The sequence below is a fragment of the Lygodium microphyllum genome, chromosome 17 (assembly GCF_053477565.2).
Source record: "Lygodium microphyllum isolate KBCC chromosome 17, Lygodium_microphyllum_v1.1.10, whole genome shotgun sequence".
Lineage (NCBI taxonomy): Eukaryota > Viridiplantae > Streptophyta > Polypodiopsida > Schizaeales > Lygodiaceae > Lygodium > Lygodium microphyllum.
The window spans coordinates 18,787,677-18,931,855 of record NC_141151.1 but is presented as its reverse complement, the minus strand read 5'-3'; the positions used below and the strand labels follow the sequence as shown (position 1 = coordinate 18,931,855).

The window sequence follows — 144,179 nt, the reverse complement described above, 5'->3', positions numbered from 1 at the left end:
GGGGTGAAACTAGGGATTGTATACTTCATTTCTATACCTCATATGTGTCATTTGGACCACTCTATCAAAAGTTATGACCGTTTTTGTAAATCAGCCCTATTTGGACAACAACCAATTTACTCACAGTTTGGTATACATAAAGGTCTCTCTTACATGGAAAGTGCTTTCCTATCATATCGGAGCTACATGGGCATGATTACTATCATCCTTGGCATGGATTTGGTCCATTTATCCTTGGTTTTGAGGACAAAACCATCTTAGGATGGAATGGTTTGTCATGAAGGAAAAATACTTTGATATTTTTGTACTTTGGAATCATGCTAATTCCATACCTAGTAATTTCCAGCCCTTGTAAATTTAGCCCTTGCCTATGTAAATGTGCCCTTAACTTTGGAAATGAGGGGTTAGGATAAAGAAGGCAAGAGGCTAGGAGAAGAGATCTTTTGGCTCATTCGCTAAGTTTTGTTGTTCATTTCCTTGATGTTAGCTTCCTTCTTGCTCGATGAAGCATCAGCTATGGCTGCATGTATTTTTGGAACTCTCATCATTAATACATGGCAAGATGTCTTGGTGCAATAGTTCTCTTGTTATTTTATGTATGTTCCAGTTTTAATTAGATTTCTTTTCTTGGTACAATGCTTCATTACATCTATAGTGATGTTTCCCTGCACTTCAACATTGGTAATTGCTCCAGCAATAATTTTGTCCAATCCCTTTACAAAGTATGAACATTGCATATGTATGGAAGGTCTATCATCTGCATTCAACCTATTTAGTAGGTTTTTGGATTTTTGTACATAGTCTTGCATTAGCATTGTCTTCTACTTGATTTGCTTCAGCTTCTTTAACACATCTATAGTTGTCTTATGTTTTCTAAATCTACTTAGAAAAACAATTTTAAGTCCATCATATGTGGTAAAATGTCTAGCATCATAAGTGTTGTACCAATCCATGGCCTTACCTTTGAATGTTGCCACAAATTTCTCAACTTTGATCTAGTCCTTGAACATGTTGTTAAAACCACTGGCCACCCACCTTTTCTAGAATTGTGTGACATAGTACTCTGGGTTCTATTTCTTCTTTCCAAAGAACTTAGAAGCTTTGACCTTGGGGTTGGCTGGTGGGTTGGGATTAATGGATTTTGACTTTTTCTTCTTCAATGGAGGTAGAGGATCAAAATTAAGAGATTCTTTGCAATAACTACTCTACTTCCTATTACCAAATGCTACAATCTTTCTGTCACACGGTCAGGAGGAGTTGATTGATATTCCAAGTTAAGAACTTCATTTTCTATTTTAGGAGAACTCAGAGGGGACTCTGTAGATGTAGTAGGGGAATGATACATAGTAGTGGTATCTACAGAGGTATCGACATCTTGGTACTCCTCTCTAGATGCTATAAATTCCTCTTCATCCAAGGTGCCAATTCCTCCTACTTCACCATCATCATTCTACAATAACCCTTGCCATTGTCCTAACAATAACTCTCTTAACTCTCTAAAATTGCTTTGAGGCAAGATGTCATTCAATGGATATGGATTAGTATTTGACATATATGCAGAAATGAGAAATTAGACCTTTAGACTACATCATCTTGCTTTAGGCAGTATGCCACTGCTTCAAGTTTTAACCAAAATTTCAATTTTCTGGCATCAAACAAATGTGTTTTTTGTTAGGCTTTAAAACCAAAGATGCAGGGCAACAAAAACATGATTGTATCATCTTGCTTTTGGAAATGTATTACTACTTCATACAGGAAATTGGAATTTCTGACATCAAATATTGTTGTTTTTGCTAGTATTTTAACATAGAAGTACAGGGAAGCAATGGTAGGGTATTTTAACATAGAGGTATAGGGAAGCAATGGAAGCAAATTCATTTTTCTTCCATGAAACAAAGTCATTTTTCACATAGCTTCAAACCAAAGGTTGAGGATGACAATGGCAAGTTCGCCAAAGTGTTGCAACCCCTAATCTATGCAGAATGCATAACACGACTATAGTGCCTCATATAGGAATATAACACATTGTTGTAGGTAGCATAGAAAACACATAATGCTATATCAAGAAACTCATAGAAAACTCAAAGATAATGACATAGGAACATGAGAATACATCATACAACACTAACAACAACAAATCATAGAATATGTTGAAAATAGATAAGAAATATAGAGAAAACCATAGTGCCAATTGTTAGATCTCATATATATCAGGAATATCCATCATACATCAGGTCATCAAGAGTGAGAAAAGATGCGAGAGACACCAGTAATACCTCTTTATGTCACGCTTGAAAAACTGCCTACCTAACTACACTTCATGAGGCATCTAAAGATTCCTTCACACATGAAAATACTAAGACTAAGGTTCTAGACCATGCTAAGGGCAAACATAATGCATCAAGCCATGGCTAACACTTTTGCCCAATATAGGTGGATTACATTGTGTATTTGACTACTCCTTGCCAAGTGGAAAGGCTCTAAGGTGTAGACAACTTTCATGCTTCTGTAGTGCTTGCATGTAAGGCCTTTGAAGGAGATGTTCTAAAAAAACACATGTTCCATCATGGGAGCATATTATCCTTGAACCTTTAGATGATGTAGATGATGATGATGATGATGATGAGATGGAAGATATAGCATATGAAGGACATCGTGATCATTTGACCAATGCTTTTCGTGTTGGTAATCATTTTGCAAATATAGCTCTGCATGACAATGAAGAGATTGTGTATTTCTAAATCTTAAAATGCATAAAGGAAAAGACAAGAACTGATAATTTGTGTAAGATGCATGGGAAATATTTATATTGCAAGCTCATTAGTTGTTAAGGTAAATTGGTACATTATTAGGAAAATCAAACTTTAGGATAACTCATGTTTCATTACCTCAAGGAAGGCAACTACTAGTAGGACATAGGTAGCTACCATCATGTACTAACATGCAATGGTAGCTACCAGTAGAATAGAGATATCCACTAGCAAGACAATGGTAACTATCAGTAGGGGAAGTCATAGCTATCGGTATGATAGTAGTTCTTACAATGTCACAATGGTAGCCACTAGTAAACTTGTGGAAGCTTTAAATACTCACATTGCATTATGGTTTAGAGTCATCAAATTCTAAAGATGTGACTACTTTACTTCATCATAACATGATGTGTTTGATTCGTCAAATGTTCGAGCTTTAACTTGAAGAACAAGGTAGCTACTAGTAGGCCAAAGGTAGCTACTAGCATGCAATAGTAGTTACCAGTAGAATAGAGGTAGCTACTAGGAGGATAGTGGTACCTAGCAAGCAAGACAATGATAGGAGCTTCCAATAGGATACTCTTAACTACTAATGTGATAGTTGTAGTCACTAGTAAACCTATCGAAGATTTAGTTGCTTACATTACATGATGTGTTAAGAGTCATCAAATGATTGAAGCTTCTTGAGTGTAATTTCAAAGAACTTGAACATAACATGTTTTAGGGACATCACCAATTTGAAGTTGGAAGATTTAAGCCCTTACATTACCTCATGGGTTACAATCATTAAACATTGAAGCCTAAGAACTTCATCATTCCATCATGATTTAGAGTACCCATCAGGGTCTAGGATTCCTATAGCCAAAGAGTTCTAATAGCCACATATCCTTGACAACACTAGTCTTAATATCTATATTTCACTCCAAGAGTGACATTGTTATAGAATCCATATGATCTTTTTTGCCATGCCAACTATTAAGTTAACTAGAGACAATACTTGTAATAACTCCTTATCCCCATAGGGTCTTGATCATCCATTTTCTTAACTATACATGTTGTGCATGGGGGATTCCATCTTTTAATATTTTATGTTCTTGACTATGATAGTGTTTAATGCCACATAATTTGGTTCATGCTTTAAAAAGTATAAGAAATCTTGTTAAAAATATGAGCCATAGTAGTCCTAGGTATTTTTTCATAGGAGTCCCAACCACAACTATCTTAGTCACAAGTATACTAGTTTCCACTTCATTTTCCCCATCCATTTCAAGCACTTCCTCAACATGTCTATCCTTTGTTTTAGGCATTCACTTTTCCCATCCATTTCAAGCACTTCCTCGACATGACTATCCTCTATTTCAAACAATTCATTTTCCTCGTTCATCTTAGGTACTTTCCTTAGTATGACTATCTAAAAAATCATGTAGCCCAAGCTTTAATCACCTTGAGAAAGCTATTTATGTTGAGGTGCCATAGCCTAGCTCTTTGCATGCCTTAAGAGCACAAGTTGGAGCCCCAAAACACAACTTTTTGTATACACAATATGTGACAAATAAACAAACAAATGCTCTCATGAATGAGCTATGGTTAGTCTCAAAAATGGCACCACACCAGTTGCACATTACAACTTCATAGAGTTTGTCTTTAGTTGTTCCTACGTAGTATGTCTCTTGATAACAACACTTGCACCATCATGTTTTCCCTTTCCATGAATTGAACCATAAAAAGGATGTGCCATTTCTATACATGTCATAGAACCATATTGAGCAATGAAGTAAAAAGGCCTCTTTTCTTTGAACTATGATGTTGCACCATCTAATCACACCCAATGTTCATCGAGAGTGACATTCCTAGCTCTTTCAACAATTCATAATGGAGCATAAAACACCATTAGACAAAAAGAGTATCATAAGCTTATATTATAGTAAATATATAGAAATAATAGTACTTTTGGGACACTACTTGCAATACACATGTGCATATTTGAAGTGGACAAAGATTGTAACCTGACTACAAAACCAATGCATGGATTGCACCTTGTTTTATTCTTTGAATGTGTAGTTTTTTGCAAAATCTACTATAGATACAACCATGTATTTAGGAAACCAAAGCAAACACACTTTAAATTGCTATATTTGTCATATGTAAACAAATGTATTATTTATAAGCTCTCTCAAATGATCCCTAAATAGTACCAAAGGTTCCTTGTGCTATATCTCCTTCATTGACATAATTTCTTTTCCATTCCTAATCTCCAAACAACCAACTTGAACATCCTCAAATATCTTCACAATTACCATTTGTGTATTATGTGATTCCTCCATTGCACATACATGTATGTAGCCTTTGTGAAGGTCCACATGACAAGCAGTCACCAATTAAGCATTGTTGCACAAAATAACTAGAATCGTTATCCTAGGGGCATTTAAAAAAATTCCCAAATCTGTGTAATGCTAGAGAAAGTTTTTTTTAAGAGTTTCATTTCTCCTCTTGACCACAAATATCACATTAACAACTGCACTCTTTCCCATGTATTGTTAACCCTCAAACGAACAAGGTGGAAAAGCTAGAAAATCTAAAGCAGAAAACAAGGCCAAGGCAAAAGTGAAATAGAAGATGAAGGTGCACCAAGAAGAATCTGGAAACACAAAAAGTGCATAAAAGTCCTAAATCAAGGAAAAAGGCACATGAGAAAAAGTGTGAGTCTATACTGTTGTAAAAAAGCACAAGGTGCACCATGGTTTATTTTAAGAGTGCTGGGATCTCACCCGTGCAATTTGTAAATGTAGACGGGCAATGGAAAGGAAGCTAGGAAGATAGGTAGACAATGGGAAAAAGGGCATAGGCCATGGCCGGCCATGTAAAAAAGGGGATAAGGGGATGACCGCCCAAAAGGGATTTAGGGTTTTGTATATAAAGTTGAAAAGTGAATGAGAAGCTCATTCTTGTGTGTGGCCAAAAGTGGCTCTCTTCTTCTTCTTCTTCTTCTTCTTTTTATTATTCTTCTTCTTCTTCTTCTTACTTGAGCTTGTGCTTGAGAGAGGGAGTGTGAGAGTGTAAGGGAGTGAGTGTGTGAGGGTGAGGGACCGGGGAGGAGAAGCTCTCCATCTTCTCCTCTCTTCTTCTCTTCTCATGTCTTGCTCACGGCAATGGAGCTTGGAGCGTGGAGCGTGGAGCGTGGAGCGTGGAGCGTGGAGCTTGAGGATGAAGCTTGCACTTGGATCGTGGAGCTATCGAAGTGCGCGGGAGAGGAGGTAACTCAATCGGCATGGAGGTAAGCTCACTACACCCATAGATATGGATGGCGCATCAGCTATGTGAGAGGTAGCCATTAGTGCTCAGCTTGGAACGCTTGAAGCAATAAGCGGTCCATGGGTCTTGGTGGTAGAGCGAGAGCTCCCACATTTTGGTTCCATTGTTGGGACCAACTGATTCAAGCCTTGAGCGCTTGCACACTTCGAATCGAGCATCGAAGTAGGGTTTTCCCTAAATTGGTGCTTGAGGTAGATAGGTAGGAAGCGAGGGAGTTTGAAGAGGTATTCGATCTCCTTAGCAAGTAGGTTTTTGGTTTTTGAACTTGGAAAAGCATGATGGAGTAGTGTAAGTATTTCCCTTATGATTTTTTCTTGCATTTAGGAAGGATAGGAGCAAAACATTGGAGCACGTAGTAGGGTTTCTGTTGCTATATAACAGACTGAAACAGGGAAAAGAAGGGCAAAAAATGAAATTTTGGGTTAAATGTTGGTGAGGGGAGCAAGACTAAGGTGATTGAAGGCCTGGGCAGGGTGATAAGGGGCCACGATTGGCAAGAAAGGTCACATTTTGCATTGCAGGGTTTCAGGAGAGCTGGAGAGAGGGAGAAAGCTTCATTGCATGGACTTGCTTTGATCTGGTCATCTAGGAGTTATTTTCCTAGCACAGGTAATTCCACACCTTCCCCTACATGAGTAGCTTGGATCTGGAGGTGATGAACAGGTAGGAAAGCCTTGATCGCTCGACGCGATGAATTCTTTAAAGTCTGACGAAAAGACGGGTTGTGCTTGGCCCGTCCCAGTGACGGCGATTCTGGGCCGAGTCCCAGAATCGGCCCTTGAACCACTACACTCAGACGCCTTTCACTCGGCCCGTCTGAGTGAAGCACTCGGACCACTTGATACTTGGCCCACCTGACTCGACCACTTGGCCCTCGGCCCACTCGGCCCGACTAGTTAACATTCGGCCCTCGGCCCACTTGACTCGACCACTTGGCCCTCAGCCCACCTGACTCGGCCACTCGGCCCTCGGTCCAAGGCTGTGGCCTCAACATATTGCAATGGTTGTACTCATGTTATTCTTTTTTTTTTTAAGAAATGTGGGAAAGAAAAGGAAATAAGAAAAAGAAAAAAAAAGAAAAGAAAAAAGCACTCACAATCACAGCATGACACCTAGGGGTCCTCAAATTAGGTATGCCCAGTGACATTGGTAGGACATACCCCTAGCCCTAGTCCCCTACACATCCCCCACAATTGGTAGGTCCCTAGTCCCCTAGCCCTCTACACATCCTCCACAATTGTTCAGGGCACATCAAGGGTAAAACATACCTAGGGAGCTTGTCTCGCCTATGGTTAGACCTTTCACCCTGACCCATTTGCACGATTCGTTTTTGCACTCTACCTTAGTATCATTGCAATCGATCGTGGTAAGCACCACACGAATGGCCATGAAAAGCACATTGTACTCATCGATCAAGCCCAGTAGCTACCATCTACCGAAAGTTCGGTGTCAATGTGTTCGATTATGCTACATCGTGCTGTCACAATGCAAAGGATGTCTCATACACCCTCATGTGTACTTCTTCTCAACATGGACAACTTTGCTTCATCCACATGTTGTCACAAGGAACCAGCCCGCAATCTTCTAACTACGTAATATCTAAGTATGCACAAGCACTCACATAATATCTACACCAAAATATATACACAGTTTGGGTCCTCAAGTGTAGGACAATACTCTCAACTTACTAGAGTTCGACACATCTCCCAAACTAATCAAACTATGTCTTGTGCATGGTAAGAAGACTAGCATTACCCCTAGGGAGAGACCACATATGAGAGGCTTTCAATCGCAAGTATTGAAGACTCCATCAAATGCATCGTTAGCTCTTCATCATCACTCAATTCTGACCTCTTGACCATTCCTATCATGCAAGCCCACCAAACAATCAACATGTGCAGAATCCCCACAAATCACCACCTGCACCAGGCCCCAGCACAATTCCCAGCAACGAATAGATCTACCCCCAACTCCAACCACCCTACCACTAGCCACCCACACCAACAACGTGGCCCCAACGACCTTCATCTACCCACCACCAAAAATCCTCCAAGGAAACCACAAACGTCCTTGCCACCCACGTCTTCGATGCATGCTAAAGCCTCCTACCTCGACGGTGAGTGCCATGGGACTGGCACTTGTCTAGGAGGGGGGTAATGTTAACCCTCAAAAGAACAAGGTGGAAAAGCTAAAAAATCTAAAGCAAAAGACAAGGACAAGGCAAAAGTGAAACAGAAGATGAAGGTGCACTAAGAAGAATTTGGAAACACAAAAAGTGCAGAAAAGTCCTAAATCAAGGAAAAAGGTGCATGAGAAAAAGCACGAGTCTATACTATTGTAAAAAAGTGCAAGGTGCACCATGGTTTATTTTAAGAGTGCCGGGCTCTCACCCATGCAATTTGTAAATGTAGACGGGCGGTGGAAAGGAAGCTAGGAAGATAGGAGGACAATGGAAAAAATGGCCTAGGCCATGGCCGGCCATGTAAAAAAGGGGATAAGGGGATGACCGCCCAAAAGGGATTTAGGGTTTTGTATATAAAGTTGAAAAGTGAATGAGAAGCTCATTCTTGTGTGTGGCCAAAAGTGGCTCTTCTTCTTCTTCTTCTTCTTCTTCTTCTTCTTCTTCTTCTTCTTGCTTGCTTGCTTGCTTGAGAGAGGGAGTATGAGAGTATGAGGAAGTGAGTGTGTGAGGGTGAGGGATCAGGGAGGAGAAGCTCTCCATCTTCTCCTCTCTTCTTCTCTTCTCTTCTCTTCTCTACTCTTCTCTTCTCTTCTCTTGCTCACGGCAATGGAGCTTGGAGTGTGGAGCTTGAGGATGGAGCTTGCTTGAAGCTTGCACTTGAATCGTGGATCTACCAGAGTGTGCAGGAGAGGAGGTAACTTGATCGGCATGGAGGTAAGCTCACTACACCCGTAGATATGGATGGCGCGTCGGCTATGTGAGAGGTAGCCATTAGTGCTCGGCTTGGAATGCTTGAAGCAATAAGCGGTCCATGGGTCTTGGTGGTTGAGTGAGAGCTCCCACATGTACATCATAGGAAACTTGTCATATACGATTTACAACATCCCTTTGAAATGCCCTTGCACATGCATGATGTAGCAACAAGTGTATCGATCTGGAAGCTTGCATACAAAAAAAGGCTTTAACTTCTCAAAGGCCCTTTATTGGATTTGCACCTCTTGATGATTCTTTTTGAAGGAAAAATAAAACTCCACTTGCATTAAATATAGATAATTAGTAAATGTATTAGAAAGTTGTTAACATATTATTGGTTAACATAAAAATAGTAGCTCTCTTGGTAGCAGACCAATAGTAGCCTAGGAGTAGCAAACTAGCATCAAGTTGATAGTAAAATGTTACCCCTCTTATGTAGTAGATTGGTAGTAGCATGAAACTAGCACACTATCAAGTAGCAGTCTAGTATCAAGTTGAAGACTAAATTGTAGCTCCCAATCTACCAATCTAGCAGCACACTAATAGAGCAAAATTGTAGTATGCACAAAGTAGCAAAGTGGTAGCATACTAAAAGTAGTAGTTGGTATCAAGTTAAGAACAAAATGGTAGTTTCCCAAGCTACCAATCTAGTAGCACATTAATAGCACATTGGTATCACACTAAAAGTAGCAAAGTGGTATGAAGTTAAAAATAAAATGGTAGCTCCCAAGCTACCAACCTAGTACTACAATAAAAGTAACACAATGATATTAAGTTGAAAAAAAAAATGGTAGCTCCCAACCTACTAATCTAGTAGCACATTGACAATACGATGTAAGCATATTGAGAGCATCTAGTTGCCAATTGGTAGCACAACTAAATGCAACATAGTAATGGGAGACTAAAACTTTATTAGTATCAGAGGTGATAGCTACTAATTTGCTAGAGTTGACAATGGAATGGGACTTGATAAGTAGCTAATAAAGAACTATTATCTTCAGCCCTATAATCTCCCAAGCTAGTAGTAGGTTGGTAGCTCTTAGTCTATAATCTCCTAAACCTTGAACATGGTTGGAATGTTGTAGCTAACAATCTATCAACGTGGTAACAAGATGATAGCTATCTCACAAACTTCTTGGTCATGGTAGTATGGTAGCTTCCAATGCATATGGGGAGTGGGTGATGTTAGAATGGTACCCCTTATGTGGACTAATAGGGTGATGGCTATAGTCTACTAGTGTGTTGGGAGCTAATAAAAGACTACTAGCTAGCTAATCATAGTATGGTAGCTAAGAGATAGATGTTATTGGATTAGTAGTCAAATCAATCTTGTAGAAATCTTGCAATAGACTAGTAACTAATACTAATAGTTTTATGGTAGTGGAAGGACAAATACAAGAAGAAAAATTGAACCCATGATAGAACCAATGAAAAAATGAAGAAGACAAACCTAAGGTTGCTCAATAAGATGCATTAGGTGTTGTATATCCACTTTTATCCTGATACACTTTCAATAAACATCCTTTTGTTGGGTGAGACATGTGTATTGTTTGTCCGAAAGGACACCATTATATCTTTGACCTCTTTTGTAGTTTCCCTTTTTTGTGCATGGCTATCACTCACACAAATGCAATGGAATCATTGTCTCACTACGTTGCAATTGAGATCTAGCTACATAGGGGTCTCTTCAATGGATATCAAGAAGCCATAATGCAAGTACTATATTTGGTTTCCTCATTTGGCTTGTAGAATTCATCAATATCATGATACTTTCCCATTTCAAAAACAACTATTTCAAGGTTTTTAGGTTCTTCATTGCCTTTAGAGTGTTGTGCAATCCACTTACCAAAAGATTTTGTTTACCATTAGAGAGATTGAATCTATGACATTGAATTCACAAGCCTCTCAATTCTCTATGATCAAGAATCCTTTTAAGGATATCCACCTTTTCCATCTTGCTAGGACCTCTATGCAATGCATGAACCACTTCACATATTAGAACAGATTTTATGTCATTTATTCTCTCTGCCTAACTTGTGTAATTTTAGCATTTATGGCCTTAACTTTTGCACAATGTTTATTATACTTATTGTGTTCCTCCATAGTTGTGGTGTGAACACTCTCTTATCCATGGGTACTTTCTACCTTCTAGTTAGAGAAGGGTTTTTTGATAGTGTACTCCTATGGGTGTGGTACTTTAGTATCTTAGGGATTGTACTTTCATTATCATTCTCACATAGCAAATGTGATCTCCAACAATGCTTTGGTTGTTCACTTATTCACTATGAGTGTGTGCACATTAATGAATGCTAACCTAATAGTGGTATCAAATCCATATTTCCTTTAAGCCACCACTCAGCTTGTGAGCCATTGTTTCATTAGTCGCTATTGTCTTAAATCAACTTATTTTGCTGCTCACAAACACTCCTTACCTTCCACAAATCTATTGTAGCTAGTCCCAATCATCATCCTACCCATCAGTTGCATGCACCTTCCTTGAATTCATTAGGTTGCCCCTACAAGAACCTGCTCATCACTTGCCCTCCATTCATTTGCTTAGCCTACATCGACTTGACCAACCTACCCGACTTGTTGTGTTGGCCTGCATGTGCAAGTCATGGAAAAATTGTATGTTCCTTGTCCATGAAATTTCTCAATTTTTGCCCTACCATATAGCCAATCCTATACCCATATCTTGTTCTGCCATGTACCCTATCTTGTCTCAAAAATAAGATTGCCTACAAGTTGATAATTTGTGTGTTTAACAAAGACAACCTTAGTCATGTTCATTGAGCCTCGACAATCTCTAAAATATTAAATTATTATTATTCTCTCAACCTTAACTGGCTAGAATTCTACAAATAGACTCATATTCACATATAGCCCCTTCACAAGCACAAAATTTGGGAATTTTCTAAGGTAATCAATTGTCACTCAATTTCTTTTAGAAAATTAGGGCTTGTATATAAAACTTCTAAATTTCATCGAAATTTTGGGGATCTTTCATTTGCAGCTAAAGATTGCTTAATTTCATGTCATCGAGCTTTGCACATTTGAGCCTAAATTTCACCAAATTTTGCTAGAATTTTTTATGGTTTTTGTGAAATTTATCCAAATTCATCAAATCAAGGAAAATTTCATCATCTTCATTGACATTCAGGGATAGATGCCATTTTAGTTGCAATTTTTTCTTTGATGTCATCAATTATATATAGAATTGTAATTTTTTGAGTTTTTCCTTGTTTTTTCATACTATTACACCTTTAGGTACATAGCCATTGTTGTAAAAATTCAATTATATAGAAATAATAATGGCAAGCAAAAAATGACTTGCTAAATATGCATTTAATCTATATTAGGATAACACAACTACTACATTTCAAACATCCTACATAACAATGCACCTATACAAGCTCCAACTATTATTTAGCAAATCAATATTCAATACATATTCTCTCTGGTCTTAACTACCTCCTCTTGAGAAGTTGAAAGAGAACAACCTTCACTTTGTAAAAACTCCTTGATCATGAACCGTTGGTAAGATTTGTTGTTGTAAAATTGGAAAATGACTACAGTCTTATAGCAACTTAAGACCACTTGTACACTTAGGACTAGTCCTTAAGCTAGTTCATTATCCTATTTTTGCCTAGGGAAGAGTCTTTAATTTAGATCCCACTTTCTATTTACATCAACAAGAGATTCCTTTTTTTCCTTGTCTTTTTGTATGCATTATATCATATCAATCTTATGCAGTTAATGATATTATGAAGATATTAGAAGAGTTGAGTTCAATTATGCAACTATTTAAATGGCACGATTTACAGTGGATGTGGTGATACAATGTTGCCCCTAATATGGGTCTTGAATGTGCTTTCACCTCTTTGGTGCCATTATCTTGTCTACTATGTTACCAAAGCTGGTGAGTACTCTTCTTATTGCTCTAGATATGCTTTGATCTAGTGATGTAAAGTCTGATTATTTGAGTATATAAGGATGATGGTAATGGGGAGGATAGTCGTACACATGATGGTAGAAGGAAATGATGCTAGGGATGGTGAGTATAGAGAAGTCTCTTTTCTCTCTTCTAGCTAACTTCTATTACTTCAATTTCTCTCTCCCTTTTTTCCTCTATATCCCACCATCCTCCCTCTTCCTTTATCTCTTTCAACTACTTTCTTTGTTCTAATGACAAATTCAACCACCCCTTTTCTCCACTTATCCACTACCCTTTTATTTTCTTTGTTCATAAAAAATAATATCATATTACTAATTATCTACATAACTTAGCTTCTTAACTACAACAACTAATTCTAACTAACATATATCTTCTCTAACTTAACCTATACCAATTGACCTATGCAAGTAGCTATATAGTTCATACATCCCGATGAGATCCAAGCTAAAATTGATTCATATTTCTAATGCACAATTTAGGGTAAAAATTGAATAATTTTGGGCCCTGCTTTATCCTCAGAGAATACGAGATATCCTCATCTTGACAAGTAGTGGGTTACTAGAATTAAAGCATGATTTATTCATTTTATTGAGTGGCTAGATACAAGATGTACTAGGAATTGTCGTAGGGTTCTAAAGTTGTTGCAATGAATCTATCATACCTTTAAGGATTGGAATAGTATTTGGTTTATCAAGAATGGCTACGTTTTGAGTCACACCATATACAATTTCTATGGTTTCTCTTGCTTGCTCATTGCCATTCTTCAAAAAATTTAGGATATTCTGTCTACAAGTGTCCCAAATCATCATACTAGAAGCATCGATGATGGGGACATCTCCTCTATATGTGCTCAAACTTACTACATTCAAAGCATTATCTATGATTACCTTGAGGAGTGTAATCATCAAGATAATATAGCTCAGCAGCTTTTGTAGCATAGATATTATCTTTTATCAAGATATTATAGCATGGCACCTTTTGTAGCATGTATGCTGTCTTTGAGGTTGATTCCATTAGATACTATCAAGGCTTTAGCTTGGAGGGCATCTTCCAATGCTAATAGATATTATATTTCATTAAGACAATGTAGCATGACACCTTCTATAGCATGGCACCTTTTGTAGCATGTATGCTGTCTTTGAGGTTGATTCCATTAGATACTATCAAGGCTTTAGCTTGGAGGGCATCTTCCAATGCTAATAGATATTATCTTTCATTAAGATAGTGTAGCATGACACCTTCTATAGCATAGATGCTATCTTTGAAGTTAAGTTGAATTCTATTAAATCCTATCAACGCTTTAACTTGGAAGATGAAATCTTCCCATGTTAATAGGCTTCAAATATTAAGTCTCCCTACCTTAGATTGAAGAATTTTTCATCTTTATTAACTCAAAGGAGGGTGGAAAATATCTTTCTCGCACCATTTCCTTAATCTCACTACGATTCAAAGCATTATCAATTGTTATACCGAGGACACTAATCATGAAGATAGTGTAACTTGACACCTTCTATAGTATAGATTTTCTCTTTAAAGTTAAGTTGAATTCCATCAAGTACATCAATATAGTGTAGCTTGATACCTTCTATAGTATAGATGCTCTCTTTAAAGTTAAGTTGAATTCCATCAAATACTATCAAGGCAAGAGCATTTTCCAAATCAATTGGCCTTATGGACTTGAGATAGCCATTCAGAGGCTCTATCCTTGGAAAAACCTAGTAACTTGCTTGCTAATGAACATTTTGGGTGCACAATCTATGAGGGTTACAAATTGGGAATTATATGCATCTAGTGTTGTTAAATCTCCCTACCTAAGATTGAAGAATTACTCATCTTGATTGACTAAACAAGGGTGAAATATACGTTTCTCGCACTACTTAATATGTTCCCACATATGAGAACCTTTGATTATCTCTATATTTCGGTAACATTGCTTCCTCCAAACATAGGCTTCACCAATTAAATATAGATGGGCAATCATTAATTGATTTGTAGTGATCATATATACTACTATATTAAAGTAATCTCTCATGGTCTCGATCCAGACTCCCAAAATAGTCTTAATCTTAGATTCTTTACCATTGAATTCAAGGAGATTAACTTGCTTTAAGAGGAATTTATTCTCTTTGATATCATTTTTGTAGGTGGTACCTAACAATTAAGGTCACAACTTCAGCTTTGTATTACCTATCTTCTTAATATAAAAAAAGTTTAACATTAGTTAACCCATATTAGTTTTTTCTCTAATACCACATTAGATAATGTTTAGCAATCACTCGAAAATCTTTTTGAGTAACACCATCCTGATTCCATAGAATTTGTGGACTTCGCTAGTCAAGTGCTTTTTGAGTCTACCTCAGCAAAATATTAAGGTCACAAAACACTAAGATCAACACGAGGACCTCAGACTTCTATAATCACCCTAACATTAATCTAATGTCTAGCTAAGAAGGGTCATTCAAAGAGAGTATGAAATGAGTGACAACTAAGCATTAGCCCCTCTGTCATAGCATGGTCACACATCTTGGTCCCTAAACTTTTGATAGCTTGGGTTTTATCCTAACACTTGAAATAGATTTGAGAGCTAACTAACTTTGTAAAAAGTCACTTGACTTATTTTATCTACCCATTCGTATGATAGCTTCATCCAACTTGTTATATCCACCCATGAAACATACCCGCAATCCTAGTTTCACCATCCGTGCTAACTTTGAGCTCACCTATAGAAGGAGAAACAAAATAAATGCGACCATCAACATCTCTCCTTTTTTTATTTGTCCAAATTTTCCTTGTTGCATTCCAAACCTAGTGCTAAGAAAACTCTTGGTACAACAATGCATTTGCCTCCAGATGACTTTGATTGTAGACAAAACCACTCTATCAAAGTTTTTTGCTACACATTGGCATCAAAAACCAATTGTCTTATATCATCATTATCATGGAAGGTAACTACATTTTCCCTTGGTAGGTGCACATGCAAGCATATGACATCTGGCTTCTCATTGTGCAAATTTTACTAAAAAATCCTTAAACATGCCTCACAACTAGAAACATACTGAGTGTTGAGGTACATCTATATCTCATCGATGGTTTCAACTATTATAGAACCATTTGCTATATCGAAATTGTTTCTCCGTGTGGATTGAAGCCTTATTATTATTGGCTAGACTCTTTTTTAAAACTCAACTACAATCGCATAAACCACAATTTTTCCGAACAAAATTTAATTCATGAGTGTTTCTATCACGTAGGCAAGCACCACACTTGGTTCAATGAGAGTAAGAAATGAGGGGGAGCTAAGCATTGCTCCCTTTGCCCATAAGGCATAGTCTAATATCAGCCCTCTAAAATGGTGCTTACAGGCTCTAAGACTAACTCATAAGAAGGTTCTAAACTTGGGAAAAGCTACTTGGCTAATCAAGTCCACACAATTGTAGAGAACAATTCCTCGAGCTCACTTCCCATGGTATTAAGGCGTATTTTAATACATAGAGTGATAGGGTATATATATAAATAGCTTCATTAATTAATATTTTCACACAATTCATTGGCACACCTTAAGATACATACACAAAGTAGTCCATTTTGAAAACAAGGTTGATTTGATTTTTATTCTCATATGCACGATTGCTTCAAAAGTGAAGAACCAACCCAAAATCGAGTTACCACCCTTGCCCTATTTATCCTCCTAGGGCTCCCAACATTAAACCACATTTGGGTCATATAGATTTCCAATCCTATCTTAGGTCCAGGACTGAGATTACAACTCATACCTGAGCCTTGAACCTTCGTATATGTAAGACTAAAACATACCTAGGGGTAGTTAGCCAAATTAGGTACTGTACATACACTTTGGGTGAAGAGTACCTGAGGTGGCCCTAGGTCTAGCATTGCGACTCATTCTTGTTTCGATGGTCAAGCCAAAGACATAATTAGTATAATTTTTTTGTATGCCTTAGAGCAACCATAATCAATTGGTAATTTTTCTACAACACTTTCAAAGAATTTTTTTAATAAGGAATTTATAGGTCACTTACAGGGTATTTACAGGTGGTTACAGGTACACCCTTCATTGCTGAAGCACAGGTGCAGGTACTACAGGGTACCCACAGGACCTATATACCCTTTTGCAGGGTTTGGTAGCCATTTGGGGTTACTATCTTGCATTACAGGGTCAAAACAGGGCATTTACAGGTCTAGACAGATTGCAGGACTGAACAGTTCAGACTCTGAAATCCAGCTATAGAATTGTCTGTCCTAAACCTGTTATAGCGTGCTATAGCTCATCTCGAAGAGGGCATTGTTAGCTTCGATTCGCACAAAAAAGTTCTGAAATCGGAGCTTCCTAGCCAAAGTTATAGCCGTTTTACTGACAGGGGGTACTGCAAGACTGCACACGCCTTATTTCTTATTTTTTCATTCATAGAAATAAACTAAGTATTTTTATGTGTATAAACTCACTCAAATGAAATAATAAGAACTAAATTAAATTTCTCTAATAAAAAATATCAATCTATAATCATTTGAGTCTTTATCCTCGTGTATGTTGAAAAATTAAATAATATAAATAAAAATGATTTATTATTAGAAGAATAAGTTTCTTATTAAGTTTAATTTTCAATCTACAAGAAGGAATTACATTTATGATTTAATAATTCAATAAGCTTATTATCTTAAATACTAAGTAAGGTTTTTTAACAAACGTATATCAACTCTAAGCATCTATAAAAAATATAACTAATCCTATTAATTAAGACTTCACAAAACTAATATTTCTTATTAAATTTAATTAATTTTTAATTTTTATAGTATATTTTAATTTTACTTTATAGTATATTTTTCTTAAAAATTACATAATTTTAATTATATCTTCTCATTTCTAAAAGATAAAAATGTTAAGAAAATAATATAATATTTTTTCATTTTTTTAAAAAAGTTATGATTAAAATAAGTAAAAATCTAATTTTGAATAAAATAAAAAACTTTTAATATTAACATATTTTTCAAAAATGTGGCTATTATTTTAGCTATTGATGAATAATAAAATATAAAATAGTATACCTTAGCTGTACTAATGGTCATAATTTCAACAACATCAAGGATCCTACTACATCAAGGCACTTGTGAGGGGCCATCATGGATGGGAAGGATGAGAAAAGAAAGGTTTTCGAGATAGGGGAATGGTGTGTGAACTACCATTAGCTCTTTCATGTAGAGTTTCCTCACCTATAACTCACGATTATCACTCCTCTCACTATCAAGAGTTGACTCGTCATCCTTGTATCTTCCCCAAAATGAGAAGGGGGACCTTTAAATAGTTTAGAGAGAGAGAGAGAGAGAGAGAGAGAGAGAGAGAGAGAGAGGTCATCTTTTAGTGAGGTTTCAGCAAGGGAGAACTAATTTCATTACTAAAGGGTTTCTTTTCATTTTTTACAAAAATTAAATTTTTTAAATTATTCTATTATTAAAAATTTTACTTCTCTTTTTATTGTATATGAGAATAAGGGGTCAAGGAAAGGGGGGATGACAGAGAAAGAGGGTTTTCCACGCGAGTTGGTGACCCACAAAAGCGACACCCCCTTATCCCTTATTAATCCCCTTGGTCTTCTCTCCAAAGGCTTAAACATTGACTTCCTTTTTTAGAATTTTTAATTAATCAATTATTTTTTTTCTTTTATCAAATGTAAGGGGGAGAGGATGGGGTGCACTTGATTTTTTATTTTGAGAGAGGAGAGGGGGGTGTCAATGTGTTATGCACAGGAACGGTGGTGGCCATAAAGGTGGTGCCCCCTTACCCATTATTAAAACCCTTGGCCTTCTCTCTTAAGGGTTAAGTCTTAGCTCCCTTTTGTTTTGAATTTTTTATTAATTTATATAAGTATAAATATATTAAAAATTTAATTAGAATATCATTTTTAATATTAATTTTTTTAAAAAATTATGAAATTTATTGTATAATATTTATTTTTTAAGAAAATTATAAAAATAAAATAATTGAGAAATTGTCAAAAGTTAGATTAATTCTTTAAAATTCATTAAAAGTTAAAAATAAATTTGTAAAAATTAATCATAATTGAATAATTGACTAATGAAATAATTCATAAAATTAGTTTTAGATTTGTAAAATTTCTACAATAAATCCCTAAAATATAAAATAATTTATTTTAATCTAAGAAAATATAATTAATTTATAAAATTTTATTTTTGTTCAAAAGGCATTAAATAACCCAATTTGAAAGTATAAATGGAGGGCAACTAAAGCTAAATTTAATTGTGAAATTTTGAGTATGTTATATTCTCTTCCCCTTAGAGAAATCGAGATGACCTCATATCAAGAGAACTCTGGGTGTCCCTTTGGGAGGATAGATTTCTCAATCCAAGTTGCATCTTCCTCTAAAAGGCCTTTCCATCAAATTAGAGATTCCTGTAAGGTATATCCTTTTTTAGGCTTCCGCCTTTATAGTTGGATCACATAAGTTTAGAAAAAATAAACACTCTTGCCTAAATAATGCTTGGAATGGAATGTTGGGGTAAAAGGCCTGTGGGCCTGCCCGTGTACTGTAAGAAGCTGGGAATACTTAGAATGCTAATAATATGCCATGTCACATTGATACTGGTATATAAGGAGAGAAGTTGTAATTTTTCACATCTTTTTGACATATCAATACAATTACAATCTTTCTCTCCCTTCTTGCTCCAAGCTTCCATGGCTTCTTCATCTTTCTTGTCTTTCTCTCTCCAATTCTAATCTTTCTCTCTCCTCGTCACTCTATTTCTCTCTCTTCCTGCAGTCTTTCTCTCTCCTCTGCAGTCTTTCTCTCTCCTCTACTTCTCTCCCTAGTTCTCTCTCTGACAAGTGGTATCAGAGCTTCAGTCTTTGATCCATTATTTTCTTCCATTTTCACTCTCATTTTCCTATTTCAAAACCAATTTCAGACAAAAATGGTACAAGACAGTGACTAGTGGAGTGCTGCTGTAAGAAGCTGGGAATACTTAGAATGTTAATAATATGCCATGTCACACTGACACTGGTATATAAGGAGAGAAGTTGTAATTTTTCAGATCTTTTTGACATATCAATACAATTACAATCTTTCTCTCCCTTCTTGCTCCAAGCTTCCATGGCTTCTTCATCTTTCCTGTCTTTCTCTCTCCAATTCTAGTCTTTCTCTCTCCTCGTTACTCTATTTCTCTCTCTTCCTGCAGTCTTTCTCTCTCCTCTGCAGTCTTTCTCTCTCCTCTTTCTCTCTCCCTAGTTCTCTCTCTGACAAGTGGTATCAGAGCTTCAGTCTTTGATCCATTATTTTCTTCCATTTTCACTCTCATTTTCCTATTTCAAAACCAATTTCAGACAAAAAAATGGTACAAGACAGTGACTAGTGGAGTGCTGCAGGACAACTACAGTTAGCAATGACTACATCTGGAGTTATCCAAGGTCAGATATGGCGGGTAAAGGCTTAAATGGCTGGACGTCATCAAATTTTATGCAAAAATGGAGGTAACTAGGGTAAAGAATGGTTAACCGGGCTTAGTTTGAGAACAAACTGTGGTTACTTTGAAAAGAGGGGTTTCTCTTTCCCCTTTCCTGGAAATTCCTGCAGGTTCCATGGAGGTTCAGCCCCAAGATCTGCTCATATCTCTCTTACCTCTGATCTTCCTGACCAACAATCATCTGGAATAGAAGCCTTTCAGCATGAGCTTCAAGTTGAGCACCTACTTGCTCAAGATTGAGCAAGCATTCAGGCCAGGAACAGCCCCGAAAATTGCGGCGCAATTTTCGGGCTGATTCCAGCCCTGCCCTGCTCCAAGCTTGCTTCCCCTCAGCCTTGGCACTCTTCTTCATCCATTCCAGGCATTAATCTTCAGCTACATTGAGATTCTTAGCAACATTTGAAGATTCCTCAGCTCTCTTGAACCCTAGGTGAACAGTCCATGGGCAGCCATGAAAGCTTCAGCCCAAGCTTCCATTTCTTGACAATTTCTTGAAGATTCTTCATCCTTTTGGCCCGTGGTATCATCTCAGCAAGGATTCTTCAACAAATTGCAAGGATTAAGCACGGGATGGCTTAAGATTGAAGATCAAGAGCTTCAATGGAGCAAAAATTTGGGGGAAACGGGTTTAATGCTTCAATTTCAAGCATTTGAAGCCTCAAGATTGGTCTCTACCATCAGATAAGCAAGCTTCTTGGATTATTTTGCTAACATTGGACAACCGGGAGCCCTATCAAGCATTTGGCAAGTTATTTTCAGCCATGTCAAGGTATTTCTCTTCAATTTTTAATCTCTCTCATTAATCCAACTGCTGAGCTTAAGCCATTTGACTGAGAGATTAAAGAATTGAACATTTTCATCAAATTCTCAGCCAACCTTTGCTTGAATTCATCTATTCATGAATGCAATGCTTGTCTAATGCATATTAGCTTCAATCAGTGAATGAAGGGCCTCAATCTGAGATTTCAGCATAACATTTGAATCCTATGGACTGAATACATTCATTGATTCTTTTGCTTACTCTAATCCAATTGATTGGTTGATTCTCTTTTGCCTAAATTGGAAAATTGTAAAGGGTAAGTACTAGCAATCAGTGAGTCACTGAATTGCATAGGTAAAACCCTTCTTCCATCTCAAGTTCTTTTATCTCAATCAATTGCATCTCATGAAAGGCTGAATGAATATTTTCCAAATGCATATCATGCTGATTGCTTAGTACACTAGCCTCTGCCATGTTGATATTCCCACCGAGGAAAAAGGTGGATGCCGGGGGAGATAGTGGGACAAAAGAGAGGTGACCCTCCCTCACTATCGAAGATCCCGAAGGGGTGCAACCAACCGACCCGGGGGGAACTTTGCCCACCTCCCGGTGATTCGGAGCCCGTGTAGGGAGCCCGTCCTGCCGTTTTATCCCTCACACAGGTACAGCGAGTGGAGAATTGAAGATTGAAGACTTTCCAACGACTCAAGTACCTATTGGAGTAAAACAGGGTAAAACAGGGCATTTTCAGGTTACCCACAGGGTATTTACAGGTGGATACAGGTACACCCTTTGATACTGAAGTACAGGTGCAGGTACTACAGGGTACCCACAGGTCCTATATACCCCTTTGCAGGGTTTGGTAGCCTTTGGAGGTTACTTTCTTGCATTACAGGGTCAAAACAGGGCACTTACAGGTCTAAACAGGGTGCAGGACTGGACAGTTCAGACTCTGAAAGTCAGTTACAGAATTTTCTGTCCTAAACCTGTTATAGCGTGCTATAGCTCATCTCGAAGAGGGCATTGTAAGCTTCGATTCGCACAAAAAAGTTTTGCAATCGGAGTTTTCTAGCCAAAGTTATAGCCGTTTTACTGACAGGGGGTACTGCAGGACTGCACTAGTATGGCAGGGCATAAAGGCAAAAATAAGGTCCAGGAGGATTATGCACAGCAAATCAGGGATTCTATGATGGAAAGCACACTTCAAGAGAACCCTGAAGAGCCTCAACAAGGAGAGATTAGTATTCTCAATGACGCTTTGTGTGCCCATGAACTAAGACATAAGGAACGTCATGAAGCTATTTTGTCAGTAATGGAGCATATGGTTTTATCTCATGGACAAACGAAGTCTACGCTTGATAAGTTGATGGAATCAACTACCCAAACCAAGGCTTCCATTGATAAGTTGGTAGAATCTAATGCCCAACTTATGGCACAATTTTCTCAACTCATGCAGTCACAAAAGGGATCAAAAGAAGCAAATGAGAAGGCTTGTTCAAATAGTGACCCCTCAGTTCCACTTCAGCCATCCAACCAAAATGGTTATGGGGATGGGATAATAGGAAGAAGAGGCATACCCAATAGTCAATATGAAGTGGGAGAAGCTTCACAAAGGCATGATGACTATTTGGGCAGTTTGAACGGCGCCAATACTCAAGCTTTTGGACTGCATACTCAGCATTCTAGGGGTGCTTTACCAACAGGAAGATTACAGGGTAATTCTCAGCCACCTGTTGGAAGATTTCAATCTCATTTTGGGGGTTCTGTACTTAGAAATTCCGATCAGCCAGTTTTGGGACAGCAACCTTTCCATGATAGAGAATTCAAGGATAAAATTGTTTTATCCAAATTCAATGGCCAGTCATCTTCACCATCAGAATTAGAGGAATGGACTTCTAAGATGGAGTCTTATTTTGACATATTTCCTAAAACTGATGACATGAAGATACATTTTGCCTCCCTCCACTTAGAAGGATTTGCTCACACTTGGTGGAGGTATATCAAGAAAGAGAATGTACTTATTGAGAATTGGGAAGCTTTCAAGGCACTTATGGCTGAAGTCTTTGTTTCACCTCTTGAGAAAGAGAAGTTAGAACGAAGATGGTACAACTTGGAACAAAGGAGCCTAAGTGTAAGAGATTATACAAACCAATTCCTTAACTTGACCATGTATGTGGAAAACATCAGTGATGAGGCCAAGTTACACAAGTTCATGTATGGTTTGGAACCATCCTTGTCAGCTGATGTTATGGCGCAAAATCCTACTTCACTTTTCAAGGCTATTGAGCTTGCAGAGCGCTTTGGAAGGAAGTATAGGAAAGAATCTTCATTTCAGCCAAGTTATGGACAGCCAAGGACTGTTTTAAAGCAAGGGCAAGTTGGTAACAATTATGGCAGCAACCATATGCCTAGTGGGAGCTTACGGATACCAACTTATCCCCCATTTAATGCTTCTAGGCTTCAAGGCAATTTCAGGACAGCAAACAGTCCAAAGGTTGAATTTAAGCAAGGTGACAATAAGCCTAAGTCTACTTCAGCCAATACAAATTCTAGAAATATTCCCATGGATCTTTACAAGGAAAGAAAGGACAAAGGCTTATGCTTCAAGTGTGGAGAAAAGTATACTCCTGACCATGCTTCAAAGTGTGTATACAAAAATGCCAAGCCAAAAATTCAGAGTATGCTAGTTCTTGAGGACCTTGAAAATGACATAGATGAAGTTAATGCAGTCCCAATCAATGCTGAAAATGAAGATTTCGAGGATGATGGTGGACATGAGTACTTCTATGATCCATCTGACTCTTTTCCTTTTGATCCGGGCGGTGATATCCCATTTGATCCTGGTGGATTTTGTAATGAGTTGCCTGCTGCCACTAATTGTTCTATCTCTATGGATGCTTGGACGGGATCTAAGAACCCTAATACACTTCGTATGAAGGGAAGCATATGTGGAAAGCCAGTGTTCATCCTGATAGATAGTGGCAGTACCCACAGTTTTGTCAATAAATCCATTTTGTACAAGTTGAATTGTGTTCCCACCGACTTACAGCAGCCCATTAGAGTACAAGTGGCTAATGGTGAAGAGGAAATCAGCACACAGATTTGTCCACAGGTTTCTTTGCAGATGGCTGAAAATTTTGAAGTCAAAGTAAACCTAATCACTTTGGAAATGGGGCCCATAGATATTGTACTTGGTTGTGACTGGTTGATGACCTTAGGCAGGATTACTATGGATTTCTCACAGTTATATATGGAGTTTTTCTCCAATGGACAGCTCATCCGTTTACAGGGGATCCCTAATAAATCTGATTTTCAGCTTATCACCATTCAACAACTCAAGAAAGAGTACAAGAAGCGCTCACAGATATTTGTATTGCATTTGAACAAAGAAACACAGGATCAGCCCAAAAATTCAGCAAACCATCCAGCCTTGACAGCTCTTCTTGAGGAGTACAGAGATCTATTTGAAGTACCTACTTCATTGCCTCCTAAGAGAGCGGTGGATCACCCCATTGATTTGGAACCCAACTTAAAGACGATCAATAAGCCACCTTACAGACTATCAAAATGCGAACGAGAGGAAGTAGCCAAGCAAATCAAAGAGCTTCTTGAAATGGGATTTATTGAACCAAGTTCTTCACCGTATGCATCCCCAGTCCTGTTAGTCAAAAAGAAAGATGGATCTTTCAGAATGTGCATTGACTACAGGGATCTTAACAAGATAACAGTGAAGAACAGGTATCCTATACCCAGGATAGATGATTTGCTTGATGAGCTTAAGGGGGCTCGATTCTTCACGAAGATTGATTTGAGATCAGGGTATCATCAGATTCGCATGAGAGAGGGTGATGAGGTCAAGACTGCTTTTAGGACTGATCGTGGGCTTTACCATTTCTTGGTGATGCCATTCGGCCTTACAAACGCTCCAGCTACCTTTCAAAGCTTGATGAATAAGATTCTACAACCTTTCCTCTTTCAGTTTGTCTTGGTATTCTTCGACGACATTTTGATCTACAGCAAGACTTTTCAGGATCATTTGTCGCATATGAGGAGGGTTTTTGATGTGTTGAGACATCATAGGCTTTTTGCTAAGGAGAAGAAGTGTTCTTTCATGCAGACTGAAGTGGAATACTTGGGACATATAGTCAGTGAAAAAGGAATACAGGCTGATCCCAAGAAGGTGCAATGCATAAAAGATTGGCCAACGCCTACTACTACTACCTCTCTTAGAGGATTTCTTGGTCTATCTTCATTCTATCGCAGATTTATAAAGCATTATGCGGCAATTGCAGCCCCTTTAACTGACAGGTTGAAGAAAGAGGCTTTCTTTTGGGATTCTCTTGCAGATAGCAGCTTCAACCAGTTAAAGGAATTACTTACCTCCGCTCCTATTCTTGTATGCCCGGATTTCTCTAAAGAGTTTACTATACAATGTGATGCTAGTGGCCGTGGCATTGGGGCTGTTTTGCTTCAGGAGCATGGAGTAATTGCATTTGAAAGCCGTAAGCTTACTGATAAGGAGATGGCCATGAATGTTTATGATCAGGAAATGTTGGCTATTCTGCATGCAATCAAGAAATGGCACCATTACTTATATGGCAGCCGATTCAGAGTGCATAGTGATCATCGCGTACTCAAGTATTTCCTTACTCAGTCAAATCTTACTCCAAAGCAACGACGATGGGTAGCAACATTACAAAATTATGACTTTGACATCACTCATACAAGGGGCAAAGATAACATAGTGGCTGATTCTCTCTCTCGTATGTGGGCCTGCAAAGTATCAGCCATGACGGAATTACATAGTGATTGGATTGAAGAGCTACAAGAGGCATATCTCTTAGATGAGGAATTCAGCCAAATCTTTCAGAAATTACAGCAAGGTCTCATGGAAGAAAACTCGCACTACCAGCTTAAAAATGGTCTTATTTGGTGGAAGGGCAAGATTGTTATTCCCTCTACTTCTTCCTTCAAGCGAAAAATTATGGAGGAGATGCATTCTTCGCCTTTAGCTGGACACTTGGGAGTTTTCAAGACTTATGACAGGATCAGCAAGAGCTTTTATTGGAAAGGACTGTGGAAAGATGTCAAGGACTTCGTTATGAAGTGTATGCCTTGTCAGCAAAATAAGGATAGCACCCATAAGCCAGGAGGTTTATTGCAGCCATTGCCTATTCCTACGGGTAAATGGACTCATATTACTATGGACTTTATCACTGGCTTACCTACTACCAAGAAGGGGTGGAATAGCATTTATGTGGTGGTTGACAGACTCACCAAAGCAGCTCATTTTATCCCAACAAAAATTCAGTTTACTGCTTCTCAGGTGGCCAACCAGTTTATGGAGCATATTTTCAGATTGCATGGATTACCGCAGGTGATTGTCCATGATAGGGACTCAAAGTTTATGAGTAACTTTTGGCAAGCGGTATTTACATCTATGGGTACCAAGTTGGCTCCATCTACGGCTTATCATCCCCAAACTGATGGACAGACAGAGAGAGTTAATAAATGGTTGGAGACTTATCTTCGCCATTTTTGCTATGATGTCCAAACCTCATGGGATTCTTGGTTACACCTGGCTGAGTTTGCCTATAATAATTCCACTCATGCGAGCATAGGAGTTTCACCCTTTGAGGCTTTGTATGGTTACAAGGTGCCCCTACCCACAGTCATTTTTAACGAAAAGATCAACCCTCATGGGAAGGAAGAGTTGGATAGAATGCAGACCCTTCTTCAGCAATGCAAGGTGAATCTAAGGAAGGCTCAAGATCAGATGAAGATGTATGCTGATGAGAAGAGGAGGCCTTTAGAGTTCCAGGAAGGAGAGCTGGTTTTGTTGAAGGTGCCCAAATCCAAGTATTCTACATTGAAAGATGGATCCAGTAATAAGCTTGCCCACAGATTCTATGGCCCTTACAGGATCCTTAAGCGGATTGGAGATTTGGCATACAGACTAGAGCTTCCCTCTTCTACAAAAATTCATAACGTCTTCCATGTTAGTCAGCTCAAGCCCTATTATGGTGATCCAGTGGATTTAGTTGATGAGCTGCCACCTATTGATGAAGATGGTATTGTTCAGTACATCCCAGAGGCTGTTATAGGTCAGCGTGAAAAGAAGCTTCGATCACGTTCTATTGTGGAATATTTGATTAAATGGAGAGGTTTACCCTCTGAAGAGGCTTCTTGGAGACCTGATTCAATATTGGATGAGTATCCATACTTGAAGGATACATTAGTGGCTGAAGCCTATTGCTTATGGAGCTAGTATTGGTGCAGACTGGTTCAGGACAGCACGCTGTTTTAGAACAGTTTTTGTCGTACTTCATTTTCAGAATTGAGCTATCTACATGAGCTTAAAGTACTCTTCAAGAGCTTCGTTTTGATATGTGGTACACTTCATTTGGACACTTCTATCAAAAGTTATGGCTGATTTGGTCCAGCAGGGACTGTTATTCCAGCAAGCTGTCTACTTTCTTCTGGAACTATTTGTTGAAGATTCTATGGCTCCAATGGCTTCTAAGGTTCTTCAAATCATGTATATAACAGGGTCCACTTTTCGTACTTCAAATTCAGCCCTTGTAATGATAAATTCTTCACTCATTCCCTATTTGTTAAGCTGTAAAACAGAGTAGTACTCTGTTCTATCCATCTTTTCTTTAGCTCTTTCTAGTTTTGTTTTTGGGGACAAAAACTTTTGGGAAGGGATGGATTGTAAGAAGCTGGGAATACTTAGAATGTTAATAATATGCCATGTCACATTGACACTGGTATATAAGGAGAGAAGTTGTAATTTTTCAGATCTTTTTGACATATCAATACAATTACAATCTTTCTCTCCCTTCTTGCTCCAAGCTTCCATGGCTTCTTCATCTTTCCTGTCTTTCTCTCTCCAATTCTAGTCTTTCTCTCTCCTCGTTACTCTATTTCTCTCTCTTCCTGCAGTCTTTCTCTCTCCTCTGCAGTCTTTCTCTCTCCTCTTTCTCTCTCCCTAGTTCTCTCTCTGACAGCTGCAGGACAACTACAGTTAGCAATGACTACATCTGGAGTTATTCAAGGTCAGATATGGCGGGTAAAGGCTTAAATGGCTGGACGTCATCAAATTTCATGCAAAAATGGAGGTAACTAGGGTAAAGAATGGTTAACCGGGCTTAGTTACAGACTAAACTACAGTTACTTTTCAAAAGAGAGCTTCTCTTCTCTCTCCTTCAAGCTTTTGGCTGAAGCTTTCATGGTGGATGTCAAGAATCTTCACAAATATCTCTCTCTGTGCTGAATATCTCACTGCCAAACCATGGGGTAAAGATTCCTTGTGTCCTAAGCTTCAGGAGGAGTACCAGGCTTGATCATTGCTGAAGAACATTGGCCAGGTTTACAGCCCGAAAAGTGCACTGATTTCCCTGCTCCTTCTCCCTGCTCAGCTTGCTCCACAACCTCAGCCATTAATCACAGCTCTTGAAGGCTTCATCAAGCACTGATTGACAACAATCTTTAACCTCTGAAGTATTCTGATCAGCCATTCCTCTGTTCAAACCCTAATACACAGCAGGGCAGCCATAGCCACAGACATGGAAGCTCAAATTTCTCAAGATTTTGGACTTTCCCGACCTTCAAGGCTTCTCTAAAGCTGAATACAAGCTGGATAGACTTCAAGATTGAAGACATTGAAGAGATTTCAGCCCATGCATGTCAATGAAGCTCAAATGGAAGGAATATTTTGGGGCTTTTCATCAGAGAGCTTGAATCTTTGAAGTTCAAGTGTTCAAGCAAGGCTGGAGTATTGATCTTTCAAGGATTTCATCATATTGAAGCATGTATGGACTGATTTCATGGAGATTTCAAGCTTTATGTTGGATTCATGGTGGATTATGAAGAACTCTTGCATCAACCGGGTTAAAGCTAATATCCATCATCATTTTCAAGCTTAATGGAGGTATTTTCTTTTGCTAATCTCTGAAATCTCTCAATAATCCTATTGCTAATGGCTTTTCCACTTGTTGATGAGAGGTTATTGATCAATTAATTCACTGGATTGATCAATAGATCAGAGAATAGTATTAATTTTCTTCAATTTCAGCCTATTTCATTGAATTCCTTTTGATTCAAAACCATTACTCATCTTAGGTAACATTTGATCAGCTTGATGCATAACCTTGATCTGTTTTGTTGAAATTCTCTCTTATCCAAGCTGAAAAATTGTAAAAGGGTAAGTACTAGCAATCAGTGAGTCACTGAATTGCATAGGTAAACCCTTCTCCCATCTCAAGTTCTTTTATCTCAATCAATTGCATCTCATGAAAGGCTGAATGGTTATTTTTCAATTGCATATCATGCTGATTGCTTAGCACACTAGCCTCTGCCATGTTGATATTCCCACCGAGGAAAAAGGTGGATGCCGGGGGAGATAGTGGGACAAAAGAGAGGTGACCCTCCCTCACTATCGAAGATCCCGAAGGGGTGCAACCAACCGACCCGGGGGGAACTTTGCCCACCTCCCGGTGATTCGGAGCCCATGTAGGGAGCCCGTCTTGCCGTTTTATCCCTCACACAGGTACAGCGAGTGGAGAATTGAAGATTCAAGACTTTCCAACGACTCAAGTACCTACTGGAGTAAAACAGGGTAAAACATGGCATTTTCAGGTTACCCACAGGGTATTTACAGGTGGATACAGGTACACCCTTTGATACTGAAGTACAGGTGCAGGTACTACAGGGTACCCACAGGTCCTATATACCCCTTTGCAGGGTTTGGTAGCTTTTGGAGGCTACTTTCTTGCATTACAGGGTCAAAACAGGGCACTTACAGGTCTAAACAGGGTGCAGGACTGGACAGTTCAGACTCTGAAATTCAGTTACAGAATTTTCTGTCCTTGACCTGTTATAGCGTGCTATAGCTCATCTCGAAGAGGGCATTGTAAGCTTCGATTCGCACAAAAAAGTTTTGCAATCAGAGTTTTCTAGCCAAAGTTATAGTCGTTTTACTGACAGGGGGTACTGCAGGACTGCACTAGTATGGCAGGGCATAAAGGCAAAAATAAGGTCTAGGAGGACTATGCACAGCAAATCAGGGATTCTATGATGGAAAGTACATTTCAAGAGAACCGTGAAGAGCCTCAACAAGGAGAAATTAGTATGCTCAATGATACTTTGTGTGCCCATGAACTAAGGCATAGAGAGCGACATGAGGCCATGCTATCAAGAATGGATCAGATGGTTCAATCTATTGATCAGACCAAGGCTTCCATTGATAGATTGGTAATGTCCAACGACTTAATCATGGCACAAATCTCTAAACTTTTACAGTTACAAGTGGCATCAAAAGAAGCTAATGAAAAGGCCTGTTCAAATACTAATCCTTCAGTTCCACTTCAGCCATCCAACCAAAATGGTCATGGAGATGGAATCATAGGAAGAAGAGGCATACCCAATAGTCAATATGAAGTGGGAGAAGCTTCACAAAGGCATGATGACTATTTGGGCAATTTGAACGGTGCCAATACTCAAGCTTTTGGACTGCATACTCAGCATTCTAGGGGTGCTTTACCAACAGGAAGATTACAGGGTAATTCTCAGCCACCTGTTGGAAGATTTCAATCTCATTTTGGGGGTTCTGTACTTGGAAATTCTGATTAGCCAGTTTTGGGACAGCAACCCTTCCATGATAGAGAATTCAAGGACAAAATTGTTTTATCCAAATTCAATGGCCAGTCATCTTCACCATCAGAATTAGAGGAATGGACCTCTAAGATGGAGTCTTATTTTGACATATTTCCTAAAACTGATGTTATGAAGATACACTTTGCCTCCTTGCACTTAGAAGGATTTGCTCACACTTGGTGGAGGTATATCAAGAAAGAGAATGTACTTATTGAGAATTGGGAAGCTTTCAAGGCACTTATGGCTGAAGTTTTTGTTTCACCTCTTGAAAAAGAGAAGTTAGAACGAAGATGGTATAATTTGGAACAAAGGGGCCTAAGTGTAAGAGAATATACAAACCAATTCCTCAACTTGACCATGTATGTGGAAAACATCAGTGATGAGGCCAAGTTACATAAGTTCATGTATGGTTTAGAACCATCCTTGTCAGCTGATGTTATGGCACAGAATCCTACTTCACTTTTCAAGGCTATTGAGCTTACAGAGCGCTTTGGAAGGAAGTATAGGAAAGAGTCTTCATTTCAGCCAAGTTATGGACAGCCAAGGACTGTTTTAAAGCAAGGGCAAGTTGGTAACAATTATGGCAGCAATCATATGCCTAGTGGGAGCTTACGGATACCAAGTTATCCTCCATTTAATGCTTCTAGGATTCAAGGCAATTTCAGGACAGCAAACAGTCCAAAGGTTGAATTTAAGCAAGGTGACAATAAGCCTAAGTCTACTTCAGCCAATACAAATTCCAGAACTATTCCCATGGATCTTTATAAGGAAAGAAAGGACAAAGGCTTATGCTTCAAGTGTGGAGAAAAGTATACTCCTGACCATGCTTCAAAGTGTGTATACAAAAATGCCAAGCCAAAAATTCAGAGTATGCTAGTTCTTGAGGACCTTGAAAATGACATAGATGAAGTTAATGCAGTCCCAATCAATGCTGAAAATGAAGATTTTGAGGATGATGGTGGACAGGAGTACTTCTATGATCCATCTGACTCTTTTCCTTTTGATCCAGGCGGTGATATCCCATTTGATCCTGGTGGATTTTGTAATGAGTTGCCTGCTGCCACTAATTGTTCTATCTCTATGGATGCTTGGACGGGATCTAAGAACCCTAATACACTTCGTATGAAGGGAAGCATATGTAGAAAGCCAGTGTTCATCCTGATAGATAGTGGCAGTACCCACAGTTTTGTCAATAAATCCATTTTGTACAAGTTGAATTGTGTTCCCACCGACTTACAGCAGCCCATTAGAGTACAAGTGGCTAATGGTGAAGAGGAAATCAGCACACAGATTTGTCCACAGGTTTCTTTGCAGATGGCTGAAAATTTTGAAGTCAAAGTAAACCTGATCACTTTGGAAATGGGACCCATAGATATTGTACTTGGTTGTCACTGGTTGATGATCTTAGGCAGGATTACTATGGATTTCTCACAGTTATATATGGAGTTTTTCTCCAATGGACAGCTCATCCGTTTACAGGGAATCCCTAGTAAATCTGATTTTCAGCTTATCACCATTCAACAACTCAAGAAAGAGTACAAGAAGCGCTCACAGATATTTGTATTGCATTTGAACAAAGAAACACAGGATCAGCCCAATAATTCAGCAAACCATCCAGCCTTGACAGCTCTTCTTGAGGAGTATAGAGATTTATTTGAAGTACCTACTTCATTGCCTCCTAAGAGAGCGGTGGATCACCCCATTGATTTGGAACCCAACTCAAAGACGATCAATAAGCCACCTTACAGACTATCAAAATGTGAACGAGAGGAAGTAGCCAAGAAAATCAAAGAGCTTCTTGAAATGGGATTCATTGAACCAAGTTCTTCACCGTATGCATCCCCAGTCCTGTTAGTCAAAAAGAAAGATGGATCTTTCAGAATGTGCATTGACTACAGGGATCTCAATAAGATAACAGTGAAGAACAGGTATCCTATACCCAAGATAGATGATTTGCTTGATGAGCTTAAGGGGGCTCAATTCTTCACGAAGATTGATTTGAGATCAGGGTATCATCAGATTTGCATGAGAGAGGGTGATGAGGTCAAGACTGCTTTTAGGACTGATTGTGGGCTCTACCATTTCTTGGCGATGCCATTCGGCCTTACAAACGCTCCAGCTACCTTTCAAAGCCTGATGAATAAGATTCTACAACCTTTCCTCTTTCAGTTTGTCTTGGTGTTCTTCGACGACATTTTGATCTACAGCAAGACTTTTCAGGATCATTTGTCGCATATGAGGAAGGTTTTTGATGTGTTGAGACATCATAGGCTTTTTGCTAAGGAGAAGAAGTGTTCTTTCATGCAGACTGAAGTGGAATACTTGGGACATATAGTCAGTGAAAAAGGAATACAGGCTGATCCCAAGAAGGTGCAATGCATAAAAGATTGGCCAACGCCTACTACTACTACCTCTCTTAGAGGATTTCTTGGTCTATCTTCATTCTATCGCAGATTTATAAAGCATTATGCGGCAATTGCAGCCCCTTTAACTGACAAGTTGAAGAAAGAGGCTTTCTTTTGGGATTCTCTTGCAGATAGCAGCTTCAACCAGTTAAAGGAATTACTTACCTCCGCTCCTATTCTTGTATGCCCGGATTTCTCTAAAGAGTTTACTATACAATGTGATGCTAGTGGCCGTGGCATTGGGGCTGTTTTGCTTCAGGAGCATGGAGTAATTGCATTTGAAAGCCGTAAGCTTACTGATAAGGAGATGGCCATGAATGTTTATGATCAGGAAATGTTGGCTATTCTGCATGCAATCAAGAAATGGCACCATTACTTATATGGCAGCCGATTCAGAGTGCATAGTGATCATCGCGTACTCAAGTATTTCCTTACTCAGTCAAATCTTACTCCAAAGCAACGACGATGGGTAGCAACATTACAAAATTATGACTTTGACATCACTCATACAAGGGGCAAAGATAACATAGTGGCTGATTCTCTCTCTCGTATGTGGGCCTGCAAAGTATCAGCCATGACGGAATTACATAGTGATTGGATTGAAGAGCTACAAGAGGCATATCTCTTAGATGAGGAATTGAGCCAAATCTTTCAGAAATTACAGCAAGGTCTCATGGAAGAAAACTCACATTACCAGCTTAAAAATGGTCTTATTTGGTGGAAGGGCAAGATTGTTATTCCCTCTACTTCTTCTTTCAAGCGAAAAATTATGGAGGAGATGCATTCTTCGCCTTTAGCTGGACACTTGGGAGTTTTCAAGACTTATGACAGGATCAGCAAGAGCTTTTATTGGAAAGGATTGTGGAAAGATGTCAAGGACTTCGTTATGAAGTGTATGCCTTGTCAGCAAAATAAGGATAGCACCCATAAGCCAGGGGGTTTATTGCAGCCATTGCCTATTCCTACGGGTAAATGGACTCATATTACTATGGACTTTATCACTGGCTTACCTACTACCAAGAAGGGGTGGAATAGTATTTATGTGGTGGTTGACAGACTCACCAAAGCAGCTCATTTTATCCCAACAAAAATTCAGTTTACTGCTTCTCAGGTGGCCAACCAGTTTATGGAGCATATTTTCAGATTGCATGGATTACCGCAGGTGATTGTCCATGATAGGGACTCAAAGTTTATGAGTAACTTTTGGCAAGCGGTATTTACATCTATGGGTACCAAGTTGGCTCCATCTACGGCTTATCATCCCCAAACTGATGGACAGACAGAGAGAGTTAATAAATGGTTGGAGACTTATCTTCGCCATTTTTGCTATGATGTCCAAACCTCATGGGATTCTTGGTTACACCTGGCTGAGTTTGCTTATAATAATTCCACTCATGCGAGCATAGGAGTTTCACCCTTTGAGGCTTTGTATGGTTACAAGGTGCCCCTACCCACAGTCATTTTTAACGAAAAGATCAACCCTCATGGGAAGGAAGAGTTGGATAGAATGCAGACCCTTCTTCAGCAATGCAAGGTGAATCTAAGGAAGGCTCAAGATCAGATGAAGATGTATGCTGATGAGAAGAGGAGGCCTTTAGAGTTCCAGGAAGGAGAGCTGGTTTTGTTGAAGGTGCCCAAATCCAAGTATTCTACATTGAAAGATGGATCCAGTAATAAGCTTGCCCACAGATTCTATGGCCCTTACAGGATCCTTAAGCGGATTGGAGATTTGGCATACAGACTAGAGCTTCCCTCTTCTACAAAGATTCATAACGTCTTCCATGTTAGTCAACTCAAGCCCTATTATGGTGATCCAGTGGATTTAGTTGATGAGCTGCCACCTATTGATGAAGATGGTATAGTTCAGTACATCCCAGAGGCTGTTATAGGTCAGCGTGAAAAGAGGCTTCGATCACGTTCTATTGTGGAATATTTGATTAAATGGAGAGGTTTACCCTCTGAAGAGACTTCTTGGAGACCTGATTCAATATTGGATGAGTATCCATACTTGAAGGATACATTGGTGGCTGAAGTCTATTGCTTATGGAGCTAGTATTGGTGCAGACTGGTTCAGGACAGCACGTTGTTTTAGAACAGTTTTTGCCGTACTTCATTTTCAGAATTGAGCTATCTACATGAGCTTAAAGTACTCTTCAAGAGCTTCGTTTTGATATGTGGTACATCTCATTTGGACACTTCTATCAAAAGTTATGGCAGATTTGGTCTAGTAGGGACTGTTATTTCAGCAAGCTGTCTACTTTCTTCTGGAACTATTTGTTGAAGATTCTATGGCTCCAATGGCTTCTAAAGTTCTTCAAATCATGTATATAGCAGGGTCCACTTTCCGTACTTCAAATTCAGCCCTTGTAATGATAATTCTTCACTCATTCCCTATTTGTAAAGCTGTAAAACAGAGTAGTACTCTGTTCTATCCATCTTTTCTTTAGCTCTTTCTAGTTTTGTTTTTGGGGACAAAAACTTTTGGGAAGGGATGGATTGTAAGAAGCTGGGAATACTTAGAATGCTAATATTATGCCATGTCACATTGATACTGGTATATAAGGAGAGAAGTTTTAATTTTTCACATCTTTTTGATATATCAATACAATTACAATCTTTCTCTCCCTTCTTGCTCCAAGCTTCCATGGCTTCTTCATCTTTCTTGTCTTTCTCTCTCCAATTCTAGTCTTTCTCTCTCCTCGTCACTCTATTTCTCTCTCTTCCTGCTGTCTTTCTCTCTCCTCTACTTCTCTCCCTAGTTCTCTCTCTGACATGTACACTGTGACCGCCCATTCTTTATTCATATATAATATGATAGTGCAATAAGGCTGTTTGTTCAATTAGACAGCACCTACATTGTGTGTGCTCTTCTCTCCCACATCTTCCTCTTCTCCTTCTCCATTGCCATTGCATCCCCTTCAGTTGGTATCAGAGCTTTGGATCATAGCTTGATTGTGGAGCTTAGCCCGGCATTACTTCAGCCCGGATTGAAGACCTAGAGCTTGGAGCTTCAATGCCATCCATGGCTTCTTCCCCCCGAGGTAAGATTTCATCTCCTGCCTCTCCTCGGCCCTCATAGGCTCTTTGCAGGTGTTCCTTAGCTTCATTGGGCACCTTGTATGCCCCCATTCCTTATCCTCAGCATAACCAGCATACCCCACAGTAGTAGCTCACGTTTTTTGCACCTATTTCAAAATCTAACTCAAAATTTCCATTTTTATCTCATATCTTGGGCATTCGGAACCCGATTTAGGCAAGATCTGAGTTGATTTACAGCAAGAAAATGTCATGCTCTTAGCTTATGTGATGCTCCCGAGGCTTGGTATTTGATGCCCAAATGCTCTGGGGATTTTTTCCCAATGTTTTGAGATGCTTTGGGACTTGGTTTGAGCTTCCATAGATTGATTTATGTAGGGATTTACTGTTATATATTGTTTGGGCAGCAAGGTTTTATCAGGGATGGCTTATGCATAATGCTCTTTGTTGACATTCGGGTATCCAATTGGATGTATTTGTCAGAGAGAGAACCAGGAAGAGAGAAAGAGGAGAGAGAAGACTGCAGAGGAGAGAGAAAGACTGCAGGAAGTGAGAGAATAAGAGTGACGAGGAGAGAGAAAGACTAGATTTAGAGAGAGAAAGACAAGAAAGAAGGGGAAGCCATAGAAGCTGTGAGCAAGAAGGGAGAAAAAGTCTGTAATTGTATTAATGTGTCAAAAAGATGTAAAAATTTACATCTTCTCTCCTTTTATACCAATGTCAGTGTGACATGGCATAATATCAACATTATTAACACTTATTTGCTATTCCCAGCTTCTTACAATCCATCCCTTCCCAAAAGTTTTTGTCCTCAAAAACAAACCTAGAAACAACTAGAGAGGAAATGGATAGAACAGAGTACTACTCTGTTTTACAGCTTTACAAATTGAAAATAAATGAAGAATGACCATTACAAGAGCTGAATTTGAAGGACGGAAGTAAGGCCCAACTATATACATGATTTGAAATACTTCAGAAGCAAATGGAGCCATAAAGTCTTCAACAAATAATCCCAGAATAAAGTAGACAACTTGCTGAATAAACAGTACCTGCTGGACCAAATCTGCCATAACTTTTGATAGAAGTGTCCAAATGAGATGTACCATATATCAAAACGAAGCTCTTGAAGAGTACTTTAAGCCCATATAGATAGCTTAATTCTAAAAATTAGGTACGATAAAAATTGTTCTAAAACAGTGTGCTGTCCTGAACTAATCTGCATCATTACTAGCTCCATAAGCAATAGGCTTCAGCCACCAATGTCTCCCTCAAGTATGGATACTCATCTAATATAGAATCAGGTCTCCAAGAAGCCTCGTCAGAAGGTAAACCTCTCCATTTGATCAAATATTCCACAATAGAACGTGATCGAAGCTTCTTTTCGCGCTGACCTATAACAACCTCTGGGATGTACTGAACAAGACCATCTTCATCAATAGGTGGCAGCTCATCAACTATATCCACTGGATCACCATAATAGGGCTTGAGCTGACTAACATGGAAGACGTTATGAATCTTTGTAGAAGAGGGAAGCTCTAGTTTGTATGCCAAATCTCCAATCCACTTAAGGATCCTATAAGGGCCATAAAACCTGTGGGCAAGCTTATTACTAGATCCATCTTTCAACGTAGAGTACTTGGATTTGGGCACTTTCAACAAAACCAGCTCTCCTTCTTGAAACTCTAAAGGCCTCCTCTTCTCATCAGCATACATCTTCATTTGATCTTGAGCCTTCCTTAGATTCACCTTACATTGCTGAAGAAGGGTCTGCATTCTTTCCAACTCTTCCTTCCCATGAGGATTGATCTTTTCATTAAAGATGACTGTGGATAAGGGCACCTTGTAACCATACAAAGCCTCAAAGGGTGAAACTCCTATGCTTGCATGAGTGGAATTGTTATAAGCAAACTCAGCCAGGTGTAACCAAGAATCCCATGAGGTTTGGACATCATAGCAAAAATGGCAAAGATAAGTCTCCAACCATTTATTAACTCTCTCTGTCTGTCCATCAGTTTGGGGATGATAAGCCATAGATGGAGCCAACTTAGTACCCATAGATGTAAATACCGCTTGCCAGAAGTTACTCATAAACTTTGAGTCCCTATCATGGACAATCACCTGCGGTAATCCATGTAGTCTAAAAATATGCTCCATAAACTGGTTGGCCACTTGAGAAGCAGTAAACTGAATTTTTGTTGGGATAAAATGAGCTGCTTTGGTGAGTCTGTCAACCACCACAAAATAACTATTCCACCCCTTCTTAGTAGTAGGTAAGCCAGTGATAAAGTCCATAGTAATATGAGTCCATTTACCCGTAGGAATAGGCAATGGCTGTAACAAACCTCCTAGCTTATGGGTGCTATCCTTATTTTGCTGACAAGGCATACACTTCATAACAAAGTCCTTGGCATCTTTCCACAGTCCTTTCCAATAAAAGCTTTTGCTTATCCTATCATAAGTCTTGAAAACTCCCAAGTGTCCAGCTAAAGGCGAAGAATGTAAGTCCTCCATAATTTTTCGCTTGAAAGAAGAAAAAGAGGGAATAACAATCTTGCCTTTCCACCAAATAAGACCATTTGTAAGCTGGTAATGCGAGTTTTCTTCCATAAGACCTTGCTGTGATTTCTGAAAGATTTGGCTGAATTTCTCATCTAAAAGATAGGCCTCCTGTAATTCTTCAATCCAATCATTATGTAGTTTTGTCATGGCTGACACTTTGCAGGCCCACATACGAGAAAGAGAATCATCCACTATGTTATCTTTGCCCCTTGTATGAGTGATGTCAAAGTCATAATTCTGTAATGTAGCTACCCATCGTCGTTGCTTTGGAGTGAGATTTGACTGAGTAAGGAAATACTTGAGTACCCGATGATCACTATGTACTCTGAATCGGCTGCCATATAAGTAATGGTGCCATTTCTTGATTGCATGCAGGATAGCCAACATTTCCTGGTCATAAACATTCATGGCCATCTCCTTATCTATAAGCTTACGGCTCTCAAATGCAATTACTCCATGCTCCTGAAGCAAAACAGCCCCAATGCCACGGCCACTAGCATCACATTGTATAGTAAACTCTTTGGAGAAATCCGGGCATACTAGGATAGGAGCAGAAGTAAGTAGTTCCTTTAACTTGTTGAAGCTGCTATCTACAAGAGCATCCCAAAAGAAATCCTCTTTCTTCAACCTGACAGTCAAAGGAGCTGCAATTGCCGCATAATGCTTTATAAATCGGCAATAGAATGAAGATAGACCAAGAAATCCTCTAAGAGAGGTAGTAGTAGTAGGCGTTGGCCAATCTCTTATACATTGCACCTTCTTGGGATCAGCCTATATTCCTTTTTCACTGACTATATGTCCCAAGTATTCCACTTTAGTCTGCATGAAAGAGCACTTCTTCTCCTTAGCAAAAAGCCTATGATGTCTCAACACATCAAAAACCTTCCTCATATTTGACAAATGATCCTGTAAAGTCTTGCTATAGATCAAAATGTCGTCAAAGAACACCAAGACAAACTGAAAGAGGAAAGGTTGCAAGATCTTACTCATCAGGCTTTGAAAGGTATTGGAGCATTTGTAAGCCCAAATGGCATCACCAAGAAATGATATAGCCCACGATCAGTCCTAAAAGCAGTCTTGACTTCATCACCCTCTCGCATACGAATCTGATGATACCCTGATCTCAAATCAATCTTCGTAAAGAATCGAGCCCCCTTAAGCTCATCAAGCAAATCATCAATCCTGGGTATAGGATACATGTTCTTCACTGTTATCTTATTGAGATCCCTGTAGTCAATGCACATTCTGAAAGATCCATCTGTCTTTTTGACTAACAGGACTGGAGATGCATAAGGTGAAGAACTTGGTTCAATGAATCCCATTTCAAGAAGCTCTTTGATTTGCTTGGCTACTTTCTCTCGTTCACATTTTGATAATCTGTAAGGTGGCTTATTGATTGTCTTTGAGTTGGACTCCAAATCAATGGGGTGATCCACCACTCTCTTAGGAGGCAATGAAGTAGGTACTTCAAACAAATCTCTATACTCCTCAAGAAGAGCTGTCAAGGCTGGATGGTTTGCTGAATTATTGGGTTGATCCTCTGTTTCCTTGTTCAAATGCAAAACAAATATTTGTGAGCGCTTCTTGTACTCTCTCTTGAGTTGTTGAATGGTGATAAGCTGAAAATCAAATCTACTAGGAATTCCCTGTAAATGGATAAGCTGTCCATTGGAGATAAACTCCATATATAACTGTGAGAAATCCATAGTGATCCTACCTAATGTCATCAACCAATCACAACCAAGTACAATATCTATGGGCCCCATTTCCAAAGTGATCAGGTTTACTTTGACTTCAAAATTTTCAGCCAACTGCAAAGAAACCTGTGGGCAAATCTGTGTGCTGATTTCTTCTTCACCATTAGCCACTTGTACTCTAATGGGCTACTATAAGTCTGTGGGAACACAATTTAACTTGTCCATGATGGACTTATTGACAAAACTGTGAGTACTGCCACTATCTATCAGGATGAACACTAGCTTTCCACATATGCTTCCCTTCATACGAAGTGTATTAGGGCTCTTAGATCACGTCCAAGCATCCATAGAGATAGAACAATTAGTGGCAGCAAGCGACTCATCACAAGATCCACCAGGATCAAACGGAACATCTCCGCCTGGATCAAAAGGAAAAGAGTCAGCTGGATTATAAAAGTACTCCTGTCCACCGTCATCCTCAAAATCTTCATTTTCAGCATTGATTGCCACTGCATTAGCTTCATCTATGTCATCTTCAAAGTCCTCAAAAACTAGCGTACTCTGAAGCTTTGGCTTGACATTTTTGTATACACACTTTGAAGCATGATCAGGAGTATACTTTTCTCCACACTTGAAGCATAAGCCCTTGTCCTTCCTTTCCTTGTAAAGATCCATGGGAATAGATTTGGGATTTGTATTAGCTGAAGTGGACTTAGGCTTGTTGTCACCCTGCTTAAATTCAACCTTTGGATTGTTTGTTGTCCTGAAATTACTTTGAGACCTAGAAGCATTGAATGGAGGATAAGTTGGTACCCGTAAGCTCCCACTAGGCATATGATTGCTGCCATAAATGTTACCAACTTGTCCCTGCTTTAAAATAGTCCTTGGCTGTCCATAACTTGGCTGAAATGAAGACTCTTTCCTATACTTTCTTCCATAGCGCTCCGCAAGCTCAATAGCCTTGAAAAGTGAAGTAGGATTTTGCACCATAACATCAGCTGACAAAGATGGCTCTAAACCATACATAAACTTGTGAAGCTTGGCCTCATCACTGATCCTTTCCACATACATGGTCAAGTTGAGGAATTGGTTTGTATATTCTCTTACACTTAGGCCCCTTTGTTCCAAACCATACCATCTCCATGCTAGCTTCTCTTTTTCAAGAGGCGAAACAAAGACTTCAGCCATAAGTGCCTTGAAAGCTTCCCGATTCTCAATAAGTACATTCTCTTTCTTGATATACCTTCATCAAGTATGGGCAAATCCTTCTAGATGCAAGGAAGCAAAGTGAATCTTCATATCATCAGTTTTAAGATATATATCAAAGTAGGACTCCATCTTAGAGGTCCATTCCTCTAATTCTGATGGTGAAGATGACTGGCCATTAAATTTGGCTAAAACAATTTTGTCCTTGAATTCTCTTTCATGAAAGGGTTGCTGTCCCAAAATTGGCTGATCAGGATTTTCAAGTACAGAACCTCCAAATTGAGACTGAAATCTTCCAACATTGGGCTGAGAATTACCATGTAATCTTCCTGTTGGTAAAGTACCCCTGGAATTTTGAGTATGCAGTCCAAAAACTTGAGTATTGGCCCCATTCAAACTGCCCAAATAGTCATCATGCCTTTGTGAAGCTTCTCCTACTTCATACTGACTATTTGGAATGCCTCTTCTTCCAATAATCCCATTTCCATGACCATTTTGGTTAGATGGCTGAAGTGGGATTGAAGGGCCACTGTTTGAACAAGCCTTCTCATTAACTTCTTTTGATGCCATTTGCAATTGTATGAATTTAGAGATTTGTGTCATGAGTTGGTCATGGGATTCTACCAACTTATCAATAGAAGCCTTGGTCTGATCAGTAGATTGAACCATCTGCTCCATTTTTGACAAGATGGCCTCATGTCGTTCCCTATGTCTTTGTTCATGGGCACACAAAGTATCAGTGAGTATACTGATTTCTCCTTGTTGTTGAAGCTCTTCAGGGTTCTCTTGAAGTGTTCTATCCATCATGGAATCCCTAATTTGTTGAGCATAATCCTCCTGGACCTTATTTTTGCCTTTATGTCCTGCCATATAAAGCGAGCTATGCAAGAAGTGTCGGGAACCTATGCGGAAGAAGAGTCAAGCATCCCCGAGTCCATGACATCTAGGAGATAAGCGATCCCACAGCTCCATACAATGGAGAAATCCAAGAATGCTTCTCATGAAGTAAGCACAACTCATCAGTGCACGGCTGTAAAGCATCAAAGTCGCGCATAGCATCATCGTAGCGCATACAAGACAGCGGAGAGTAGTCAAACTCTCCATAGTCAATCACTAAAGGAGAGCCAACATCCCAGACACTCATCCAATGGGGTCTCAAGACTACATGTGGCCTCTAAAAAGCGGAAGACTGACATACAGTTGGCTGTCCAGCCTGTAAAACTACAAGAAAATGGCTCTCATGAACGTGCAAGGGGTTTAGCGACTGACCATCAACATCCTGACCTTGACTGCTATGCATAGCTATGTCATCTGGGCCAATAAGTGCCTCATTTTCAGCATAAACAGCTTGCTGTAATGGCACTATAGCTACTATAAAATCAGCTATAAAGCGTACTGAATGCTCATCAAGAGGCCTGAGTGATGTCTACGTCTTATAGAAGATAGCATGACGGCTGCATATGACCTGCTAGGCATCCAATCCCATAATTTGTAGGCCTTAAAGTCACCATCTCCATAACCAAGGAGGATACATCTACGTGACATAGGCTCATGTGCCATACCTATAGATGCATTGCAGCCAAACATCCTCAAGTAATCATAGGAGGGATGCATGCCACGCCATGCCTCATGGGATGTAATACGATCCAAGTTCAAGCACGGCATCTTGTTAACCAAATAGATTGCCGTCATAAGGGCCTCAGCCCAAAAGCCATAAGACAACCCAGTTGTGGTAAGCATAGAAGGAACCTTTGCTTGTAAGGTTAGGCACATGCCATGAGCAATCCCATAATACCGTGGGCACAAGAAATCAATGCCATACTGCTAACAAGAGGTTCAAAAGCTGGGAGAGAGAGCATGACTCTCATAATCCATCTGCAAGCACCTAGGATTGCTACCAACAGAATCCATAAACCTGTTAAGCATAACTGCAGCATCCTCAATCTGCACCAAGGGAAAAGCCCAAACACAGTGGGTAGCATGATCAACAAAGTTCACAAAGTATGACGCTCCACCAAGTGATTGGGAAGGCATAGGTCCATATATTGCACAATGGACAAGATCTAGAGAAGCATGCCTTGTACGATTGCCATAAGCCAAGGGGGCTCTACAAGGACCAAGAGTACAATCAGGGCAAGCATCAAGATCTGTAAGTGACATAGGAGGCAATAATGAGTATGAACAAGACAAGATCTCCATCTCTCTGTGGTGCATATGGCCTAGGCGATAATGCCATAACAATGCATGTGGTATCTGGATAACTGTAACCATAGAATCTCCCACATGAGAGACATGCACTGGGTAATGAGAACCAACTCTAGAACCTCTGGCCAAAACCAAGCAACCACGACAGATCTTCCATGACCTATCCTGAAGCGAAATAGAGTAACCTGCATCATGCAACTGACTGACATAAGTCAAGCTCCGATTGGGCGTTGGGTGAGATGTCATAATTCCTCACCTTTTCTTTTCTTTTCTTTTCTTTGTTTTCACTCCCCAGCCACATTGGCCTTTTAGTGGGAGATTGTTGGGGTAAAAGGCATGTGGGCTTGCCCATGTGCACTGTGACCACCCATTCTTTATTCATATGTAATATGATAGTGCAATAAGGCTATCAATTTAGTTGGACAGCATCTACATTGTGTGTGCTCTTCTCTCCCGCATCTTCCTCTTCTCCTTCTCCACTGCCATTGCATCCCCTTCATGGAGTTATTCCAATGCTTTGTTGGAAGGAAGCACTATAGGCATATTCTACCAATGGAAGGTATTCAATCCACTTCTCTGGCTCTCGGTTACAATATGCCCTCAAATATCCTCCAAGACTTTATTTACTCTTTCTATTTGTCTATCGGCTTGTGGGTAGTATGCTGCACTGAAGCATAATTGAATCCTGATGGCTTGAAAGAGACTTATCCATAATTTGAGGTAAAGAGAGTGTCACAATCACTAATAATCCTTTTCAGGAGCCTATGTAGACAAAATATCTCCTTGATGAAGATTCTAGTGATATCCGAAAGCTTTAGGGGTTGATTTTATTGAGATAGCATGAGCTTCCTTGGTAAGCATATCTACTATAACTAAGATAGTATCATAGCCTCTTTGAATAGTGTATAAGCCAAGTATGAAGTCCATGATTATGTATATCCATTTCATCTAAGGAATATCAAAAGGATGCAATTCACTAAGAAGTTTAACTCTTTTGGCCTTGATCCTTTAATAGCTCAAACATTATATCACGTTCCTAAGGACATCTACTTTCATTCTAGGCTAATAATAGGTCTTTTTTACTACATTCAAAGCTTTCGCATACCTTGGATGTCCAATTATTGGGTTATCATGAGCTTCCCATAAAATCTTCATATTTCGCTTTTATATTTTTGGTACATAAAGCCTCTATTGATAATAGACTAGCTCATATTGTAAGACATAATCCTTGAATTTGGCCTTCTCCTTCAGGGTCTTCTTATCTAGATTGATAATCCTCTTTATTTCTAGGTAATCTTGATCTTTAGGACCTTGGTAGCCACTACTTCTAGAATGGGTTTGCTAGGCATTCAAACGAGGCTTGCAAGACTCTCTTGTCTTGAAAGGCCTTCCATTATTAGGGTATTTAGGAGACCTTATAATTGAGAGCATTGAGTACCACATTTTCTTTGCCAAGTTGATATCGGATCTCAAAGTTGCTTTTGTAAGGCTTCTATCCACCTTATTTGCCACATATTGAGATCTGGTTGGGTGAAGATCCATTTTAGGCTTTTGTGATCGATGATGAGGGTGAATCTATGACCAAGTAGATAATAGCACCACAATTTAAGACCATGAATGACTGCCAAAAACTCTAGATCATGTGTAGCAAAGTTCTTATCATAAGATTTGAGTTTTTGAGAAGAATAGGATATGGATCTTGACCTTCTTACAAAAGCACACAACCCACTGTAATAATACTAGCATCGATGAGACAACTTCAAATTCTCGAGAGAAGTCAAGGAGCTTTAGTATTGAAGCAATAGTAAGGTATTCCTTTAGCTTATCAAAACTCTTCTACTCCATAGGAGTCCATATTATGTTGGGCTACTTCTTGAGAAGTTTAGTCAAGGGAGTGGCAATAAGCACATAATCCTTGATGAAAATGTGGTACCATCTTGTGAGCCCTAGGAATCCTTGGATTTCCTAGACAGTCCTGGGAGGTGGCCAGTCCTAGATATCCCTCACTTTTGTAGGGTCAATCAAGATTCCCTCTGCTATAATAATGAATCCTAGGTACTCGATCTTCTTTTTGAAGAATGTGCATTGTCTCTACTTTCCATAGAGCGTGTTTGCCCTCAAGGTATCAAGGATGACTCTGAGGTAGTTTGGATAATCTTCCTCTTCTTTGGAATAGGCTAGGATGTCATCAAAGAATACTAGGATGAATTCATCAAGGTATAGTTTGAAAATGTCCTAGACTAATATGTTGAGAGTAGCCAGTGTATTACTCAGCCCAAAGGACATTACAATAAATCCAAAATGGTCGTGTCTCATGTTAAAAGCAGTTTCTAGAATATCCTCGTCCTTACTACAAATTTTATAGTAGCCTAGCCTCACATCAATTTTTGAAAATAACTGTGCTACTTGAAGTCTATCAAGCAAGTCATCAACCCGTAGGATAAGATACTTATTTTTCATGGTTACTTGATTCAATCCAAAATAATCGATGCAAAAGCTTAAAGTTTTATCTTTTTTATTTTGGAAAAGTATGGCAATATCCTATGGTGAGTTACTAGGTCTAATAAATGCTTGCTCTATGAGTTGTTTGAGTTGCTCCTTTAATTCAATGGCCTCAAGAATAGACATTTTGTAAGGCCTCTTTGCTACTACATCTCAACTAGGAGATGTTAAGTTAAATCTTTGGGAAACACATCTGTATAATTGCTAAGCTATGACAGTTCTTCAACGTGTGTAAGGGGACCTATCTTATTTAATTTGATTAATTAAATGTATAGTCCTTTCTTTAGACCCTTAATTAGCTGACTTGATTTTGCTAATTGTAACCTAGGTTTTCTTACCTTTTCTTGGGCTTGAACAAAAGGTCCATCGATGTTGTTAAAGGTAAGTATCCCTTGCCAACAATGGATACTTGCTTGATTAGGACTATCCAATCCATACCTAAGAGACAGTCGTATATTCCCAAGGATAGAATCCTGCACTTTGCCTTTGTGTATTGATTTTCCAAGTACAAATCAATGTTTTTGATTATTTGATTTGAGTGCACTTCTTTCTCATTTGCTAGTTCAACTACAAGTTTCCTCTAGCGGGTTCATGTTCCAACTATAATTTCTTAATGCACTTAGGAGACATGAATGAATGAGTAGCACCATAATAAGTAAGAATTGAAAAAGGTTTACCTTAGTGCTCTGTAAGCACTTGCAAGATGGTGAATTGGTATTTAGACTCTTGATTATTGATGGCCACATGGATGTACACTCTCCAATTTCTTGTAGAGGACAGTATCCTCTTCTTCTTCTTGAGCTGCAAGGAAACAACCTTGGCCACCTAGTCCTCGTCCTGCTCCCCATCCTTGCCCTCAATTGTTGAATTTTCCCCTAACTGGAGTGTTACAATGAGACTTGGCATTGTTTGTTTGAATAGGGTATTGAGCCTTGAAATGGCATAGTTGGTTGCATCTAAAGAAATTAGGTTGGGTACTTCCCAAGTTTGGGATGTCTCGGCAATAGCCTTGTCACAACGCCATTGGTTCCATCATAATTGGGCCTCTCCAATGAAATGTGACCAGGTGATCATAGCTTGATTAGCTATGCTCATTCTTAGCCGTGAAAAAGTAGTCTTCCATTTTTTCGATCCATATTTCAACATTTATTTATATTTTTAAGCCTCTACCATTAAACTTAAGTGATTTAATTTGCTTCAATAGAAATTTCTTTTCTTGTTAATCGACCAATGAAATTTATGACAAGGGTACCTAAAAGATGTATAATAACCTTAAACAAGATCATTCACAATAAGATTTTTTGCATCATCAAAGGCTCAAGTTTTATTGCTTTATTATGTACAATATGTAGCCTTTTTAGAAGAGTTTTTTGATACATTATAAAGGGCTTTTAGTCATGAAACTTGGACACATGTATCTCTTTGTATACTAGCGGTTGCTCATGGACTATAAGAAGTCGATAGTAGCTTGTTTATTTGGGAAATCCCTTGACAATGTAGTCATTTCACTTTTGTCTACCTAGGTAAGATATTCTAATTGGAGGTGAGATCCCGGCAACTCGATTCTAGATATAACAGTCTTGATGGATACTTTTATCATTTACAATCATAAGGTTTTTATTAGTGGATCTTATAACAAAGATATCCTAAAACAAGTTTGAGTTCTCCATCCATCAAATTCTTTTCAAATTTGCTTCGAGATTGACTAGCCTCTTGGCATCAATAAAGCAATAGTTGCCATAAGCCACGGATGTAATTAGTATAATTATTTTCATGCCTTAAAGCATCCACAATCAATTGCTAATTTTTCTACAAATGATCCCTTATAAAATACTTTTTTTGTAAATGAAAAATAACAAATAGACATTTTCTATGATTTCTTAATGAAACAAAGTTAATCTTGTGTATTTGTATGTATTTTACTTTTCGTGCATATGAATATACCTTATTTCTTATTTTTTTCTTTCATAGAAATCAACCAAGTATTTTGATGTGTGTGAATATACTCTAATGAAATAATGAGAGCTAAATTAATTTTTATTTGTGAAAAACCATCAATTTATAGTAAATTAAATATTACATAATTTTTATAAACTTTACTTTTTAATCTATGAGAAATAACTAAATTCATGATTTAATAATTCAATAAATTAGCTATCTTAGATGCTCAATATAGTTTTTGTACGAAATTACATTACTTCTAAGTATTTATAAGAAAATTTAACTAATTTTATTAATACAATTATAAAGGCTAACATTTTTTATCATATCTAATTAATTTTACTTTTTAACTTAATTTATTTTTATTTAAAATTTATCATATATATTTTAATTATACTTATTTTATTTTATTTAATCTTTTAAAAGATAAAATACTAAGAAAAGAACATAATGATTATTTTATTATTTTAAAAGAAGTTTATATTATTTCAATTATTATTTTTAAATAAAAATAAGATTATGTTTAATTTTAACATATTTTTAAAAATATTATTTTGACTATTTATCAATAATAAAGAATAAAATATTACATATTGGTTCTATTAACAACCAAAATTTTCACATCATGGCTGCTCGAGGGTCCCTAGCTACTACCTCAATGTGCTTGCGAGGGGCCATCGTGGATGGAATGGATAAGAAAAGGCAGGTTTTTTAGGTAGGGGGGAAGTGCACGAACTGCCCTAGCTCCTTCGTGTAGGGTTTCCTCACCTGTAACTCGTGATGATCACTCTCCCTCTCACTCTCAAGAGTTGACTAATCATCCTTATGTCTTCCCCAAAATGAGAAGATGGGCCATCCTTTAAATAGTTTTTTCTTATATGTGCATGTGTGTGTGTGTGTGTGTGTGTGTGTGTGTGTGTGATTTTTTTCAATTAGCAAATCATTTTTTAGCATAATAATTTTTTAAGTTATGAAAAATTGAAGATAATATTCATATTATATTAAGAAAAATATGGTTAATAAAATAATCAAAAAATTATCAATAATTTGAAATAATTTCTTAAAATATTTATATTTGAGAATAATTAAAAATAATCATACTAGAAAAAAAATTGACTAATAAGATAGTTTCAAATTGACTAATAAGATAATTTCTAAAAATAATTGACTAATAAGATAGTTTCAAATTTTAGTTTTAGGTTTGTTTTAAAAAAAATTCAAAATAAATCTTACAAATCTAGTGGAGCTCCAATAGTTCCCCCACGATATGAGGGAACCTTCCTCCTGTGTGGCTAGCCTCTTACCTTCTTAGATGTCGATCCTAACAATCTAGAAAGCTATATTTCTAGCTTGAGATGATGGAATCTTACATTGACAAAGACTCCTTGGGGGAGTACCATGCCTAATACTTATTCTATAGTGAATATGCATAGAATTCATAGCAACTCGTTTCCTCAATTTGACAACCCAAAAATAGCCATATCAAGGTACAAAACAACCCTTCCAAGAATTTCATCCATATTAGGATAATAAAATTACAACAATGGCTATAAAGTACAAAACAACCCTTTCAAGCATTTAATCCATATCAAGATAATAAAATCACAACATTCCAATCTTTGCATAGCAATGCATCCATATGTGCTCTAGGTACTATTTAACCAATAAATATTTAAAACACATATAATCTCTAAACTTACCTACCTTCTCTTGAGAGGTTGAAAGAGAATAGACTTTACATCATGTACACTTTCGTCTTATTATTATCATTATTATTTTCTTATTGTTTTTCTTTTTTTCTTGTAAAAACTAACCTTGGGCTCTTATTAACCACCTAGCTAGCTTAGCTTCTTCACTATACAAGATAATCCCAACCAAACTAACCTTGGGCTCTTATTAACCACCTAGCTAGCTTAGCTTCTTCACTATACAAGATAATCCTAACCAACCTATAACATATCTATTTAACTTGACCTATTCAACTAACTTGGATGCACAAACAAACTAACCATTGATAATAATACCAACCCTACCTTTTATGGGGCGGGGGAAGAGTTGAATTTAATCAAAAATACCTTACAAAGGGTAGTGATCACACATACCTTACAAAGGGTAGTGATCACACATACATATGCACATATCACATCACAGAGCTATGTAAGCTAGGGTGATGATGCTCATTTGATGAGATATTACGTAAAAGTGTGTTAGTGCATCTAGATGAGACGTAAGCTAAAATTAGTTTAAATTTTTTATGCACACTTTAGGATAAAACTAAGATAATTTTGGGTATCTTACTATGGTTTGATTTTTGTAGTTTAAGATGGTGAGCTTTTAACCTGGATTCAATTGTTTTAAGTCATATTGACCATTACTCTTTTTTTTAAATGTGTTGGTAGAATGATATTATCCATATCGGAAGAAGAAGAAAAAAAGAGGGGGGGGGGGGGGGGGGGGTGTTGGTCGTATATATAAAGCCTATAGTTAGGCCAGTTTCAAGACAGTAGTCCTATGTCCTTGACAAGGCTCTATAGAATACTCTAAAGACCTTATCTATGGTCTAGCAGCCTTTAAGCGCTACCAAGACTTCTCGTTTGAGCCTAGCCCATTGTACATTAGGGCCTAAAGTTTTCCTATTTCTATCAAAGACTTTCTCATTTCTCATTCTCCATATCTCTTGGAAAGCCATCGCTCTAGCTACATTCCACATTTTCATTTTTTGGTCATCTTTGTTGCCCCACTCACCAAACAGCACCATCTTGACGTCACTTTACTCGGCGAAGCCCACTCTCCTAATCCAAGTCTGTAGTTGTCTCCAAACTCCCCCGTACCTTACTGTTTCTTTCTTACGCTTGCACAACCCACAGAGTGGCGAGACATCCATGGATTTGCTCAACCTCTCTCTTGTGGGGAGCTTGTTCATTACAACCTTCCAAAGGAAAAAATTTATCCTCTTGGAGGGCGTGGCTTGCCTTGTTCTTAGGACATAGTGAACCCAAGTCCTTTTCTTAGAACCGGGTGCCATTTCTTCCAGTACTCTACAACTCGGAGTATGTGGGAGGGATCCTTGTTGACAAAATCCTTACTGCTCTTGCATGTCCATAGTATCTTACCTGTTGGGCTAGCCATAGACTTGGTAATGTTAGCCTCTAGCACCAGCTTGGAGGTAGTCCATACTGCCCTATGCCAACCCATTATGCCTTCCACAAAGTCTCTTTCTGTACTCGATAGGGCAAACTTCTCTGCCACATCAATGATGCTCATGAATTCCATTCTCCCTGGGTCCCATAGATCCTCCCATTTGTTTATACCTCTTTTGGCAAGTCATCGGGAAAGCAGATAACTTTCTTGGAGGGGTCTATGTGGAGGGCCGAATGCCTGCTTGTACTTTCTTAAAGTTTTAGGTGAATGCTACTATTAGTTTTTTTCCTTAGAAGTACCTACCAATCAAATCCAAGCTTAGGTTTGGATTTTTTATAACTTTGTGTATTATGATAGACTTCTTTAAGAGTGGTTTTTGCACTTTTTCTAATTGCTCTATTTAAGTGGTGTTGACTATATTAGATCTTGATAGTGTTGATTCTAATTAGTCTTATCCAAAGTATATTTGCATGGCACTTTGGCCTATCCCATTGGGTGTTTACCTTGCGTAGCTATTACAAGAACTTAAATTGAGTATATTGCATGGCACACTAGGTGTTAAGCTTGTTGTACCTTGTGTAGATATGACAAGAACTTAGATTATAGGAGATAAGATTGGAACCTAGTGTTACTTGCTTACACAAGTATCCTAAAAGTATTGTTCATAGTGGATGACAAAGTTGGAGTATTGATGCAATTTCATAGATCTATCTTGAAAGTGCAAGAATTGAGCATGTCTCAAATGCTCCACTCTAGTCATGTAATCCTACATGCCATGAATGTGCCTTCCTCATGTGGACTCTCACTTCAAATCGATAGCAATTTGGGGTGTGTGTGTGCGTGCGTGCATGTGTGCACGTGTGTGCGTGCGTGCGTGTGTGTGTGTGTGTGAATGGTTGAACAATTGAGCATTTATCTCGAATAGTGTGTTGGTTCTTAGAGAGGCTCTCCATTCATATACAAAGACCTTTAATAAGAACCATCCCTCTTAGAGAGGCTCTCCATACATATACAAAGACCTTTAATAAGAACCATCCCTCTTAGATGTTTGTTTTGAGATAAAGTGTGTTGTCTTGGGCCTTGTGGGCAAGTTGATTCTAGCCTTCTGCTAAGTTCAAAGGTAGAGAGAGGACTGAGACAAAAAGCATAAGAGGTAGTTATCCCTTTCATTAAATTTTGTGAAATGAAGAGAATATTTTTCTTATTACAAGATAAGAATAAACCATAATTTTTGTGATTCCCAATGCAAAAATAGGGGACATCCTCTCTTTGAGGTTAGAGAGAGAGAGAGAGAGAGAGAGAGAGAGAGGTAGCTTTAGAGTCAAAAGGATCTCTTTGGCAAGGGTGTTTCATGTGGCTCGAGAACATGAAGCCTTTTCTATGGCTAAGGTTTTTTATAGTCTTTTTTCTTTTATTGCATTCTCTTTTTCTTCTTTTTATAGCTATGGCTATTTCAGTTGGCCTTTATGGTACCATGTGATGGTGAAAATTGAGGAGGATGAGAGAGAGTAAGGGTGATGTTTGTTTGATGCGAGGATCTCAGTGGAAGTGGTGTCATCTTGGGGCTATCGAGGCTGTAGCAAGAGAGGGGGAGGCAAGAGGGTGAGAGAGGGAGAGAACAAGATCACACAAAAAGTTTCGACGGAAACTACATTTCCCTTATTCTTCATTATCTTCACTTACATATGAATGTACAATATTTATATATATAAGGGTGCTTGCTTGGCCTTTGGCCATTGGCCTTTACCCCCTAAAACCCCCCTTAAAGGCCAATGTGCCTTCAAGGGAGAATAAATAGTGTGAAGTTACTATTAAATGTCCATCAAGAACCTATAATGTTCGAATAGCTTTAAATATAAACTCTTTGTAAAAAGTTATGTAAGCCTATCATCTATGTGAAACTTGACAGGCTCAATCTGCTTGTTCTCAAGCGCCTACTTGATGAGTGATACCTAATCTAATGTGCTTTATCTTTGTATGAAAGGCAAAATTCCATGCCAACTAGATGGTACTTTAATTATCACTATGCAAAATGGGCACCTCTTTTACAATGCACAAATTTCACACTTGAAAAATAAGCTATATAGCTTCCTTGCATGAACTAGTGATAGCAAGATATTGGCCTCAGTGATAGACAAATCCATACATGGTTGCAATCAAGAGACCCATGAAATTGCATCTCTTGTGATGTGAAAATAAATCATATTTTGGACTTCTTGGACTCTACAAAACCTACTACAAAATCTACATATGGATAACCAAGGATAGATGTATCCTTCCCTACATAACTCTTGTATCATTTTATTCGATGATACTCTTCACTAGTTTAGGATGCTTCCTACTAGGGTTTGCCACCCATACACTTACTGACCACTTCCACTTTACATAATGAATGTGTAGACATGTAGCTACTATAACATACATCACGCTACCAAATACCAATGCATAATGTATATTTTCCACTTCCTTAATCTACTCATCTAACTTAGGGATATCCTCTTGGTTGAATTTCAAATATGGAGATAACAAAATGCTTATACTTCCCCCTCTCTACATTGAAACACTCAAGTACTTTCCAAATGTACTCCTTTTGAGACAAATAGAGAACTTTCTTATGTCTATTCCCCATAATCATCATACCAAGAATATGGGCTACATTCTTAGTATCCTTCATGTTGAAGGTTTCATGCAAGCTCTTCTTCAATTATTCACATCTATTAGAGAATTTTCTACAATAAGCATATCATCCATGTAAAGAATCAAGATCATAAGACTACCATCCATAGCTTTCCATGTGTAGAGGGAATAATCAATCTCATTGTATGTATACCCTTGAAACCTCATAAAAGCATCAAACTTATGATACCACTCCTTTGAAGCATGCTTTTGCCCATGGAGACTCTTGTGAAGCTTGCATACCAACTATTTTTTGCCCTACAAACAAATGTAAGTACTATATGAAGAGTAGACATCTTTACTACTAGTGAGAAAATCTTAGAAAAATATATCCCCTTCTCTTTCTTAAAGCCCTTGGCTACCAATCTTACCTCATACTTAGGCAATGCATCTGATAGTGAAATTTTTAGCTTGTAAATCCATTTTCGTGGTAATGCATGCTTTCATTTAGGCAATAGAACCAAGTGCCAAGTCATATTGTTAACATCTCTAGTTGTAGAGCCTTTTTTCACCTATTACTATCATCCCTAGACATAGCATCCTCAATAACATAAAGAATCTCCATAATCTATCACCATGACACAATCAAGGGATGGAGTATATCCATGTGGGGTTTAGAGACCTTGGTAGATCATCTCAATACTTGCTCACCCTAATCATTTTGTTGTTCTTCCTACCTGTCCTATTGTTGTTATTACTACCAATCAAGAGATAGAGGATATCCATGTGAAGTTTAGAGACTCTGGTAGATCGTCTCAATACTTGCTCATCCTAATCATTTTGTTGTTCTTACTACCTATCCTATTGTGGTAGATCTACCTCAACATTTCTTGGTTTTCTTAGCCCTATATCATGTGGAATATGCCATACATCTTGCTTATATGGTGATTGTCCATTCTCTTGAAATGCCACCCTATATATCTCAATGGTCTTCATAGGTTTTTTTATGCATCTTCTCTTCATTGAATACCATATTATAATTGATTACTATCCTTTTGGCTTCTAGATCCCATAATCAATATATCCAATCTCTCTTTGATCTCCTATCTATGAAAAATGCATTTTCATCACTTAGAATCAAGCTTGTTCCTATCGTCCTTCAAAATATACATATCCACACATCCAAACACACGCACATGCTAATAAGAAGGTTTGTTTTCAAATCACCCCTCTTCAAGAATCTTGCCATCCATTTGAAATGCATCAAATGAATCACTCTTTTCTCTAAATAGGATATACCCATAATTTCCATGTAGCATCATCAATATAAGTAAAAATGTATGATGCTCCTCCCAATAACATTGTAGGCAAAGGTCTATACACATCATTGTGAATTAATACTATGGTTCAAATTTCTTCATAAAAAGATTTTTCTTATGTGACACTTTAGTTTTCTTCCCATACATACAAAGCTCACATATCTCAAGGTTGGAAAAGTTAAATGAAGGAAGATACTGCAAAATAAGAAAGAGTTTTCATTCTATCACAGATTTATGACCCAAATAGCAATGCCAAATAGCTACAAATAGTTGCTCGATCACAACTATAATATGGTATTTTACAGTAGACAACTACAAAGGGTACAAAGTACCAACCTTTGCCCCTCGTCCAACAAGAGGCTTTTCCATGAATGATTACCAAAGAGAAGATGATATCCATAGCCATGTAACTATCAATGCTAATCAAGCTCTTTTTTAGACTTGATAGATGTTGTAAATTCTTGAGCACATAGAAATTCCCATTAGCGAGAGATATATGTATAAATCCCACTCCAACAATGTTACATGCATAGTCATTGTCCAAATGAATATCCTTTTCTACTTGCATCATAAGAAGCAAACCACTCCTTATGTGGAGTAACATGAAAGGATGCCATTGAGTCAATTATCTAATCCTCTAATATACCATCATGAGTAGCAACAAGAAATGCATTACCAAGGGTTGAGACATACAAGACATCACTGCCATCACTATTGCTACTTATAATATTTACTTCCTCAATGTCTACCCTGGATTTCTCTTCTTTTTTCCTATCCTCATTGGTCTTATTTTCCTTTTATTCCTCCATTTAAAGTCGTCCTTTTTTATGTGGCCCTTCTTATTGTAGTAGGAGCATTCTACAACCTTCCTCGTGTGAGAATTACTTCTAGTATTTCCTCTTTTGTGGGATTCGCTCCTTGCATTTGAGCTCCCTCTCATGGTAACTGAATGGAACCTTTAGTACCTGCATTATTTTTTCTATTAACCTCCTATTTGCACTACAACAAGCCCCAAAAATTTTTGAATTGCTATAAAAGTCTTGAAAGTATGCCAAATTTTAGATTATGTCACAAACAAAAACATGGCCTTGGGAGAGTCCTTGAAACCAATCTTCTACTAATAATTTGCTAAAAATAATACTAAAATCATTAAATTAGTTGGATATATATGTCCTCTCTTCCACAAAAGATCAATAAGTTTTTTCAAATGTGGTAAACTTGAGATGCAACACTCTATTTTTCATAAATGGTACAAAGCTTTTTCCATATGCCATATACAAGACCATGTATATTATTTACATAAAGTGCACAGATTTCAAGAGCGTCAACATAATAGTACATCATGCAAGTTCATCCATGTCATGCCAATCGTTTCTATCGATGCCTTTGAACTTCAGATCTTCAAATTCAATGGGGTTGACCTACTTCTTTTGCAATAACATATCATAGATTTATTCATGTAAATAGGAAAAGTTATGACATCCGACTTCCCAATGTTGAATACTACCTTTTTTTATGTAGATGATGAAGCTATAACTACTATAACAAATGCAAACCAAGAAGCAACAACCAAAATAATGTCAATTGTACCACCAAGGAGAGCAACAAAGCCATAAACCAAGTGCTCACAACAATGACCACAACCAATGTAAAACAATGTCAAAATAGCTTAGTTTTATGAATCTTACAAGCATAAATGCTCCTTCCTCATAAGCAATTCTCACTTTGGATAAATGGGAATTCAATAATGGTATTGTTTTGTCATTATGAACCTTGTGCTCTCTCTCTCTCTCTCTCTCTCTCTCTCTCTCTCTCTCTCTCTCTCTCTCTCTCTCTCTCTCTCTCTCTCTCTCTCTCTCTCTCTCTCTCTCTCTCTCTCTCTCTCTCTCTCTCTCTCTCTCTCTCTCTCAACAATTATGAATTGTTTCTATTATAGCGCCTCATACCGCATACACATGACATATGCATCATGTGTGAGAGCTAAAAATATGTTTTAGAAAAATAATTACTCGTGATTGTAGGGTAATGGTGTTAACATGTCTTATTGCTTCCCACCCTAGTTTTGAAAACCGGGATTCCTCCCTCTTACTTGGTTTTCACGTTCCCACATCCTAGCTCCTCCAAAACACACTTTTCTTCCTCCCATCAAACATTTTCCTCCTCCTTCTTGTCCTTTTCCTACCACCAAACATGCTCCTCCTCTTCCTATCACCAAACACATTCCTCCTCTTGCTGCCACCAAACACGCTCCTCCTACAACCACCAAACACATGCCTCCTCCTATCAATAAGATATTAGCTCTCCTTCTCCACCAAATAGCTACTCTTCTTCTCCTCCCCCTACCCCCAAAAAAGGCTAGTGGCCCTTCTCTCAATACTTCCCTTTCTCCTCTTCCCCCAACATCAAAGAGGCTCCTCCTCCAACTCGAACCTGTTGGTCATCTTTCAGTCACACTCAATTTTTAGTGTGGTCTCCAATTGAACTAGAGAAGGCATTGAGCTTTGCATTGCTTTGGCTTGCTCATAATGACTCCACTCATTGTATAATTGACACTTTTGGCATTGGGGAGTCTACAATTAGAAAATATTGTCATCTCATTGTACAAATCCTTGTAGTGAAACTCATGCCTAAGTATATTACATTCCACATAGCCAAAGATTGGTACGTATAAATACATATTTGAAGCTATCACTCTATGTCATATTGTTTTTGAAGCTATTGCTAGCATGCATATCAAGCTATACAAAAAACTAGACTTACAACATATTCCCATACAATACTGGTGTAGCCATCACTTCCATGCAATACTTCTTTAAGGAGTTTTTGATGCATGGAAGCGTCTATGGAATGTACATATAGCTCCTAGAGGCACAAATGATGCCACACATTGGAAGACCTTTGACATACATAAACCAATGTGGGATGAGAATGTGTTGCAAGAGCTAGTCACGTAGCTAGGTAACTTACTTGCCACTCCTTATCTCTTGGTTGATATAGGATATGGAGCTTGTACCCATCTCATTACTCCCTTCAAGGAGAAACATCCCCCTACCAATGGAATTGGAAGATTTTTTATTGATATCTATCATAGAGAAGGTGCAGATTGAGCACGTGCTTTGGTGTCTTAAAGAAGATGGTGCATTTTGCATGACCTCATTGTTGATTATTACATCCCTATGTACATAGTGGCATGTTATGTATTGCATAACTTTCTCACGGATAATTCTAAGGAAGAAATGTCAAGATGGAAGGTAAAGGATGAGTGATAGGTTGCACCAACCATAGCCTCTTTGGAGCATTCTTGTATGTATGCCTTATTTAAGTTCTCCCAATTATTTTTTATATTGGTTGTTTATGAATTTTGTTCTGCAACTTGCATTTACATTTAAGCAAATTTTGCCCAATGCTTAGCCTTGAGATTCCCTTGATCCAAGGAAATCCACTTATCTTGGTAATAATGAAGAAGAATAAAGATTAGGAAGGAAGAGAAATCTCATTCTTTGTCCCTTTCACAATGTTGAAAAAACAATAAAAATATAAACACTATATCCTAGGCACAATTAAGGTGTGACCATGTGATGTTAATGCCTTTTTGAATCTTTTGAAAAACATGGTTTTTATCATGATTTATTTCATTTTCACACCATTTTGTTCACTCCATGAAATGTAAAGGTATAGTTTTGTAAACTTGAGATTATGAACTTTCTTTCGTTTTTTAAAGGTGATATTCATTTACCACCAAGGTAGTTTATTCCTTGATCTCTTTTACTTGTGTTTGACTATGTTTGACAAAGTTTTTTACATCTCTCCCCCACACTAAGGTTCTAGTAGTCCTAAATACCTTAAGATCTTTATAGGGTTTCAACCATTATTATTTATACTTTTGTTTAGTCATGCATGCTATATGATCTTATGTAACTATGGTATTATTTTCATAGTTTAAGATGCTAATCTCTACTTTGTCTTTTGAGGGGTCCCTTTTAAGTACAAAGAGAGTTTCTTAGTTCAATAATTTTACAAAAAATCTCCTACTTGGAGTAGGTGCTTATAAAGCATATATTCTTGTTTACCTAAAGCCAATTTAGTGAATATGAGCTCTCATTTACAAGGGTTTGGTTGGGTAGTTTTTGGTTTGTTATTTTTGGGTTATAGGGACCCAACCTAGCTCATAAATAATTATCACTTGACTTGAGAGCTTTAGGAAAATTAACATAGTATTTCTACTTATTAGCTAGAATTTACTTGTGTTACTACTCTTATGTATCCTTTTATTTTCTCAAGCATCCTACATGTTTAAGATGTTAATATTTATAACCTCAATTCAAATACTTCAAGGCATATTAATCATTAGTATAGTAATTTCTTAAAATTGTAGGTGAGGATTACTCATTAGTTTATCCCTTAAAACACTACCAATAAAATTCCAATTTAGATTCGAGTTTTCTATAACTTTACATATCATGATATGCTTCTTTATAAGAATGGTTCTAATGCTTCCTAATTGTGTTGTTTGAGTAGTATCTAAAGCATTACATCTTAATAACATTGATTCTAATTAGTTTAATCTAAACAATGTTCCTATATTAACTCTTATTGGCTATATTCACACCACACTTTGGCTTGGCCCATCATGGGCTAACCTTGTTGTACCTTGCCTCGTTTTATGACAAGAATATAGATTAAGGGAGATAAGATTGCCACCTAGTATTCCTCGTTTATATGAGGACCCATAAAAATATAATTGTTCCAAATGACAAAGCTGTAGCATTGATGTGATTGTAGCCATCTTGTATATATGAGTAGGTCTTGAGCATTTCTCTCAGCTCATGTGCTCATACATGCCATAAATGCTCCTTCCTCATAAGTGACTCTCGCTTTAGATTAATGCAAATTTTGCAGTGGTAATGTTTTGTCGTCATGAACCTTGTTCTCTCTCTCTCTCTCTCTCTCTCTCTCTCTCTCTCTCTCTCTCTCTCTCTCTCTCTCTCTCTCTCTCTATGTGCCCCTCAATCTCCATATTGATAGTCCATCCATCTTGTGTGCTCTCTCTCATGCTATGGCTTTTAGTCTTGTTGCAGCTCTTCATCTTGTTGATATGGCTTTCCCTGCCCATAGGCTTGCTACATCTTAGAGATTAGGTGGCTGAAGAAACAATTTTTTGAGATCCCTTCTACTATATATGCCATTTGACCCCAAGCAAGCCATCCTCAATTCAATTCCTATTAAGAGAAGGTTACAAAGAGGGAGATCACGCAAACCAAACAAAGGTACTAAATTATTAGAAAGCAATGTGCATGTTTCTACAAGTGGGCATTCTATTCACATCTTATACTATTGATGAGAAACAAGGTCCACTAATGCAAATTACATAGTTAGACTTACCCTTCCATATGCTAATGCATGATATCAAGAAGCAATACAACCAAGCTAGTTGGCTTCAATTCATAACTTGTAGTCAAAGGCATGTTAAGAGATATGGTTGGAGCTCTAACTTCTCACTTTTCATGGAGCATGGTGGACAAAAAATACATGAAAATCCTCAAATTATACTCCTTGTAGCATGGAGGACAGTGAGAGAGGGGGAGGATGATAGGAATGCAACTGGGAGAATGTGATGATGGCTTTAGCAAGCTAGACGAAGAGCTCATTCCCATTATTTCAAAAAAAGCTATAAATAAATGTGCCTCTACTTATTTTCCTACTGGATGATATAGCTAAGGGCAAGTTCTAGTGATGCCGGTGAAATGATAGTAGTGTGACTTGTCTTGATTCAAATGGGAGAAAGGCCAAAGAAGGTCCAATCTTACATGCACAAGCACAAGCACAAGCACATTCTCTCTCTCTCTCTCTCTCTCTCTCTCTCTCTCTCTCTCTCTCTCTCTCTCTCTCTCTCTCTCTCTCTCTCTCTCTCTCTCTCTCTCTCTCTCTCTCCCCCCTAAAATTATGGATTGTTTCTATTCTTGCCACATACCTCATGCACATGAAGTACTAGCATGTGTGTGAGCTAAAAACGCATTTTAAAAGAGCTTGCTTGTGATTGCAAATGCAAATGGGTAACAATGTTGCTTCCAACCTTCGTTTTTAGAATTAGAATTCCTCTCTCTCGCTTGGTTTCCATGTTTCCCACCTCTTGGCTCCTCCAAAGCACACTCCTCCTCCTCGTCGTCTTGCCACCAAACACACTCCTTCTCATCCTGCCACCAAACATGCTCCTCCTCCTACTATAACCAAACATACTCCTCCTCATGCCTCTAAACACACGCCTCTTCCTCCTACCAACAAGATAGTATGTCTTCCCCTCCACCAAACAATTGCTCTTCTCTACTCCCCCTACCACCAAAAAAGGCCAATGGCTCTTCTCTCAACTTCTCCTTTTCTCCTCCTTGAACATCAATGGTAACCCTTTCCTCAACTCCTCCTTTTCTCCTCCTCCTCCAACATCAAAAGGACTCCTTCTCCACCCAAAGGAAGAGGTGTCAAAAGCTACCTCCTCCTTTCAATTGGTACTATTTCCATCTCCCATCTCTCCAAAACAAGTTTGGCTATGAACCCTTTAATTACTTTCTTGATATTTAATTTGTAGGGGTGGAGTTAACTCTTCTTAGTTGTCATCAAACTTTACCTACTCTTATCCTCACCTACTCTCCTTCTTTTCTCATCTTTATCTTTATCTTTTCCTCTCTTATATTCCTTCTCTTCACCTACCCTTTAACAACTTACAGTAGAGAGAGAGAGAGAGAGAGAGAGAGAGAGAGAGAGAGAGAGAGAGAGAGAGAGAGAGAGAGAGAGAGAGAGAGAGAGAGAGAGAGAGAGAGAGAGATTTTATATGCCTTATTAAATTGTTTTTTTAACCCTAGAGATTCAACTTGCAAAGCAATAATCAATAGCGCCCACCAAGCATGCAGTTGCCATCCCAATGAGATCAATCACTCTACTTAGCTCCACGTGGACATCAACAATACTAATTGATTCATCAACTCCATGTGTGCCTCAAAGTGAACCCACTCTACCACAATATCACATTGTGTAATCGATGACATATAAGGTTTCCATCAACATTCACTAGACCAACATCAAATCCATGATGCAACAGATATACCAGTCGCTAGTCAGAAACTCGACAATCTTAAACAGCATCTTCAGCATCAAAATGAGCACTAAATCATGATTTGTTTCAACAACTAGAGTAAGATAATTCTTTTTGGGTGGATAAATTCATATGCTACATGCAAGGGAGGGGCTTCAACCAAAATTTTCAACAATATGTTTCTACATTGACAAATCACTCTCATTGGGATAAAAATATTCTAGATCTTTTGTGCTTGAGTTCTCTTTTTTATTGGGACTCACATTTTGTGCCTATACTTGAGTATAAACAACTTTGCTTAGCCTCTCATTTGGAGAATTTAAAGACTATGATTTAAAAACTATTTGTAATAGTTGTTTGCCCTCTTCTCAATATTGTGTAATCCTTGGACTTGAAGAAGGCATAGAAACTTCAAGTTCCAAATTTTCTTTCTACTTTGTAATCCTTGGACTTAAAGAGAACATATAAAATTCATGGTTCCATATGCTTTATGATTTTCTCTTCTTCTTAGACTTGAAGAGAGCCTAAAATTTTCAAGTTCCAGATGTCTTCTTTCTATTTTGTAATTCCTAGACATGAAGAGAACCTAGAAACTTCATGGTTCTAGATAATTTGTTTATCTATATTTGGAGAAATTGCCACTATCTATGGCAACACAAGCTAAAAAAGAGGGCAATATGGTTTTCTAGAAAGGATCTAGGAGGCCTAAGATAGATCAAGGGCAAATATGCCATAATCCATAGGTGCAGCACTCCACAAAATTGTATGGGGGAGATTATATTGTGTGTGCATGTGGCAAGGCATCCATTGGTGGCAGGGCACCATTGCTAGATACATGGCATCATAGTATATATTTTTAGCTCTAAAAGGAGGCCATATGTCAAGCCAACAGAACTTTAGGCAACATTGCACTTATCTAAATGTAAAGACCACAAGACAAACATCAGTGAATCATCACAAAGGCTATGTAGTGACCATGCCCTATCATTCCATCAAGGGTCCTTGCTAGCAATATGAAGTATGTTCATACTTCATGTATTTGTGAACCTTTGTTATGTGGTGGAATAGTAAGAGAGTAATGAATGTAGAAGGAGACCACAAATCATGGCGATTCAAAGTAGGTGATTTTTGGAAATGTAAAAATCATAGGCCAAATCGTAGTAGGTTGTCATTAAGGCTAGAATGTTGTGCAATAGCTCGTGATAGCACATGTATCATATGCTAATAGCCCATCAAGGATGTGAACAAGAGTACTTGGCAACCTAAAGCATGAGGTTAGCTATGAGTAGTCAATAATGATTAGAGTATAAAAGCTACAAACAAAAACAATTAGGGGAGCATGCAACCTAGTTATAATAGCCTATCACTAGCATTTAGATGTATTGTTGCACACCCTCTTTTTTTAGAGAGTAGGCCATCCATGGGCCTTGTGAAAATAGAGTAAGCATAATAGGTGATGGGCCATCTTAGATCTAGTTGGAAGCTATGAAGTAGAAAGGGAAGAGGGGCTAGCAATATCTTACAAGTTTCACATATGTCGATACCATCTTTCCCTAAGGAAGCAAATAATTTAAACACCCATGCCATAAACTTACTAAATTGGACTTTGGGTAGGCCATCCCTTTGGGGATTCCTCTAAAATCTATATCATTTCTAGCATCCCACAATAATAGCCAAATAAAGCCCCTGATAACATTCCAAAGGGAGCAAAACTAAAATTTATTCTACCCCTAACACCAAGAAGCACATATTTCCATGTAATTCTATCACGAAATCTCGCTTAATCAATCCATTCCTGGACCTATTACTAGTTTTTCATTAAACTAAACAAGAAACACATATAAGCTATTAAAACTTGCCCCTTGGGTTTCACCAGTCTTAATCTTGGCCTCTTTGGTCAAGTGCATACTAGATTTAGCTTGTTTAATGTGGTGGGGGTGATACCTAAGGTGGAGTAGTGGGGCATCTCATTGCATCGTACCTAGTACAAGTGGTCTAAAATTCTTTTGCCCCAATTGCAACTTACTCCAAGGTGTCAATTGCAACCACTACCACATCAATTGCACCCTTGATCTCTTCACTTGGGGGAAGGGGGGGGATAGTATCCATAGGAAACTTGCATGTTGTTGCCACCATTGAGAGTATCTCATCCTCCTATACATGAAACATATTCTCCACATTATGGAGAAATAAAAACTCTTTAAGGCCAACAAAGATTTTTCCTAGTAGGTTGGACACCTTCAAGTTTGCATCCGTGCTCTCATCCACCTCATCTTGAGTTGTGGAGTAAACTCTTGGCACACTTTGACAAGAGAATCCTTTAGAAACCCCCTCTCCCTCACCACTACGAGTGGCCGTAGATGAGCCCTTGAGGAGGGAAAGGACCATGTTGAGCTCTTTTTTGTCACCCCCTCTTCTTGTGCTTTATTAAGCAGTTTCAGCCTAGGGTTTGGGACACCTTTCAGTAGTAAGACACCAACTTGACCTTCTATATTGATCTGATAGCCAGGGGATCTTCGAGCTCATTTAGTACAAGGACAAAAGTGGTTGTCCATGAGAGATGTTGGTAATTGTACATGTCATAACCAAGTATCTAGCTTCCTACTTAGTAATTTTCCTATAAAATGTAGGAGTTAGGTTCTTCACAAACTAGAGAGTCATTTTTCAAAGGCAATGTCCTGATTGATACATGTGAGGAGGACACAAAGGACCCAATCCTCATCTAATCCCTCAAACAATATCACATACTCTCGAAGATATGTGCTCATGTATTCAACGAGCCCTTTAATGCTAGGTGACCCATGCCAGAGGACCATATCATAGTATGCAATTTGAGGGTTTACAAACTAAAAGAGTTCTACTCAACCTCTGCATTTCATCCTCTCTAAGAAAACCCATGAATCTACTGAATGGGGAGTCCTCCATGCTTACGTATTGTGTAAGGGAAGAGGTGAGAGCAAGGGTCACAATAGGTGAGAGGGAGACAAGAAGCAAGTTGTGAAATATGAGAATGAAGACTTGTGATCTTATATACATGGTTTGAGATAAGAGTATACTCAGATACAATTATTAAAATATTTTTTAAAAATAGAATATTTAAAAATTAGCAAAAACTAGTATATGGAAGAAACATAATATATGATTCTTCGATTTCAATTCCATAATCAAGTTGTAGATGGATTTGAACTCCATGCAAAGCCATAGATGCCTTGAGGGTCTTCTCTATTATTCTTCCCACCTAGGAAAACAACTAAAAATATTATGCAAGCATCAAAACATAGTAGATTGTATAAAAACACAAACAAACACGTATTTTTTGCATCCAACTCGGAAGATAAAGCAAGACAATAATCACACTCCCCATCAGAGTTAGATCTTCATGTACATTTAATGAGCTCCAATAATCGTTCATCAAGAGACTCTCTACCAACCTATTTGGCATACAAATTTCAATGTCAAAGGTTCAATCCCCATCTCCATTAGACTCTAAAGGAATCCAATTACCTTCTTTTTTTCATCCACTATTGATATTGGAGGTGCATGCACAATGGAGAACATGTAATTAAGTAATGAAATGGCATAAGTCAATCCAAAGGACATTACTGTGAATTTGAAATGACCATATCCAGTATTGAACATCGTCTTAGGAATATCCACATCCTTAACGCGAATTTGGTAGTATCATGACCTTAAATCAAGCTTGGAGAATATTTTTTCTCCTTGCAATCGATCAAGTAACTCATATATCCTTGGAATATTTATTTTTGATGATTACTTGGTTCAGGACTCTATAATCGATGGAAAGGTGAAGTGTACCATCCTTTTTTTGGAACAAGACTGGATGCAACAAAGAAGTTCAAAAGCACCACATGGATTCAAAGATGTAGGCACCAAATATAAAACTTTTTATAAAAAAAAGAATTAAGAAGGCTTTTTGAAGACTTCCTTATAGTAGAGTTGTACAATTACAAAGAATACATGATACATATCATGGGGGCAAGCTTTTTCAAACCCTTTGCAATGTACACACATTGTACTATTGCAACTAGGCTGCCATCTGTAACCTCCTTAAACTCAAGCAATTCATCTTTCCAATGATTCTTCAATAAATTACAATGCCCTACTCAATGAGGACCTATTACTTTTAATTGCATGTAGACCCATAAATCCTTTTTGAACATTGCTCCTATCCATTCTCCATGCTCATCCTTTGTATTATGAACACATCTCCAATGACATTGTTCATGACTTGTAGATGTCATTAGAATGATTTAGCAAGAAGAAACTTATAGTTCTTGGGAGGAAAAAGGCAAGGGATTGATTGCAAGAAAGGGGTAAATGGTGGCTACGGAGCATTGAATGACAATGATGGCTTTGTGGCTATGGCTCTAGCTATGAAGGAAAGATGTGGTGGAAATATTTGATGGATGGATTTGTGAAATGGAGAGGGCAAATTCCAAAAGAAAAAGTAATTCTCAAAGAAACACACAAAAAAAAGTTCTACTTTGATTATGCATAATATGAAATAAGTTATTAGGGGGGAAAAGGAGCCTTTTGGGAAAGAAGGGAAAATTTTTTATTATTCACTTCCACTTTTGGACACCCTATGGGGGCCATCTTGTCATAGACAATAGTTTTTTTTTTGGGGGGGGGGGGGGGGATATTAAAGTGGCTTCACAAGACATTGGTGGCCTTCAACAATGAATAGTTGTAAATGACTAAGTTGATGCAACTATGGGTCTTCTTAGTCTAGAGTTGGGTTGAGACCACATGAGTGAAATGGTAGGACTAGTGATGCAAGCCTTAAGCTTTTTGTTTGTTTTAATTCTTGGCCTGGTAGAGATACTCCATTTATTGTATAAGAACCACAAAACCTCGCTTCTATGCATCAAAAAATGATCCAAGTTTGGGGTGATCATTGGTATGCAAATATTATGGATAACTAATATGGTCATTGGTATGCAAATATTATGGATAACTAATATGGTCATGGACTATCTACGAAGGACTCTTAGTGGCTCGAATAAGCTTGTCAATTATCTAAGGAAGAGTGACATTCATCACTCGAGTTTTTTCAACCTTATATGTCTAAACTCTATGTTTTGCAAGATTCCTCGCTTCCAAAAGTCAAACTTAAGATCTTGGGGCATGTCCCAAACTAGATGACTCCTACTTGCAACTTCTAGAAAATTAAAGCCTCACATTGGTCCTTAGAAGCAATGGTTAAAGCCATTAAGAAGGTTTTGAGGCAACCCCCTTCACCAAGGTTGTTGATGAAGAAACTTTGTACAAGGGATCATCTGAGTAAGTGGGCCCTAGCTCCCTTGGTTTATCTTATTTGCCATAAGAAGGATGAGGATCTCTCTCATCTCTATTAAGAGTGTAGAACTTAGAGCTCAAATTTTTTAAAAAATTTCAAACCGTGTTGGATATAGATGAGTTTGCCAATAGATAGGGGATTAAGGGGCATTTGGAAGAGATTCTGTCCTAGCTCAATACATAGGGTGGATCCCCCTTCAATACATTATTGTGGTCCACACTAAGTTTTCAAAACACTTTTCAAGGTGCTACATGTCTCAAGTATCACTATCAATACCAACAAGATCATCCTTATTAAGAAGGAATTGGTGAGAGTGTTTTTGGCACATGCTTAAGTAGGAAAATTGTGACTTGGTGTCTTTGGGGAGTGCTTTTGAGGCTCCAAAAGCAGGGATAATGACCAACATGGTGTAGAGATGACTGTCCACAACAAAGAGATGCCACAAACAAGTGGCTAAAGTCATAAAAAATTTGTCTCTTTGAAACAATTGATTGCTTTTGTACTCTCATTACTAGCTCTACATTGGTGCCTAGCTAAGTAGCCACTTGATATAAAAGTAATGTAATAGTAATACATTGTCCTCTTTCTACATAACTAGTATGTGCAAAGATGATATATCAATCTTGTTCCTCTTCAACTCCTATAGGCAACTAGGAGGACATGGTATTATCCATTAAACGATAATTAAAATCATGGAAGTTTGTAGTATCTGAATGGTATTCAAATTTAGACCAATATTTTTTTAAGCTTTTGCATTTCTAATGTATCTAATAAAAATTTTACCATTGATGTTGATGTTGATGGCTGGCCCTCCCTAGGTGTTGATGTTATTTACTACAGTGATTTATCATTGATGTTAATCTTAATATTACTTAGAGTATTATTAATGTTACTTACAATTAATTTAATGTTGATGCCTTGAGAGATTGGAAATGATGACAAAATGGAGATAACAACCAATATTTTCCCAAAAAACCCACCATAGCACATCTAGCAACCAAATGGTGCCATTTTATGATCATTTTTCCTCATCATCTTGATTAAGAGCAACTTGATTATCATCATTATCATCATCATGCCCATCCTCATAATCAACATGAATATCTTGGCACATATATAAGGCTCAATTGTATAAAAGTGTTTGCTTACAAAAATAGTTGCATGAAAGCATTTAAAAGCAAGGACTTTAGTCATATTCACCCCCAATCCTCTTGCCTAGATACATATCGCTATGCATGATCATTACATGCTTTGCATGGATTGTGCAGTGATGTGTATCTTTAAAAAGGCCAACTAAGTATGTTTATGCTGGCTCTTGAAGGCCCTCAAGGGCTACGCCTTTCATGCAATTGTCATCTCCATAGTTCCACAAGATTTCCTTAACTATTTGAGCAAACCATGCTTTTTGAATCAACAACTTTGTGCTCCTTTGATAATTCATGATTTCTCTCACACCCTTTAGTGATACTTTCTCCTTCTTCAAATCCCTTGCTTTAGCACTCATGCTACAAGATATCATCTTCATTATCCCCCGTAGCAAGGCTATGTAGCTTATGTAGCCCACGCAGTGGATGCAAGTGTCTAGGGAGTTTGTGGCACTTGGGATTGCTATTCTAGCAAGGGAAAGAGTAAGGAGTTGTTGTGGAGGTACAAGGCCTTTGAGGGCGAGTGTCATATGCCATTTTCTATGTTCGTGATATTGCCTTCCATTCCTATGCTATGCATCTGAGTGGGTTCTCTCACTATTGGACATATGGTTGTGATCTTCATCCTCTTGATTTTCACCCTCATCTCAACTATGCTATTCTTACCCATGCTCATCAAACCCTATATCTCCCGCTTAATCAGATAGCACATAGGTCTCACAACATCGAATGTATCCTTGACATTGTCCTCTCACTGCCTCTTCCATGTGGCATGGTCTTCTCTCCCATTGATGAGTGACCTTAATCATCAAAGGTAAATCAAGGGCCTTTTTGGCTTGACAAATTTGGATTTGCCCTTGGCATGGTGGGCAATTCAATGTTTGCCCAAGAAGCAAATGGGGTTGTGCAATTTGCTTCGTAGAAGCCATTCCTATGGAGAGAGCAAGTTTAGAGTACTAAAGATCAACAAGATGTGAAGTATGAAAATGAACTATGTACTTTTCATTTAAAAGGGTAAGTGAGTTAGGGGGGGGGGGGTTCACATGCAAGGGAAAAAAGTTTAGCAAGTTTAGATAGAAGTCTATTTGGAGCCTTGGTGTCATCTGCTTTACATCATGCAACATGTGTATTTGCTACATTATTAGTTCGCCATCTTTCAATATTGCAAGCTCACATTTCATTTGTAATAGATTTTGCTAGGATAGTGGCCCTTGCATTTTCCATTGTGATTGAATGACCAAAGGTGCTTCTATAAAACCAATTGAATATTTCAACAATATACCTTCTTTTTTTGCAAACTCCTCTATGGTGTGTATTCTTGGAATATGCACCACGAGCATGGTAATGCGACTTTCTATACCTTGTGTGCTCCACATTCTAATGATCCACACTTCTCCAAAAATTATGATCCATGAGTGTACAATATATGTTGCAAAAGTATGGGCTATTAATATTAGATTTGCAACAATGGATCATACACACAAAGTAGAACACAAGAAGTGAGGTCAATACAATACCACGTAATGGATGTTGGTTTCTCTATGTGCATTGATAGCTAATTTTCTAAAATCTTCAACCACTTGATTTAGATTGAGTTGAAGGATTTGTTGGTGGTTTCAAATTATGGACACCATCTCATCAAAGAAATGCTAAACTTTGGCAAGAGCATGCTTGATGTTGAGATCTCTTTTCAAATTTGTACTGCATTTGAATAAATCTTTTCAAAGCTCTCAATTCGACTTAGAGTACTTATTGGTCATGTTACTTAAGAATCTCTTAGCCTTTACCATGCTCATAGATATCTTTTGGGCTACATCGTGGGTTAGCCCCGAAGCCTTTTGGTATTTTTGGAACTTAACCTTGCCTCCATGTACATCTTTGGAATCTCAATAACTTCTCAATTTTCTCCATAGCCACTTGGCACCTAAAAAGCGGTTTCATTCTATGCACACAATTGATATGCAACTATAAACACTTGTTAAAGATGTGCATGATCCAATTTAGAGTTTACAAATGAATGTTGTTGGCATCAATTGGAAACATGGGTTTCCATTTCTTAGCCAAGTGCAACCTATTGGATGGCACATTTATATTGCACACTAATGCTCTTCCATTCCAAGTGACATTTTCTAAGTACTTTGAACAATTGTTTATTTTTACACAAGATGGACAAGGTAGCAATCACTTAATGACATATACTTGTGTGCCTTGAGATCACTACCCAAGTGCTAGTTGACATTGAATTCTCTATCTTCTTCATACTCTTGCTTCTTTTGTCTTTGGGCTTGAGTAGCCTCTTGTTCTTTCCTTAATTGTTTCAATGTTGTCCTTGTTGCCTCTTCCTCTTATCCATCTAAATCTGTCTTGCTTCTATGTCTTTATTTGGTCATATTCTTCCTTTTTCAGATCTAGCTACTTCCTTCTTTGCTCTTCCTCCATCTATTTTCTTAACAGCTCATTCCTCGTCTTAGTCTTCAATCTCTTTAAGAGGTTTTTGGTGTTTCTCTATAGAGTGAGGCCTTTCCTATATTGGATATGGGGCATGAGGATTGTTGAGAGCCTTGCAAATGATATGAGCTAAAGCTACCAAAGTTAATCATTGTAATATTGGCACTCACCCCTTGTTTCCTTTGTAGAAGCACTCTTTGTGTCACCTAGATGCTCTTAGCCTTGCAACTACTTGATGCACAATTTCCACACAATAACTATTCAAAATTTTGTCCATATTTGTCCCAGTCATGATGTGCTCCATGAGGCTTTTGGGATCGCCCTTATTTGGGTGTTTTATCACATCCTAAAGAACATTATGTGGACTACTTGGGATTTCAATTTTAGCTCTTCATCCTCAATAGTTGCAGCTTGCAAAATGTAAGCTAATTTTCTCTAGCCCCCTAAATAAAGCAACTTGTCTCATAGATTGTGCTCTTTGAAGTAACTATTGTTCGAGGAGAGCCGTACCAAATTGTGGTTCTTTCACACTGTAGTTATGGCCACAGTACTCTATGGAGCAGCATTTGGGCCCAAAGCCTTTATCATACTAGATGGGCGCCTCTCATGGAATGTAATGGACTTGAATACAACATTATGATGATTCAGAACATATGGAGAGACCACTAGTCATGATGATAGCACATATGATAAGGGTGAAAGCCTCATTACCACAAGAGATCATCCGAGCAGAATTGGGTGCATCACCCATGGTAGTGGAGGCACTATTCCAGGCAATCACCTTCGTCCAGAGGATATGGCAGCTCCCTAAAGATTGATACCCTAGGCTAGCTGTGGAGTCTTCAAGACAGCTTGCAACAAAGGGAGATAGATAGTGTTGGTATGCACATATGAACATGTGTCTGAACTTACATGGCATGAATATAGACAGATTGCCACCGTTCGATTGTAGTCTTGATCTTGATTGTCCCACATTGAGTCTTAGCCATTTAGAGTTGAATAGAGTGATTAGAGTAGACATCACTAAAGTGGAGACATAGAGGACTTGATCCAAGTCCCCCTTTCCCATGAGGCACAAAGATCGCACAATACCAATGCCACTTCTTGCAACTTTCCCATGATGGCTTGTAACTTGTCCTTTAAAATGTAATTTTAAATTGGGAATTTCTTTTCACTGTCCTTTAGACGACAACTATTTATTTATCATCAATGTTGTGTAAAATATATTTGTTTCATAGTGAGGTCGAGATATATGGATGCTCAACTTTTTCACAAGCTTTGAGTTGCTATTGGACATATTCGCACCTCATCACATCAGCCGATGATTGAGATAGGTCAATGGAGCTGTGTTGCAGCAAACAAGAGGATGTGCTAGCTTTGTGGATGGGAGGTAGAGATGCAGTATACTATGATATCCGAGGCCACTACCATTGCCTCTTAAAGGAGGGCTTTGGACCATTGAGATGGGTGATGGACTATTAGGACCAGAGATGTTTGGGCCTTTTCTTATTAGAGCTCTAATGGTGTAGAGTAGCACTGTTACGGGATTAGAGGCAACCCTAGTTACATCCACCCCCTCCCCCCCTCCCCCTTCCAGAGAGTAGTTACATGCTTTTCCAGTATAGTTGACCCCCTCGGCCACTACCACCTTAAACACTACATCTCCTACTAATAGGCATCATCAAAGGATACTACATCTCCTACTAATAGGCATCATCAAAGGATATCATGTGGTATCACAGTACACGAAACTACAGCATTATGCAGACCACGACACCCTAGGGTTCTTACTCGACAACATAGGCATGCTCATATGTGACACATTTGCGTCATGATTGCTTGTTATAGACAAAGATTACCATATCGAGTGAGGTAGGGGTAGCCTGCAAAGTCTTGGTGGATTCCATACACCGAGAGGGAGATAGTTACATCCACCCCTCCAGAGAGTAGTTACATGCTTTTCCAGTATAGTTGACCCCCTTGGCCATTACCACCTTAAACACTACATCTCCTACTGATAGGCATCATCAAAGGATATCATGTGGTATCACAGTACACGAAACTACAGCATTATGCAGACCACGACACCCTAGGGTTCTTACTCGACAGCATAGGCATGCTCATATGTGACACATTTGCGTCATGATTGCTTGTTATAGACAAAGATTACCATATCGAGTGAGGTAGGGGTAGCCTGCAAAGTCTTGGTGGATTCCATACACCGAGAGGGAGATATTCTATGCTCTTTTCAATTTCTTAGTTTTCCACATTCATCATTCTCCATTTTAATTTATCATCTAAACCTAGATAATCCTATTTTCTTCTGTAATGAGAGATGATGATGCCAGTCGTTTTCTCATTTCTCATAGGCCATTCCGACCTTCTAGAGAAGTTAATAGATCTATCATCATCTCTCTCTCTCTATCTCTCTCTCACATTTAATTATTCCAAGAGAATGCATCGTGCTCCTTCTAGTCATGATGTGCTTTGTGCAAAGCGCCTTTTCTTTCTCCTCCAACAGGCTGGCGAGTTGCAAACAGTGTCTCCATGGCAGTCCCAGAACTAAAGGACAGCATCCATTATCGCGGACATCATGGGCACCGGTGATTTCGTTGCCACGGCATCCTAGAAGGTTCGGGCTGAGGTGCAAGGAAGCCAGGAAGGAGGAGCTCAGGTCTGACGCACCGTCTACGTTCCAACCTGGTAAGGTCGTTCATTTGCCGGATCGTCTTAAGCTAGGGGCAACAGTGAAGGTCTTTTAGGGCAATAGTGCACTGTCACATACGCTCCTCAGCATGTATATGCCAATAAGGATCAACGCTGGTCAATATGCGCATGTCACGAAGCGAGGTTCACTCTCAAAGTGCCGTTAATCTACAAAAGAACAGTTCGCTACATGTGATCGGTTTTTGACTTGAAGCTTATAAGCTCCATTCTCTTTCCAGATCCCCTAAAAAATTGGCCAGTCATTGGGGGAGCACTGCTGGGCTTGGGTTTTGCAGTTGGCCCACTCTTGGATGGGATACATTCTAACGTGCAGCTGCAGTTGTATGATAGTGGAGCACTTGAAATTGGACCGCTTCACACCAATGTGGTGGTGAGTGACTTGACTGATTCAAGTCTGTGTGCCACACCAATGTTCATATTGAAGCATTTGGAAATTTAGCATAGTAAGCTAGCATTGAAGCAACTATTAGTTGAATTTTCTACTTCTAACACATTGAGTAGGACATACCATCTTTGTATATCAACTCATTCTACGCATCTCTAGTTGCATTGCTTGTTCACAATGTTATCCAAGTGCAAGGTTCAAACGAACACCTGTTTGTAAAGCAAGAGTATACCAAAGTAAGTCAGGAGAAAGCATAAGCAGCTAGTTGGACCGGCTGTACCACAAGGGCCTCTTATGGCAACTTGGCCAGATTCTTAATTAATGAAAAGCCATTCTTCATTATACTTGGTTACTAGCAAGTATAAAGATGATAGTGTGATTGTTGGTGGGAACATGTTTAGTTTGGATAAAAAGTCGCATGTCAGTTTTGAAAATGTCTGCTGATTGCTTCTCATAGTCACTTCTAGGATAGCTACCACCCAAAATGCTAGAGGATCTTGCTATAGATCTGATCTCTGATAGTAGGCCTTCCAATAAGCTACCGTACAAGATTATACGGGGTGAATGCAGCTCGGTAGGAAGAGATAATGGGCTAGATTAATGAGTTGTTAGAAAAGGGGCTAATTCAACCCAACTCATCCCCTTTTTGCTCACCTGTGCTTTTGGTGCAGAAAAAAGATGGTTCATGGTGTATGTGCATTGACTATCATGCTTTGAATAAGTTATGATTAAGAATCAATTCCTGATTCCTTGGATTGATGACATTATAGATAGGTTGTGGGCATCGGCCATTTTTAGCCGTATTGATTTGAAAAGTTGTATCACCAGACATGCATTGGACCAGATGATATACCAAAGATAGCTTTCAGGACATCTTTTGGGTTGTATAAGTTTCTTGTCACAGCATTCGGGCTTATGAATGCTCCAACCATGTTCAATCATATGATGGATAGGAGTTTTAGACCTAGAACATTTGTGGGTACATATGTTCATCACTTTGCTTAAACAACATCTCCACTGCATGCTTTGCAAAAGAATGGTGGGCCATTTAAGTGCGTAGCAATGGAAATCTCAACTTTTGACAACTCAAAGGAAAAAGATGACTTCAAATCATTTGCTTGTGTTGCTTGATCTGAGGAAGTTATTTGTGGTTTAGTGTGATATGTGTGGAAACAACATTGGGGCTGTTTTAATATGGGATGGCTGTGTAGCTAGCGGCATATGAGAGCCATTTTCTCCATGGTATGGAGAAGAATTTGCAGGTCTGTAAGAAGGAACTACTGCTGTAATTTGACATGCACTTTCGACATGGAAATGCTATCTTTTGGGGGCTGATTTTATTGTACCGATAGATCATTTAATATTGCTCTATTTTCTTACTCAAACTTAGTTATTTGAGAAGCATATGAGATGGCCTAATTGCGTCTTTATGTTTCATTTTCAGATTGTGCATATAGATATAAAAAAGAAGATAGTAGTTGATACACTGTCTAATAAGCCTTAGATTTCAGTCATTAGTCTTACTTATCAGACTAAGTTGGATGCCATGAAGGACCAATGCGTGCTGATTTTGATTTTGCTTATGTTTATGATCAACTTAGTAGTGGCCAGGGGGATTAGTATTATATGTTACGAGATGGCTTTTTGATCATGCATGGACGACTATGTGTCATGAAGTAATTAAAGCCAGAGGTGATAATAGAGAGTCATGCTTCTCTCTATGTAAGGCATAGTGATATTGATGCTATAGTTAAGGCAATGGAGCTCCTTCCTATGCTATGCAAGATATAGAGGTACTGATGCTCCAGTTAAGGCCAAAGGTGATGTTAAGAGAGTCATGCTCCTCCCTATGCAAGGCATAGAGGTATTCCTGCTACAGTTAAGACAGTGGAGTGCTTTTTCTATTGGCTTGCTTTGAGGCATGATGTAGAGTAATTTGTTCGTACATGCGTTGTGTATCAAAAGGTCAAGTATGACAGGTAAAAGTGCCGAATTTATTGTAGTCCTTGCCTATACTAGATAGGCTACTTTGGGAGAGCATTGCTATGGATTTTATCTTTGATCTTACAAGGTCACCCACAGGTAATGATGGGATATAGACTATTATTTGCAGGTTCGGTAAGCATATCCATTTTATTCTGCTAAGGAAAAAGATAAGTCATATGGCATGATTGTTTTTGGTGTGCATCTTTAAGTATCATGCCATGTTAGAGTCGTTCATTAGTGATCGAGACTCGGATGACCAATTTCTTTTGAAAGTAGTGGTTTGAGAATATGAGAACCTGTGAAGATATGCTAGGGTTTGCACTGAGAAATGTAACATACCTTTTATATATCAATTGTTACGAAGATATATTGACTCAATGATTTCAAATTAATTTGATACTCATGTACTTTGAAAGGCGATTTGTATTATTTAAGTGTTTTAAAATATAATTAAATGTTCATCTTTCTATTTAAGGTTGGTCAATGGCTAGAATATCCTATAATTATACTTGGGTTGTCATTAACGAGATGCTCAAGAGAAATGAAAAGTTTAGTCGAGCAGTTAGATTAACTAAAAAGCTTAAATGACTACGACTTTTACACTCAGATACTCACCTTGACTAGAAGCCCATATAATGAGTGGTTTTAGAAAGTAAAACCAGATGCTCATGATCAAAGAAACAAACCATGAACCGGTGAACCTATTTAATAAAGCTCTTCAGAAGCTAAATTTTGTGACTTCTAAAATTTAGGAGGTTACTATTTTTGAAAGTTGCTCAAATGAAAATTTTATTCATATCATGGCTCTAGAATTTCACAAGGAACAAATTTGTCTTCAGCAGCTATCTTAAATTCTTAACCATTTGAGAGATTTTTAGAGTAGAACATTTGGAAGCTTATTTCTTCAGAAAAGTGACATGTGGTATCTAGAATAGGACATGTGTCATTTTGAAGAGACAAGTGTCCTTAAACTTGTCATTTTCAACAAACACTTGTTATTTGTGATCTCTACTTTTCACTTTTGAGCATCCATGTTCCACACCTATATATTGAAGGTCTCTCTTTTCATTGTAATAAGCTGTCATAGTGAAATTTCAACCATGTGCTTTGTACTCTCGTGTCTATCTTTGGTCCAAGAAGCACTTTCTATTTAGCTTGATTTAATTCAAGCACTAAAGTAGAAAATTAGCTTGCTGCTTAGAGTTTGCAAAAATTAGGGTTTCAAAACCCTAATTTTCAAAATTGCAACAAATCAACCCTCTTGTATATGGTTCAGGCACTGGTGCTCGTGGTTTTGTTTCAATAATTTATTGTAAAGGGAGAGGGGCTGGTTTCCCTTTCAACGTAGTGTCGACTCTTCTCTCTCTCTCTCTCTATATATATATATATATATATATATATATATATATATATATATGTGTGTGTGTGTGTGTGTGTATGTGTGTGTGTGTGTGTGTGTGTGTGTGTGTGTGTTCGTTCATTCTAATTTTCACGGTGATAATTGATTGAGTTAAGTTCAAAGTATTGTCATTGTCACGTTCTTTACAATGCTTTCATTGGTATTAGAGCAAGGGCTTATTCTTTGCAAGAACGTTTTTGGGTTATGATTCTTCTCACCATGTCAAGAGGCAATGAGAAGAATTTTGACGAACAACCAGAAGACTCTCGATACTCTGTATTTGTATGCTTCTCTGATTATGAGAAGATATATAGATACAAAGATCTGGAAGCTAATCCAAAAATTCAAGCTTTGATGGAGAGAAGGGCTAAAGCATGGGTCTAAGTGAATGTCTTTGAAGATTTTTTTAGTGAGAAGGCTCTTGAGACATGGTATTACGATTGAGAAGGCTTATTTAAAAGATATCAATGTTATTGATGCAACTAAGTCTATGACAGGTAACACATCACCTATCATTTGAGGATTAACCCAAGCGGTAACTTCAAAGTCTCATGGTACACAAGCTGTTTCCTCTTGTCCCAAGGATCTCTTTATGAAGAAGGGCAAGGAGAAAGTCAAAGAGCTAGCCATTTCCATGGTAGTTGAATCTCCAAAGATGCTTTTAGCAAAGAAAAACGATGCTAAAAGAGACTTAAAGCTTGGAGAGAAGAGTATCAAATTTGACGTTTTCTATGGTAAGAGAGATTCTCAAAAAGCTGTCTTTTACTAGATAGTTTGATGTTGCCTTTGGTGGTAAAAATTATACAGAAAAATAAAAAATTAGAATGGTTAAAATGCATTCGAAGGATGCTAGTTTGAATTGGTGGCTCAAATTTGTTCAAGAGGGAAAGGAACCCAAGTCTTGGAAAGAGTTTAAGGAGATGTTTAACAAGAAGTTTTTGCCTTTATCCTTTGAAGTTGACATGCAACAAGAATGGGATGAGCTAAAGTAAAGCCATGGAGACAATGTTGAAACATATATCAACAGGTTTGTAGCTGTTTCTCTTAAATTTACATCTCTTAATGAAGCTTCTTTCAATACGAAGACAAGAAATTGTATCCATGGATTATATCCAAAAGTACGGCGAGCTGTCAAGACAACAAAGCTTGATACTTTAGAAGTAGCCCAAGATGCAGCCTTAGAAATTGAAGAATTGCATATGCCATGGATGCTTGGTAAAGCCTTAAAAGAAGAACCACAAAGGAAGAAGATCGAGATGTTTGACCAAAAGAAGTTAGATAAACAAGAACCAAAGCATAAGGATGGAGGTACATCACCTTTGCCATTCAAAAAAAGCTAATATACCATCAGTTAGCAGAATATACAAGAGGAGGAGGATGTTTCTCCTATGGAGAAAAAGGATACATGGTTGTGTTAGCAGAGTATTTGTCAGCTCATGTGTGAGTCTGAGCTTGATCTTGGTTGGGCATTTTTATTAGGTATTTTAGGTATTTTCTGGTGTGGCATTTTATTCCAGTGGAGCATTTTTATGCACCAGTCGGCCAGCATTAATGCTGTCCGACCAGCATTATTGCTCCCCACTTTTTCAGCCTATTTATACTCTGTGCTCCTTAGTCAGTATCATCATCATCATCATCTTCACCATCTGCAGACTCTGAGGAGAGAGGAGCCAGAGCCAGAGCCAGTGCCAGTGCCCACGCAGCCAGTGACTCACTGTTGTATGCGTCTGTCTCGTGTTCAGATATATGGATTCCATTTCCCGTGCATACATCTGAGTTCTCATCTGTATCGTGTTCTTTTCTTTTCTCTTTTTTGTCTTGTGTTTCAGCAGTTTATTTCAGCACATGTTTATGCTTCCACCGCTGCTCCACTTCTGACATGGTATCAGTTTTCAGGATGTGTGTTTCTGTTGTGTTTTCTTGCTGATTTCAGGACTGTTTTGTACCCCTGCTGATCAGACGACTGCTGTCGCAGCCAGGCGACCTGTTTTAGGGCTGTTTTCAGCCTGCGTTTTTTGCAGTCTTGCCATCGCCTGCTGCCTACGCACCCTCTACTGCCTGCGTTTTTCATCTGCAGCTGCTGGTGACAGTTTTCTACCTGCTTTTCTCCAGTTTACAGCCTGCGTTTTGCTGATTCAGCGTCTCTCGTGGGTGACTGTTTATTCAGGCCGTTTTTGCTGTTTTTGGCAGTTTTTGACTGATTTTTTGACTTTCTGCAGCAGATTTTGTCTTCTATTGATCAGATTTTGGGTTATATTGCATGTGAACTCTCATTTTCTGCAGTCTGTGCTTGTGTTTTGGCTGTGTTTCCTCTCTAAATTCCATCTTTTCTCTACTTCTCTTCTTATCCTCTCCATATGGCTCCTCCGTGCACTTCCACTGATGATAAGTTACATGGACCTGATTATCTCACATGGAGTGCTATCATGAAAGCTTGGTTTGTGCAGAAGCGGTTATGGTACATCGTCTGTGGAGCTATTCCTCGACCTCTCCGTCCTTTTCCTCTTCTTGAAGATTTTGATGAGGACAACCATGAGGAAGCGGTGCTCACATGGGACTCGGACGATGCCCGTGCTTACTCGGCGTTGCTTTGGTGTATTTCTAAAGCGGTCTTACCGGCGGTTATCTCCTGTAGGACATCTCCTGAAGTATGGCAGAAGTTGCAGCAGATGTACGAGGCACCTTCCACCATGCAGGCCGTTACACTTTATGGCCAGCTCCAGCAGATGAAGTTTGAGCCGAAAGATACTATTCAGTCTTTTCTTCTTCGTGTTACGCAGGTATAGGACCAGCTTCGGCACATGCAATCTGCTCTTCCTGAGGCGCATCTCATCGGGACGGTCCTCTACAAACTCCCCCCGGAGTTTGATGGAGTGGCCAATGCTTTGCGAGCGCAGACATCATCGACTCCTGTCAGTTTTACACGTATGACCTCGATGCTTCTTGAGCATGAGACATCCTTGAGATTACAGGGGCGGCTTCCGGCACATTATGGAGGCGAGGCTTATGTAGCTTCAGAGAGGGGTGACGGGAAGAAGAAGTCGAAGGCCCAGTGTTATCACTGTGGCAAGAAGAGATATTTGCGGAAGGACCGCAAGAAGTTAGCGGCTTCCAGGAAGAAGGAGTAGAAGACGAAGCAGGATGTTGACTCTACCGATGAGTTCTCTCCTTCATCCGACTCCGACTCCGATCCTCCGACCAAGGTAAAGTCCAAGGCGCGGAAGGGATCCTCTTCTTCGGATCGCGGGAAGGGCTTGGTAGCCCCTTCCTCGGCTGCTTTCTAGTGGTGGTGATGAGGTCATCCCTCACGACTCTCTTGTGCTAGAGAGGGAGTGTGAGCGGGTGTTCAGATGGGGCAGCCACGCCTCATCTATACTTTTATACAAGTGCACAGGTTCCAGAGAGGGACGTCCCTGCAGCATCAACTTCAGTCTGGCGGAATCAAATCCTGGAGCTGGGATTGACATTCAGGTTCATGATGAGCTGGTTATTTGACCGAGAGCGGGAGGCTTTCTTCTGGAGCTCACATGAGGGGACACTTTGGCGGTCCGGCCAAAGGCGGGGAATCCATGGTCACCTATGTTCAGGGGCATTTTTGACAGGATGGTCTTGTATGCTACTGTGAGACATTGGTGATGGACACAGAGACATGCTATGATCTTCTCTATTTTCAGGTGTTTGGTACGATCGACATCGACATCAGGTTCTCTCCGAGGCACCTTGGTGGTGGCTTGATCACCCACTGCTTGGGTATCCATGGTTCTACTTGGTGGTTCTATGTTGTATAGTTTCTGATCCCTTTTCATTGTACTATTGTATTGTATCAGATCATCCATGATTTGAGAGAGGGTATTAGCAGAGTATTTGTCAGCTCATGTGTGAGTCTGAGCTTGATCTAGGCTGGGCATTTTTATTAGGTATTTTAGGTATTTTCTGGTGTGGCATTTTATGCCAGTGGAGCATTTTTATGCACCAATCGGCCAGCATTAATGCTGTCCGACCAGCATTATTGCTCCCCACTTTTTCAGCCTATTTATACTCTGTGCTCCTCCTCAGTCAGTATCATCATCATCATCATCTTTACTATCTGTATACTTTGTGGAGCGAGGAGCTAGAGCCAGAGCCAGTGCCAGTGCCCACGCAGCCAGTGACTCACTGTTGTATGCGTCTGTCTCGTGTTCAGATATATGGATTCCATTTCCCGTGCATACATCTGAGTTCTCATCTGTATCGTGTTCTTTTCTTTTCTCTTTTTTGTCTTGTGTTTCAACAGTTTATTTCAGCACATGTTTATGCTTCCACCGTTGCTCCACTTCTGACAGGTTGGTCAATGTCCTAATAAGGCAAATAAGAAAAACCAACCCCAAAAGAGACATCAAGCAAATGCTATACCTAAGGAATCCTTGCAACAAGGTAAAACCCTGTCAGAGAAAATGAAGCTTTTTATGGCTTGGGGTAAGATTGCTAGTCTTAGTGCAGTTTAAAGATGGATCCGAACGCATGTGTGTAGACTACAAGGTCCTCAACAAAATTACAATTCAGAATTGTTTTTCCATTTCAAAAATTGATAATATCTTGGATGAATCCAAAGTATTCAATTGGATTGACTTGAAGAGTGGCTATCATTAGATAAGAATTGCTCCTTAACGTATTTATAAAACAACATTTAGGACAACTTTTGGTTTGTATGAGTTTCTTCTGCTACCATTTGGTCTTACCAATGCTCTTGTAACCTTTAATACAATGATATAAAGAATCTTTAGAGCACATTGAAAGTCTATAGATACTTTCTTTGATGATATTTTGGTTCATTCAAAAGACGAAGAAGAGCATAAGAAACACTTGAAATTAGTGTTTTAGGAACTCCGCAAACATAAACTTTATGCGAATGGCAAAAAGAGTGAATTTTTCCTAGAAGAGATTTACTACTTGGGCCATATTGTATCCAAAGATGGGATTCAAAATTATTATAGGAGATTCATCAAATGGTGTGCAGTGGTTGTTGAACCATTGCATGATTTAACCAAGAAAGCAGTTGTATTTTGGTGGATCAAACTAGAGAAGGATGCTTTTGAAGCTTTGAAGTTCTATATCAGCAAAGGACTTGTTTTGATTATGCCTAATTTGTTGAAATCTTTCTTTGTGGAATGCGATGCTTCAGGAGATTGCATTGGTGGAGTCTTAAACCAAGAAGGGTATGCAATTTCTTATGCAAATAGAAGGTTGCAGAATGTAGAAAAAAATATTACTACCTATGAAAGAAGTTAATGGCCATTATTCAAGCTTTAAAAGATTGGAGACACTATCTTTTAGGTGGAGAATTTCTTATCAAGATGGACCATAATAGTTTGATACATTTTCTTAATTAACCAAAGATTTTTGAAAAGCATATTCAATGGGCCAATTATGTTGCTCAATTTAACTTTCAAATACTGTATACTCCTGGAAAGCAAAATAAGGTAGTTGAAGCCCTATCAAGTCCTTTAATTCATGTAGTGTTCATGATTCATCATACAGATTTGACTAGTAGGAAGGACATGTATGCTTTTGATGAAGATTTTAAAATCATTTGGGAGAGTTTACAACTTAGTAAAAGGATAAGCTCCTATGTTATCAAAGATGGATTTCTTTTGATGGAGAATAAGTTATGTGTTACTAAAGATTTCAAGCCTAAAGTAATGGAAGAATTTCATGTGGCTCCTTCCATGGCTTATCGTGGTACATTGACCATAACCAAGGTACTTGAAATGTATTTATTTTAGCCAAGTCTTCGATGAGACATTGAACAATTTATTAAAGAATGTCTTGTGTGCCAAAAGATTAAGTTTGATCGCTAAAGGCCTACAAGGCTTGTAATAAATCTTTTGTATATCAATTGTTACGAAGACCTATTGGCTCAATGATTCGAAAATAATTTAATGCTTATGTACTTTGAATGGCGAATTATATTGTTTAAGTGTTTTAAAATATAATTAAATATTCATCTTCCTATTTAAGGGTGATCAATGGCTAGAATGCCCTAAAATTATACTTGGGCCATCATTGATGAGATGTCCAAGAGAAATTAAAGGTTAAGTCGAGCAATCAAGTTGACCAAAAAGCTTAGATGATTGAGACTTTTACACTAAGATAGTTACATTGACTAAAAGCCCATATAATGAGTAGTTTCAGAAAGTGAAACTAGATGCTCATGATTGAAGAAACAGACCATGAATCGATGCTAAATAATGAAGCTCTTCAGAAGCTAAATTTGGTGACTTCTAAAATTTAGGAGATTACTATTTTTTGGAAGTTGCTCAAATGGAAATTTTGTTTTCGTCATGGCTCTACAATTTCGCAAGAAACAATTTTGTCTTTAGTAGGTATATTAAATTCTTAACCATTTGAGAGAGTTTTAAAGTAGAATGTTTGGAAGCTTCTTTCTTTAGAAAAGTGATATATGGCATTTAGAATAGGACACATTTTATTTTGAAGAGACAAGTGTCCCTGAACTTGTCATTTTAAAAAAACACTTGTTATTTGTAGCCTCTACTTTTCACTTTTGAGCACCCAAGCTCCACATCTACATATTGGAGGTTTCTCTCTTCATTTGCAATAAGCTTACACGCTGAAATTTCAGCCACATGCTTTGTACTCTCCTATCTATCTCTGGTCCAAGAAGCACTTTTTACTTAGCTTGATCTAATTCAAGCACTAAATAAGAAAATTAGCTTGCTACTCGGAGTTTGCAGAAATTAGGGTTACCTAATTTTCAGAATTGCAGCAAATCAGCCCTCTTGTATATGGTTTAGGTACTTGGGGCCTGTTGTTTTGTTTCAATAAATTCTTGTAAATGGGGAGGGGCGAGTTTCCCCGTCAATGTGGGGTCGACTCTTTTTTTTCTCTCTCTTTCTCTCTCTTTCTCTCTCTCTCTTTATCTTCTAATTTTCATGGTGATAATTGATCGAGTCGGTTAAGTTTAAAGTATTATCATTCTCATGTTCTTCCTATACTTACAAGAAACACATCATGTACAACCAAGATTGAAACACAAAGACTCAGACAAAGACAAGCAAAACTCAAATCCTAAACGCATCACACAAAAACTCCAAACTTAAACACAAAGACAAACAAAGAGAAGAAACTCTGAAGTGAATGAATGCTGTAAATGAATGTAAGAGTGAAAGCAATATAGTGTCGGAGAGTGATATCCATCGGAGACAGATCCCAAGTGTTGTGACCACTAATCGGGGTGTCGGAGTGTAGGAAACACCAAACGCTGATCACCAGAGTGTCTTGGAATTGAGGTGATTGCAAAGGATGATGCTTGATGATGAGGGTGGCAGTAGAAAGCTACAAACACAGTAGTAGAATGGCTGCTTGGAGGAGGAGGAAGGTCGCCAACTATCGTCAAGTAGGGTGCAGTCAAATGCAAGTAGGAGGGCGCCAGAAGGTATGAGAGATCATCGCCAACTGTTGTTTGGTGGAGGAGTGTCCAAACGCAAGCCGAAGGAGGTAGATTGTGTGTTGATGATGGCAAAAACGTCCAAACGCAATAGGGAAAAGGGCACCAGACAATGGGCAATAGCTAGGGAGGAAGAGGCTAGATAGTGCAAAGGCTGATGGAGGAGTGATAGTAGTCGCGAAGGATAAACCGTCACGTGGTGAAGTCTTATGGCTGAAATTTGTAGTGAAGGAATGAGGCTAAATGGTGGGTAGCATGTCTATTTATAGATTATAGATTTTGGAGGGTGCCCCAGAAACTTAAGGTTTTTTGGGACCACTGAAACTCTCTCGAACCATGCACCAAATTTACATTTTTTATTAATTAAGCGTGTTTTGGGGCTTTTTAAAAATGCTAATCAGCTGTAAAGCATATTTTAGCTCAATGCCCTCTCTAGGCCCAAAACTGAGCATAAAAGGAAAGACCAGCAATGTTTACTTGAAGGCGTCGCATCCCAAAGTAGTTAAGGCATCGGACAAAGGGTGCTTGTCAGCTGCCCAGTAGCCTACCAAGACCTACACAGACAGATGGAACCACATTGAACTTTTTTTTTTTTTTTTGGGTGGAAAGGCATAGCAGTGGGAGAAACGCGACCTTGAAAGAGTGCGAGGACTGACTCTTCTTTTGGTCCTTCCCCTTCTTCTGAGAGGCTTGACCAACCAATGCCTCCGATTTGAAAGCATTCCCGGGTACCAAGCCTAGTAAGGCCATAGACTAAGAGGAGTGGAAAGCCCAAGTCCGAAACATAAAGAGTCTATAAAAGGGAGCTCGATGCGCAGTCGAAAAATAAAGGCAAAGTGCCAACACCACAAATAGGCACCGAAACAATGTCACCAACAGTGACTGAACCCTCACTACATTCACCTCTTCAATTTCAACACTGCTCTTCTTAGGTTGACTCTCTTTCTTCTCTTCCTTGCTATCATCTGTCTTCTTGCCCTTTCCTTTTTGTTTCTTCCATTTGTAGCAGTCACGTTTAAAGTGACCCTTCTCGCCACAATGATGGCATTCAACATCCTTATTGCGTGATTTACTGCGTCCCTTGCTATCAGGTTTGCCTTTCTGTTGTGATCTGCCCCTAGTATGCAAGGCACTGGAAGACTTACTGGATGCATTGTTCTACCGATTCATTTCTTCCATGAGTAGAGCACTCTCTACATCGGCATACAAAAGTATCGCATTAGAATTGCTCATAGCAGTCTTGAATGTATCCCAACTCTCTGGCAGAGTGCAAAGCAAGAACGTAGCCTTAAATTCTTTATCAATCATGAACTTCAAGGCAACCAGCTGGCTGAAAATGGAGTTAAACTCACTCAAGTGAGTAGACATTGCTGTACCCTCTTTCATATGCAAATCCATAAGCTTTTTCAGCCAATAAACTTTGCTTGCGGCACTCTTTTGGGCATATAGTTCTTTGAATTGAGTCAAATAGTATAGACAGAATCCAAACCTTCAAATTTAAACAGCAAGGCATCAAAAATTGATAGCTCGATGGTTGAGCGTACAAGCTCATTTAACTCATCCGAGTCTTCCTGTTCCATATTTGTGGGCTTTGCCCATTTGGCCCTAATCGGCCTTGCCTGCTTCTTCTGCAACAGGATATTATAGCACTGTTTTTGCCAGACTGCAAAGTTATGTGCTCCTTCAAGCTTCTTAATTGCATGAGATGACTACTGTCACTGCTGCCAGCCATGATTTTCAGCCCAAACATGACCAAAAAATTCAGCAAATTCAGGCCCAAAATGTCACACAAGTGACCAAGGTACAAAAAAGTACCAACCAGCAATAAATAACCACGAGAAAGCAGAAATTTCAGATCTGCAAATAAATTTTCAGAAGCACTAAACCTTGTGCTACAGCACTCCACAACTGATTACAGCTGTTTCAAGGACAAATACATCACATTACATGAGAAGTCCCAAATTTTAGCTGCAATTTCTGTTGTACATGCATCCATGGGCACAAAATTTGACACGCACGATCAAAAGCCCCAAAATTTTTATGCTCAAAGCATCAACCATACATCTGCACTCTCTCTGACATGCATAGAATAGGCCAATTTTGCCAAAATAGAGCAATTTCAGCAAAACCCCTACATTTTTCCAAGTGTTAGATGCCCAAATTGCATGGAATCAAACCCGTATGTACATAAAATGACCAAATGGCGCACAAATTTTACCCATACAGCAAAGCTCCGAGAAATTGGGTAAATTTCAGCCCAATTTTGCATGTACATGAAAAGCCCCAAATGTTGGAGGCAAAATGTTACAAATTCTTGGAATTTCTGAGACAAATGTCACTGTCGTGTCTTGCTCGCATCAAATTTGGACAAATCCCCAAATTTTTTCAGGCCCGGTGTATGCTAATTTCACTGAAATTGAAAAAATTTTACCGAAATGTGAAAAGATCCCAAAATTTCATGGGCAATTGTGCAATGATTTCGCAATTTCTGAGTCAGATTGTCCACTTCTACATTGAAGTCCCCAAATCTAGGAAAAGCCCTAAAATTTTTAGGCCAGATTTGCACATATCTAGAAACTGTGCTTCTACGCATAACCGCCGTCAAAGGAAAGAGGGTAAAAGAAAAGATTTGGGGAAAAATTTTGATTTAAAAAAAAAAACACTTGATGTGGGGTTTATTGGTCTGCCGGCCTGTCGTGTCAGTCATGCGACACGGCCGGTTGCTTGCCTTGTCGTGCGCTTATAGACCGCTCTGTCCGCCGGTCTTTCCCCGTCACGTTGCGCTTGCGCTTGCCTTGTCGCCTGATTGCCTCGTCACGATTGATGCCCCGCCATGCACAACTGCTTTGTCATGCACAGCCTGTTAGCTGTGCGTTGCGTTAGTGCCCCGCTGGTCCGTTGTAGCCTGCCTAGTCCCAACGTGTCGCCTAGCACTCGTTAGCTGCTTGCTGATGTCTGTGGACTGGGAAGCGTTGGGACTGCCTGCACAGAACCTTAAGCTCTGATACTAGTTTGAAGTGAGTGATGCGCAGTGGTGATGCAACGTCTAGCGATGGAAATGCCAGGTAGAGAGCAAAACGTGAGCAAGAGTAGAGAGTTAGAGTCAGAGAGAGAGATGCACAATGTTCTTGGGTACAATTCTTGTGTGTACCTCTTTAGGTTTTAGACAGATATTTATGAAAATACAAATGTGCTAAGGGTGTGTTCATACCCGTGCACATATAAAAGGCATGATGGCTCTTCATTCCCAACAGGTATAGGGACATGGGGAGCAAAAGATGGAAATCCCTAAGTAGGTGTGACCCAAGGGATGTGTGACGACAGTCCATAGGCAGAGGATGGATATCCTTGCGTTTGAAAGGTCATATGGGGAGTGTGTGAGTGTCTAGGGGTAGTAGGGGTATGCCCATCATAGCATTCAGAGTGTAAAGATGTGGTAAAGTGGGGGTATGTGGAAGGTACAATGTTAAAAGGGTGGTATTTCCCCTAACGATGCACCAAGCGGTGGAGTGAAAGGAGGGTAGGTAGATGGTGGAATGGAGAATGAGAAAGTGCTAGGAGCGGAGATGGAAGATTCAACCCCTAGTGTGCTTTGAGTGGAAGTGGAATTTAATCCAAGGTTTTGAAATGAAGATGTGAGTAGATCAGAATGTGGAGAAGATAGTGGTGGGGTGTGTAACCAGCATTCCTTCGGTGGATGGGTGGTAAATCCCTGATTACAACTTAATTACAGCAGCAAACAGTTAATGCAAATTTGAAAATACAAATTTACCTATTGATCTTGGACAATGTACACCCGATTGGCCCTAAAATTGGTGCCCCTTTCGGTATTTCTTTAGCTTTATTGAAAAAGAAGTTGATTTACAATGGGATTCTCCCAATCCCTTTCGGTATTCCAACTCCCCTTGCTGTTAAAATCACCAGCAAGTCTTTAATCCAATTTTCGCCTTGATTCGGGCAATCAATTGGCCTTCACCCGCTTTGATGGAAATGGAAAATGCCCCAAATTCAATTATTTGCTGGTCCCTCCACTTGAATAGGCTAGAAACAACTTCAGCCTTTTTCAATCCAAGTTTTGGAGCTTCCAATTTCTGGCACGATTCTCGAGGCTGTTGCTAAATTCTAATTTCTGTTAAATATTAGGGTTTACAGCAGAGAAATCTGAAAATTTTCAGCCTCCAAGGGTTCAAATGTTGAGATCTTCGGAGCAAGGCTATGAAATGATTGGGAGATGAGAGGGAAAGTTGTAGAGAGAGAAAATTCAGAGTTTTGTCACGAAGAATGACTGAAAATTAGTCAAATGCAACTGTTGCCCTGCCACAGCTTGTAGATGCAAAGAGCTGAAGAAAATCAGTCATTTACAGCTGCTGCCTTGTCTCAACAGCTTGTAGATGCTGCCTCGTGCTGTTAATTGGTCTTCTCTTGCCCTTGGCAGCCTCAAAAGGTTCTCCAATGGTTGCAAATCAGACCAATAGCCTTTCCTCCCTCTCCCTTGCAGGCTGAATTTATAGAAATGCTTCTCTTCAGCCTCTAAAGACGTTTTTTAGTCTTGCATGGGCATTTTTGACAAGTGGTAGCCTTCCCAAAGGGTTTTTCCAATAATTTTTATAATTAAATATTACTTTTTAATCTTTAAATACTAAAAATTAATCTAATATTTATTTCTGTGCCTTGAAAAATAATTTGACTGGCCAATAATTAAATTGGATAGGCAACTTCCATTCTCGAGTGTCTCTACCATCTTTAACCATGAGATTGGTGTTAGGGACCATTAAACGTCACTTCTCTAGTGTCAACAATTGACATTTATGGCCAAATGGATGACCTAGGCCAACAACTGGCACTAGATACCACCAAGTATCTGTGCGGCATAACTTATAGCAGCTTTTGCCTTTGACATCCTGTGATGTCTTCAGGTCTCGGGCTTGTAAATTTACTTTAATCCCAGTTGCACCTCACATGTGTAACATTTACTTAATCATGTGATTACGAATTAATCCACATGTTAAGTGAGGTTTAAAAAATACATGTCCTCATGACAGCCCTCTCCCTTAAAATCCTTGCAATCGTCCTCGATTGCACTGCCAAATGTATCAGAAGCAAAGTACTACATTGGAATTTCCATAGGGCATCATAGTCAACACAACATTACCCACTGCTGTTCAACCATTCCATATGCCCAACATATGCTGAAAATTACCAGCCGACATAACATAAGACTCACAAAGAATTTTAAATAACATTGCCAGATTATCATGTGACATGTCTATTACTCATGAGCTCAACTCATTTGGCAAAACCAAACCATAGCATAGCATAACCAAGCATAAACCATGGCTAAAACATCAATGGCATCATAACATATGCTGTTGTCCATGGAACTAGATGTAAACCATTGAAAACTGAGCATAATTTGATTACTTACTGATCTGAGAACTGATCACAAACTGTTGGAAATGTGACCCCAAACTGATCACAAACTCATTGCAAAAATTGACCAGCAATCGGTGCAAAAACTGATGCACAACTGATCCAAAAAGTGACCATAAACGGTTTTGAAGTTGTAAAAAATTGAGCTGAAACTGATCAGAATTTTTGTCTCAAAATTGAGGCAAAATTCATACTAATTTGATCGTAAGCTGATGCAAAAGTATATTTCTAGTGCTCGGGTGAAACTCATACTCATCTGCATACATTTCACAGTGACTAATACACTAAGTAGTGATCTTATGGCAAACATACTGTCAGCGCAGTACCTTGGATGCATGTTGAATACATCTAAGATCCACTACCTACGAGAGTTGCCCATAACTGGAGGAGTGGAAGTGCTACCTCCCCCTTGAGCATTAGGTAATACTTCGGACCCTTGCTTTGCTGAACCTGACGAAGCCGAACTAAAGTCGGCTCTAATTGAAAGGCATCTAGGTAAAGTTGCAACAACTGAGGATGGTTTGCCAAGTTATCCTCTTCCATCCATTTGGCATCCATTGGTGAATAATTCTGAAATTTCACCAAGTATCTCTTGGAAACTTTACCTTTGACCTTTCTTTCCTTATGTGCCAAAATCTGCTCAGGTACCAAAATCTCATCTAGCTCCTCAACCTCAGGCTGAATTTCAAGAGACATATCCTTTGACACATCACCATGAAAAGGCCTCAACAGACTAACATGAAAGGCATTGTGTATCTGCCAATGTGGAGGTAATTTCAGTTGATATGCCACATCGTTGATATTTTCCAACACTTGGAAGGGCCCATAGTATCTCATACTCAACTTCGGATACAATATTTCTCTTTCTTTCATCTTTTTTAGCCTTGCCTTTTCAAAACGCAGCAATACATAATCACCCTTTGCAAACTGCAAAGTATATTTGTATCGATCAGTTGCCCTCTTTTGCTTTTCTTGCGATCTCTGAAGTGTATATTTTATGTTTGCATAGGCTACATCCAAGTTTTCCACATAACGATTAGCCTCAAAGATCTTATCCTTAGTTTGCAGAACAGGTGGTATCTTCTTGCCACCTTCAATCACCTCAAATGGAGCTTTGCTCGTAGAACTATGCACTGTGTTGTTGTAAGCAAACTCAAACAAGGGCAAATACTGCTCCCACTGTGTCTTGTGGTCTGAAACATGGCACCTTAAAAGATCTAACATTGTGGAATTTGCTCTCTTAGACTGACCATCTGTCTGTGGATGGAAGGAGGATGAGAATTTCAGGGTGGTACCCATATTCTCAAACAAGCCCTTCCAAAATAAAGTGGTCATCCGGGGGTCTCAATCACTAATGATCGACTCGGGCATACCATGATACTTAAAGATGTGCTTAAAAAACAATCGTGCTATATAATTAGCTTTTATTTTCTTCCTCACTGGAATGAAATGGGCTTGTTTGCTAAACCTGCCAATGATAGTCCATATCCCATCATTCCCTGTAGGTGTCTTAGGAAGCTTAAAAATAAAGTCCATTGCAATGCTCTGCCAAGGCCGATCCGGAATAGACAAGGGTTGCAATAAACCCGACAACTTTTGTCTATCGTGCTTTACCTTCTAGCATACAATGTATGTCTTAACAAACTGTTCTACATCATGCCTCAAAGCTGGCCAATAAAAGAAATGCTCCACTGCCTTGACCGGGCATCAATACTTTTGTGTCCTGCATACGGAGGAACATGACCTTCAGTGATAACTCTAGGCCTTAACTGCTTTGTGACACATAGTTGTCCATGCATCATCAGAAATCCATCTCTTAGCACAAAGTGTTCATGCCTTTGGCCATTGCAAAGCTGATCATAAACATTAGCAAAGTTCAAATCAGCAACATATTGCTCTTTCATGGCATCCAACTCAGTGTGATCCATGCTGATAGCTGAAATTTGTGGCTTGCGGACAGTGCATCAGCCATAACATTCTTTTTACCATCAATATGTACAATCTAAAAATGAAACATAGAGAGAAAATTTGCCCATCTCATATGCTTCTTTGACAACTTTGTATGCGTTAGAAAGTACCTCAAAGTTTGATGGTCTGTTTGCACTGTAAAATCAGTCCCCAACAAATAATGTTTCCATGTAGACAGTGCATGAATTACAGCCAAGAGCTCTTTTTCATAGACCTGCAAATTTTTTTCTGCACCGTGGAGAAATCGGCTCTCATAAGCCACAACTCGGCCGTCCTGCATAAGAACAGCCCCAATGCTGTTACCTCATGCATCACATTGAACTATGAATGACTTCCTTAGATTGGGCAACACAAGCACAGGAGCTGAAGTCATATTTTCCTTCAACTTTTCAAATGTTGAAATTTTCATTGCTATCCATCTAAATGGCACATCCTTCTTCTGCAAGGCATGCAATGGAGATGCAATTTCAGCAAACTTGCGTACATACTTCTTGAAGTAAGAACATAAACCCAAGAAGCTGTGGATCTCATGCATATTCCTCAAAGGTGGCCATGATCGTATTGCTTTAACCTTTGCAGGGTTCATGCAAATACCATCAGCCAATACAATATGCCCCAAAAAGTGGATTTCATGCGAGAAGAATTCACTTTTCTTGTCATTGATAACCAGCCTATGGTCATGCAGTTCATTGAACACCATATTCAAGTGTTTTCTATGCTCTGCCTCGTTCTTTGAATAGACAATCATGTCATCAAAGAAAGTGCCCACAAATTCTCTATGTGGCCTGAAGATATGATCCATCATCCGATTAAAAGTGGCAGGAGTATTTGTAAGTCCAAAAGGCATAACAAGAAACTCATATAATCCAAAAGATGTCCTAAAAGTTGTCTTAGGCACTCTTTTGGTCTAATGCGTATTTGATGATACCCACTTTTCAAATCTATACGGCTAAATATGGTTGCCCCTTGCAATCTATCCATAACATCATTGATTCGAGGAATCGGAAGGCGATTCTTTATTGTGATCTTGTTCAGAGCATGATAATCAATGTACATACGCCATGAACCATCCTTTTTCTGCACCAAAAACATTGGAGTACAAAAAGGAGATGAGCTGGGCTGAATCAACACCTTTTCTAACAGCTTATTTACCTGAGTCATAATCTCCTCTTGTTGGGCTGCACTGACTCTGTAGGGTGACTTATTAGGTGGGCTACTTTTAGGGATAAGATCTATGCCATGATCTTCTGGCCTTTTAGGCGTAGCTGCCCTGGAAGTGACTGAGAGAAGCAATCAGCATACATTTTCAGAAATGACATGCGATCCTTCTCTAACTTAGGCATGTTCCCAACATTCTCACTATCATCTTTATCCTTAGTAAAAACCAAGTATGCTGAAAGATGATTTTTCGTTACTTTAGAAATGACAACTGCAGATACAACAGGGACATATTCACCTTTCAACTTTACATCAAGTGTAAGTACCTTTTCCTTATGCTGAATAGTGATATTTTTTGTACGAGAATCAATCATTGCATGCATACGGTGACACCATGGCATACCAAGCAATACATCACAACCCTCAAGTGGAGCAATGAAGAACTCTTCACTGTCCACATATCCTTGTATGTGCAACCGAAGCTTTCCAATGAGTGGTGTGACAGGCTCTGCATGGCCTTTACATGCCATTCTAACTTTCCCCATGGGTCCCATCTCATCCTCTCTGATGCCTAGACGGGCGGCCATGTCAACAGAGATTAAGTTGGCTCGTGCACCATTATCAAAGAAAATCAATGTATGTTGATACCTAATTTTGCCCCATGTTCTGCACAACTCAGTAGCATCATCATTGGGCTGATCATTAACAACATCGGGCACCAATCTCATTGATGTTTTAGGCTTCTTTCCTTTAGAATCTCCTTGATTTTCTGATTTTCCAGCTTGTTGCCTATTGGGACAGTCCCTTGCAATGTGACCCTCCTGTTCACAAATAAAACATTTATTTGCAGCCATCAATTCCCTACGTTGTGCCAATGTTTTTGAGCCCTTTCTTTGTTGTTTTGGCCTCTTTTTAGGCTGATTTTCAGATCTGCCTCTTTTCTCAACCTTAAACAACTTTTTATTCAGCTTCTCCCCACTCTCTAGGAAGCCCGAATCCTTCCCACATAGCAAAGCATCGGCTGTAGCAGCAGTCTCTATAAGTTGAAACATGCTAGACATGGTGGATTTAATACAAAAATCCTTGATTTCTTTGGGCAGCCCACAAACATATTTTTCCACTTGCTCATGAAGGGGTATGGGGCAATAAGATATAATAGGCAGCAATGCATCCCAAAACTTCTTATTATATTACTCTAAATTCTTACATTCCTTAGCATCCAGCTTATTCCAAGCTGTCATGATGTCCACCTCAAAGGTACTTGTCAACCAATTCGATGCAAACATTTTCTTGAATTGTACCCACGTTGACGGTGCTCTACCTTGCATCAAAAGAGTGGACCACCGTTGTAATGCATTCCCTTTCAAGAAAGTGGTTGCCTTTCGAATCTTTGAGGACTCCGTGAAGTTCCCCCTTGAATAGGTTGTATCAAACTATTGAATGAAAGTCAAAGCTTTCAACCTATCTTGTACACCGTTGAAGGACTCAAACTTCACTCATTTTTCACCCTCATCATAGTCTTTTGCTGCCTCTTTGGGTGTCAAGTTGTCATACACTGGTTGCTGCAAAAAGGGTGCATTTGCTGAATTTATATCAAAACCAACGCAAAACGGAGCATTTGCATGACCAACATTCATTCCTTGAGCCCCATAAGCATTCAAGGGTGCAGATGCAGTACCAAACATGCTACTTTGTGCCCTAGGCATTAAGCCAATGCTGCCATACATAGGGTTTTGCATATTTCCAGTCATACACGAATACATTGGGCCTTGCACACCATGCATTGATTGCTGCATACCATTGGGATTTGAGCCATACATTCCCGTATGCGGTCCTTGTCCAACCATAGCATGAAAAATCGTGCTTCCACCAAAATATCTTGGCTGCCCCATCATAGCATGCATGCTTGGTTGTCCAAAATCCATTGGATTGGCACTTCCGTGATGGCCTTGCATTTGTATTTTTTGCCCTGTAGGTACCAATTATTTTATTTCATTAGCATCTTTGGGAGCTTCAAATGAAGGGTTTGGTATTATCTTTAGTGCATCTTGCTGTTGCGAAGGTGTAGGCGATGTCTTCTTCTTCTTGCCTTTGCTGTCCTTCTTTGGAGCATTCAAAAATCGGGTAAATTGAGGATCGTTTGCCAATTCAGCAAAGAGATTTGCTGCCGTCCTCATCCAATTCTTGAACTGGTCATCAAATTCCTCTTAACTTTGCTGGTCATCAGCCTCCTTATGCGCGGAAGATCGTGTATCTTGCCCATCAACAACATTTTCAACTTGCTGTCCAAAATCTGAGCCTTGTCCAAGGTTAGACATTGCATTTCCTTCATTCCCACGTGAACGTTCATACTGAGAGGTATTATCATTGCTTGAGTCCATCTCACTGTATGAAGATATATTGCTGTAATTTCTCAACTGAGAGTAAAAATCAGCACTAGCACAAAGCTTTGGCTTGCAATCAGGTGCCTCGGGCCCACCAAATCAAGGGATTAAGTGGTGTCCCGGCAATGGAACCATGTAACGAGCCTTCCTTCCGTGGGTGGGTGGTAAATCCCTGATTACAACTTAATTACAGCAGCAAACGGTTAATGCAAATCTGAAAATACAAATTTACTTATTGATCTTGGACAATGCACACTCGATTGGCCCCAAAATTGGCGCCCCTTTCGATATTTCTTTAGCTTTATTGAAAAAGAAGTTGATTTACAATGGGATTTTCCCAATCCCTTTCAGTATTCCAACTCCCCTTGCTGTTCAAAATTACGAGCAAGTCTTTTATCTGATTTGCCCCTTGATTCAGGCAATCAATTGGCCCTCACCTGCTTTGATAGAAATGGAAAATGACCCAAATTCAATTATTTGCTCCACTTGAATAGTCTAAAAATAGCTTCAGCCTTGTTCAATCCAAGTCTTGAAGCTTCCAATTTTTGGCATGATTCTCGAGGCTACTGCTAAATCCTAATTTCTGTTGCATATTAGGGTTTACAGCAGAGAAATTTGAAATTTCTCAGCCTCCAAGGTCCAAATGTTGAGATCTTCGGAGCAAGGATATGAAATTACTGGGAGATGAGAGGGAAAGCTGTAGAGAGAGAAAATTCAGAGTATTGTCGCGAGGAGAATGACTAAAAATCAGTCAAATGCAGCTACTGCCCTACCACCACAGCTTGTAGATGCAAAGAACTGAAGAAACTCAGTCATTTACAGCTGTTACCTTGACTCAACAGCCTATAGATGCTGCCTTATGCTGTTGATTGGTCTTCTCCTGCCCTTGGCAGCCTTAGAAGGTCCTCCAGTGTGGTTGCAAATCAAACCAGTAGCCTTCCCTCCCTCTCCCTTGTAGGCTGAATTTATAGAAATGCTTCTCTTCAGCCTCTAAAGACGTTTTTCAGTATACATGGGCATTTTTGACAATTAACAGTCTTTCCAAAGGGTTTTTCTAGCATTTTTCATAATTAAATATTACTTTTCAGTCTTAAAATAATGAAAATTAATCTAATAATTATTTCAATGTCCTGAAAAATAATTTGACTGGCCAATAATTAAATTGGCTAGGTAACTTCTATTCTCGAGTGTCTCTACGCCATCTTTGACCATGAGATTGGCGTTTGGTGCCATTAAACGCCACTTCTCTAGTGTCACCAACTGACATTTATGGCCAAATGGATGACCTAGGCCAACAACTGACACCAGATACCATCAAGTACTTGTGTGGCATAACTTATAGTAACTTTTGCCTTTGACATCCCTTGATCTCTTCGGGTCCCGGGCTCGTAAATTTACTTTAGCCCCAATTGCTTCTCACATATGCAAGATTTACTTAATTATGTGATTAAGAATTAATCCACATGTTAAGTGAGGTTTCAAAAATACATTTTCTCATGACAGGGTGAGAGGGAGTTGAGAAGTGTGGTTTACTTGGGCAAATGAAACAAATGGTAGAGATATACTTGATGAAGGGAACTTGTTTCGAGAGTCTCCTCTATATCATTCGGATCCTGCTCAACAAGAAGAAAGAGGAGAGGGTATTGGCTCATATGGCTCAAAAGGATTATATGAACCTAATATGAGGCTTGGCTGAGATAAAGGAGATGGATTGCTAGACGTGCGGAATGTTGTGGTCCTCCAAGATCAGAGAGATGACCAATCTTACCAATCGGTCCAGACGGAGTAGTAGCACTTGTTGGAGGGGTATTAACTTGATTGTACCTAATGTGAAAGTACTTCTCAAACCCTTCATTTGTAAGATGACCAGAACAAGAAGAAGAAGACGGTAAGGTGAAGGTATGTCTTCCTTCTCCTCCAGATCATAATGTCTTCTCAGAGCCTCTAATGATGGAGAAGCCTGATGGGGCATATAGGATCCTTAGAAGAAGGTGCGTGAGACATTATGAGTTGGAATCGAGTCACGTGTGAGTTTTGCACAAAGACTAGCCACCACAATCACCGTAGGATACTCTTTAGAAGAGCACTGGCTCTGATACCATGTGAAGATATGCTAGGGTTTGCATTGAGGAAACACAACATGTACGACCAAGATTGAAACACAAAAACTCCGATAGAGACAAGCAAAACTCAAACCCTAAATGGAAAACACAAAAACTCAAAACTCAAACATAGAGACGAACAAAGAGAAAAGACACAACATGTATGACCAAGACTGAAATACAAAAACTGCGATAGAGACAAGTAAAACTCAAACATAGAGACGAACAAAGAGAAAAGACACAACATGTATGACCAAGACTGAAATACAAAAACTGCGATAGAGACAAGTAAAACTCAAACCCTAAACGGAAAACACAAAAACTCAAAACTCAAACACAGAGACGAACAAAGAGAGAAGAAATTTTGAAGTGAATGAATGCTGTAAATGAATGTAAGAGTGTACAAAATGCCCAAGGGCAAAGCAATGTAGTGTCGGAGAGTGACATCCATCAGAGACGGATCCCAAGTGCTGTGACCACCAATCGGAGTGCCGGAGTGTGGGAAACACCAAACATTGATCACTAGAGTGTTTGGAAATTGAGGCGACTACAAAGGATGATGCTTGATGATGAGGGCGGCAATAGAAAGCTGCAAAAGTAGCAATAGAAGGGCCGCTTAGAGGAGGGAGGTCGTCGGAAGGTGTAGGAGATCATTGCTAACTGTCTCTTGGTGGAGTGTCCAAATGCAAGGTGGAGGTAGGCTATGTGTTGGCGATGGCAGAAAAGTCCAAATGCAGCAAGGAAAAGGGTGTTGGACAATGGGTGATAGCCAGGGAGGAAGGGGCCAGGCATTGCAAGGACTGATGGAGGAGGGGCAACGGTCGCGAAGGGTAGACTGTCATGTGGGTGAAGGCTTATGGCTGAAATTCACAACAAAGGAATGAGGTTGAATGGAGGGCAGTCTGTTTATTTATAGATGTTGAAGGGTGTCCCAAAAAGTTAGGGTTTTGGGGGACCACTGAAACTTTCTCGAACCGTGTACCAAATTTGCATTTTTCATTAATTAAGCATGTTTTGGGGTTGTTTAAAAATGCTAATCAGTTGTAAAGTGTGTTTTAGCTCAATAGAACTATGCTGAGATTTTCTTCGTCCTTGTATCCATAGACAAATGGTTAGTCCTCTGAAGAGGCAAACTCCATAATCTTGGAACTTGAGGTGCTAAGTATTAGAGCATCAATCATATTGAGAGTAGTGCTTTGCCTTTGGTTTAGTTTGCATGTAAAAATACAGTGCATAGTTCTATTGGTAAGACTCCATTTCAAGTTGTGTAGGGTGGCAAGAAAGTGCCTTCTATTCTGCACTCTAAAGATCTTTGAGGTTGATCATTATGCTGAGAATATGGATGTGGCCTATGAGAAGGTTAAGTAGGCACTTTAGAGATCACAAGAGAAGCAAAAGGGGGTAGTTGATCACCATAGATGTGGTGTGCAGTTTGTAGAGGGTGATCATGTATTGCTGCATGTTGAAAAGGCAAGGCTGGAAAATATGAAGGCTTGAGAAAGATTACATCCAAAGCTGAATATGTGTTACTATGGACCCTTTTAGGTGTTGGAGAAGATCAATGATGTTCATTTATAGGATAAAATTGCCTCCACAATGGTGGATACATAATGCCCTTCATGTGACCTAGTTGAGGCCTTTCAATATGTTGAAGACTTAGAGAGAGAGAGAGAGGTACGAAAAAAGAGAGAGAGAGAGAGAGAGAGAGAGAGAGAGAGAGAGAGAGTCCTTTATTTGGCGTACTCGCAATGCCTTTATTTTTGATTCATCATTGGGCATCCATGGGCATCTGGCCCGTGTGCGTGGAATAGTGTTATGGCAAATCTCCTCTATGATGTCACCGGACCTGGTTCTTCCAGATATTGTTGCTCCATGGTTGGTGATTGTTCACTCTACTCCAGCTGTTCCTTTTGTGTGATCTGTTAGTACTGTTCATGTAATAGGTTGTTCTGGTTATTTGAGAGCCTGTAGGCCTCATGTAAATATTAGTTACACAGAGAGTGAGAGAGACAGATTATGCTGACCTGTGAAGTGATTGATGCGCTGCGGAGATGCAATGTCCGGCGATGAAATGTCAGGTAAAGAGCAAACACGTGAGCAACAGCAGCGAGCGAGAGCGAGAGATGCAAGATGTTCTTGGGTACGATTGGAGTGTGTACCACTTTAGGTTTTTAGATAGATATATATGAAAGTACAAGTGTGCTAAGGGTGCGTTCACACCCGTGCACATATAAAAGGCACGATGGCCCTTTATTCCCAACAACCTCCCACCTAAAGGCAATGTGCCTTAAGAGGAGAAAAGAATCAGCTAAGTCTAAGTATGTACAAAGCTGAAATACATATATCTATCCAACTCCCATCATCTGTCGGCAATGAGCAAACCGCTCTGCTGGAAGACCCTTCGTGAGAAGATCTGCAGGATTATCATCTGTATGCACTTTGACAAGCTCAATGCTCTTGCTGTCAAGTACATCTCTGATGAAGTGATACTTCACCTGTATGTGCTTCGTCTTTGCATGAAAGACGGGATTCCGTGCTAGCATGATAGCACTCTGACTATCACAATGAAGAACGGGTAACTCTGTAATGCCAAGATCTCCCACCAGACGTGAAAGCCATAAAGCCTCCTTGCATGCCTCAGTAGCAGCCACATACTCTGCCTCTGTAGTAGACAATGCAACACACTTCTGTAGCCTGGAGATCCAAGAGACTGCTCCTCCTGTGAAGGTAAACACATACCCAGAAGTGGACTTTCTACAGTTCGCATGACCAGCATAGTCTGCATCCGTAAAGCCAATGACAGATGCCTTCTGCTTTCCAAAGCAGATGCACAAATCACTTGTGCCTTTGAGGTATCTCATAATACCTTTCACTGCTTTCCAATGCTTTTTGCTAGGGTTTGCCATATATCTGCTAACCACTCCCACTGCAAAGGCAATGTCAGGACGTGTAGCAACCATAGCATACATCAAGCTGCCAACAGCTGAAGCATATGGAATCTTGGCCATTTCAGCCTTCTCATCATCAGATGTAGGCCTGTTCTCTGCACTGGGTTTCACATATGGAGGCAATGGAACACCAATTGGTTTCCCCCCCTCCATATTGAAACGCTGCAAAACCTTAGAGACATACTCCTGTTGAGATAGAAAGAGTAATCCTTTGGACCTATCTTTGAGTATTCGCATGCCAAGAATGTGATTTGCATCACCAAGATCCTTCATGTCAAAGCTGCCATGAAGACTTTGCTTCAACGAATCCAAGGCATGAGTATCCCTGCCAGCAATCAGCATGTCATCAACATACAGAACCAAGATAATTAGGCTGCCATCTGCGGCCTTCTTGGTGTACAAGCAGTGATCCACTTGACTTCTTTGAAAACCTTGAGACTGCATAAATGTATCAAACTTATGATACCATTCTCTTGGTGCTTGCTTCAGCCCATACAAACTCCGTTTGAGCTTATATACCATCTTCTCTTTGCCTTTAGCCACAAACCCTTCAGGCTGTTGCATATATATGTCTTCATGCAGATCACCGTGTAAAAATGCAGTCTTTACATCCATCTGTATAAGCTCCATATCTTCAGGTGCAACCAAGCCCAAAATGGTTCTCAATGTAGTCATTTTGACTACAGGAGAGAAGATCTCATCAAAATCAACTCCATGTTCTTGCTTGTACCCCTTAGCAACCAATCTGGCTTTGTACTTTGGCGAGGAACCAGAAGTGACCTTCATCTTATAAACCCATTTGCATGGAAGCGTTTTCTGCCCTTTAGGCAACTGCACCAAGTCCCAAGTGCCGTTTTTCTCAAGAGATTCCATCTCTGACAGCATGGCTTTATACCATTTCTTGCTGTCCTGTCTGTCCATTGCTTCCTTGAAGCATGACGGCTCACCACAGTCAGTGATCATGACATAATCAGCCACATTATTTGCACCAGGAACGAATCTGTCGGGCTGTCTAGTAGCCCTAGACGATCTCCTAACCCAATGATCATTGTTTGCTGGCTGTTCAGCCTGCATATTATCATTTACAGCTTGCTGTCTTGGCATTTCAGCCTGCAAATCAACATTAACAGCTTGCTGTCCTGGCTGTTCCTGCACATTTAGTGGCTCATCATTATGGGCAATGGCTGGCTGATCATTTCCAGCATCATTTTCTGCATTCGCAGGTTCATTTACAGCAGGTATTTGCTGCTGTACAGCGGGCACATTTTGCTATCCAAAAGGTACTTCTTCCCGGAATACAACCCTACGAACCTCCTCAGTCTTTTCGGGCTGTTTATGCATGCGACCTTCCCGGAAGATAACATCATTGCTGCGCACTGTTTTCCTTTTCACGGGATCCCACAATCTATACCCCATTTCACCCTCGTCACCATATCCTAGGAATATGCATTTACAGGACTTTGGCTCAAGTTTGCTGCGGTCTTCCTTACGAATGTGCACAAAAGTCTCGCAGCCAAACACTCGTAAATGAGCATAAGAAGGTGGCTTGCCCGACCACGCTTCCTGAGGGACTCCCCCCCCCAAAGACTTGTTTGGTGACCGATTGATCAAGTGAACGGCTGTCATAACAGCCTCTGCCCAAAAACCATGGGGTAATGCAGCATGAGACAGCATAGTACGGACTTTATCCTGTATAGTCCTGTTCATACGCTCTGCAACTCCATTCTGGGGTGGATTATGAGGGGCAGTGAGCTCCCTTTTTATCCCTTTGCTGTCACAAAATGCCTGAAAGGCCTTGGACACATATTCCCCACCATTGTCAGAGCGAAGACACTTAAGTGTCGTATCAGTCTGATTTTCAACCAATGCCAAGAAGTTTTTAAACTTGTCAAGTACTTCATCCTTGCTACGAATGGGGTAAACCCATACCTTCCGTGTAGCATCATCGACAAAGGTGACAAAGTACTTCTTTCCCCCCAAAGACAATCCTGGCATTTGACATACATCTGAATGCACTAACTCTAGAGGTGAAGATTTCAAAGAAAGAGATTTCTTATGAGATGTCTGCGCATGCTTACCATAGACACAATGATCACAATGCTCAAAATCAGCATAACGGAGACAAGGCAAGTAACCCAAACGAGAAAGAACTTTCATTCCTGTTTAACTCATGTGTCCTAACCGGCCATGCCACAAAGAAACACTTGGCTGCTCGGTTACTACGACAACATGGTCACGCACACTAGATACATGAAGAGGATACAGAGTATCACTCTTTGAACCCCTGGCAATGACTCTAGATCCTGTACTGATCTTCCATTTTCCATCGCCAAATGTGGTATGATAACCATCATTATCTAGTTGCCCAGTACTGATTAAGCTCTTCTTGAGCTCAGGTACATGACGAACATTCTGAAGAGTAAAGACAGAACCATGCTGAAACTGAAGCTGCACACTGCCAATGCCTGCAATATCACATGCTGAGTTGTCCCCGAGATGAACAATACCATGTCGACCGCCTGTATAATTGGAAAACCAATCTCTGTAAGGGGTGACATGAAAGGAGGCACCCGAATCTAAAATCCAGGTATGCATGTCATCAGCCGAATCGGCAACCAATGCATGGGCATCAAAACATGAAGACACGAAGAGTACATCGTTCCCACTGTCACTGTCCTGAGTGACTACATTCACCTCTTCGATCTCGACGCTGCTCTTCTTGGGCTGGCTCTCTTTCTTCTCTTCCTTGCTGTCCTCTGTCTTCTTGCCTTTCCCTTTCTCTTTCTTCCACTTGTAACAGTCACGTTTGAAGTGACCCTTCTTGCCACAGTGGTGGCATTCCACATTCTTGCCGCGAGACATGCTGTGACCCTTGCCATCAGATTTTCCCTTCTGCTGTGATCTGCCCCTGGTATGCAAGGCACTAGACGACTTACTTGATGCATTATTTTGCCTATTCATCTCTTCCATAAGCAAAGAGCTTTCCACGTCAGAATACATAAGCATAGCATTCGAGTTACTCAAGGCAGTCCTGAATGTATCCCAACTCTCTGGTAGAGTGCAAAGCAGAAAGGTAGCTTTAAACTCGTCATCAATGACAAACTTCAAAGCAACCAGCTGGCTGAAAATTGAGTTGAATTCACTCAGATGATTTGACATAGCAGTTCCTTCTTTCATCCGCAAATCCATAAGCTTTTTTAGCCAATACACCTTACTAGCTGCACTCTTCTGAGCATACAATTCCTCCAGTCTAGTCCAAATGGCATAGGCAGTGTCCAAACCCTCTATGTTAAACAGCAGAGCATCAGAGACAGATAGCTCAATGGTCGAGCGTTCAAGCTCGTTCAACTCATCCCAGTCATCTTGTTCCACATCTGCGGGCTTTATCCCTTTGGCCTTGATCGGCTTAGCCTGCTTCTTCTGCAACAGGATATTGTAGCTTTGCTTTTGCCACACTGCAAAATTATGTGCACCCTTAAGTTTCTTGATGTGCATAAGATGGCTGCTATCGCTGCTGCCAGCCATGATTTTCAGTCCAAAATATGACCACAAATTCAGCAAATGCAGGTCCAAACTGTCAAACAAGTGACCAAGGTACAAACAAGTACCAACCAACAGTAAGTACCAGTTAAAAGCAGAAATTTCAGATCTGCAAATCAATTTTCAGAAGCACCAAATGTTGTGCTACAGCACTCCACAACTGATGACAGCTGTTCCAAGGACAAATACATCACATTACATGAGAAGTTCCAAATTTTAGCTGCAATTTCTGCTGTACATGCACCCACGGGCATAAAATTTGACCCGCACGGTCAAAAGCCCCAAAGTTTTGTGTTCAAAACATCAACCATACATCTGCACTGTCTCTGACATGCATAGAGTAGACCAATTTTGCCAAAATGAAGCAATTTCAGCAAAACCCCCAAAATTTTCAAGTGTCGGGCGTCCAAATTGCATGAAATTAAACCCGCATGTACATAAAATGACCAATTTGCGCACAAATTTTGCTCAAACAGCAAAAGCCCCAAATTGCACGGGGTCCAATGTGCATCAATGTCAAGAAATTGGGTCAATTTCAGCCCAATTTTAACATGTACATGAAAAGCCCCAAATTTCGGAGGCAAAATGTCACAAATTCCTGCAATTTCTGAGACAGAATCTCACTGTGTGTCTTGCTCGTGTCAAATCCGGACAAATCCCCAAATTTGTGGCTCAAATCTGCCCAAAACACAGAACATTGCTTACACGCGCGAACTCCCGTCAGTGGGCAAAGGGGGCAGCTTGCAGTAAACCTTTGAAAATTAAAAAATTTTGCAAGAGAAATTTGACGAAAACTGTCCCGTAACGTGACGACTGCTGCGTTTTGACCTGCCACCAGCGTTTTGACCTGCCGCCAGCTGCACGTGGCCTGGAAAGTCACGAACTGACCTGGCGTGACCTGCGTGACCAGCGCCTGTGCAAAACACGTCACTTCTGACCTGCGCTTGACCTGCACGCTGCCTGGAACTGCACGCCTGACTGCACACTGTCCAAGAACAGTGACGAGCTGACCAGAAAATGACTGACTGACCTGCGTGCAACCTGGGAAATGTCGCCTGGCTGAAAAACGTGACCTATGGACTGCGAGAAGCACGAACACCTTAATTGAAGCTCTGCACGGACTGCGAGAAGCGCGAACACCTTAGCCGAAGCTCTGATACTAGTTTGAAGTGAGTGATGCGCTGCGGAGATACAATGTCCGGCGATGAAATGTCAGGTAAAGAGCAAACACGTGAGCAATAGCAGCGAGTGAGAGTGAGAGATGCAAGATGTTCTTGGGTATGATTGGAGTGTGTACCACTTTAGGTTTTTAGATAGATATATATGAAAGTACAAGTGTGCTAAGGGTGCGTTCACACCCGTGCACATATAAAAGGCACGATGGCCCTTTATTCCCAACAACCTGATGGTCTGATGTAATAGAAAGTAGGAAATACAGAGAGAATGTTGACCTGATGGTTTGATGTAAATATTCTCTATCTAATTCAATTATCTTCATGAAAAAAAAAGAAAGTCCTTTCTATTCTTTTCTTGTATGTAAAAGCTCAGTTTATGCATGATGACTTAGAGCCATCCTGCATATTGTAATCTTGTACTTTTTTCGTAAATAATACAATTACCTATTATGAAAAAAGAGAGAGAGAGGGAGATTTTGTGAGTATTGGCATGGACTTCTTCTCTTCAACAGAGCCCACAAATAAATAGGCATGAAATAATGCCCCAAATGCATCAGGTTGGCTTGCTAAGAAATGCTAGAAATGATAAAATTAAGCACTAAAAAAATGCCTAAAATAATTCTTTGTGCCCAGTCCACACATGCGCAGACTCACTCATGAGTTGACTAATCTACTAAAACCCTCTCTCAAATCATGGGTGATTTGATACAATACAATTATACAATGATAATGACTCATCATAGCACATACAACAAAGACCACTGGAATAGAACCATGGATACCCAAGTAGTGGGTGATTAAGCCACCACCAAGGTGCCTTTGAGAGAACTTGATGTTGATGTCGATCGTACTAGAGTCTGAAAATAGAGAAGAATCATAGTAGCTCTCATTTGTGTCAACAATGCCTCAAAATAGCATACATAACTATCCTATCAACATCGGCTCTAAGCATATGTGACCATGGATTTCCCCACCTTCGAATAGATCGCCAAAGTGCCCCCTCATATGAACTTAGATTAGGAGCCAATCTTGTTCTCCGTCAAGAAATAGTCCATCATGAACCTAGAAGCCAATTTTAACTCCAAGATTTCAAAACTTGTCAAACTTTAGTCGATGTGGAAGGTATGTTCCTCTTTGGATCCTTTGCACATGTATACTCGTATAGATGAGGCTCACTTGCCTCGCCTCACTACTCCCTCTCACTCCCTCTGGCACTAAAGAGTTGTGAGGGATGACCGCGTCACCTGTACTAGAAAGCAATAGAAGGAGAGGTAGCCAGTTCCTTTTTCTTCTTTGAAGAAGATGACCCCTTCCATGTGTTGGCCTTTGCCTTGGCTAGTGAATTTGAGTCGGATCAGAGGAGGATGAGGATGACTCGTTGGAAGAGTTTGCATCTTGCTTCTTCTTCATCTCTTTCTTTTTTTGCAAAGCTGCTAACTCCTTATAGTCCTTGCACAAATGCCCCTTCTTACCACAATGATAGTACTAGGCCTTCGACATCTTTTTCTCGTAACCCCTCTTTGAAGCTGCAAATGCCTCATCATGACAAGCATATTGAGATGAAAGTCTCCTCTATAATCTCAAGGACGCCTCATGCTCAAGCAACATTGAGGATATATGTAAGAAACTGATTGGCGTCGATGAAGTTTGCGCTTGCAAAGCATTGACTACTCCATCAAACTTTGGAGGGAGCTTATAGAGCACAATCCCCACAAGATGTGCGTGTGGAAGCACGGACTGCATGTGTGGAAGCTAATATTGTACGTGTGTAATACGAGGCAAGAAAGAATGAACAAAATCTTTAGGCTCAAACTTCATCCGTTGGAGTTGTCCATAGAGGGTAATGGCATGCATGATCGAGGGAGCCGCTTACAACATTTGAAGCTTCTCCCATACCATTGAAGTTGTTCTACAAGAGGTGATTGCTGGTAGAACCTCTATAGGGATACAATGGAGAAGAGCAGAACATGCATGGATATCATCATGATCCCATGTAAGCACAACTTTTTCAAGGTTGAGAGGGTCCCAGTCACACGGAGAGGAATGGAAGGTTGGGGCTGCTCAATAGCTCCAGAAACCATGTACCATAATCGCTTCTGTAGAAACCATGCTTTCATGACAGCACTCCAAGTTAACTTGTTAAGGCCATGAAGTTTATAATTAGTAGCAACAAGGAGGTGCTATTTGGAGTGGATAGGATGAGAACAGAAAGAAAAGAAGAGAAATAAAGAGACAGTACAGCCAAACAGCCAAACAGCCAAACACATCACAAATTGCATTGATCACCAGTTCACATGCAGTGGATAGATAGCTGATCACAATATTATTGTTGCAAGAAGGCAAAATCTGATCAAACACAGCCAACAGAGGATCAGAAAGGTAGATGACAGCCAAAATCACTGCGAAAAGCCAGAAACAGGAAAACTCAGGCAGCTGGAGCAAAAATGCAGGCAATCCTAGCATTAATTGCACTTGTACCACTAGCAAACATTGCAGAATTGAAAATGCAGGCTGCTGTTCGGAAATGCAGGGTGAAGATGGCTGAAAACAGGCTGATTTGCTTTAGATTGAGGTTGCTTGGACAGTAGTAGGCAATAGACGGCTGATCAGCAGCAGAAGGGTGTGAGGGTAGATTGTCCATAGCAGAAAACAGAACCCAACATGGGCGTTTGATACCATGTTAGAAGTGGGTGCTGCAATGGAAGCATAGAAGACTGCTGTAATAGACCGCACAACAAACACAAGAATAGAGGAACATTGCAAAAGAAAACTTAGAGAAGTGCTTGGGAAATGGAATCCATATACAAAACATGAGATAATCGCGTACAATACTGAGTCATTGGCTATGTGAAAATTGGTACTGACTCCCTCTCTTCAATAGAACTTGCATTGGAAGTCTGCAAGTGGATGATAATTGAGGAGGAGGGAGCCCACAAATAAATAGACGTAAAATAATGCCCAAAATACATCAGGTTAGCCAGCAACATAATGGCCTGAAAATATTGTCGGCCAACTAAGAAATGCTAGAAACCATAAAAGTAAGCACTAGAAAAATGCCTAAAATAATCCATATGCCAACCCACAGATACATACGCATAGACTCACTCATGAGCTGACTAATCTACTAATAAGATGTGCTAGAATAGATAGTTACAATTAGTAAGATGGCATAATCATGAAAAGTTTGTACAATGTGCATATGTAAGCCAAAAGTTTAGTATGCACATGTCTTTGCATAGAAAGTTCATACGATGATTCCAACATTGTTTTTGTAATATACTTGGAAAGGGCTTTCATATGATACCTATGTTGGGGGAATCCCTAAATTTTAGAAGCCTCAGATTGGCCTAAAAATGCTAGTCCTAATAAAGAGAGATGACATTCTAAAAATAGTAAGTTTGTATTCTAACAATGCTTACTAACTTTCCTTGTCCCTATTCTTGATAGTCCTTAGCCCTAAAAGGAAGGACACAGAGAAGAGACAAGTGTCAGGACATTTGTCACACAAGCTTCCAAGTGTCCTATTACTTGTCACACCTTATGAATGTGAACGAATACTTGTCTTGTGCTACTCCACTTTTCCTCTTTACACTAAGTCTTCCTTCCTCTTGTGAAACGTTAGTTTTCCTTGTTGTAGTTGATGTATAGCAGTTGAATAATCGAGCCTCAGGGTTCCATGTCTCTAAGATCGTATTGAGGTGAACAGAGTTGAGTCGATGAAGTTGATTAAATCTCAGAGATGACTACACTGCCCTAGTTGATCAACCAGTAGCATTTGAGGATGGGGATGCTAGGTGGAGGGCATGAAACGCAGTCCTCTGGGTAGGGGGATGTCGAAGAAGACACTGGATGATGATGGACAGCAGTAGAGGGAGCAGAACCTACTCCTCAAGAGTTGTTAGTGATGAAGATGATGGTGTAGTGTCTCTTGAATCATGGTTGCTATCCAGATGACAGCCAGCAGGAGGAGAAAATGCACAAATAGTAGCAGTTTCAAGGCTGAAGTCTACAATCTGAAATGTAAGGTATCGGATGAGAGATGGCTGTTGTGGAAGAGACAGAATAGTGTACAGCAGTCCCAAGAGTGCATGGCTGGTAGATAATGAGCAGGGTGGTCTTCTAGAAGGCAAAACATAGCTTTGAGTGATTGGAATAGACTGCCGTATGCAAATGCAAGTGCTATTGAAGGCTGCCCAGCCAGTACACCTTCTCTGACTGACTGGTGACCTTCATTCTCAAGTTGGCGACCATTTTCGGGCAGTCCTGAACTGCGTTTTGGTATTCCAGCTTTGCCATCCAGCTCCACATGTGGCTCCAACCAGCAATCTTTGGGCTTAGCAGTGCAATGTTTGCAATTAGAGACCTGTTCGCACTTTAGTGCTGCTGCTGTGTTTTTGCCTTTAGCCAGCCGCCCAGCTGGTTTTCAACCCTTGGAGCACACTAGGACTTCTGGTTATCATTTCATCCACACCAACAGCCTTGAGGATCGTGTTTCGCTCCCTCTATTGCTATCCTTCATCTTCCCTTCATCTTTCAGTGTCTACTCCAGTATTTCATTGCTTGGATGAGTGCATTTTACTCTCTTCATAGGTCAGCTCTTTTCCTCATCATCGATACCTTTGTGTAAATTACTGCATTTTGCTCCCTTGACAGTGCAAATCCCTTCGAGGTGCTACCACTTGATCAACCAAGATAGTGTAATTATCTCCAAGCCTCACTTCATAGTATCCACATGATTCATTCAGCATGATTTAGTGTTTATCATTCTTTATTAATCTTCTTCATTATTTCCGAGTTTCTTTGTCCTAGTGTTTGTTGTACACAATATGTCTCTCCCTGCAAACCCTAGTGTCTCTCAACACGGTATTAGAGCATACCATTCTGTCTTTTAACACAAAGGATATGCCAAAGTCATGTTGGGTTAATTGATTTTCCTATCATGCCATTTGGACTTTCTAATGCTCCGGCAACATTCAATTGTATGATGGATAGGATTTTTAGACCACATGAAGCATTTGTGGAAACATCTTTGATGATATGATTGTGCATTCAAAGAATGAAGAGGAGCATAGAAGGCTCTTGGACATTGTGTTCAAGGAGTTGTGTGTGGTGATCAATGACAAGAAAAGTGAGTCCTTTTTGCATGAAGTTCACTTTTTGGGGTATATAAAATTAGGTTGATGGTCTATGTATGGATCTTGCAAAGGTTGAGGCAATATGTTCATGGCCACATTTGATGAATGTATATGAGATTTGTAGCTTTTTGGGCCTGTGCTTCTATTATTGGAAATTTGTTCATTACTTTGTTGAAATAGCATCGCCATTGCATCGTTTGCAAAAGAAGGGTGCACCATATAAGTGGACAATAGTGGAAATTTCAACTTTTGACAAGTTGAAGGAAAATAGGACTCTAGATCTTGTGCTTGTATTGCTTGATTTAAAAAAGCCATTCGTTTTTTAGTGTGATGCATGTGGAAACATCACTAGAGTTGTTTTAGTGTAAGATGGTTGTGTAGTAGCTTGGTTGTATAGTAGCCTATTAGAGTCGTGTTCGCCGCGGTGCAAAGAGGAATTTGCAGGTCTATGAGAAGGAATTACTTGTTGTAATTCATGCACTTTGGACATAGAAACATTATCTTTTGGGGATTGATTTCATTGTACAAATAGATAATCAAACATTGTGCTATTTTCTGGTGTAGACTAAGTTGTCTAAGAAACATATGTGGTGGGCAAATTTTCTTTGTATGTTTCATTTTTAGATGGTGCATATAGATGGCAAAAAGAATGTAGTGACTGATGCACTCTCTCGTAAGCCTCAAATTTTGACTGTCAGTCTTGTTGATACCGTGAAGGATTAGTTCGCTCCTAATTCTGATTTTGCTAATGTTTATGATCAGCTTAGTAGTAGCTAAAGGCATGAACATTACATGTTGAGAGATGGCTCTTTGATGATGCGAGGGTGATTGTGTGTCACAAACCAGTTGAGGCCAAAGTAGACGATAGATAGTCATACTTCTCCTTATGCAGGGGATAGAGGTATTGATGCCACAATTAACGCAATGGACTATTTTTTCTATTGGCTAGCTTTGAGACACATTATAGAGCGGTTTGTTCATATATGCATTGTATTTCAAAAGGTCAAGTATGATAGACAAAAGATGCTAGGCTTCTTTTAGGCCTTGCCTATACCTGATAGGCCATGGCAAAGCATTGCTACGGATTTTATCTTTTATTTTTCAAGGACTTCTACAAGGAATGATGGGATTTGGACTATCATATGCTAGTTTAGTAAATAGGCCCACTTCATTCTTGATAGGAAGAAGATTAAGGTTGATTATATGGCACAATTGTTTATGTAGCATATATTTAAGTATCATGGCATGTGTGGGTTGCTCGTTGGCGATCGAGATCCATGGATGATCAATTTGTTTTGGAAGGAGTTGTTTGAGAATATGAGTACCATGTTGAAATTTTGTTTGGCCTTGCATCCATAGACAGATAGCGTGAATATGCAAATTTCACAATCTTGAATCTCTTGAGGTGTCATGTATGAAAACATACGACACAGTGGGAGCAATACATTTCTTTGGTTAAGTTTGCATATATTATAGAAGGCATAGTTCCACTAGTAAGGTTTCATTTGAGGTTATGAAGGGTGGCAAGAAATTGCCTCTTGTTTTGTACACTAAGAATAAGATCTTTGAGGTTGATCGCTATTATGAGAACATGCATGTAGCTTATCAAAAGGTTTTATAGACACTTTAGAGTTTGCAAGAAAAGAAAAAGAGGGTAGCTGATCGCCATAGATATGCTTTGCAATTTGCAAAGGATAACCATGTATTGCTGCATTTTGGAAAGGCATGGCTGAAAAGGATGTATTTCTCCATTGTTGCCTCTAACTATAGGAGTCCACAACCTTTTGTACCATTATCATTACATCGCCTAGCATCCTTGGAGAGAGGGAGATTGAAAGCACTATGGCTGGTCATTAAAGTGCTGGTCACCCTAGTAATATTATACTCACTCTTGTGCTTTCAATTGGATTCCATTGCCCACTCATGAGTCCTCTTTGTCTCATTGTTTCTTTTTTTTGTTGCTCATTGTGTTGTGTTTTGTGCCTTGTGTTTATTGCTTTTGCTTCCACTGTGCACTCTCACAGATTCTAGGTGCACTCCGCAACAAAGCTGGGACCATGCTAGGAGTAGGCACTCCTAAGGGTGTGGGGGAGAAGTAAGGAGAAGTAGGGGTAGAAGGAATAGTCGTTGAAAAAGGAGTGGTGGGAGTTGTGATTGTGAAAATGCACCAAAGTAGCAACTGATTGGAAGCGTAATGTAAATGACTGGAAGTATCTAACTTCCACTTCCTCGCCTTATATTTTCATTTGGTAGGGATCCAAGTCTTGATGGTGGCGAAGAGCTAGCACTTGCATACTTGAGTTTGAGTAATAGAGAGAGGATCATACATATTCGTCATACATGCAAACTTGACACTGAATCAGGCTGTGATGGCAATGGATGCTCAATATTTTTCATGTTGCTGAGGTCTCCCTTGGCTGTGAGCTTCGGATTCTTGGTAACTGATGGCTTTGACTATGATGCATCTTTGGAAGGCCTTGGGATAATCATTTGGAACTCTGGGACAGATGAAGGACTATCGTTAGGAGCTGTGGCACAAAGGGCGAAGTATACTACCCTTGAAGAGCTATGACAAAGGGAGAGGAGTAGGATGTCAACGGCTTGCTTGGTGACTATTTTGGTGAGTCATGCTGAGACATTGTAAGCGAGTCTATGTGTTCTCTTGCAAAGACTAGTGCTCATAGTGAGTTAGGTGTTTTAGGCACCTTGTTGTAATACCATGTGAGAAAACACTAGATTCTAGGGCTTGTACATAGTGTATGACAACACACAACTAACAAATGAACTCAGAGAATGGTAGAGAGTGAAGAAGAAACAAAAAGAGAATTTAGTGAACTAACCGAAGATATGCAATACAATCGGAGAGCTCAAGAAGTGGAAGGCTGTTCGACTGTTGTTGTCTCTAGGAGCGGGTTGAGGGATGGTGAAAGAGTGTGTTCTCCAGAACGGGTCCCAAATGGAACAGAGCACTGTCATTGAATGCTGGATGTGAGGATGATGTCTTTTGAGGCTGAGGGAGTGCAGAAAATCAGCAAAATGCAGCAGTCCTTAAGATGATGGAGGACTGGAAACAGCATAGGCAGCCACCAGGATGCAGACCACCAGCAGCATGAGATGTGGGACAGCAAAATGCAGCTGTCAGTATTTTGCTGCTGTCAGGGGCTGTTGGAAAGTCTCTGCTGTAGCAGCAGGTTGCCTAGACTGAAATGCAGCAATAGCAGGCCACAAACAGCAGGAAGATGATGTTGCAAAGCTAGAGGGCGCATCGCCAGCAGCAGGTGCCTGGTGCAACTGGTAGATGTTGTGTGGCTGAGAGGGCTGATGCCAAGATGGCTGGTGCAGCAGGGTGGTGATGATGGCAGCAATGAGTGATGGTAGTTGATGTCAAAATGCAGGGAGAGAGGGCATGATGATGCAAGGGCAGGGATGAGAAAAGTGATCGTGCTTTGACTCCCTTTTATAGAACTTTTTGCGCTATTTGTCCTACGAATGACTCTAGAGTTTATTATGATTTAAAATGTGTTTTGGCACTGTACGAGAGCCAAATAAATTATCCAGAAATGTGAGATTGAGTTTGGGCTAATTTTGAGTAGCTTAACAGCATTAGTGTTTGAAACAGGTACCTCCTCTCTTGGCTGTTTTCTATGGTGTTACTGGTTTGCTACAGCTAGCATTAGACAAATGGTTTGCACGACAAGGCCAACTGCCAAAGGCCAGCTTGAAAAGATTGCTACTTTCACTGGTGTAAGTAATTGTTATCATATGTTTGTGTAATGTTTTGGAGGTGTTATTGCTATTTGTGACAGCCCAAAGTAAGAAGAGAGCTATACCTCTGCTTGCTTTCAGAGCTGTAATTATGCTTGGTTGTTGGTATACAGGTTTTTGATTCTTATCCTTGAAGTTAGTGCTGAGCTCTATAAAGAGGGAACTGCATATAACATAGAAGCATATATACTTTTTGCCCTAGCTGAATTGAATTGGGTGCTTTTTGATGGAACTTGGTGGGGCTTTGGGCTTGCAGCTATTATTGGTGTAGTTTGTCCCCTCTCAGAAGTTCCGCTCATGAAGTATGTATCTCCTCTTAAGTATCTAAGCTTTGCACTTTCCACATTCAGGATTTGTAAGTCTACTAACTATTTTTCAACATGAAGCTCTATGATATACTCTAGCTTTAAATCCATAAATAGTATGTATTCTGGAGTGAAAGTTGAACTAAGATGTGGGCGTGCATTTTCATGTAGCAAGTATGAACTTGTGAAGCAAATTCAAGCCTGTAGTATGAATCGTGAAGCAAAATTGAACCGCCTATAGTAGTGGCATTGCCTTCTTGTCTCTATCTAGTTCAAGGCGTTTAAGATGTGCAGCTGCAGACTCTAGAGTGAAGAACACACTCTTTATATAATTTGTAAGAGAGGCTCTTTGCCCATAGAGAGAATCATCATGCTTGTGGGAAGAAACAGATGCGAGAGTTGAGTGCATAGATATCAATGACCTTGGCAAGGCTCTTAGAAGCATGATCAGCAGGCTTACAATTATGCTTGTGTTTGCAAGATTCATCATCTTGACATTTCTTGTGGAGCTTGGCCTGAGTGCTATGATGCTTACTACTGGTGTTGGATCACTCTAGTATTTGGAGGAGTCTTTGACAAAATGGCAGTCTTGCACATAAAGGTGTTGGTCGAACAAATGCCTAGAATGGATCATGTATCCATTTTTTTTTCATTGAATTGAATCTATAAAATTCACTCACAAATGCCACAAAACTGAGCTGAACTCGTTAAACTCTTAGCATTTTCTTGAAGGCATCAAAGTTTCAACCACAGCATTGAAGGATTCTATTTCTCTGTCTGAGTTTGAAAATCAAACTCTTGAAGCCTTTCAGTCCACCGAGTGGGTTTTCTTTCTTTTCAGCCATTTTGACTGGATAGCCAATTGCTGCTCTCATGATCAAAGACATTCTCAAAATTTGCACCCCAAAGATAGTGTTATCACTTCTTGAAGGCATATGCTATATCACAGTAAAGCATTATGATTGCTATCCACTTGCCCTTTTTGTTGTAGTTTATCTTCTTATTTTCTTGACACATAGCTTTGACACCAATCATATGGATGATACGGTAGTTGCTACCAAGGAACTGAAAGAGTTAGAGAAGCTTATTTATTTCTAATGATAACTCTCTCTCTCTCATCATGATGACCTAACTCTTGGGGCAAGGGATCAAAAAAATTGAGCATTTTCCCTTGATTACTAGTAGATGCTTGGTTGTATGAGCAATAAGTCTCTAACTTGCTGTTTGGAAAGGGTAATGTTAGGGAAATTTCAGAGGTTTGAGACTTGCTGAACCTTCAATCCACTCTAAAGCATAGTGTAGTCCAGCTGATTCACCCAAGCTATAAGAACAGCAGTGAAATTGGAGGTTTTGATCCATCAGCAAAGGATTTTGTGACTCAAATGTTGAATGCTGTGTGCTTTGCAGTAGCATGAGGCAAGCAAAAAGATGCTAAGCAGTGGAAAAAATGAGAAGCTCCAGGGTCAAGCTAGAGGTGTAGCTATTGTGATTTTCAGCTTGTCAAAAGGTTCTTGGTTGGTCTAGACCCCAGCAAAAGCAACTGGTCTATCAATCTGAGTTAGAACAGCTGACAGCAAAAATATTGGCATTCAATGCTATGGCAAACTTTTCAATAAACTTACTAGAAGAATTAGAGCTGTAGCTATGGCGATTTTCTGCATATCAAACAATGTGGGAAAACATACTGAGTTGTGAGACAATGAAAAGCTTTGCGGCCAAGCCAGAGCTGTAGCTCTGGCGAGATGCAAGCTAATAGACAAACAATGTGGAAAAACATACTGAGTTGTGAGGCAATGAAAAGCTCTGGGGTCAAGCCAGAGCTGTAGTGTTAGATTACGGAAGATAGCTTTCTTCAGACTGATGGAAGCACGAGTGTTCTTCACCTCCCAGCCACGCCTAGATAAGTGCTGGCCCTCAATCTTATCTCTTTGCCAGCCGTCAACTTGTTGGAGTCCTACTATTCCTGGACTCCCTTACTCTCTAGGCTCCCCTTGACCCCGTTCGGGCGCCCAAGAGCCCGGACGGTCATTCTCGTGCATGTTCCCCTAAATTTACCTTAATGTAACATTAAATATCCCTTTTAATGTTACATTCCACACTTATGACATTAATGTAACATTAAGTATTACTTTTAATGTCACATTAATGTCACATTTCCTTCCCCTTAAGAATCGGTTTCGTCCTCGAAAACGATATTTGGAAGGTCTAACTGTAAATCGGGAAACCTTTTCTTTAAAGTACTTACTCGCTCCCATGTTGAGCTTTCCTCTGAACAATCTTTCCACTTAACCAAACACTCTTGATAAATAGTATTCCTCGTTCGTCTATTACGAACATTTAATATTTTTTCTGGTTCATGTGGATTAGATTGGTCATAGAATAACTCCTCAATATCATCATTTAAAACTAGATTATCCAAGTCACCCAGCTTTTTCCTTAATTTGCTTACATGAAAAACTGGATGTATTTTACTACCAGCAGGTAGTTGGAGCTTGTAAGCCAATTCTGGTGTTTTAACATCAGTTGAAGTTGGAATAAACCTAGCCATTTTGGTTAACCTATCCACAATTACCCACACAGAGTCGTGCCCCCTCTGTGTTCTAGGTAAAGCAACAATAAAATCCATGGAGATACTCTCCCATTTTCCCGAAGGAATTTCTAATGGATGGAGAAGTTCTCCCATTTTTAATTTTTCAGCTTTATTAACCTGGCATTTATTACATTTGACCACATAGTCAAGGACGTCCTTATTCATTCCAGGCCAATAGAACTGCCTCTTAATAAGACTATAAGTCTTATTAACTCCTGGATGTCCCGCACTAGGGGTATCATGACACTCAAAGAGTATCTGGCGCCTTATTTCTATATCTTTCGGGACACATACCCTACCCTTGTAGAGTAAATAACCATTATCAATGGTAAAATTCTTCCACTTGAATCCCGTTTGAGCAACCTCTGATGCTCCATTTCCTAGTTGAACATCCTCAGATATTCCTTCCTCAGTAGAAGCACTTTCATTTGGATCCCCATTTTTTATTGCTTCCCATATGTTGGAATATGTCGGATCAACCTGGCATTTCCCTTTTAAAGATTCAAGCAAACTGGAAGTGAACTGAGTAAAACTCAATTCATTAATGATGGGCATTCTGCTGAGTGCATTAGCTACTATATTATACTTTCCTTTTCTATATCTTATTTCATAGTCGAACTCTTGGAGGAGTTCGGCCCATCTGGCTTTACTCCCATGTAAATCTGGTTGATCATTAAGCCACTTAATGCTTTCATGATCCGATAAGATCAAAAGTTTGGCACCATACAAATAATGCCTCCATTTCTTCATTGCATGTACTATTGCATACAGCTCCCTCTCATAAACAGAATAATTCTGTTTTGCACGATCTAATTTCTTGCTTTCAAAAGCAACTGGTCGACCTTCTTGTAATAAGACCGCGCCTATTGCCTTGTCACTGGCATCAGCTTCAACCACAAATGGTTTATTGGGATCCACTATTAATAATACTGGAGCTGTAGCAATAGCTACCTTAAGTTTTTGAAAACTTTCATTTTGGTCTGTTCCCCAATTAAAACTTTTCCCTTTCCCTTTAAGTTGGTCTGTCATTGGAACAGCTATTTTGGCATAATCTCGAATGAATCTACGATAAAATCCAGATAAACCTAGGAAGATCTGCAGCTCTTCCAGGTTCCGTGGAGGTGGCCATTCAATAATTGCCCTTACTTTTTCTGGATCCATGTTGATTCCCTCTTTCGAGATTATATGCCCTAAATATTTGACCTCTTGTGCAAAGAATTCACATTTAGTTTTCTTCGCATAAAGGGAATGTGTTCTTAACAGTTGGAATACTAATAATAAGTGTTCCAAATGTTCTTCTCTTGATTTACTAAAGATCAAGATATCATCCAAAAAGACTACTACAAAATGTCCTAGATAGGGCCGTAAAACACTATTCATCAGCTTCATAAAAGTAGCTGGTGCATTAGTGAGACCAAAAGGCATCACTAAAAAATCATAATGCCCGTATCTAGTACGAAATGCCGTTTTGGAAATATCTTGTGCCTTAATTCTTATTTGGTGATAACCTGATCTTAAGTCTATCTTTGTGAAGAATTTTGCCCCTTGCAATTGATCAAAAAGATCTTCCATTCTGGGCATAGGAAATTTATTCTTCACCGTTATTTTATTAAGTGCTCTATAGTCAACACAAAGTCGCATAGAACCATCTTTTTTCTTTACTAATAAAATTGGTGAAGCCCAAGGTGAATTACTGGGTTGAATAAACCCTTTATCCAGGTAATCCTTAATTTGTCTCTCAACTTCTTGATGCTGTGTTTCACTTAACCTATATGGTGGTTTTGAAATTGGGTGTGTGTCCTTATTTATATCAATTGGGTGATTTATTTCACCCCTATCTGGTGGAAGGCCACTAGGTAAATCAGAAGGAAACACATCTTTAAAATGATCTAACAAACTGTTCAATTCATTATTTACATTCAATTCGCAAACATAAGAAAATTGTTGCTTTATATTACAGGAAGTAAAAATATTTTGTACAGGAAAAGACCATAGTATATATACCTCACAAACTTCCTTCTTTATCAGCTTCTGAACTTCAGTAGAACACAGCAAAGGATTATCAGATACTTCATGTTCACCTTGAATGACAAAAGTCTTACCATCCCTTTCAAATTCCAGTGTATTATGGTGATAGCTACGTTTTAAGGATGGTTCCAATCCCCATAGCCACTCCCTCCCTAGAGCAATATCAGCTCTTTCCATATTCATTATTTGGAAATCAAGCTTATCTTTATATCCTTGGATCTCGATTTCCAAATTGGATACCATGGTATCCCATATTTTATTGTCTTGGCCTTGCATCATACGCACAACGTATTGATGCTCACTATTTTGTTGGGGAAGTTTCAATTTTTTGACAAGTGCATAATTTATAAAATTATGTGTGGCAGAGTCATTAACCATGACTCTAACCCGTTTTCCAGCTACCAATCCATGTACTCTAAGTAAATCATGTGGCCCAAAAGTAGGCTGCCACAAAGAAGTTGACATACAACACTTATGTTGTACATCCATGTGCAAGACCTCTAAAGATTTATACTTTTCATGGCCCTTTAATTCTAAGGTCTGCACTACATGGATTTGTTTTTCTTTTCCCTTGCCCTTGTCCTTTTCTTTGTCTTCCCCCTTTTTCTTTTGAGGGCAATTCCAAGCAGCATGGTTAGGGGATAAGCAATTAAAACACAATTTTTGTTTTTTGGCCTTATCAAAGTCATTAGGACTTAGCTTTGGCCTCATATATGGTTTCTTTTCAAAGGGTTGTTTTTTACCTTTGAAAAATGGCATTTTTCTTTTAAATTTGCCCACAAATTTTGAGGTTTCTAATTCCTTAGACTTGGGCTCCATATCAGTGAGACTGGTGAGTGTACCTGGACGCGTACTATCTTCATAAATTAATGCAAATTTAATTGCCTCTTCAAGCGTCTTAGGTAAACTCCGTTTTACTTCCTTTTTACAGGCTTTGTCCAGTCCCCTAATGAATCCTCTTGTTTTTTGGAATTCATCAATTCCTTCCAGTTTGAGGATTATCTCACGATATTCCTCCAGATATGTCAGTAGGGGTCGTCCCTTTTGTCTGACATAATCCCAATCTTCCCAATTTCTTTCCATTTCATTTTCAGGAAGAAATTCTTTTAAAAATACGGATTCAAACTGAGCCCAAGTTTCAGGTATTTTATTCGCCTCCTTTAAAGTTCGCCACCACTTATATGCTTTGGGCCCCAAAGTTAAACTGGCCTCCAGTGCTTGGAGATGTGGTGGTGTATTTTTTAATTTATGTAAATCTTCCAATTTCTCGAGGAAATTAAAGATTGTATCTTTATTCCTATCTTTTTCCTCCCCGTAAAATTGAGGTGGTTTCATATCCTTTAAAACCGGATTATCCCTCAATTTATGGTAGGTTTGGGGTTCCTTAGGATCTCGCATAGTCACATCTAAATCTTTCGATGAAGATGGGACATCCGAGATTTCTATTTTATTTTTGTCTTTTTCCAACAATAAAGTTAACTGAGATTTTATTTCAGTTAGTGTTTGAGTTAAAAACTCCATTTGAACCCCTTGAGTTTGCACACGAGCAGAAAGATCATCAAATTGCTCTCTCGTGGCAAAAAATTCTTCCCATTGTTCTTCTTGTATGTCTGGTTCATGGGGATCTACCATAGGTTGATCCCCGGAACTAGAACTTTCCATTACCCTTTCTTTCCCTTTTTCTGCCATTAATACACTGGAATTGGAAAGCAAAAATAAGAAATTTGCATACAAGATAAAATACTTCCCTGATTTTTTATGGCAGGCTGTGGCTTCAGTTGAATATGAAGTTTTCTGCCTGTCTCACAGCAGTCGCAGTCTTATCCGCCTCAGGAGCAGTCCTATCCGTCAACAGCAATCTGATACTGACAGCTCCACTTCTGATCTGTTTCTCGCGGCTGCTGGCAGCTTCATCTGAGCTGATTGGTCCTCGCGAATGCTGGCGACTCTACTCTTGGTCCTCGCGGATGCTGGCGGCTGCACGCCTAGTCTAGTTGGTCTTCACGCTGGTCTGGTTGGTCTTCGTGACCATAATCCTTACGTTTTTTTTTTAATTATTTCTGCCCATTACGTTTTCTGCCATGGGTCCCGTAACATTAGACCAATACTAAATGTCACTTACGTGACGTGGCGCTGCCCTTCCAATGTGACGAATCTTCTCCGTTTTCTTCACGGCTTCGTCAATTTTCACGCGACGGGACAGGGCAGAAATGACGGCATGCAACGGGACAGGGCAGACGACACGCGACGGGACAGGCACTTCTGACTGACGGCCTGTTTTCTGAAGCGATGGGGCAGGGCGGGAGTACTCCGTCAGATCGCGTGACAGTCAGGAATTAAGTGCCGTGAAGACACGACAGGACAGAACGCTTCTGATTGATGGCCCGCTTCTTGACTGACGACCTCCCAGATTCTTGTTTGATCAGAAACATAGGCTCTGATACCAATGTTAGATTACGGAAGATAGCTTTCTTCAGACTGATGGAAGCACGAGTGTTCTTCACCTCCCAGCCACGCCTAGATAAGTGCTGGCCCTCAATCTTATCTCTTTGCCAGCCGTCAACTTGCTGGAGTCCTACTATTCCTGGACTCCCTTACTCTCTAGGCTCCCCTTGACCCCGTTCGGGCGCCCAAGAGCCCGGACGGTCATTCTCGTGCATGTTCCCCTAAATTTACCTTAATGTAACATTAAATATCCCTTTTAATGTTACATTCCACACTTATGACATTAATGTAACATTAAGTATTACTTTTAATGTCACATTAATGTCACATGTAGCTATGGCGATTTTCAGCTTGTCAAAATGTTCTTGGTTGGTCTGAACTCCAACAGCAACACATGTTCTATCATTCTAAGTTAGCACAGCCCACAACAAAAATATTGGCATTCGACCCTACGACAAATTTTTTTGTTAGGCTTACCACTTGAAGTACTAGAGCTGTAGCTATGGCAATTTTGAGCATATCAAAACTTTTCTGTTAGCAAATCACGGGAGCTTCTCAAATGATAAGGAAGAGGAAGAGGCAGGATTTATGGGCTGAAACCAGCTCTTTATGCTGAGAATAGCACGAGTGTCATGTAAAGTGAGTTATGGACTGCATGTCTCTAGCAAGATCAACCACTGATGTAGAAATGACCATAACCTTTGATGTATAGAAAATTCTGGAAACCTTCTAGCAGGAGAAAACAAAATAGCAAGATCAAGTATTCAACCACTGATGTAGAAATGACCATACCTTTTGATGTATAGAAAAGTTTGGAAACCTTCTAGCAGGAGAAAGCGATTAGCATCAAAGGTTGCCCAACCAAGCATATTTGCAAAGTCAAAAAGTCAAAAGCTACAGGGAATCAATCATTCGTCACTGGGACCAATGTGTGGTCTGGTTTGCCATTTTGAAGGGATGGCAAACCCTCTTGTACTATGGGTAAGCTTGTAAAAGTTCTCTTTGTAGGGATGCCCTTTTCTTTCCATGAAGTCAATTTGGAAACCTTCCAGCAGGAGACTTGTTTTCAACTGGTTCTCTCCTGGCATTATCTACACTGGCAACTAGAGTTCTTCAGTAGTCCCCCAGAATCCACAATTTAAGACTCACATGAAGCACTTCAATCCTTCCTATTTTTGAGAGATTTATGGCTTTCTACTTTTGTGATTTTGACAACTTGGTTCTCTCCTAGCATTATCTATACTGACAACTAGATTTCTTCAGTAGTTCCCCCAGAATCCACAATTTAAGACTTACATGAAGCACTTCAATCCTTCCTATTTTTGAGATATTTATGGCTTTTTACTTTTGTGATTTTGGCAATTTCCTTCATATCTTTGAATACTCTGAATGTTTATTTTCCCCAGTCTTTTACATCCATAGAATATCTAGGCTAAATCCATGCATCAACATGAATGGATGAAAGCTTGCGGTGCAATCTTGAGCTGTTGTAGGCAAATTCCAGTAGGGGTAAATGCTCGTCCTAGTTAGACTGATTTTTGCTCACTTAAAATCTCAACATGTCTTCTAGGATTAACTTGCTTTGTTTGACTATCATTGTGAATGATAAGTTATATTGATGCTTAATGTAGTTATAATTTGCAGAGGGTTGCTCTCTAGAAATGACTATTAAACCTTCAATTTCTATTAGTGACTATTTGACCTGCAAACTTCTCCACAAAAAGCCTAGTCAACTTTGCTGTCCTTATATCAGCCTTACTAGTCAAGAAGTCAAATGCGCCTTTGAGGCTTGGTAATATTGAGTAGCCTAACCTCCAATCCGGCAAGGTACGAAGTGGGGTACTAAGTGTGAAGATATGCTAGGGTTTGCATCGAGGAAACATAGCATGTACGACCAAGACTCAAACCCTAAATGCAAAACGCAAAATGCAAAAACTCAAAACTCAAATATAGAGAGAAGAAACTTTGAAGTGAATGAATGCTATAAATGAATGTAAGAGTGTACAGAATGCCCAAGGACAGAGCAATGCAATGTTGGAGAGTGACATCCATTGGAGATGGATCCCAAGTGTTGTGACTACCAGTCAGAGTGTGGGAAACACTAGACGTTGATCACCAGAGTGTCAGGGAACTGAGGCAGCAATAGGAGAGGCGTTTGTTGATTAGGCAGCGTGTTGGGCAGCAAAAACCCAGGTATTGCAGCAATCTCTCGATGGGAGAGATGGCAGTAGCGTGTTGCCTAGCCCTAAATGCTGAAAACGCAGGCTAATCAAGTGCTATGATGACGTAGCAAATGGGGACCTCCAAATAGGAGGGTGATGGCTAAAAACAAGCCACCTAGGGCTGGATAATGATTGGCTGCGGTTGGTGATGGTTGGATAGCAGATGGTAGGTGGCTGGTGGCTGATGGCTGAGATTTGCATGGTAGAGTGAGAAACTTGCACAAAAGGATGAGGTTGATACCCTGTCTATTTATAGATGTTGAAGGGTGTCCCAAAAAGTTAAGGTTTTGGGGGACCATTGAAACTCTCTTGAATTGCGTACCAAATTCACATTTTCATTAATTAAGCATGGTTTGGGGCTGTTAAAAAATACTAATAAGCTGTAAAGTGTGTTTTAGCTCAATATACCCTCTCAAGTGTTGCCACCTGTGGTGCAAGGATTGAGACACACAGTGCTTGCAGAGAGAGAGAGAGAGAGAGAGAGAGAGAGAGAGAGAGAGAGAGAACGAAAAAAAAAGAGAGAGAGTGAGCACGACTTGTGGGTACAATGACGAGTGTACCGCTTTAGGTTTTTATATATATATATACGAGTGTACCGCTTTAGGTTTATATATATATATATATATATATATATATATATATATATATATATATATGTGTGTGTGTACAAGTGCGCTAAGGGTGTGTTCACACCCGAGCACATATAAAAGGCACGAGAGCCCTTTATCCCAACAACCTCCTACCTAAAGGCAATGTGCCTTAAGAGGAGAAAAGAATCAGTTAAGTCTAGGCATGTACAAAGCTGAAATACATATATCTATCCAACTCCCATCATCTATCGGCGATGAGCAAACCGCTCTGCTAGAAGAGCCTTCCTAAGAAGGTTTGCAGGATTATCATCTGTATGCACTTTGACAAGCTCAATGCCTTGCTGTCAAGTACATCTCTAATGAAGTGGTACTTTACCTGTATGTGCTTCGTCTTTGCATGAAAGATGGGATTCTGTGCTAGCATGATAGGACTCTAACTATCACAATGAAGAACAGGTAACTTTGTAATGCCAACCTCTCCCATCAGATGTAAAAGCCATAAAGTCTCCTTGCATGCCTTAGTGGCAGCCACATACTCTGCCTCTGTAGTAGACAATGCAACACACTTTTGTAGCCTGGAGATCTAAGAGACTGCTCCTCTCATGAAGGTAAACATATACCCAGAAGTGGACTTTTTGCAATCCGCATGACTGTCTTCTGCTTTTCAAAGCAGATGCAAAAATCCTTTCTATCTTTGAGGTATCTCATAATACCTTTCACTACTTCCCAATGCTTTTTACCAGGGTTTGCCATGTATTTGCTAACCACTCCCACTGCGAAGGCAATGTCAGAACGTGTAGCAACCATAGCATACATCAAACTGCCAACAGCTGAAGCATATGGTATCTTGGCCATTTCAGCCTTCTCATCATTAGATGTAGGGTTGTCCTCTGCACTGAGTTTCACATATGGAGGCAATGGAACCCCAATTGTTTTCCCCCCCTCCATATTGAAACGTTGCAAAACCTTGGAGATATACTTCTGCTGAGATAGATAGAGTAATCCTTTTGACCTATCTCTGAGTATTCGCATGCCAAGAATGTGATTTGTATCACCAAGATCCTTCATGTCAAAGCTGCCATGAAGACTTTGCTTCAGTGAGTCCAAGGCATTAGTATCCCTACCAGCAATCAGCATGGTCATCAACGTACAGAACCAAGATAATCAGGCTGCCATCTGCGGCCTTCTTGGTGTACAAGCAGTGATCCACTTGACTTCTATGAAAACCTTGAGACTGCATAAATGTATCAAACTTATGATACCATTCTCTTGGTGCTTATTTCAGCCCATACAAACTCCTTTTGAGTTTACATACCATCTTCTCTTTCCCTCAAACTCTTCAGGCTATTGCATATATGTCTTCATGCAGATCACCATGTAAGAATGCAGTCTTTACATCCATCTGTATGAGCTCCATATCTTCAGGTGCAACCAAGCCCAAAATAGTTCTCAATGTAGTCATCTTGACTACAAGAGAGAGGATCTCATCAAAGTCAACTCCATGTTCCTGCTTGTATCCCTTCGCAACCAATCTTGCTTTGTACTTTGGCAAGGAACTAGAAGTGACCTTCATCTTGTAAACCCATTTGCATGGAAGGGTTTTCTACCCTTTAGGCAACTGCACCAAGTCTCAAGTGTCATTTTTCTCAAGAGATTCCATCTCTGATAACATAGCTTTATACCATTTCTTGCTGCCTTGTTTGTCCATTGCTTCCTTGAAGCAAGACGGTTCACCACAGTCTGTCAACACGATATAATCAGCCACATTTTTTGCACCAGGAACGAATCTATCAGGTTGTCTAGTAGCCCTAGACGATCCCCTAACCCAATGATCATTGTTTGCTGGCTATTAAGCTTGCAAATTTCCATTTTCAGCTTGCTATCCTGGCTGTTGCTGCATATCTAGTGGCTCATCATTATGGGCAATTATTGGCTGATCATTTTCAACATTATTTTTTGCATTTGTAGGCTCATTTACAACATGTATTTGCTGCTGTACAGCAGGCGCATTTTGTTGTCCAAAAGGTATTTCTTCCCAGAATACAACCCTATGGACTTCCTCTATTCTTTCGGGCTGTTTGTGCATGTGATCTTTCTGGAAGATAACATCATTGCTGCGTACTACTTTGCTTTTCTCAGGATCCCATAATCTATACCCCATTTCACCTTCATCATCATATCCTAGGAAAATGCATTTGCAGGACTTTGGCTCAAGTTTGCTGCGTTTTTCTTTACAAATGTGCACAAAAGCCTCGTTGCCAAACACTTTAAGGTGAGCATATGAAGGTATGAAGGTGGCTTGCTCGACCATGCTTCCTGAGGGATTCCGCTCCCCCCCCTCCCCCCCCCCCCCCCCCACCAAAAAAAGGACCTGTTTGATGATTGATTAATCAAGCGAATAGCTGTCATAATAGCCTTTGCCCAAAAGCCATGGGGTAATGCAGCATGAGACAACATGGTACGGATTTTATCCAATATGGTCCAATTCATACACTCTGCAACTCCATTTTGGGGTGGATTATAAGGGGCAGTGAGCTCCCTGTTTATCCCTTTGCTATCACAATTTTCTGATCACCAAAAGTGGTATGAAATCCATCGTCATCTAGCTGCCCTGTGCTAATCAAGCTCTTCTTGAGCTGAGGTACATGCCGTACATGCTGAAGAGTGAAGACAGAGCCATGCTGAAACTGCAACTGCACATTGCCAATATCTGCAATGTCACGTGGATAGTTGCTCTCCCAAGATGAACAACGCCATGTCGATCCCCTGTGTAGTCAGAAAACCACTCACGATGAGGGGTGACATTAAAAGAAGCACCTAAATCTAAAATCCAGGTATGTATGTCATCATCTGTATCTGCAAGTAAAGTATGTGTACTTAAGTGTGAAGAGAACAAGAGTACGTCATTCCCGTTGTCACTGTCATGAGTGACTACATTCACCGCTTCAATTTTGACACTGCTCTTCTTAGGTTGACTCTCTTTCTTCTCTTCCTTGCTATCAGTTGCCTTCTTGCCCTTTCCTTTTTCTTTCTTCCATTTGTAGCAGTCACATTTAAAGCGACCCTTCTTGCCACAATGATGGCATTCAACATCCTTGCCACGTGATTTATTGCATCCCTTGCTATCAGATTTGCCTTTCTGCTGTGATCTGCCCCTAGTTTGCAAAGCACTGGAAGACTTGCTGGTTGCATTGTTCTGGCGATTCATTTCTTCCATGAGTAGAGCACTCTTTGCATCAGCATACAAAAGAATCACATTAGAATTGCTCATAGCAGCCTTGAATGTATCCCAACTCTCTGGCAGAGTGCAAAGCAAGAACGTAGCCTTAAATTCTTCATCAATCAATAATTTCAAGGCAAATAGCTAACTGAAAATGGAGTTAAACTCACTCAAGTGAGTAGACATTGGTGTACCCTGTTTCATACGCAAATCCATAAGCTTTTTCAGCCAATATACTTTGCTTGCGGCACTCTTTTGTGTATACAATTTTTCCAATCGAGTCCAAATAGCATATGCAAAATCCAAACCTTCAATGTTAAACAGCAAGGCATTAGAAATCGATAGCTCGATGGTTGAGCGTGCAAGCTCATTTAACTCATCCCAATCTTCTTGTTCCATATTTGCAAGCTTTGCCCCTTTGGTCTTAATCGGCTTTGCCTGCTTCTTTTGCAACAGGATATGGTAGCATTGGTTTTGCCAAACTGCAAAGTTATGTGCTCCTTCAAGCTTCTTAATTGCATGAGATGACTGCTGTCATTGCTGCCAGCCATGATTTTCAGCCCAAATGTGACAAAAAAATTCAGCAAATGCAGGCCCAAACTGTCACACAAGTGACCAAGGTACAAACAAGTACCAACCAGCAATAAATAACCATGAGAAAGCAGAAATTTCAGATCTGCAAATAAATTTTCAGAAGCACTAAACCTTGTGCTACAGCACTCCACAACTGATTACAGTTGTTCCAAGGACAAATACATCACATTACATGAGAAGTCCCAAAATTTAGCTGCAATTTCTGTTGTACATGCATCCACGGGCACAAAATTTGACACGCACAGTCAAAAGCCCCAAAATTTTTGTGCTCAAAGCATCAATCATACATCTGCACTCTCTTTGACATGCATAGAATAGGCCAATTTTGCCAAAATAGAGCAATTTCAGCAAAACCCCCACATTTTTCCAAGTGCTAGATATCCAAATTGCATGGAATCAAATCCGTATGTACATAAAATGACCAAATGGCGCACAAATTTTGCCCAAACAGAAAAAGCCCCAAATTGCATGGGGTCCAATGTGCATCAATGTTGAGAAATTGGGTTAATTTCAGCCCAATTTTGCATGTACATGAAAAGCCCCAAATGTCGGAGGCAAAATGTCACAAATTCCTGCAATTTCTGAGACCAATTGTCTTGTCGTGCATCACATTCCCCAAATCCGGGAAAAGCCCCAAATTTCCGGGCCAAGATTGCACAAATTTACACTTTGTGTGTTATGTACGCGAATGCCCGACAAGGGGAGAAGGAAAAAATTCCAGCAATTTGATAGAAACGATGAGAAAAAAAATATCTGTCACGTTTGGCGCCTGTCCGTGTGTGTTCTCAGCTTGCTGGCCATCAATCACCGTGCGTCAGCTGCTGCCACGTTGGTCGTCGCCACGCTGATCCTGCCATCAGTGCTTGTGAAGTCGCCCGTTGGTCACGACTGTTGCCTTGTCGACTTGCAGCTGCTGTCGTCGCTCCCACTGGACATGCCTGCCCGTCGACTGGTCTCGTCAGGCAGGCTATGTTTGCCTGCAACCTGCCGACCCTGTCACTTGGTGCCACACTTTTTGCAGTGTGTCGTCTGCCACACGTTTTGCAGCGTATTGTTTGCAGCCCCGACTCTTTTGACTTGCGTGCAGCCCTGGAATTGTCCACGCCTGACTGAAGCGTGTAGAACTTGATGGCTTTGATACCAGTTTGTTGCCACTTGTGGCGTGAGGATCGAGACATGCAGTGCTTGCTGTCAGGAGAGAGAGAGAGAGAGAGAGAGAGAGAGAGAGAGAGAGAGAGAGTGTGTGTGTGTGTGTGTGTGCAAAGTAGAGAGTGAGAGTGAGCACGACTTGTGGGTACAATGAGTGTACCACTTTAGGTTTTTAGATATATATATATGAAAGTACATGTGTACTAAGGGTGTATTCACACCTGAGCACATATAAAAGGCACGAGGGCCCTTTATTTTCAACATCAAGCCCTAAACTAAGCCTAAAAGGAAAGGCCGTTATTGTTTACCCTAGGGCATTCCACCCCAAAGTAGCCAGGGCATTGGAGAAAGGGTGCGGTACAAGTCGGCTTCCCAATGATCTACCAAGACTACCGAGGCGATGATTATCTTACCAAGGGATTCCAAGTAATCACCCCAAAGATGACATGGCCATTAGCAGACCAATCAACCAATTCTTGAGGAGTAGTGAAGGAGATAGGTTATTGAGACTGTTTGCGTGCCACATATCTAGTAGCTGTTGGGACAGATGGTGCAGTAGCGGGAGGCGTAGACCCACTGGACTGGCTAGCTAGAGTGGAGGTAGTTGCAATAGTTTGCTGTGGTTTTCTAGGAGGAAGATCCTGGGCCTTGCTACAATGCTTCTCGTCCATATGGCCCGACCTTTGGTAGTGTGTGCAGAACCTATTTTTCTTAGGAATTTGCGGCCAAAGGGATTATGTTTGTTTGGTTCCATTGGAGAAAGTGGTGTCACCCTTCTTTTGGCTTGCCTTCGTATTTTGTGACTTCTTGCCATTGGTAGTTTTCCCTTCCAAAGAAGAGACAACCAATCCTCGCCTCTCCGAATGGATGTGTGGAGGACTTCTTATGGACTTGATTATGCATTATTGCACAATGCAAGAACTTGCACTCAAACTTGCAGAAGGTGCCGATTATTGTGTTGGATAAAATGCAACACAAAATGCAAGTATTTGTTGGGTAACTTGTTCAAGAAGAACGTGACTTGATCGTCGTCTGACTTTGGGGAGTTAGTAGTGGCAAACTCGGCAAGTAATTGCCAATATTCGGCCAACTTGACTTTTAGATCATCCCCTTCCTTGATGGAAAACTCTTGAAGCTCAAAATCGAGATTGATACATGGAGTGTGATCTTCAGCCGCATAGCGGTCAATGGGATGACTCTAACTCTTAGATGCGAGGGCAAAATGCTGTAACTAAGAGTGAAATTTAGAAAGAAACTTGTGCATTAACTCAACATTGGCTATGGCATTGCGGGCTCTCCATTGATGGATGTGATCAAGGTTAGCTAATTGAGGGTCTGAGCGGGTATAGGCTCGGTATCAACTACAAGTTCCCAAAGTCCTTGAGATTCAAGCACTTGTTGCATGAAGTTCGACCAAGTGGTGTAATTGGACCTGCTAAAACGAGTCTTATCCGTAAAGGCAGTTTTGGCCATTGCAATAGGAGGGATAGTGCTAGGAGATGGAGGTGTGTAATGGGGTAAGGGTGAATAGGGGGGATAGGGTGGGGAGCAGAGTACATGGAGGAAGGAATCCTAGAGTGCCCACTATGCATATGAGAAGTGTGTATAGTGGCTCCAAAGGTGGGTGTGGGTGGATTGGGTATAGGTATGGTAACCGCACGAGGAGCCCAAGGTGAAGGGATGGGGATACGAGGAGTAGAAGATGGAAATTCTTGTGTCAGAGTGACCCAAGGATGTGTGTCAACAATCCATAAGCAGAGGACGGATATCTTTGCGTTTGAAAGGGTCATGTGGGGGGTTTGTGAGTGTTTGAAGGTAGTGAGAGGGATGCCCATCATAGCCGTCCCAGAGTGAAAGGAGGTGGTAAAGTGGGGCTAGTTGGAAGGTATAGTATTAAAGGGTGGCATTCCCCCTAACAATGCACCAAGAGGTGGAGGGTAGATAGATGATGGGATGGAGAAAGAGAAAGTGTTAGGAATAGAGATGGAAGATGATAAATCCAACCCCTAGTGTGCTTTGAGAGAAAGTGAAATGTAATCCAAGATTTTGGAATGAAGATGTGAGTATATTAGAATGTGGAGAAGATAGTGGTGGGATGGCAGGGAGTTGAGAAGTGTGGTTTACTTGCTCAAATGAAACAGATGGTAGAGATATACCTAATGAAGGGTATCTGCTTCGAGAGCCTCCTCTATTAAAGTTAACATACTGAAAATCCTCCAGGTCTTGCACAACACAAGAAGAAACAAGAGAGAGTTTTGATTCATATGACTCAAAAGGGTTATATGAACTTGACACAAGGCTTGGGGAGATAAAGGAGATGGATCGCCAGATATGCTAAATGTCATTATCCCTCCAAGATCAGTAGAGAGATGGTCAGTCTCACCAATTGGTCTAGATGTAGTAGCACTCGTTGGAGGAGTGTAAACTGAACTGTACGTGATGGGCAAGTACTCCTCAAACTCTTTATCTGTAAGATGACCAAAACAAGAAGAAGAAGATGGTAAAGTTGAAGGTGTGTCTACTCAAAGCCTCCGATGATGGAGAAGCCTGATAGGGCATCATAGGATCCGAGGAAAAATGTGCTTGAGACATTACGAGTCAGAATCGAATCATGTGTGAGTCTCTCACAAAGACTAAATACATGTTAGGGTTTGCACTAAGGAAACACAGCATGTATGACCAAGACTGAAACACATAGACTCAGACAAAGCTAAACGTAAAACGCAAGAACTCAAAACTCAAACACAGAGAGAAGAAACTTTGAAGTAAATGAATGCTGTAAATGAATGTAAGAGTGTACAAAATGCCCAAGGGCAGAGCAATGCAGTGTCGGAGAGTGATCTCCATTGGAGATGGATCCCAAGTGTTGTGACCACCAGTTGGAGTGTGGAACTCAAACACAGAGAGAAGAAACTTTGAAGTAAATGAATGCTGTAAATGAATGTAAGAGTGTACAAAATGCCCAAGGGCAGAGCAATGCAGTGTCGGAGAGTGATCTCCATTGGAGATGGATCCCAAGTGTTGTGACCACCAGTTGGAGTGTGGGAAACACAAAGGTTTATCACCAGAGTGTTAAGGAAATGAGGCAACAATAGGAGAGGTGTTTGCTAATGTAGATGGCTCGTTGGACAGCAAAAACGCAAGTATTGCAGCAGTCTCGCAGTGGGAGAGACGACATCAACCTGTTGCCTAGCACCAAATGCTGAAAATGCAAGCTAATCAAGTGCTATGACAACGCAGCAAATGGAGACCTCCAAACAGCAGGGCGATGGCTGCAAATAGATTGTCTAGGGTTGGATAGTTATGGGCTGCAGTTGGTGATGGCTGGACAGAAGATGGTAGGTGGCCGATGGTTGAAATCTGCACAGTAGAGTGAGAAACTTGCACAAAAGGATGAGGTTGAATGGTGGGCAGCCTATCTATTTATAGATGTTGAAGGGTGTCCCAAAAAATTAGGGTTTTGGGGGACCATTGAAACTCTCTTGAGCTGTGCGTTCAATTTGCATTTTTCATTAATTAAGCGTGTTTTGGGGCCGTTCAAAAATGCTAATCAAATTGTAAAGCGTGTTTTAACTCAACACTAACGTGTGGGGGCCTTGCACCAAGCCACAATTATTGTCCATCGTGCATCTCGGCCATTGCCCCAAAAAGAATCTAGGCATGGCTTTCCAAGTCACTGTGAAACATGCTTAGACGCTTGGTCTCTTAAGACCTCCACCTAAGCTTGTGTCCATATGTCAGAGTGGGAAGTTTGGAGGAAGGAGTAGTTCCACCGGTCAAGAGGGGCCAAGAAATGTGGCTTGCAGATTATGAAGATCCCCACCTTTAAAGGCCATGGAAACTCCTTGTGATCAACAACTCTCATATATGTCTAGGGGCTGCAACAATTCTTGTGGAAGGAGCTAAGCGTGGTGTGGAAAGGTGTGGCCTGCTGATAGGGTGGAGGTGTTGGAAGCATTGTGGGAAGGGCCGCTCACCTGTTGTCAAGGGGAGGGTACGGATTTGTGAGGCTTGTCACTCCATGTGGATGGAGCCTAAGGGTGAGGGGGTATTGGAGGGGGAGTGGGGGTAGCAACTAGAGGTGGGAGTTGGGCTGCAATCTTAGCTTCCATTTATGAAGCATGCTCAAGAGTTGGCTGTATTACGGTCACCATGTGCTGCAGGGCACATCCCTAGTTATATCCTCTTAGGGAGATCATTTATTTGGTTCCATGGTATAGTGGCTTCACAGCCGTGGACTTTGCGCTTCATTACAGATTCCCTAGATATCCTGGTACCATCCTCTTTCCCAGGCTTGCGTTTGAGTAATGCCATCTAGTGGAGGACTTTGGATGCCTTTTTCGGCTTTGTCCTTCCCCCCTTGTTGCTGATGCAGTGACATGTGCAAGGGTATCAAAGGTAGGAGTGGCAGTGCTGAACCAGAGGATCCCTGAATTCCTAATGATTGAGGCAGGTAGACATGTGTTCTAGTAGCAGATCATAGTGACAAGGTGGCCCGAACAGTGTCTTCACTGCTATGAGCTTGGACACCAAGCCTTGGAGTGTGCATGCTTTGGGGCTGAGGCCACGCAGCAAGCAACTGCACAGCGCACGTGCAGAGGATGATGACTTCATTAGAGTCCACCAACACTGGGGCACCAGCTTGAAGCTGTGCTTGGGAGGGGCAGTGACCCACGACCTGTCCAAAGATTGTGGTTTCCTTCAGTTCTTTTTTTGTGGCTTGGATGGACTGAAGCTGTTCTTCGGTGAGGATGACGGATGAGGTGTCTTACTGGAGGACACCTGTAGAGCGCTCTGGCATCAGACCAGAGGTTTCCATTGCATGAACTCGATCAACCCCTTCTGGGTAGGCTGCTGACGACCAAAGAATGCTGCTGCAAAGAGAGGGAGACTAAGGCCTGAAAGTCGGGGTGAGATGGGCAGTGGTGGGGTGTTAATGGTGTGGGGTGCAGGTGCAGGTGCAGGGTGGGCAGTGTGTGGCAGCAGGTGAGATGGTGTGGGGGGGCAGAGATGGCGGCAGGCCTGTGCACAGGCAGCAGCTCAGGCAGGAGTGGTGTGTCCATCAATTTTGTATGAAATTAAGTGTACCGGTACAGGTAGAGTTTTATCAGATTATAAGGTAATACTGAAGGATTGGGTATCAACGAAGAAGCTGAATGTGCTCCCTTTTCTGCTTGGTTCTGGTGTGAGTTTTATTGATATAACATGCACCTTAGAACTTGGCACAGTCTGTGACATGAATAGCAACAAGCTGTGAACTCTTTACCTTCGTTTTAAGGAGTTTATCAGATTGTAAGGTAATACTGAATACCAATCGGAAGGCACTGGGTGCTCACTGAAATGAGTAGGATATCTGTCAGACCTTGAAATTTATGCATGCTTTCTGCTTGGTTTTGGCATAATTTTTGTTCGTGTAACATGCACCCTACAACAGCCCATGTACATTCTAAGAACAGGCCTGCTGGCTATCCAACATTCTGCTGACTGTTTTAACGTTTACATGAACAGAATCTTCAACGTATGGCATTATCCAAAGGCTAATGTGGAGGTCTTTGGCGAGGTCTTTTTTTCGTACTTTTCCCGTGCGAGCAATTCTCATAAATCATGCATGTACGCTCTTGGGTCGTCTAATGTTTGTGGGTTTTGTAGGGTCTGGCGACTTGGGTGCTAGCCTGTTATTTTTCATACACGCCTTTTGTAGCCAACTTGGCACGTTGGCTTAGTGTACGCATCAATTTGCGAACCGCTGAGAAGTCAGGTGAGAAGGCCTTGCCTTCACTTCTTGCTTAAACACTTGCACGACTAAGATTTACTGGTGGATTCGCTCATATTCATATCAAGTGGAGGGGTATTGTTGCGGATGAATGCAGGTGAGTGAGCTCCCCCGAAACTGCTTTTGGATGAGTTGTTCTACCTACAGTTGCATCCATCTGAGAATGTTGTACACTCTTACCACCCATTACCTGTATTCTGTTTTCTCCATTCTTTGCTCTGTGTCTCCTTTTCCTTGGTTTCTCACACAGACAGAGAGCGGATATAGGAGGTGGTGAGCGATCATGAAGAATTGCTTGGAATCTCTGGCTCGGTGATAAGCTCACACAGTGTAGAGAGCTTGAATAGTGATATCACTAATTAGATAGTCCCACCGAAGGTGAAGCCCATTACATGCAACATCTCAATTGTAATCGTTCATCTCGTACAATTGCCCAAAATTGATCTGCAAGAGAAAAGAAACCGAGAGAAAGCATACATAACACAAGATTGTATGCAATTTCTCCCTCCTTATGGGTGAGCATCTCCCTCATGCATATATGTATGGATTTGTATTAAGCTTTAGCATTTAGAAATTGTTGAAAAGCATCTCCTTTTGGGCTCTTGTCACCCATCTCCCTCATGCATATATGCATGGATTTGTATTAAGCTTTAGCATTTAGAAATTGTTGAAAAGGATCTCCTTTTGGGCTCTTGTTTTCATTACATGAACGCACTTTTGTCCTTGTATTTTTAAATTCATATTTTAATAAATTTATTTTAAGAAATACAAAAAAGAATAATCAAACTCTCTAGGCCTTGTATAATAGTTACATTTAACTAAATAATTTGCATATATGCGCTTACAATATCCTTGTGCTAGTGAGCGTTCGAAAATACAATAAGTTCACACTATGAAGTATTCAATCATAAATCATTTTTATGCATTATAATACGTTAATTTAGAATGTGTATTTCATATAACTTCATCTAATGATCTATTTACTACGACACAAAACACATTAGTATATTTTCATCTATCTATTGGGTATAATATGACTAGTGTTCATGTATGTATGTGCATAACAAAGTCACTGATCATGTGGTATATAGATTCCAATGGTCAGAATTATAGTATGCATCGATAAACTTGCTCAGGGAGAGTTTGAATCATAGCTCCTTAATATAAGGAAGTTTAGCATCTAGACATACTAGTTGTTTTTCACTTAGTACGTAATAAATATAGGAGATTCTTGAATAAGCAAGTTGGAGGAGGAATGTAGCACGGTTTGCTTAGTTTTTTAGCAATGTCTAATAGCATGTTTCATAAGTAGTCAATGATAAAAGTAGCTTTTGATCTATAGTTTTGATATCAAACTTGCTATCAATTTAATATAGGTTTATTGCGAAATTTCCTCTATTTAATTTATGATTTTTTTTTTCCATAAGATACGTCTCCTTAGTAGGCCAACTTGCCCTAGTTGATAGAATTATCTTGCAATCAATCAAGACAGATTTTAGTCAATAGTCTTTTTAATCAAGCCTTCTCATTGGGCTACTCAAAGAGCCCCTTCTCTAGCATGTATATTATCACTTTTTCTTAATAATATATGTAACTCACTTTGATTATTTGGGATTCTTGCTCAATTTTGAATAGATGTGTATTTGGGAGATTATTGTCCTCTTATAACTTTTCACTCGTTAATTAGGACGTATGTTAGCTATGTTATGTTTTTTTTAATGCTCTTATGTACATTAAAAAAAAAAACAAATTCAAGAAAAGGGTAACATTTTACTATGTATTCTATTGCACATATTTTATTAACAAGGTAGAGAATTGCTTAATGATTTAGAAGAAACTTAAATGGCATAGCTAACGAACTGTGGAAAAAGATCCTTATAGTATATACCATTTTTAAGCCTTCTCTCTTTTGATTGTGTAAGTCATTTATATGTTAATAAGTTGTGAGATTATTGAAGCTCACATGGGAAAGATCGTGTTGTATGCTAGCAAAAATTACTCATATTGCTACCTTCGATGTATCAGTGTACACTTGGGACATCATTGTCCGTTTTGAATCTTGTATGAATTGGTATATTGATTTGAGTCAATTTCAGTATCTTTATAGGCTTTCTCGCATTCTTTTGACCACATATATACTATGATAAACTTGTGTAAAGGGTCTCGCAATGATTGCATACTCCAAGAAAAACTACTTATAGTACCTTGTATGGTTTTTCTTATAGTACCTTGTATGTCATAGAAAATGTTGATATTCATTCGAGTTAATAGAAAATGGTACATCAATAATCAAATATATACTTTTGATATTCATAGTTATGCTATTCTTTGATATTATATGACGTTGGATAACAAGTATTTAGAGAATATAACTATACTTGCGTTGGGGGAGATTTGAGGTCTTCAAATGTCTTGTAATAAGAGATTATTTTCAAAAGTTTATATTTTGATAAATAAATATATTTGAAATAAACATATTTATTTTGATAAATAAACCATTTTAGAGCTTTTAAAAAGTTTATATTTTTGATAAATAAACATATTTAAAATTGTTAAAAGATCATTATCATAATATTCTCATGGCTTGTATCAAAACTATAAATGTAGATCACCTTAAAGATGATAATTGACTTAATAAAGATTCTACTTTGTCTTGATAGAAGTGAAAACGAATACTCAATTTGAATTTTTAAATATCTAATTATCTCCCTTCGTCCTTATCTTTTAATTTTTTTTCTTCTTGTTAGTTACTTATTTTTCTTTTTAAAATTCACACTGTATTTCTCCTCAAAGTCTCAAATCGCATCTTTAGTTATGGATTGATCATTCAAGGATCCTTGTAACATTGGTAAAAGAGCTCTCTATCATATTCACACTAAGCTAGAACGTGAGTACAAACTAGTTAAGAAAACAACAAAACAAAACACTATTTCAAAGCTCATGAAATATTTATTTTGATTTGAAGAAAAGGAAAATCTTAATCTTTGATTAAATGGAATGTTATATTCTAGAGATTTTATAAAAAATATACTCTTTTTAATAATAGCTCTTCATTGATGTGGTTTACTAGTGATGGTCATAATGAGTTTTTAAGCTATATCTTTAATCTTATTGTAGAGAAGAATATTTTTAAATTTAAAAAATTATTTATTAACAAAATTTAGAGATGGTTATAATGAAATTTTAAGCTATATGTTTAATCTTATTGCAGAGAAGAATATATATTGAAAAATCATTTATTAACTAAATATAGAGATGAGTTGTTGCAAAAACTACAAGATTGTTAACAGAAGAATCGTTCATTGAAAAAACGTATCAAATCATATAAACAAAATAAACAAAAAAGATATTTGAAATCAACAAAGAACTCTCAAGAATATTGAGTATCTCAAATGAGGAGGTGACTATAGTGAAAGAATCCAAGTGGCAACGTATATCTTTTTGCTTTAGAAATGTTGAATGTAATTTTGCTTATAATAGTATTTGAGTTATAATGTTGAGATTGCTTAGGTCTCTTCTTTAGCCAAATCTAAGTGAGAGATGTTTCAAAGACATCTCAATATTATTATTATTATTTATTTAAAAAAATATTTTAAAGGATATTTTAGAGAAAATTTCAAAAAAGTAAAGAGAGAATGATTATATTATTATTAAAGTATGGATATTTAGATTTTAAGCTAGTGTAGAAGACTTTGGATAGTATTGGTATTAGTTGAGATGCATATACATAAAATTTTCAACTAATGTAATTAATAATGAAACAAGGTTAGTTATATAATTGTTTATTTTTAAGGCCACATGTAGTGAAGATTATCATATAAAGAGTTAATGGTAAAATGATGAAAGTTTTGGGTAAGACTTTTTTATATCAAGGTTAGCTTCAAGAGCAAGAAGAAAGAGGTTATTTATAATAAATATAATAATATTTTTTAATTTACTTATCATGTAGCATTTGATGATCAAGTTTTATGATTTGTATTTAGAATAGATACAAGGAGTAGCCAGGTTTGTGGTAAAACTTGATGGAAGTGAGATTTTAAAGTGTACAAAATTAGGAAGAGTCTTAATTACCTTGATGAATAGAGTGCTTCTATCAAGTCATTGCATTGATTTAATGTCATTTAATGTTTAATCGAAACCTAATATTTGATGGTTAGAAGCTTTTGAAGCAGATATAAAGGACTTTGATATGCTATATTGGATTTTTCATCAAACTTCAATACTTGATGTGATTAAGAGCCAACAAGCAAAAGAAGAGCCATTTGTCAAGGGATTTGAAAACTGCAAGGTTAAATGGCATATAGTTTGTGACCCGAAGACACTCAGGTGCATACACAATGTGTCTAAAGGAGTAGACTCTAGATGTCCTTGTCTATATTGTATTTCCCTGTTTGCGAAGTTGATGAGCTCAAGCAATTTGAATAGAGCCATCCAAGCATATCCAAGACACACTTTAAGCCAATTTTAGATGTTTTTTGGGTTGATGCTCATATATATACACTTCATGTACTTTGTAGAATAATTGAAAAGCTTGTTAATTTTTACATAGGGTTTGCTTGGAAGTTAGAACCCTTATCAACTAGACAAGATGCTATAATAGAGGTTGAGTAAGTTCTATGTGTAATTAATTTACATGGAGGTAATGTGATTATTGAACCGAATCTTCAAAAGTCCAAGGATGGAAATTGTGTTCTAAAAAAGTCATCTATTGGTGGAATGAGGGATGGAAGGTTCCTATACTTTTATTGAAAGCTCGGTAAGATTTAACTCTAAAAATAGAGGTTCAACCATTAAATATAATCAATGAAAATCTCTACATAATGCAGTTAAGAATCATGTTGATAATGGATAAACTCAAAATAGAAAAGCCAAAATTTAAAAACCAATAGATAAAATATTTTTGATTGTGATAAAATTAATTGGAAAGATGATCTCAAAGACTTCAAAGACCAATTGAATCTTTTTAAAAAAGCAATGATAAAAGCGTGAAGTAATTAACACTTTACTCACTCTATGGTAAGAAGTTATGTTTTTTAATAGTATAACTAATAATATTTTTAATAAATTTTTTAATTTTTTAACTATGTAGCATATTTTATATATCCATGCTCTATATTTCATCAAACAATATGAAAGCTTATTTATATGGTCAACCCAAGGTATGAAAAAAATTACATTATCAGACAGAATAAAATATATTAGGCACATAAGACATGGAGGAGGAAGAGTCAAAGCAAATAGTTTATCAGAGGTCTCTCATTGGTTGTATAAATAATTTGGTATAAATTTAAGCTTAAAGATATAATCAAAACATAGAATACATCATCTTTGGTAAAAATAATACAAATGGCCATCCAGAAAAGGAAAAAAAAACTCAACTCTTGCAAAGCAGAGATTTTTAGAATGGTTACAAACAAAAAGTGAAGGCAAAAGATGGGTTTCAAGGAACCCTTGACTCTTTAAGATCCTTCAGTTTGTTTCTATTGCAGAGGAATTGGCATTATCTCACTCAATAAGGTCTTTACATTTCAAAAACTCTTGCTTTCTATAGCTTGGGAGAAGCTTTAAATATTTTGCATCTCTTACATGGGAGAGTAAATAAGAGCTAAGAACTCCAAAGTATTTAGCTCTAGACTCACTATAATGAGGCATGTGGCAAAAAACCCTTATGGTTTTTTATTTCTCTACCAAAATGATTTTATCTACTCCTCTTTGAAAACTTCAAATCCAATGACTTTGGAAATAGCTTTTAAAGCCATCACTAGTAAACTTGGAAAGAGCTTGAGAATTTGTTGTGATAAATTACAATAGTTTGATTATTTAAGCTTTCAATATAGTGGCTAAGTCCTTGACTTTTTTCGAGCTTCAATGGTCTAGGGCCCTTGGCTCTTCCAAGAAGGTTATCATGGTCTTTGATTTCAATCTGCATAATTTTTTTTTTTCCTTGTCAATAGATGAAAATCTTAAATTCACTTATCCATTAAGCATAATAAAACTATAGTATTAAGCCTATGAAGATCTTGAAAATATCATTTCATACCTTTGGGTTTTTATCATCTTTAAGAAGGATCTCATGATAAAGATTTATTGAGTTCATTGGCTTCTCCCTTGATAGAGATTTCAGTGTATCTTCATGCCTCATGGCCTCAATGCCAAGTCTTCCATAATTTTCCTAGTAGAGGCATGAGTAGCATTATTGTCAGCAAACTCAACTAAGGGAAGTAAATTCCCCCCATTTGGCCCTCTAAGAACTCTTCTTTTATGTTTGGGTAGCCTCTTCTTTTCATATTCTATAATTTGATTAATACATATGTGTAAGGTTGTGGACCTATCTTGAAAATTCTCCCCCTCAATATCTAAAGCTAATAGTGTGCATAGTTCATAACTTATGAAAATTTTGTCAATCTGGCCCCATGCTACTAGGATGGCTAAGCAGTAATGTTCTCTAAGGTAAAAAAGACGTTGAATATGATTGAGCAACACATCTTTTTTTGTTGATAAGGTAGATAAAAAATGTAGGGATACAATCAAGATGGTCTTCTTCAATCTCTGTACTCAATTTCATCTTCTAATTCTTCTATCTTTGTGATATTGTAACTCTTAAACATTGAATGATCAAAACCTTGCACTAGTTGGTTCTCAACATTCTCTTGAAACATCTCTGCCTTTTCTTGAACTTTTTGATCTATGCATATAGAATATTATCCTTTCTTCTCTTGCACTTTCTCTGAAGAAGAATCTTCTATATATTAGAGGAACATAAGAAAACCTGTCTTTTTGAATCAAAAGACATTGTTCTTGATCCATATGAAATGACAGTTCGTTTCACGTCTTCTAAACTCCTCATTAATAAGACAATACGTGGTAATCAATGATGTTCAGAAAGCATTGGTTGCTTGGATTACATCATTAAAATGAACATAATTATTAATTGTGAGAGGCTTTGGATGTACAGTATAGAATTCCTTGTACTCCTCAAGCTTTTCTTAAAGATATTCCAAGAGCTCTTGCAAATCAAAAGGGACATTGAGAATATTTCTAATATACATAAATTTGGATGAATTCCCTGTTTTCTAAAGAAAATCAAAGAGTCCATCACAATTGTTTTCCAACTCCTCTTGCTCCATTCCCTCAAGAGAGAGTTTTTTCTTTGATGTTCTAACCCTACAAAAACAAATAGTTGCAAAGCAGACCCTAATGAGCAAAAGAATTGAAAATCAAATGAGGCATGCACACAACAAAACCTTGATGTATAACACTTGAGACTAGTTGTAGACAATAGAGAATACGTGTATTGAACTTGTATTTCATATGGCACAATCCATGATAACTTGACAAAAAGTAAGTTTGGATGAAATGCAGTTGAAAGTTAGGAAAATACACCCATAGTTGAAAAATTTGCATTTCATTCGACATTGAGATAAAAACTGAGTTAATTTGATAAGTTATAGTGTTTGATTTGATAATGGATGCTTCTCTTTTCTTTCAATAGGACATAGGAGGGCTTAGCTTTACTTTGATGGAGATAAGAAATATTGCATCTAGTCAATTGTTCTTGGAACTTGTGTCAAAATTGACGTTTTTAAACTAAAAAAGAGACCTATTTTTTTCTTTTTTAAAAGTAAGTTTCAAATGTGAGATTATTTTTAGGACCTATAAAAGATATTAATAAGTCTATGTATTACGAAGTAAATCTCTAATGAATAATTTCAGTGTATTTTTTTAAACATGAGATAAACTCCAACATTTTACCCCAACCTTTCTAGTAAAGACTTATTTTTATCTAGCCTTTTCAAGGGAAGCTCATTTTGAATACAACAAGCTTTCCATCTCCAACAAGAGTAATTTAAGTAAAATCAACTACCCTCTTTAAGGACTTAATCATCCAAGGAAAATATTTAATCAAGTATTGGGTATAGGTACAAGAATCTAATTTTTTTGATTTTTTGATGTATATGTTGAATTAAATGTGATTGAGGCAGTTGACTTTTAACAAATAATATGATGCTCACGTTTTATACATCTTAATTCTGTTTCTTGCTTGTATTTCTCTTGTCGTGTGAAATACGTTGCCTAGTTTATTTTGCGACTCCTCTATTTTCACATTTTATACATTTATTGATTGAACTTTGATGATTATTGAGTGAAATGTGATTTTGAGGGTCTCTTATTAGTGTAGGGTAATATTTTCATGTATCATACATTATTATGCAAGTTAGTGGTCAGTAAC

The 144,179-nt window shown here is 39.3% G+C and overlaps 1 protein-coding gene across 3 annotated transcripts; it reads left to right on the top strand.

Annotated features, from left to right (window-relative positions):
• Positions 1 to 73,859: 73,859 nt before the first annotated feature.
• On the top strand, positions 73,860 to 136,659 carry LOC148021640 (insulin-induced protein). Of its 3 annotated transcripts, none has more exons than XR_015694360.1 (7): positions 73,860 to 74,190; positions 74,433 to 74,584; positions 114,888 to 115,012; positions 115,147 to 115,335; positions 135,685 to 135,736; positions 135,826 to 136,046; positions 136,200 to 136,659. XR_015694360.1 is itself a non-coding variant. In XM_087697104.1 (7 exons), the coding sequence occupies exons 1-7, from the start codon at positions 73,965 to 73,967 to the stop codon at positions 136,214 to 136,216; spliced, it is 870 nt and encodes a 289-aa protein (XP_087553230.1). In that variant the 5' UTR covers positions 73,861 to 73,964; the 3' UTR covers positions 136,217 to 136,658. The 3 variants fall into 3 exon arrangements, 2 of the variants coding, with proteins under 2 accessions (XP_087553230.1, XP_087553232.1); XM_087697104.1 differs by having other exon boundaries at positions 73,861 to 74,190; positions 135,826 to 135,934; positions 136,200 to 136,658; XM_087697106.1 differs by having other exon boundaries at positions 73,863 to 74,190; positions 135,826 to 135,934; positions 136,047 to 136,657.
• The last annotated feature ends 7,520 nt before the right edge of the window (positions 136,660 to 144,179 follow it).

Coding starts and splice junctions, on each gene's coding strand:
- LOC148021640 (XM_087697104.1), top strand. CDS start 73,965: ATGATGTGCTTTGTGCAAAGCGCCTTTTCTTTCTCCTCCAACAGGCTG. Junction 74,585..114,887: donor CGCTTCACACCAATGTGGTG/GTGAGTGACTTG, acceptor TGTTTGAAACAG/GTACCTCCTCTCTTGGCTGT. Junction 115,013..115,146: donor AGATTGCTACTTTCACTGGT/GTAAGTAATTGT, acceptor GTTGGTATACAG/GTTTTTGATTCTTATCCTTG.